Raw genomic sequence first — 144179 nt, 5'->3', positions numbered from 1 at the left:
ACAGGTGGGCTGTGACTATATCAAACTGCTCAGGTGGGAGGGAATCTCAGAATTCCCGCCGCATGGATAATGAACTGCAAATATAGGAAATGTCCAGAAACTACTAATGGCCATAACTATACGCAGGAGCGATTAATCTTTACCTAACCAGCACCGGATTGTTCCTAATAAAATGTTCTTTAGTTAGGTACCAAACACCACTGCTCAAACCCTGTCTGACTCTTCGTATCATGCAAAGAGGAATTTCTCTGTCCAGCGACCAGTTACATTAAACAAACTTACAGTCATTATTAGGGGGAACATTATCTATAAAACATACTATTTGGTTTTATTATTTAACGATTGAGTCGCCCGCTAGACGCACACAAACTCTACCGTAAATGCACATACCACGCGCTCGAGCGCATGGCTGAGGGGGCGCCATCACGCAGCTGCGAGTATCCGCACGCACGGGAGAGAATGTGCACGTGCAGCGAGCAAGCGCATGAGGTGAATATATGGCAACGTGTAGCATGATATTTTTCCGACTTTGACATAATGTTGAGCCAGAAGAAAGGCCACAGGATAGGCCAGCAAAGTTGGATATTTAGTAGTGGCCTCCTGGAACGTGAGCGACCTCGAGCCCCGCATGTCCACTAGATCACCAATCTTGGACACCCCCCCCAGCCACCATATATTAAACGGATATTGTGCCCGACCATCCTGGAAGTCAGGATTAGCCATGAATAGAAGATGTAATGATTTGTGGGCATTTAGATTAAGTTTATGTCGCATATCTGTCCATAGCTTCTTAATGTTCCACAATAATGGGTTTCTCCTCAGCTCCTCGGACACCTTCTAATCATGCAGATGTAGAAAAGTAATTAGATCCCCCCCTTGTAAAAATTCTCTATCTAAGTCTGTATTTGTGTACGTGTTGTCATTGTGCATCCAATCATGTAGGTATCGTAGTTGGGCCGCCTGGGAGTACCAGAAGATATTAGGGAAGTTAATTCCCCCATTTCCTGCAGTCTGTTGGAGTTTGATCAACGCTATACGCGGTCTCCCTCCCTGCCAAATAAATCTTCTAAAAAGAAAATTGAGACGTTGAACGTCTTTAGGTAGAAGTGCATGCGGCATGGCTTGAATGAAGTACATCAGACGGGGGAATGATATCATCTTAATCAAGCTAGCCCTCCCCAAATATGATAAAGGCATTGATTTCCAGGTCTCAAGTTCTGTTTCAATTGTTAGGATGGCCGAGGTAAAGTTTAGGGCATATAATCGCTCCGGCTTTCTCGGTATTCGAATCCCTAGATAGGTTATGTGATCTGAACTCCATTGTAATGGTAGGTTCCTCACCCCCTGTTTCAAAAATGAACCATTCCCCAATCTGAGTGCCACCGATTTTGCCCAGTTAACATTGAAGCCTGAAACTTGTCCATAAGCCTGCAGTAGATTAAATATATGGTTCAATGAAGCCTCCGGGTCTGAGATATATAGCAGTAGATCATCGGCAAAAGCAGTAAGTTTTAGGTCTCTGCGACCAACCTGAATTCCATGAAACTGGGTATCACTTAACAGCAAACGATGTAGAAGATCTATGGCCAAGTTGAACAGCAGGGGAGACAAGGGGCAACCTTGCCACGTGCCACGATGCATAACCACCGGGCTGCTAATATGTCCATTAAGCAAGAGGGTAGTTGAGGGAGAATCGTATAAGTAGCGAATAATATCAATGAAGTCTTGATGGAATAGTCTACGTTCTAAGACCTTGAATAGATTGGGCCAAAGTACTGTATCGAAGGCCTTAGTGGTGTCTAAGCTGAGGAGTATATTTCTGGATTGGGGCGATTCAGCAGAAGCTATAACTGCCGCGACCGCCGCCCTAATTCCCTTAACCGAATGAGTATTGCGAACAAAGCCAAGCTGGTTATTAGTTAAAGTGTGGGGGAGAATAGTTTGTAGCCGGTCTGCTAAAATCTTAGCAAATAGTTTTATGTCGGTATTTAATAACGTAATGGGCCTGTATGAGGTCACCAATTGTGGGTCTTGTGCGGGTTTGGGGATTAAAATAGCGTGTGCTGTTGTGAAGTGGTGAAAAGGGGAGCGATGATGCAAAAGGCTGCTGAACACTTCCAGCAGAGTCGGAACAACGTGAGGCTGGAGAATTTTATAAAATTCATTGGAGAGGCCGTCAGGGCCTGGAGACTTGTGAGGTTTGAGTTTGGACATTGCCGAGACTAGTTCCTCCTCGGTGATAGCTCTCACCAGTAAATCCGATTGTGCATTTGTTATTGGTGGTGGTATTGTGTCTGGTAGGAGCGTGGTATGGGTAGATTCGCTGAAGGGGAGATCAGAGTATAGGTCAGCAAAGTAAGATTCAAAATGGTCTAATATGGCCGGGGAGTTGGTAAGGAGTTGTCCCGAGGCTCGGTGTCTAACAGCTGTTATGAATTTGCGAGTGTTTTTTTTCCTAGCCATATTTGCCAGTAGTCGACCGGATTTATTTCCCCATTGATAATATTTATGAGAAGAAAATACCACGTCACGCTTTGCTTGCGCTAGCAAGTGATCGTTTAAGAGCTGCTTAGCCTGTAGATAAAGCTGCAAAGACTCCTCAGTCTGCAGGGTAAGGTGACGCTGCAGTGCATTAGTTAATTCTGAGTGTAAGGTGTTGTAAATCGCCAAATTTTTCTTTTTCAATCTATGAACATACTCAATAATTTGACCCCTTAGAACTGCTTTTGCCGCACCCCAAAGAATAGTTGGGCGGTCCCAGTGTTCCAGGTTATCGTCTAAATAGTTGGCCCAGTTCGTTATCAAAAATTTCCGAAAATCGTCACAGTTATAGAGATAACTCGGAAATCTCCAAATCCTAGAGCCCCCCGACTGAAGAGTTCTTTGCAGCGTCAATGTCACAGGAGCGTGGTCCGATATCAAAATGTTGTGGATATCAGCTTGCGTGACTTGCGTAACTAGGGAGTCTGCAACCAAGATGGAGTCAATCCTGGACCAGGAGCTATGAACCCCAGAGAAGAAAGTAAATGATCTGTCAGAGGGATTGAGGAGACGCCAAACATCAGTAAGCTGAAGGGAGGCTTTTAATGTTTGGAGATGTGTCCAAGAAGAGGAACCGGAATTACGCGGGATAGGGCGTTTATCAATAGTGGGGTCGTCAACTGTGTTCCAGTCACCTCCCAGGATAAGTTGAGAATTATCACGTTGTAGCAGCTGAGAGCTTAATTCTTGGAGAAAAGCAGCTGTCTCGCCATTTGGTGCATATACATTAACCAGTGTTTACTTGTTACCCCAAATTTCTACATCCAAAATTAAATAACGCCCCTCCGGGTCAGCAACAGAATTTAAAACAGTGTAGTGTAGGTGTTTGCTAAACAGGACCGCCACCCCCCTAGTCTTCCTCGTGTTATCTGCAGAAACACAGCTATCCAACCATGGTGCCCGAAGAGCAGAGGAGGCGCCCGCCATCCAGTGGGTCTCTTGGAGAAATATAATTTGAGGTTTAAACCGTTTCAGGTGTGTGACAACTCTTTTACATTTTATTGGGGAGTTAAGGCCGCCCACGTTCCAGGATAAAATTTTAAAGCAAGAATCTGCTGAAGAGGTCCCTACCCTAGGGTCGGTCATCAGTCTACTAACCTATACCCACCCGAGGGTGACACTCCAGTTGGAACATCACGTCACAGCGTCGTCCCCCTCCTTCCCAGCGAGCGGAGAGGAACGACCGAAACCACACAGTATCATAGAGCCCAGGAACAGATCGGGCGAGGAAGGTACGGCGCGGGCAGAACAAAAAAGAACCAAACAAAAAAAACACACATTGCTTCACATAACATTTTTCATTTTTTCCAAACCAAACTAATAACCACGCAAGTGCTAAACCCTCCGGTAGCACTGGCGAGAAACCCATCAGAAGTAAATGCAACATTAAAATTCAAGCTGAGTAGCATGTGAAGAGACCAAGTGTCTCTCTTGTGTGAAAATTAAACCGACTCAGGCATAAAGTATATAACATCAATATGTCTAGTATTAGTGTGGTGGATTCCCAGGGTTCAACATGTATGTAACATGGGATTGTGCAGTGGCGGGATCAACAAATATCAATGTGCGACCATTGTCATGAATGCGTAATTTAGCTGGATACATCAATGCGAATCTAGTATTGCTCTCATGGAGTAATTTGCAAACATCCGAGAACTCCCTTCTCTTCTGCGCAACAGAGGCCGAGAAATCTTGAAAAATCAAAATACGTTTTCCCTGCACTACCAATTGCGGGAGTTTGCGATAAGAGCGCAATACAGGGACTTCTGGTTCCGGCGCCCATGTGAGGAGAAGCTGATTGCTGCAGCTCTCCTGCACCCTCGGCAACCGGAGCACACAGCGCCTCCCGTCCGCGGCTTTTCTCCGCGCCTGCTGCACACTATCAGTGGGAAGGTGTAGAGAGCTGGATGGAAAGATTTCTGTCCTCCCCTATGCCCCCTAAAGTCCAGAGATCGAGGTCTGAAAAACAGCCGGGAGAATCCAATATGGCCGCCGCTCCTAACTCACAAACGAGCCTGCAGGCTGCTGGCAGCATCAAACAGGCTTCTGCAAAACACACTTCTCCCTCAGGTGAGCCTTACTGTACCCCTGCCTCTCCAGTGACTTACGCTGATGTAGTAAGAGCTGTCAGGGATGCCATGGAGACTATCATGGATGCACATGCTGCTAAAATGCAGCAAGCAGTAAAAGATTTAAAATCCCAAATTAAGCAGCTATCTAAGACTGTTCTTGCAAACGAACAAAGGCTGGGGGAGACTTTTCAGGATGTTAGGGATCTTAAGCACAGATATGATGAGCTCCAGAAATCTCACTTTCAACTGCTGAACAAGGTTGACGATCTTGAAAATAGATCGAGGAGATCGAATCTTCGTGTGCTGGGGCTCCCTGAATCACTGAAAGGTCCTGATTTGACTCTGTTTTTGCAAACGTCCCTCCTTGATTTACTGCATATCCAGGATGAATGCACTGGCTTAGTTATTGAGAGAGCCCACAGACTGGGTCCCCCACGTTCTGCACCTAATAGCAGACCACGTGTGGTCATATTTAAATGTCTGAACTTTCTCCATAAGGAGGCAATATGGTCGGCATCCAGGAAGCATAGGAATTTACAATGGGAGGGAGCTCGTTTGGCCATTTTCCAGGACTACTCCGCGGAGGTTTCCCGTGCACGTCGAGAATTTACCCCCCTTTGCTCCCGTTTGGTAAAGGCGAACAAAAAATTTGCTCTGCTCTTCCCCGCAAGACTACGTCTGTTTGATGGAAATTCTTTTCGAGACTTTACAAATCATGCAGATGCAGAAGCTTATGTCTCCGAGGCCTCCCAGGCAGATGACGACTCCTCTCAGGTGGACGACACCCTGGAGCGAGATGGCTGAGTATTACTCCTGGACTTCTCTGTGTCCGGCTATGTCCGCCAATCTAATTCAAATTAATTATTGCTGTAGAAGCTGCTGCGGGTGTTTCCCCCCCCCCCCCCAAAAAGAGCCTTTGGTCCTATACAACGGGCCGAACCATTTTGCTTTGTTTTATGTTCTAGATTTTTCTTATTCATCTGTTGTTTTTCCTGAATGTGCAATCTTTCTAGAATGCTTATATAAGCTTAGCGGAGATATTTCCCCCTTCTACTTATGTGACAGGCTGCACTTTTCTTTGTCTGTAACAAGCTCTGTGTGCTCTGATATTATTATTTTCTGGTTATTTTTCTTACGTATATTTTCATATATTATGTTGCCGAGGGTGGGTAAGGGCGCCCCTCCCCTCACTTTTTCCTCAGGTTATCAAATTCTGGCTGGCTCCGTGGCGGTCTATGACGGCCTCTGTGCTTGCTCGAACCGGTTGTTCTCGTTTTCTGAAGTTATGATTGTCCTTAGCAGGACTTTCTTTCACAATGTTAATGTTATATTTTACGTGTTTCCTATGTTTTTGTCCTTCTTTTCTTCTCCCCCTCTCCTTCTTCTCCTCATGTGTCCACCCCGGTATGATTGGTATTCGTCTCTAGGCGACTGTAGATATTATGGTTACTGTGCACGTTTTCAGGTTCTCCCAGTTCATTTGATGCATGGCTAGTCTAAGGGTCGGCACGTTGAATGTGGGAGGGATCAACTCCCCAGCTAAACGCAGGAAGATTTTACTCTATCTTCGGAAGGTGGGGATGGATGTTGTTTTCATTCAGGAATCTCACCTTATGCCAAATGAGGTGGTAAAACTGAACACTATGGGTTGGTCTGTGGTAGCCTCTTCCTCATTCTCTTCTAAGGCTAGGGGAGTGATTATATTAGCAAGACACACGGTCCCTATCTCTGTCCAAGCGATTTTAGATGACAGTCAGGGTCGGTATGTACTGGCAGAGGTCACATTATATACATCCAGGTTCCTACTCTGTAATATCTATGCTCCCAATCAGTACTCTAAGCAATTTTACACGAACATGGTCACTAAGCTATTAAATTACTCTGAAATTCCCATAATCCTGGGCGGAGATTTTAATCTATATTCTTCTTCAACCATGGATAAATCCCCTCCCCCTCGCGTTCCCCCCTCGTTATCACGTATTGGTATCCCCTATATCTGCTCGCAGTTGTCCTTAGTAGATGTGTGGCGCGCATGCTACCCATTAGAAAGGGAATTTACATGTCTCTCAGCTGCGCACCACACGTTCTCGAGGATTGATTATCTGCTATTATCTGACTCCCTTTTCTCAAAAGTGGCTGACTCTAAAATCGAGGATATCTGTATTTCAGACCATGCTTTATGCTGGATGAAATTGATGCTCCTCTCAGAAAAATCCCCTTTTCGCTCCTGGCACTTCCCCTCTCATTTAAGTGGCTCCCTGAAATTCCGCTCCTCATTAGATGCAGCGTGGCTGGATTATCATACGCACAATGGAGAAACTCTGAGCGATGATCCTGCTCTTTTCTGGCAGGCGTCAAAATCAGTTATACGGGGACACATTATTTCCTATAGTAAAAAAAGGGATTTAGAATTAAATTCACAATACTTGGAAACCCAGGCGGCCCTTACTCACTCTTTCCAGGAATTTAAATCCTCCCCCTCCCCTTCTACTAGAGAACGATACATTACACAAAAAACACTGTTTGATACCCTCCTTTCTCAAATGGAAGCGAAATATTCATTTTCAAGAGACTGTGGCATTTACAGATATGGCAACAAGTCTGGCAAACTGTTATCACGTTTGTTAAAAGGCAGACACCCTAAAGTGGTCATTCACTCTTTGATCACCCAAGGTGGGGACAGAGTACGGACCTCTGCCGAGATTGCTGAGGTGCTACAGTCTTTTTATACCAATCTTTATGCACGTCCTGTTATTAACCAGACCCACAAGTCTAGCTTTTGGTCTTTTACTGATCTGCCTCAAATGTCAGAGTCGCACTGTACCTCTCTTCTTGCACCTATCACCACTGAAGAAGTTTCTCTAGCAATAGCTGGGCTGAAGACTGGGAAGACTCCGGGCCCTGACGGTTTCGCCAATGACTACTATAAAATCTTATCTACTAGACTGAGCGAACCTCTCTCTGTCTTATTTAGTTCTTTTATGCATGGTGCTTCCTTGCCCCAATATTTTAATTCAGCCGTCATAAAGGTTATACCGAAGCCTGGCCGGGATCCTGAGTCTCCCAGTTCCTATCGTCCGATCTCCCTTTTAAACACGGATTATAAATTATTCACTAAAATCCTCTCTAATAGACTCAAATTCATAGTCCCTGATATAGTGCATATTGACCAGACTGGATTTATCTGGGGTCGGCAATCAGTGAGCAATATCCGAAAGGTCTTGACTGTTATGCAGGCCTTCCAGCTCTCCAAGCCCACTGACACTAATGTACTTTTATCCATTGATGCCGAAAAGGCGTTCAACCTGGTCACTTGGGACCATTTGTATGAAACGCTCCATCTCTTTGGCGCACCTGAAGACTTTGTCTCTCTTATTTCCCGGCTTTATGAATCTCCCTCCACTCAAGTTTTGGGGAATAATATTCTCTCTTCGCCTTTCCTTATCCAGAGTGGCACACGACAGGGCTGCCCCTTGTCACCTTTATTATTTGCCTTAGCTTTAGAACCCCTAGCTGTTTCCCTGAGAAATTCTCCCGACTTTACAGGCATAAAAATCATGGACACCACGGTAAAATTATCACTGTATGCCGACGACATGCTTCTATTTATTTCTCATCCGGATACGTCCATCCCTGCGATTGTCTCCCTGATTTAACAATTTGGTTCCTTTGCGGGATACAAGATCAATATATCTAAATCCGAGCTTCTCCTCCTTTCAGGGGACTCTTCCCTCTTTTCATTACACCCGGTCCTGTCCCGATTCCCAGTGACCCGAGATAGCCTTAAATATTTAGGAGTTCAGATCCCTACTTCCCTCCCGGATCTATATGCGGTTAATTTTGGGCCTATTTTGTCCAAAGTGTCTAAAATACTTACTGACTGGGTGTCTCTGCCCCTATCTCTTATGGGTCGCGCGGAAGTTATTAAATCGGTGATCTTTCCCAAGATTGCTTATTTTCTGCTTATGCTCCCTATTGCCCTCGTTGAGAAAGATGTCCTTTTCCTTAAACAATGTTTCACTAGATTTCTATGGGCCGGAAAACGACCAAGGGTCCCTACGCTAGATTACAGCTATTACGTGAAGAGGGAGGTATGAGAATCCCGGATCCTGTTCTATTTAGTAGAGCAGTGATGTACCGGTATATCACAGACTGGCTTTGGGGCAGATCAGTATTTACGAACTTGCCACTTGAACTGGCCGTATTCCATCCTTTCTCCCCTGCTGCACTCTTACACACCCCAAACTCCCGTCTCCCATCTGGGATAAAACATAATATTTTATTTTGGCATACATATCGAGCATGGCAGGCCACACACACTAAAGCCCAGAGAAAACCTGACACCTCTCTTCACACTACGTTTTGGGGTAACCCATGTTTCCTTCCTGGCCTTGATAACACACATTTTTTGAGCTGGAGAGAAAAGGGGATCGCAGCTATTAGAGACATATACGACCCAGGAGGCAACGTAGTGCTTTCTTTCTCTGATATCCAGACAAAATTTGGTATTTCCCACCGAGAATTTTTTATGTACCTGCAGGCTAGACATTTTGCTCAATCCCAGTCTCATCCTATGATCTCTGAGGCTACCACAGACCCGCTGCGCACCTTAATGGTGCTCACTAAAGATTGTCCTTACCATCTCAGCTACTTCAGAAACACCTTTAGGGTCTCATATAGAGACCGGCTCTGGGACCCCGCGTTGTCCTCATGGTCCAGAGATATCCCCAATATGGGATCGAGCGCTGAATTGTTAGATAACATTTTACCCACTTTTAGGTTCTTACACTCTGCCTCTTTGCAAGAGGTTCACTTGAAGACGCTCCAAAGGGCATATATAGCACCTAATCAGAGGGCACACATGGTCCCAGACGACACTGGCTGCTGCATCAAATGTACTGCGCAGAGTGCCACCTTGTACCACAATATGTGGTCTTGCCGAAAAATATCTAAGTTTTGGTACAAGGTGGTCGCTTATCTCAACACAGTATTTAACTTACGGTTAATAAAACGCCCGAAGGCGTGTTTGTTACTTGATTTTAGGGAGTGGTCTCTTGGGCCTGAAGATAGGGACATTGTTCCGGTACTCTCTGTTATCCTAACAATTGCCAAAAAACAAATTCTTAACAATTGGATCAAACCGTCTGCCCCTTCTTTGATGGCTGTGAAACACATGACCCTCCGGATTATTTATTTTGAGAGGCGCGCTGCTCTTCCTGATATTGAATTAGGGGTCAGGCGGTTTGCCAAGAAGTGGGAAAGGTATATTGATACTCTAGACCCGGATATTCAAACGTTCATCTATAAACTTTTTGAGACCACAACGTGGTACCTATATAGACAAATCGATAGAGCCTCTTGACAACTTAGGCCCATGTACTGTTCCTTTGAGATCTCCTGCTCTCTTCCTAGGAAATGTAAATATATTAATTTTAATACCCCACGCTGTATGTTCAGTCTGATGCCATATAGGTACTGAACCTTCTCTTTGGTTAGAGTGGCTAAACATGCCTGAAATGCCTTTTCACTAGTCTTACTTAAGATGTCTTTGGACGCCACTCATTCATGAGCTGATTATACTTGTATTGTTTTCCCCATGTGCTCCCCCTCCCCCCCCCCCTCCTCCTGTCTGTCTTCTTTACTGACCTCTCAGGTATATTGATGTTCTGTAAATCCTCAGGTAGAACTGGGTGCTTGGCCTTAGGTATATGATGGTTTCTCATGTTGAGACGCACACCGGTACTGTCTTCATCATTTCCTAGACCTCACGTAGGTTAAGATTGTCCATCCTTTGCCTCTTACCCAAGCTTACAGCTACCGACTATGTATGTATTTGTTGATTTCACTGATGTGACTTAAAAGTACTTAATGTTGAAACACTGTAACTATACCGGTTTTTCTCCGGTTTTTGGTTTGTCTATATCATGAAGGCCTTCCCTGTTCTTGTATTTCTATAAAAAATCTAATAAAAATTGTTGAATTAAAAAAAAGAGCGCAATACATGTTCCTTCATACGAAAGTCCATGAATTTCGCAATGACTGGCCTCGGCTTCATTTCAGCATCAGGTCGAGCAGGACCAATTCTATGCACCCTTTCAATATGTAATAAGAATGGGGCATCTGTAATTCCCAAAGCCTGGAATATATCAGTCGTTACAAAATCTGACAATTGTCTGTCTTTAACTGATTCGGGGATGCCCACAAAGTGTAGATTCGATCTTCTGTCCCTGTTTTCAAGCTTATCTATTTTTGCCTGTAAAGTTTTAATAGAGGAATCTTGAGTGTCAGTGGAGCGCTGTAGTGTGTGTATCTGGTCCTCCCCATCGCTAACCCGGTGTTCTAATGAGGTGATCCGTCAGGTGTTATGGTCAATTTTCGCAAGTGTCGAATCAAGTAGTGTCTGTATCTGTTCAAGTCTTTTGTCAATTAAAGAGATATTCTCCAGTGGCGCACCCAGGGGGGTTTCCGAGTACCCCCATCCACCAAAAAAAAAAAAAAAAAAAAATTTTTTTTTTTTTTTTTAATGCTGCATGAGTATTGTTAATGGCTGTCTAGCGTCCTCTGCAGCCTGCTCTCTTCCTGGTGGCACTTGTAAGTGCTTCATAAAAGTTTACTTTATTTTAATTATAGTACATATATATCCATGTGCAGTTTGTGCATACATATATACACATGTATATACATACATATAAACACACATGATATATATACATGCATATATATACTTGTACTGTATGTGCATATATATATATATATATATATATATATATATATTATCCTTTATTTATATGGCGCCACAAGGGTTCCGCAGCGCCCAATTACAGAGTACATAAATAATCAAACCGGAAAACAGCAACTTACAGTTGATGACAGTATAGGACAAGTACAGGGTAAATAAACATAGTTACATCAGCAGATGACACTGGAATAAATATCAGGTGGCAGAAGACTGCTGGAGTTGATGCAGTTGAAGATTATTAAAGTAAGACAAAGGATAAGCACATGAGGGAAGAGGGCCCTGCTCGTGAGAGCTTACATTCTAAAGGGGAGGGATAGATAGACAGAGGTGACACAGATGGGGTACATAGAGAGCGTAGAACAGAGGGTTAGGATGAGATTTGGATGGGTTTGGTGAAGAAGTGGGTCTTGAGAGCCTGTTTGAAGTTTTATAGAGAGTTGGAGTCTGAGGGGGAGAGGTAGGGAATTCCAGAGAATTGGAGCAGCACGTGAAAAATCTTGGAGGTAGGAGTGGGAGGAAGTAATCAGTAGGCAGGAGAATCGGCGTGCATTAGCAGAGCGAAGAGGACGGGTGGGAGTGTAAAGGGAGATAAGGTCAGAGATGTAGATGGGAGAGGAGTGGGTGAGGGCTTTGTAAGCGAGTGTGAGAAGCTTGAAATGGATATATATATATGCATGTTTAATATGCTATGTGTATATTATATATATATATATTTATATATATATATATATAGGTGTATATACGGTATATATGTGTACATATATAGATATATATATATACACAGACACACTAGTTTTACGGACCCAGCATGTACTGGGTCACCTCAGTCCCCGCCCCCGTGCTTGGCTCCACCCAGTTCTGGAAACCCCCCCATGAAAATCCTGCGTTTGCCACTGTTCTCAAGTTTCTTGTCAATTTGGGGCATGAGAAGCCGGGAGAGCTCCTGGGCCATATGCATTAACGAAGGTTGATCAGGTAGCGTCTCCACCTCCTAAGTTTGGTCACGGGAGTTCCCTGCCTCCGGGGGCGAGGGGGGGTTAGGTTTACCCGCCGTGTTCTTGATCTTACTCATTCTTGTAGCAATTGAGGACTGGGAGGATCTAACCGCTGGAGTTTTATGGACGTATTTGTCCATCCCCCGGTCCGTAGACCACTAACTGCAAGAAGCTAGGGACTCTTATACCAACACACTGCAGTATAAGATAATAAAACACCTCACGTAGGGGCCTGAGTCAGAAGATATGTCAGAGCTACTCAGCAAGGAAACAAAAACAAAATTTAAGTAGACATTAACTCACACATTATACAGATAAAGGTAGTGCAGGGGCATTGCACCTTGAAATCTCTGGGTTTGAGCCTAAATCAGGGCAAAACCACTGAGGGACAAATATTAGGAGAGATACTATAAATTGCCCCAGTAAAAAGGCATTATAAGAGGTAACAGTGGATTAGTATAGCCAATTAACTGTTAAAACTAGGTAGCCACCAGATGGCGATGTAACCTCAGAAATTTCTGCACAGAGATTTCCACAGACACTTGTATCAGTGTCGCGTGAAGCAGCTTCCAACAATATTAATAATTACTGTATTAAAGGTGGGCAGATAGGGAAAGAAGAAAAGGATAGAAATTAAAGGGGAGAGTCCAGCAAGATGCAGAAGGAAGAGTAGGGGAGAGGCCCGGGTCCGCACACCTCAAGACCAAAGGGCTTAAGCAAGAAGGAGAGACTGAGCTCTCCGTTTGAAAGAGGTGTAAGGTATTGGAAGAAAGTTTAGGGAGAGGCACACAACAGGTAGGTATCAAGCAGTGTACAAGGGGGCTGTATAATTCTCTTATGTAAAGTTGCGGTCCCGGGTAGTAGGACCACGCAGCTAGTGGTCAGTGACAGGCAGGACCCCAAATCGCCACCCCCCTCCAGAGTAGAGATGAGCGCCGGAAATTTTTCGGGTTTTGTGTTTTGGTTTTGGGTTCGGTTCCGCGGCCGTGTTTTGGGTTCGACCGCGTTTTGTCAAAACCTCACCGAATTTTTTTTGTCGGATTCGGGTGTGTTTTGGATTCGGGTGTTTTTTTTTAAAAAACACTAAAAAACAGCTTAAATCATAGAATTTGGGGGTCATTTTGATCCCAAAGTATTATTAACCTCAAAAACCATAATTTACACTCATTTTCAGTCTATTCTGAATACCTCACACCTCACAATATTATTTTTAGTCCTAAAATTTGAACCTAGGTCGCTGGATGACTAAGCTAAGCGACCCTAGTGGCCGACACAAACACCGGGCCCATCTAGGAGTGGCACTGCAGTGTCACGCAGGATGTCCCTTCCAAAAAACCCTCCCCAAACAGCACATGACGCAAAGAAAAAAAGAGGCGCAATGAGGTAGCTGTGTGAGTAAGATAAGCGACCCTAGTGGCCGACACAAACACCGGGCCCATCTAGGAGTGGCACTGCAGTGTCACGCAGGATGTCCCTTCCAAAAAACCCTCCCCAAACAGCACATGACGCAAAGAAAAAAAGAGGCGCAATGAGGTAGCTGTGTGAGTAAGATAAGCGACCCTAGTGGCCGACACAAACACCGGGCCCATCTAGGAGTGGCACTGCAGTGTCACGCAGGATGGCCCTTCCAAAAAACCCTCCCCAAACAGCACATGACGCAAAGAAAAAAAGAGGCACAATGAGGTAGCTGTGTGAGTAAGATAAGCGACCCTAGTGGCCGACACAAACACCGGGCCCATCTAGGAGTGGCACTGCAGTGTCACGCAGGATGGCCCTTCCAAAAAACCCTCCCCAAACAGCACATGACGCAAAGAAAAAAAGAGGCGCAATGAGGTAGCTGTGTGAGTAAGATAAGCGACCCTAGTGGCCGACACAAACACCGGGCCCATCTAGGAGTGGCACTGCAGTGTCACGCAGGATGGCCCTTCCAAAAAACCCTCCCCAAACAGCACATGACGCAAAGAAAAAAAGAGGCGCAATGAGGTAGCTGTGTGAGTAAGATAAGCGACCCTAGTGGCCGACACAAACACCGGGCCCATCTAGGAGTGGCACTGCAGTGTCACGCAGGATGGCCCTTCCAAAAAACCCTCCCCAAACAGCACATGACGCAAAGAAAAAAAGAGGCGCAATGAGGTAGCTGTGTGAGTAAGATAAGCGACCCTAGTGGCCGACACAAACACCGGGCCCATCTAGGAGTGGCACTGCAGTGTCACGCAGGATGGCCCTTCCAAAAAACCCTCCCCAAACAGCACATGACGCAAAGAAAAAAAGAGGCGCAATGAGGTAGCTGTGTGAGTAAGATAAGCGACCCTAGTGGCCGACACAAACACCGGGCCCATCTAGGAGTGGCACTGCAGTGTCATGCAGGATGGCCCTTCCAAAAACCCCTCCCCAAACAGCACATGACGCAAAGAAAAAAAGAGGCGCAATGAGGTAGCTGTGTGAGTAAGATAAGCGACCCTAGTGGCCGACACAAACACCGGGCCCATCTAGGAGTGGCACTGCAGTGTCACGCAGGATGTCCCTTCCAAAGAAACCCTCCCCAAACAGCACATGACGCAAAGAAAAAAAGAGGCGCAATGAGGTAGCTGTGTGAGTAAGATAAGCGACCCTAGTGGCCGACACAAACACCGGGCCCATCTAGGAGTGGCACTGCAGTGTCACGCAGGATGGCCCTTCCAAAAACCATTCCACAAACAGCACATGACGCAAAGAAAAATTAAAGAAAAAAGAGGTGCAAGATGGAATTGTCCTTGGGCCCTCCCACCCACCCTTATGTTGTATAAACAGGACATGCACACTTTAACCAACCCATCATTTCAGTGACAGGGTCTGTCACACTACTGTGACTGAAATGACGGGTTGGTTTGGACCCCCACCAAAAAAGAAGCAATTAATCTGTCCTTGCACAAACTGGCTCTACAGAGGCAAGATGTCCACCTCATCATCATCCTCCGATATATCACCGTGTACATCCCCCTCCTCACAGATTATCAATTCGTCCCCACTGGAATCCACCATCTCAGCTCCCTGTGTACTTTGTGGAGGCAATTGCTGCTGGTCAATGTCTCCACGGAGGAATTGATTAGAATTCATTTTAATGAACATCATCTTCTCCACATTTTCTGGATGTAACCTCGTACGCCGATTGCTGACAAGGTGAGCGGCGGCACTAAACACTCTTTCGGAGTACACACTTGTGGGAGGACAACTTAGGTAGAATAAAGCCAGTTTGTGCAAGGGCCTCCAAATTGCCTCTTTTTCCTGCCAGTATAAGTACGGACTGTGTGACGTGCCTACTTGGATGCGGTCACTCATATAATCCTCCACCATTCTTTCAATGTTGAGAGAATCATGGCCCTCATTCCGAGTTGGTCGGTCGCAAGGCGAATTTAGCAGAGTTGCTCACGCTAAGCCGCCGCCTACTGGGAGTGAATCTTAGCTTCTTAAAATTGCGACCGATGTATTCGCAATATTGCGATTACTAACTACTTAGCAGTTTCAGAGTAGCTCCAGACTTACTCTGCCTGTGCGATCAGTTCAGTGCTTGTCGTTCCTGGTTGACGTCACAAACACACCCAGCGTTCGCCCAGGCACTCCCACCGTTTCCCCGGCCACTCCTGCGTTTTTTCCAGAAACGGTAGCGTTTTCAGCCACACGCCCCTGAAACGCCGTGTTTCCGCCCAGTAACACCCATTTCCTGTCAATCACATTACGATCGCCGGAGCGAAGAAAAAGCCGTGAGTAAAAATACTTTCTTCATAGTAAAGTTACTTGGCGCAGTCGCAGTGCGAACTTTGCGCATGCGTACTAAGCGGATTTTCACTGCGATGCGATGAAAAAGAACGAGCGAACAACTCGGAATGAGGGCCCATATGCAGTGACAGTAGACGACATGTCCGTAATCGTTGTCAGGTCCTTCAGTCCGGACCAGATGTCAGCATCAGCAGTCGCTCCAGACTGCCCTGCATCACCGCCAGCGGGTGGGCTCGGAATTCTGAGCCTTTTCCTCGCACCCCCAGTTGCGGGAGAATGTGAAGGAGGAGATGTTGACAGGTCGCGTTCCGCTTGACTTGATAATTTTCTCACCAGCAGGTCTTTCAACCCCAGCAGACTTGTGTCTGCCGGAAAGAGAGATCCAAGGTAGGCTTTAAATCTAGGATCGAGCACGGTGGCCAAAATGTAGTGCTCTGATTTCAACAGATTGACCACCCGTGAATCCTTGTTAAGCGAATTAAGGGCTCCATCCACAAGTCCCACATGCCTAGCGGAATCGCTCCGTGTTAGCTCCTCCTTCAATGTCTCCAGCTTCTTCTGCAAAAGCCTGATGAGGGGAATGACCTGACTCAGGCTGGCAGTGTCTGAACTGACTTCACGTGTGGCAAGTTCAAAGGGCATCAGAACCTTGCACAACGTTGAAATCATTCTCCACTGCGCTTGAGACAGGTGCATTCCACCTCCTATATCGTGCTCAATTGTATAGGCTTGAATGGCCTTTTGCTGCTCCTCCAACCTCTGAAGCATATAGAGGGTTGAATTCCACCTCGTTACCACTTCTTGCTTCAGATGATGGCAGGGCAGGTTCAGTAGTTTTTGGTGGTGCTCCAGTCTTCTGTACGTGGTGCCTGTACGCCGAAAGTGTCCCGCAATTCTTCTGGCCACCGACAGCATCTCTTGCACGCCCCTGTCGTTTTTTAAATAATTCTGCACCACCAAATTCAAGGTATGTGCAAAACATGGGACGTGCTGGAATTTGCCCATATTTAATGCACACACAATATTGCTGGCGTTGTCCGATGCCACAAATCCACAGGAGAGTCCAATTGGGGTAAGCCATTCCGCGATGATCTTCCTCAGTTGCCGTAAGAGGTTTTCAGCTGTGTGCGTATTCTGGAAACCGGTGATACAAAGCGTAGCCTGCCTAGGAAAGAGTTGGCGTTTGCGAGATGCTGCTACTGGTGCCGCCGCTGCTGTTCTTGCGGCGGGAGTCCATACATCTACCCAGTGGGCTGTCACAGTCATATAGTCCTGACCCTGCCCTGCTCCACTTGTCCACATGTCCGTGGTTAAGTGGACATTGGGTACAGCTGCATTTTTTAGGACACTGGTGACTCTTTTTCTGAGGTCTGTGTACATTTTCGGTATCGCCTGCCTAGAGAAATGGAACCTAGATGGTATTTGGTACCGGGGACACAGTACCTCCAACAAGTCTCTAGTTGGCTCTGCAGTAATGATGGATACCGGAACCACGTTTCTCACCACCCAGGATGCCAAGGCCTCAGTTATCCGCTTTGCAGTAGGATGACTGCTGTGATATTTCATCTTCCTCGCAAAGGACTGTTGGACAGTCAATTGCTTGGTGGAAGTAGTAAAAGTGGTCTTACGACTTCCCCTCTGGGATGACCATCGACTCCCAGCAGCAACAACAGCAGCGCCAGCAGCAGTAGGCGTTACACGCAAGGATGCATCGGAGGAATCCCAGGCAGGAGAGGAATCGTCAGAATTGCCAGTGACATGGCCTGCAGGACTATTGGCATTCCTGGGGAAGGAGGAAATTGACACTGAGGGAGTTGGTGGGGTGGTTTGCGTGAGCTTGGTTACAAGAGGAAGGGATTTACTGGTCAGTGGACTGCTTCCGCTGTCACCCAAAGTTTTTGAACTTGTCACTGACTTATTATGAATGCGCTGCAGGTGACGTATAAGGGAGGATGTTCCGAGGTGGTTAACGTCCTTACCCCTACTTATTACAGCTTGACAAAGGCAACACACGGCTTGACACCTGTTGTCCGCATTTCTGGTGAAATACTTCCACACCGAAGAGCTGATTTTTTTGGTATTTTCACCAGGCATGTCAGTGGCCATATTCCTCCCACGGACAACAGGTGTCTCCCCGGGTGCCTGACTTAAACAAACCACCTCACCATCAGAATCCTCCTGGTCAATTTCCTCCCCAGCGCCAGCAACACCCATATCCTCCTCATCCTGGTGTACTTCAACACTGACATCTTCAATCTGACTATCAGGAACTGGACTGCGGGTGCTCCTTCCAGCACTTGCAGGGGGCGTGCAAATGGTGGAAGGCGCATGCTCTTCACGTCCAGTGTTGGGAAGGTCAGGCATCACAACCGACACAATTGGAGTCGGACTCTCCTTGTGGATTTGGGATTTCGAAGAACGCACAGTTCTTTGCGGTGCTACTGCTTTTGCCAGCTTGAGTCTTTTCATTTTTCTAGCGAGAGGCTGAGTGCTTCCATCCTCATGTGAAGCTGAACCACTAGCCATGAACATAGGCCAGGGCCTCAGCCGTTCCTTGCCACTCCGTGTGGTAAATGGCATATTGGCAAGTTTACGCTTCTCCTCCGACAATTTTATTTTAGGTTTTGGAGTCCTTTTTTTACTGATATTTGGTGTTTTGGATTTGACATGCTCTGTACTATGACATTGGGCATCGGCCTTGGCAGACGACGTTGCTGGCATTTCATCGTCTCGGCCATGACTAGTGGCAGCAGCTTCAGCACGAGGTGGAAGTGGATCTTGATCTTTCCCTAATTTTGGAACCTCAACATTTTTGTTCTCCATATTTTAATAGGCACAACTAAAAGGCACCTCAGGTAAACAATGGAGATGGATGGATACTAGTATACTTATGGATGGACTGCCGAGTGCCGACACAGAGGTAGCTACAGCCGTGGACTAACGTACTGTGTCTGCTGCTAATATAGACTGGATGATAATGATATGAAATCAATATATATATGTATGTATATATAATATCACTAGTACTGCAGCCGGACAGGTAGATAATATATTTATTAGGTAATGATGACTGATGACGGACCTGCTGGACACTGTCAGCTCAGCAGCACCGCAGACTGCTACAGTAAGCTACTATACTATAGTAGTATGTACAAAGAAGAAAGAAAAAAAAAAAACCACGGGTAGGTGGTATACAATTATGGATGGACTGCCGAGTGCCGACACAGAGGTAGCTACAGCCGTGGACTACCGTACTGTGTCTGCTGCTAATATAGACTGGATGATAATGATATGAAATCAATATATATATGTATGTATGTATATATAATATCACTAGTACTGCAGCCGGACAGGTAGATAATATATTTATTAGGTAATGATGACTGATGACGGACCTGCTGGACACTGTCAGCTCAGCAGCACCGCAGACTGCTACAGTAAGCTACTATACTATAGTAGTATGTACAAAGAAGAAAGAAAAAAAAAAACCACGGGTAGGTGGTATACAATTATGGATGGACTGCCGAGTGCCGACACAGAGGTAGCTACAGCCGTGGACTAACGTACTGTGTCTGCTGCTAATATAGACTGGATGATAATGATATGAAATCAATATATATATGTATGTATATATAATATCACTAGTACTGCAGCCGGACAGGTAGATAATATATTTATTAGGTAATGATGACTGATGACGGACCTGCTGGACACTGTCAGCTCAGCAGCACCGCAGACTGCTACAGTAAGCTACTATACTATAGTAGTATGTACAAAGAAGAAAGAAAAAAAAAAACCACGGGTACGTGGTATACAATTATGGATGGACTGCCGAGTGCCGACACAGAGGTAGCTACAGCCGTGGACTAACGTACTGTGTCTGCTGCTAATATAGACTGGATGATAATGATATGAAATCAATATATATATGTATGTATATATATATATATAATATCACTAGTACTGCAGCCGGACAGGTAGATAATATATTTATTAGGTAATGATGACTGATGACGGACCTGCTGGACACTGTCAGCTCAGCAGCACCGCAGACTGCTACAGTAAGCTACTATACTATAGTAGTATGTACAAAGAAGAAAGAAAAAATAAAAACCACGGGTAGGTGGTATACAATTATGGATGGACTGCCGAGTGCCGACACAGAGGTAGCTACAGCCGTGGACTAACGTACTGTGTCTGCTGCTAATATAGAGTCTAGACTGGATGATAAATTATTGATAATGAGATGAAATCAATATAATATCACTAGTACTGCAGCCGGACAGGTACTATATATATTTATTATGTAATGACTGATGACGGACCTGCTGGACACTGTCAGGTCAGCAGCACCGCAGACTGCTACAGTAAGCTACTATAGTAGTATGTATAAAGAAGAATGGAAAAAAAAAAAAAAAACCACGGGTAGGTGGTATACAATATTATATATATATATATATATATATATATATTATATACAATTATATATATATATATATATATATATATATTAAACTGGTGGTGATTGATTATTAAACTGGTGGTCAGGTCACTCACGTTGCAACTTGCAACTAGTACTCCGAGTCCTAAGCAGACAATCACAAAATATATTATTATACTGGTGGTCAGTGTGGTCACAACAATGGCAGTGTGGCACTGACTCTGGCAGCAAAAGTGTGCACTGTACGTTATATGTACTCCTGAGTCCTGCTCTCAGACTCTAACTGCTCCCCACTGTCAGTGTCTCCCCCACAAGTCAGATAATACAATACACTTACAGTCACACTATCTAATCTATATCACTTCAGCAAGTAGTATAGTAGTATAGTAGTACTCCTCCTAATAATGCTCCCCAAAATTACTACTACTGTGTCTCTCTCGTCTCTACTGTGTCTCTCTCTTCTCTAAACGGAGAGGACGCCAGCCACGTCCTCTCCCTATGACTCTCAATGCACGTGTGAAAATGGCGGCGACGCGCGGCTCCTTATATAGAATCCGAGTCTCGCGATAGAATCCGAGCCTCGCGAGAATCCGACAGCGGGATGATGACGTTCGGGCGCGCTCGGGTTAACCGAGCAAGGCGGGAAGATCCGAGTCGCTCGGACCCGTGAAAAAAAACATGAAGTTCGGGCGGGTTCGGATTCAGAGGAACCGAACCCGCTCATCTCTACTCCAGAGTAGTGTTCACTATGCCAGTGTATACCCAAATACAGTTCCCAGCCTTTTGTTGAAACCGCTTTTGAGGGGTCCAATCGAGCCGGCACAGGGCTCACCTCAGCGCTCACCGCCGCTGTACTGTATAAGGACACAGTAATCCGGGTGTCCAAACCCCGGCACCAGGATCAGAGGGCCGAAGATGAGTCACAACACCTTGGGCGTTGAGGGCAGCAGCGTCCACCCCCCAGGTATCTGTCAGCCTCGGTTCCTCAGGCTCTCACCTCACCCGCGTTACAAGGCGGCTCTCGGGATCCTCCGTCTCCGCTCTGCCAGCGCCCGTCACGGCAGCCAATTACCGCCGCGTCTCTCAGACTCTCCTCCGTACTCCGCGGCACAGACTTTGGAAGCAGGGGGGAAGCCAGGCCAGCGTCCTCCGCTCCAGGGGCCTTCTCCGTCACAGCGCCCCACCGTCGCCAACCCACACTTGTCTTGCCTTTCGGTCCCGTCTCCAGACACCGCCTCACAGTCTTGGGAGCAGAAGCGGGGGGGGAGCCGGGCCAGGTCCACCGCTCCAGAGGTCGCCGTTGGTGTAGCGCTGCACCCCAGCCAGTCGCGGGATTCTTCACAGGCGTCCAGGGGCATCCGAGCATCAGGGAGCATTAGCCGCCGGGCTGCCAGAAGTATACGGAGCCTCCGCACCTCTGCAGAACGGAACTACAGGTTGAGTATCCCTTATCCAAAATGCTTGGGACCAGAGGAATTTTGGATATCGGATTTTTCCGTATTTCGGAATAATTGCATACCATAATGAGATATCATGGTAATGGGACCTAAATCTAAGCACAGAATGCATTTATGTTACATATACACCTTATACACACAGCCTGAAGGTCATTTAAGCCAATATTTTTAATAACTTTGTGCATTAAACAAAGTGTGTGTACATTCACACAATTAATTTATGTTTCATATACACCTTATACACACAGCCTGAAGGTCCTTTAATACAATATTTTTAATAACTTTGAGTATTAAACAAAGTTTGTGTACATTGAGCCATCAGAAAACAAAGGTTTCACTATCTCACTCTCACTCAAAAAAGTCCGTATTTCGGAATATTCCGTATTTCGGAATATTTGGATATGGGATACTCAACCTGTACCACCAAAGGGCTGCAGGTGATGGTATGTCCCCGCGTGAGCGGCAGGGGATGGGTATTACAGGGCCTCCGGTCTTCGCGCCAGAACCCACGCCGGCGGTCATGCAGGCCGTCTCCTTTAGGGCCAAACTTCGGGGGCATACAAACACGCTCCTACCCTTGCAGGGTATCTCCAGGCTCCCTATGATGAAGGGGTTGTTATAAAGTATTTCTCAGGAGAATAGAGGGCTGATAGCAGGGGATGTTAGTGGATTTCCAACCTACAAGCCGGAGCCCAGCTAAAAAGCAGCCATGCTGGATGGCCCGCCCACCGGAAGTCGCGCAGACACATTTTTGGCAGGTACAGTCCATTTTTTTAATGGTCTTTACCGATTTTTGACTCTCCGAGCCTCCATTGAAAGGGGCGTGGCCACACCGCTGTATACGTGTCTACGCCCCCTTTTCGAATTTGTACCGTTTTTTTATGTGTAAATTGTTTGCAGATGCAGTGGGCCTATTTTGGGGTGTGGGGCTGGAGCTGCAGCTCCATCAGTCCCATTGCTAATCCTGCTCTGTAAAAACACAGCAGCAAAAAAGGGCAGAGCCTCCCATTGGATGTAACTTGTGTGGGAGGGCGTTTCTCGCCCAATCAGCTGTGGACTGGGTGTGATAGACCTGCCACTAACCCAATGAGAGCTCCTAGCCACGCCCAGCCTTAGAGGCCCAGGCACAGATTCACATGGCTATTATATAGGAGATGGTATAGCAGGATTCCCTGCACTCTTTGCAGACAAGCCGAAGACCTAGGTGCCCTCCGCGGCAAATGGTAATGGATAGAACGACAAAAGCAGCGGCACTCCAGAGTTTAGTAAAAATATAAACAATTTGTGTATTAAAAAATCGTCACATCTGGCCAACATTTCGGGCCCATAAGGGCTTGATAAAGGTGCTACGGGCCCCGAAACGTTGGCAAGATGTGACGATTTTTCAATACACGAATTGTTTATATTATTATTATTACTAAACCCTGGAGTGCCGCTGCTTTTGTCCTTCTATATATATATATATATATATATATATATATGAGTGAATATTTATATGGAGATATTTTATCATATTCTTTTTGTTAAAAAAAAAAGTAAATTTAGAGGTGGAACTACAAGAACAATCATGGCCTATTGCTAAACTCACCAGTAAAAGCTGGCAAAAAAAGTGAAAAGTTACAGTCTAGGGCCCTCACTCCGAGTTGTTCGCTCGGTATTTTTCATCGCATCGCAGTGAAAATCCGCTTAGTACGCATGCGCAATGTTCGCACTGCGACTGCGCCAAGTAACTTTACTATGAAGAAAGTATTTTTACTCACGGCTTTTTCTTCGCTCCGGCGATCGTAATGTGATTGACAGGAAATGGGTGTTACGGGGCGGAAACACGGCGTTTCAGGGGCGTGTGGCTGAAAACGCTACCGTTTCCGGAAAAAACGCAGGAGTGGCCGGAGAAACGGTGGGAGTGCCTGGGCGAACGCTGGGTGTGTTTGTGACGTCAACCAGGAACGACAAGCACTGAAATGATCGCACAGGCAGAGTAAGTCTGGAGCTACTCTGAAACTGCTAAGTAGTTAGTAATCGCATTATTGCGAATACATCGGTCGCAATTTTAAGAAGCTAAGATTCACTCCCAGTAGGCGGCGGCTTAGCGTGTGTAACTCTGCTAAAATCGCCTTGCGACCGATCAACTCGGAATGAGGGCCTATTTTCACGGTAATCCAGTGATACATAAAGTTCCCATTCATTTTCAATAGACGTTAGAAAAGTTCGACAAAAAAGTCAAAAAGTATAAATTAGCTATAAAATACCCCGATAAATAAAATCGAAAAACTTACATACATTCAGACGATACTAAAAAATGTGAAAAGTATAGAAAAGTGAAATCTGTCTATTTTTTAACGCAAATAACTGTTTATACATCAGGCCCAATGTATGATTGCCAGCAGCTGATTTGCACAGGTTAATGCAGGGGTTCCCAAACTGTCTGCCTAGGTATCCTGGGGCGCGTCAGGACACTTGTAGGGGTGCCTTGGATTGGTGTTCCAGGACCAATTAAAATTATTTATGGTCAATGTAAAAAGAAAAACCAGCGCTGGTGGCAGCTAATCCTACAATATGTGAACAAACAGAAGCAAATCCTTTCTCTCCCCACACAAAGGGGGTAATTCCAAGTTGATCGCAGCAGGATTTTTGTTAGCAATTGGGCAAAACCATGGCCCTCATTCCGAGTTGTTCGCTCGTTCTTTTTCATCGCATCGCAGTGAAAATAAGAATTTACTTACCGATAATTCTATTTCTCGGAGTCCGTAGTGGATGCTGGGGTTCCTGAAAGGACCATGGGGAATAGCGGCTCCGCAGGAGACAGGGCACAAAAAGTAAAGCTTTAGGATCAGGTGGTGTGCACTGGCTCCTCCCCCTATGACCCTCCTCCAAGCCTCAGTTAGGTACTGTGCCCGGACGAGCGTACACAATAAGGAAGGATTTATGAATCCCGGGTAAGACTCATACCAGCCACACCAATCACACTGTACAACCTGTGATCTGAACCCAGTTAACAGTATGATAACAGCGGAGCCTCTGAAAGGATGGCTCACAACAATAATAACCCGATTTTTGTAACTATGTACAAGTAATGCAGATAATCCGCACTTGGGATGGGCGCCCAGCATCCACTACGGACTCCGAGAAATAGAATTATCGGTAAGTAAATTCTTATTTTCTCTATCGTCCTAGTGGATGCTGGGGTTCCTGAAAGGACCATGGGGATTATACCAAAGCTCCCAAACGGGCGGGAGAGTGCGGATGACTCTGCAGCACCGAATGAGAGAACTCCAGGTCCTCCTTAGCCAGGGTATCAAATTTGTAGGATTTTACAAACGTGTTTGCCCCTGACTAAATAGCCGCTCGGCAAAGTTGTAAAGCCGAGACCCCTCGGGCAGCCGCCCAAGATGAGCCCACCTTCCTTGTGGAATGGGCATTTACATATTTTGGCTGTGGCAGGCCTGCCACAGAATGTGCAAGCTGAATTGTATTACACATCCAACTAGCAAAAGTCTGCTTAAAAGCAAGAGCACCCAGTTTGTTGGGTGCATACAGGATAACAGCAAGTCAGTTTTCCTGACTCCAGCCGTCCTGGAACCTATATTTTCAGGGCCCTGACCACATCTAGCAACTTGGAGTCCTCCAAGTCCCTAGTAGGCGCAAGACACCACAATAAGCTGGTTCAGGTGAAACACTGACACCACCTTAGGGAGAGAACTGGGGACGAGTCCGCAGCTCTGCCCTGTCCGAATGGACAAACAGATATGGGCTTTTTTGAGAAAAAAACCACCAATTTGACACTCGCCTGGTCCAGGCCAGGTCCAAGAGCATGTTCACTTTTCATGTGAGATGCTTCAAATCCACAGATTTGACTGGTTTTAAACCAATGTGTTTTGAGGAATCCCAGAACTACGTTGAGATCCCACAGTGCCACTGGAGGCACAAAAGGGGGTTGTATATGCAATACTCCCTTGACAAACTTCTGGACTTCAGGAACTGAAGCCAATTCTTTCTGGAAGAAAAATCGACAGGGCCGAAATTTGAACCTTAATGGACCCCAATTTGAGGCCCATAGACACTCCTGTTTGCAAGAAATGCAGGAATCGACCGAGTTGAAATTTCTTCGTGGGGCCTTCCTGGCCTCACACCACGCAACATATTTTCGCCACATGTGGTGATAATGTTGTGCGGTCACCTCCTTTCTGGCTTTGACCAGGGTAGGAATGACCTCTTCCTGAATGCCTTTTCCCTTAGGATCCGGCGTTCCACCGCCATGCCGTCAAACGCAGCCGCGGTAAGTCTTGGAACAGACATGGTACTTGCTGAAACAAGTCCCTTCTTAGCGGCAGAGGCCATAAGTCCTCTGTGAGCATCTCTTGAAGTTCCGGGTACCAAGTCCTTCTTGGCCAATCCGGAGCCATGAGTATAGTTCTTACTCCTCTATGTCTTATAATTCTCAGTACCTTAGGTATGAAAAGCAGAAGGATGGAACACATACACCGACTGGTACACCCACGGTGTTACCAGAACGTCCACAGCTATTGCCTGAGGGTCTCTTAACCTGGCGCAATACCTGTCCCGTTTTTTGTTCAGACGGGACGCCATCATGTCCACCTTTGGTAATTCCCAACGGTTTACAATTATGTGGAAAACTTCCCCATGAAGTTCCCACTCTGCCGGGTGGAGGTCGTGCCTACTGAGGAAGTCTGCTTCCCAGTTTCCATTCCCGGAATGAAACACTGCTGACAGTGCTATCACATGATTTTCCGCCCAGCGAAAAGTCCTTGCAGCTTTTGCCACTGCCCTCCTGCTTCTTGTGCCGCCCTGTCTATTTACGTGGGCGACTGCCGTGATGTTTTATCCCACTGGATCAATACCGGCTGACCTTGAAGCAGAGGTCTTGCTAAGCTTAGAGCATTATAAATTTACCCTTAGCTATATTTATGTGGAGAAAAATCTCCAGACTTGATCACACTCCCTGGAAATTTTTTCCTTGTGTGACTGCTCCCCAGGCTCTCGGGCTGGCCTCCGTGGTCACCAACATCCAAAACTGAATGCCGAATCTGCGGCCCTCTAGAAGATGAGCACTCTGTAACCACCACAGGAGAGACACCCTTGTCCTTGGATATAGGGTTATCCGCTGATGCATCTGAAGATGCGATCCGGACCATTTGTCCAGCAGATCCCACTGAAAAGTTCTTGCATGAAATCTGCCGACTGGAATTGCTTCGAAGGAAGTCACCATTTTTTTACCATGGCCCTTGTGCAATGATGCACTGATTTTAGGAGGTTCCTGACTAGCTCGGATAACTCCCTGGCTTTCTCTTCCGGGAGAAACACCTTTTTCTGGACTGTGTCCAGAATCATCCCTAAGCACAGGAGACTTGTTGTCGGGATCAGCTGCGATTTTGGAATATTTAGAATCCACCCCTGCTGTTGTAACAGTATCCGAGATAGTGCTACTCCGACCTCCAACTGTTCCCTGGACTTTGCCCTTATCAGGAGATCGTCCAAGTAAGGGATAATTAAGACGCCTTTTCTTCGAAGAAGAACCATCATTTCGGCCATTACCTTGGTAAAGACCCGGGGTGCCGTAGACAATCCAAACGGCAGCGTCTGAAACTGATAGTGACAGTTCTGTACCACGAACCTGAGGTACCCTTAGTGATAAGGGCAAATTTGGGACATGGAGGTAAGCATCCCTGATGTCTCGGGACACCAGATAGTCCCCTTCTTCCCGGTTCGTTATCACTGCTCTGAGTGACTCCATCTTGATTTGAACCTTTGTAAGTGTTCAAATTTTTTTAGATTTAGAATAGGTCTCACCTAGCCTTCTGGCTTCAGTACCACAATATAGTGTGGAATAATACCCCTTTTCTTGTTGTAGGAGGGGTAATTTAATTATCACCTGCTGGGAATACAGCTCGTGAATTTTTTCCCATACTGCCTCCTTGTCGGAGGGAGACCTTGGTAAAGCAGACTTCAGGAGCCTGCGCAGGGGAAACGTCTCGACATTCCAAACTGTACCCCTGGGATACTACTTGTAGGATCCAGGGGTCCTGTACGGTCTCAGCGTCATGCTGAGAGCTTGTCAGAAGCGGTGGAACGCTTCTGTTCCTGGGAATGGGCTGCCTGCTGCAGTCTTCTTCCCTTTCCTCTATCCCTGGGCAGATATGACTCTTATAGGGACGAAAGGACTGAAGCTGAAAAGACGGTGTCTTTTTCTGCAGAGATGTGACTTAGGGTAAAAACGGTGGATTTTCCAGCAGTTGCCGTGGCCACCAGGTCCGATGGACCGACCCCAAATAACTCCTCTTCCTTTATACGGCAATACACCTTTGTGCCGTTTGGAATCTGCATCACCTGACCACTGTCGTGTCCATAAACATCTTCTGGCAGATATGGACATCGCACTTACTCTTGATGCCAGAGTGCAAATATCCCTCTGTGCATCTCGCATATATAGAAATACATCCTTTAAATGCTCTATAGTCAATAAAATACTGTCCCTGTCAAGGGTATCAATATTTTTAGTCAGGGAATCCGACCAAGCCACCCCAGCTCTGCACATCCAGGCTGAGGCGATCGCTGGTCGCAGTATAACACCAGTATGTGTGTATATACTTTTTATGATATTTTTCCAGCCTCCTGTCAGCCGGCTCCTTGAGGACGGCCCTATCTATAGACGGTACCGCCACTTGTTCTGATAAGCGTGTGAGCGCCTTATCCACCCTAAGGGGTGTTTCCCAACGCGCCCTAACTTCTGGCGGGAAAGGGTATACCGCCCATATTTTCTATCGGGGGGAACCCACGCATCATCACACACTTCATTTAATTTATCTGATTCAGGAAAAACTACGGTAGTTTTTTCACATCCCACATAATACCCTCTTTTGTGGTACTTGTAGTATCAGAAATATGTAACACCTCCTTCATTGCCCTTAACGTGTGGCCCTAATAAGGAATACGTTTGTTTATTCACCGTCGACACTGGATTCAGTGTCCCTGTCTGTGTCTGTGTCGACCGACTAAAGTAAACGGGCGTTTTAAAACCCCTGACGGTGTTTTTGAGACGTCTGGACCGGTACTAATTGTTTGTCGGCCGTCTCATGTCGTCAACCGACCTTGGCGCGTGTTGACATTATCACGTAATTCCCTAAATAAGCCATCCATTCCGGTGTCGACTCCCTAGAGAGTGACATCACCATTACAGGCAATTGCTCCGCCTCCTCACCAACATCGTCCTCATACATGTCGACACACACGTACCGACATACAGCACACACACAGGGAATGCTCTGATAGAGGACAGGACCTACTAGCCCTTTGGAGAGACAGAGGGAGAGTTTGCCAGCACACACCAAAAACGCTATAATTATATAGGGACAACCTTATATAAGTGTTTTCCCTTATAGCATCTTTTTTATATATTTCTAACGCCAAATTAGTGCCCCCCCTCTCTGTTTTAACCCTGTTTCTGTAGTGCAGTGCAGGGGAGAGCCTGGGAGCATTCCCTCCAGCCTTTCTGTGAGGGAAAATGGCGCTGTGTGCTGAGGAGATAGGCCCCGCCCCTTTTTCGGCGGCCTCGTCTCCCGCTCTTAACGGATTCTGGCAGGGGTTAAATATCTCCATATAGCCCCCGGAGGCTATATGTGAGGTATTTTTAGCCAAAAAAGGTTTTCATTTGCCTCCCAGGGCGCCCCCCTCCCAGCGCCCTGCACCCTCAGTGACTGCCGTGTGAAGTGTGCTGAGAGGAAAATGGCGCACAGCTGCAGTGCTGTGCGCTACCTTAAGAAGACTGAGGAGTCTTCTGCCGCCGATTCTGGACCTCTTCTCGTTTCAGCATCTGCAAGGGGGCCGGCGGCGAGGCTCCGGTGACCATCCAGGCTGTACCTGTGATCGTCCCTCTGGAGCTAATGTCCAGTAGCCAAGAAGCCAATCCATCCTGCACGCAGGTGAGTTCACTTCTTCTCCCCTAAGTCCCTCGTTGCAGTGATCCTGTTGCCAGCAGGACTCACTGTAAAATAAAAAACCTAAGCTAAACCTTTCTAAGCAGCTCTTTAGGAGAGCCACCTAGATTGCACCCTTCTCGGCCGGGCACAAAAATCTAACTGAGGCTTGGAGGAGGGTCATAGGGGGAGGAGCCAGTGCACACCACCTGATCCTAAAGCTTTACTTTTTGTGCCCTGTCTCCTGCGGAGCCGCTATTCCCCATGGTCCTTTCAGGAACCCCAGCATCCACTAGGACGATAGAGAAAATCCGCTTAGTACGCATGCGCAATGTTCGCACTGCGACTGCGCCAAGTAACTTTACTATGAAGAAAGTATTTTTACTCACGGCTTTTTCTTCGCTCCGGCGAACGTAATGTGATTGACAGGAAATGGGTGTTACTGGGCGGAAACACGGCGTTTTAGGGGCGTGTGGCTGAAAACGCTACCGTTTCCGGAAAAAACGCAGGAGTGGCTGGAGAAACGGTGGGAGTGCCCGGGCGAACGCTGGGTGTGTTTGTGACGTCAACCAGGAACGACAAGCACTGAACTGATCGCACAGGCAGAGTAAGTCTGGAGCTACTCTGAAACTGCGAAGTAGTTTGTAATAGCAATATTGCGAATACATCGGTCGCAATTTTAAGAAGCTAAGATTCACTCCCAGTAGGCGGCGGCTTAGCGTGAGCAACTCTGCTAAATTCGCCTTGCGACCGACCAACTCGGAATGAGGGCCTTTCTTCGCTCCGGCGATCGTAATGTGATTGACAGGAAATGGGTGTTACTGGGCGGAAACACGGCGTTTCAGGGGCGTAGGGCTGAAAACGCTACCGTTTCCGGGAAAAACGCAGGAGTGGCCGGAGAAACGGTGGGAGTGCCTGGGCGAACGCTGGGTGTGTTTGTGACGTCAACCAGGAACGACAAGCACTGAAATGATCGCACAGGCAGAGTAAGTCTGGAGCTACTCTGAAACTGCTAAGTAGTTAGTAATCGCAATAATGCGAATACATCGGTCGCAATTTTAAGAAGCTAAGATTCACTCCCAGTAGGCGGCGGCTTAGCGTGTGTAACTCTGCTAAATTCGCCTTGCGACCGATCAACTCGGAATGAGGGCCCATGTGCACTGCAGGGGAGGCAGATATATAACATGTGCAGAGAGAGTTAGATTTGGGTGGGGTGTGTTCAATCTGCAATCTAATTTGCAGTGTAAAAATAAAGCAGCCAGTATTTACCCTGCACAGAAATAAAATAACCCACCCAAATCTAACTCTCTCTGCACATGTTATATCTGCCTCCCCAGCAGTGCACATGGTTTTGCCCAATTGCTATCAAAAATCCTGCTGCGATCAACTTGGAATTACCCCCAATAGCACTTATGGATGACTCATAAACACAATTTACTTAATTTAATATTTCTTTCTAAATTTCTCAATAAGAAGCAATTGGGCATTTGGCACCTGGAGGTGCAGTGAAAAAAATTCTGATGCTCTAGGCTAGGGCGCCGTGATCAGGGCCGCAACTAGGGGGGACTAGGGGGGCACGCGACCTGGGCGCGGAAAAGGAGAGGGCGCCGGCGCGAGGCAGTAAGCGGGAACGACCAGTGCAGGACGGCGCAGGGTTGATGATGCGCCGTCCCGCTCCGCTGTGCCAGGACGCTTCGGCGCGAGGCAGTAAGCGGGAACGACCAGTGCAGGATGGCGCAGGGTTGAAGAGGCGCCGTCCCGCTCCGCTGCGCCAGGACGCTTCCGTAGAGGCTACAGCTGCTTCCCGGAAACACAGCCGTCGCTTCTGCCAGCGCTGTGTGTGTGACTGTCACAGCGCACTTCAGAAATGGAGAGGAGGGGGCCCTGACTGACACAGCCGATCAGCACTAAAAGTAGGTAGGGAGAGGCGGGCAGCTATATATGTACAATATGTGTGTGTGCAGTGTACTTTAACCTAATGTGTGTGAGCAGTGCAGTGTAACCCTGAGTGTGTGTGTGTGTTGAAGCAGTGCAGTGTAACCCTGTGTGTATGTGTGTTGGAGCAGTGCAGTGTAACCCTGTGAGTATGTGTGTTGGAGCAGTGCAGTGTAACCCTGTGTGTGTGTGCATGTGTTTGTATGTATAGGAGGGGTGTATTTAATCACAGTATATTGGGGTATGTGTATATACAGGGGCCCGTATATATGTTTATTTTGGTAGTATGTGTATATTCAGGGGCTGTGTAGATATGTACCGTACTGTGTATTATTGATGGTGTATACATGTATTGGAGGATGTATTTCTGTATAACGGGGAGGTGGGTGGGGGGCGCCAAATGACTGTCTTGCCCCGGGTGACAGAAACCCTAGTTTCGGCCCTGCCGTGATTTCAAAAAGTTTGGGAACCACTGGGTTAATGAAGGTGTTTCAGCACAGATGATGACAATCATCAATTAAGAGGGAAGTGCAGGAGCAGAACATTGTGTCCTCCTGGAGAGGGTCATGTTGGGAAGTATGCAGAGCCAATCACAAGTCATGTTACAGGCGTGCCCTGAGGGCAAAGAACCAGCCCACAGACAACAATTCTCACTCACACTCCGGGGATCTGCTGGTAACGCTGCACGGTGCTGAGACATGGGGGCTCTGATGAGAGGAATTATACTGTACAGCCTCATACTGGGGGCTCTGGCTGCAGGTGAGACATCACATTACCTCCCTCATACCTCTCACTGCCAGGGGCTACAGGTGTACTTACCTCTCACTGCCAGGGGCTGCAGGTGTACTTACCTCTCACTGTCAGGGGCTGCAGGTGTACTTACCTCTCACTGTCAGGGGCTGCAGGTGTACACGCCTCTCACTGTCAGGGGCTGCAGGTGTACACGCCTCTCACTGTTAGGGGCTGCAGGTGTACTCTCCTCTCTCTGTCGGGGGCTGCAGGTGTACACGCCTCTCACTGTCAGGGGCTGCAGGTGTACACGCCTCTCACTGTCAGGGGCTGCAGGTGTACACGCCTCTCACTGTCAGGGGCTGCAGGTGTACACGCCTCTCACTGTCAGGGGCTGCAGGTGTACTCTCCTCTCTCTGTCGGGGGCTGCAGGTGTACTCGCCTCTCACTGTCAGGGGCTGCAGGTGTACTCACCTCTCTCTGTCGGGGACTGCAGGTGTACTCTCCTCTCTCTGTCGGGTGGCTGCAGGTGTACTCTCCTCTCACTGTCAGGGGCTGCAGGTGTACTCTCCTCTCACTGTCAGGGCTCTCTCTGTCGGGGGCTGCAGGTGTACTCGCCTCTCACTGTCAGGGGCTGCAGGTGTACTCACCTCTCTCTGTCGGGGACTGCAGGTGTACTCTCCTCTCTCTGTCTGGGGGCTGCAGGTGTACTCTCCTCTCACTGTCAGGGCTCTCTCTGTCGGGGGCTGCAGGTGTACTCTCCTCTCTCTGTCGGGGGCTGCAGGTGTACTCTCCTCTCTCTGTCGGTGGCTGCAGGTGTACTCTCCTCTCTCTGTCGGTGGCTGCAGGTGTACTCTCCTCTCTCTGTCGGGGGCTGCAGGTGTACTCTCCTCTCTCTGTCGGGGGCTGCAGGTGTACTCTCCTCTCTCTGTCGGGGGCTGCAGGTGTACTCTCCTCTCTCTGTCGGGGGCTGCAGGTGTACTCTCCTCTCTCTGTCGGGGGCTGCAGGTGTACTCGCCTCTCTCTGTCGGGGGCTGCAGGTGTACTCGCCTCTCTCTGTCGGGGGCTGCAGGTGTACTCGCCTCTCTCTGTCGGGGGCTGCAGGTGTACATGCCTCTCTGTCGGGGGGGGGGGGGGGCTGCAGGTGTACTCGCCCCTCTCTGTCGGGGGCTGCAGGTGTACATGCCTCTCCCTCTGTCGGGGGCTGCAGGTGTATATGCCTCTCTCTCTGTCGGGGGGGGGGGGCTGCAGGTGTACTCGCCTCTCTCTCTCTGTCGGGGGGGCTGCAGGTGTACACGCCTCTCTCTGTCGGGGGGCTGCAGGTGTACTCGCCTCTTTCTGTCGGGGGGCTGCAGGTGTACTCGCCTCTCTCTCTCTGTCGGGGGGCTGCAGGTGTACTCGCCTCTCTCTCTCTGTCGGGGGGGCTGCATGTGTACTCGCCTCTCTCTCTCTGTCGGGGGGGCTGCAGGTGTACACGCCTCTCTCTGTCGGGGGGGCTGCAGGTGTACTCGCCTCTCTCTGTCGGGGGGGCTGCAGGTGTACTCGCCTCTCTCTCTCTGTCGGGGGGGCTGCAGGTGTACTCGCCTCTCTCTCTCTGTCGGGGGGGCTGCAGGTGTACACGCCTCTCTCTGTCGGGGAGGCTGCAGGTGTACTCGCCTCTCACTGTCGGGGGCTGCAGGTGTACGCGCCTCTCTCTGTTGGTGGCTGCAGGTGAGACATCACATTACCTTCCTCATACCTTTCTCTGTCGGGGTGGCTGCAGGTGTACTCGCCTCTGACTGTTGGGGAACTGCAGGTGTACATGTAATACCCTCACACGGGTGCACAAATTTTTTCTTATATTACAGGGGTGTCTCTGGCAAAACGTCCCCTCACATTGGGGTACAAATCAGTAGGGCCATTGAATAGCATGGCTGCACTTTGTTTGACCCTGTCGGCTTTAGATGAGGAATTTGGTGCCACTGACTAATAGTGTCTTCCCCTCCTGGCCAGCAACAGCCCTAGCCCGGGAGACTTGGCCCCTGTTGATTGGGTTGCAGGGCAGACTGGACCAGGGGAGGGTTGTTGCTGGGGCGAGGGAGCCAGTGATCAAGGAGGTCGGGGGTGGTGCTGAGGACGAGGGACCTTTATCAGGTGCTCCACAGCGCGGGAGCGAGGTCGGCTGCTCTGGGGAGAAGAGGAGTGAAGTCCGGCCGGGAACTGGTGAGAGCTGCCCTGGAAGAAAAGGAGGATCGCTCACCTGGAGACCTGGATCGTGGGCCAGAGCTGGGACGCTGGACGAAGAAGACCCGTGAGGACCCCTAAGGACTGTGCGGAGGTGGCGCGGATCGTGGCCGGGGACAGGCATCGCGGAGGACAACCCCAAGGCGAGGACCCCGGTAAAGGACCTTGGACCGGCTGAAAGAAGGAGAGGGACCCGAACTCCAGCCACTGACGGGAGGACGGAGGACAGCACGTCTGGAGGGAGCGTTCGGGATGGCGCAGCGGTACCCAGACTGTGGATCCGGACGGCAGTCACCTTACGAGGGCGCATCCCCAGTGCAGTGCTCAGCATCCCGGGTGGCACCGAAGGTCCAGGAGACGATCGGAGGTGGCAGAAGCGCAGCAGCTTTTGGTGAGGAGATCGGCAATCCTTTCGCTGCCTAACTCTGCCCTGTTAGTGCCCACCGCTGCCACAGCTCTGCATTGGGAAACATATTTATAACGGGGTAAGCCCCTCCTGTTTAGTGCCTCACAGGATATATTTTCATAGGGGAAAGGCTCTCCCTAATTCCCCTGTGTCCTGCTTGCCCTTCTGCTGCAAAGACTCTGCAATTGGGGTATCCAGAACCGGCCCTAACCAATATGATGCCCTGGGCAAGATTTTGGCTGGTGCCCCCTAGTACCACCGCTAGTACCGCCTCTGACCCTGCACCCCTTTCCTAGCACCATCACCCCTCACCAGTCCTTAAGTCCTTATTTTGGTGTTCCTACCCCCTATATGTTAAATAGGAACAATGCGTACATTTGGCGCACAGCCCAAAAAAAGGGGGGTATTTTTTGCTGGCAAGGGGCATGGCCACACAATAGTACCACCAATTCAAATTCCACCACACAGTACTGCAACTTTATTCATATTTTATCATGCGATAGTGTCCTTTATTAATGTTACATGACACAGTAGTACCACTTTACCTTATATATGTTACTCCTCACACTAGTGCCCCTTATTCACAATACATGACAATGAATTGCTCCTTATTCACATTACACCACACGTGCCCTTTCTATACATAACGCCACAAAGTAGAGCTCCTTATACACATAATGCCACACATTAGTAATGTATTTATACATATAATACCACACAGTAATGCCCCTTACACAAATGACAAACATTATTAATGTCCTTATAAACATAATGCACCTTACACATTATGCCAACTTTTATCAATGCCCTTATACACATAATGTCCCTTACACATATACCGCACATTATTGATGCCCTTATACACATGACACACACAGTGCCCTTTACACATATGCTGCACATTATTAATGCCCTTATACACATAATGACACACATAGTGCCCCTTACACATTTGCTTCGCATTATTAATGCTTTTATACACGACATACATAGTACCCCTTTCACATATACTAAACACTATTGAACAACCAAGCCACCCGCACACAGCACTCACATTGCTGCTAACATTGTGACCTCTGCCTGGATTCAGATGTGTCCTCCTAAATCTTGTCTCATTGCGTCATGCAGCAGGAGATGCCTGGTGTGAGTCACCTGGCAGCTCCCGGCCAGCTCTGCTAACATCAGGCACCTTTTTTTTAATGAAAATGCATCTTATTTGCATTGCTATGTGGCTAGGGTGCACAAGCAGCTTCTGCTGATTAAAATTATATGCTGCAGGCCTATGTACTGTGTGCAAATATGGCTGTATCTGCATATGAAATGCTACATACATAGGCATGCTGCATATCATTTTAATCAGTAGAAGCTGCTGGTGCCCTGAAGCATACCAAATGCCCTAGGCATTTGCCTAGTTTGCCTATGCCTAGGGCCAGCTCTGGGGGGTATCACATTACTGATAAAAGGGGGTAGGCTCCCCTCTAGTTATTACAAATGGGGTGGGCGCCCCATGGCAGAATGTCAATACTGAATTAATGTTCATGTTATTTTCTGCTACTCTGCCACTCTGGTACTTATGGTTCACTTATGCAAGCTCCGCTTAACAGTGTGAGGAGTAATGTTTATGCATTAACTGATTTGTGCAAGCTTTGCTCAGCAGCTACTTTCAAAGCTGTCCTATCTGTGTATTCATTGCTATTACAAAGGCAGATATTTATTAGCTGATTTATGCAAGCTCCACCCAGCCGTTACCCTCAAGGCTAGTATACAAGACTGTGCTATTGAAGACGACGCCCGCTTTCTACCTGTTCCCACAATTCACCTGTATAAGTGCTACGGCCTATTATACTAGACCGTTCTATACACAGGCGACACCGTCTTGCTGATATTTTCCTGTAGGTTTACTGTATAATCGATGTTTCTAGGCTCTACGATATTTAGCTACTCTAGGCCAACGCCAGCGGCTTATTTTTCACTCAATGGTTTGTCTAATTGCTTACTGGTTATACGGGGTACTAAGTTCATATTCATTTAATTATTCTTTCTATGTTCTCTTCTATGTAATTGCTTATAGCGTGTTACAATAAAATTGTGTTGTACCTATTGCGGGTCATTCTGTGTCTGCTCAAAAGAAAAGGAAATTTACGCTCGCCTCTCTGTCACGGCGTGCTAAAAGGAAGATCACCCGAAGAGCGTCCGCTGCAGGTTACGAAGATAACACACCTTTGGACCAGAGTGCTACATACACGTTTCTCTCAGTCGGGGGCTGCAGGTGTACTCGCCTCTCTCTGTCGGGGGCTGCAGGTGTACACGCCTCTCACTCGGGGTAATTCAGACCTGATCATAGCAGCAAATTTGTTAGCAATTGGGCAAAACCATGTGCACTGCAGGGGAGGCAGATGTAACATGTGCAGAGAGAGTTAGATTTGGGTGGGGTGTGTTCAATCTGCAATCTAAATTGCAGTGTAAAAATAAAGCAGCCAGTATTTACCCTGCACAGAAACAAAATAACCCACCCAAATCTAACTCTCTCTGCACATGTTATATCTGCCCCCCCTGCAGTGCACATGGTTTTGCCCAACTGCTAACAAGCTTGCTGCTACAATCAAGTCTGAATTAGGCTCCATGTACAGTGCAGGTGGGGCAGATATAACATGTGCAGAGAGAGTAATGGGCTCTACACACATGCCGACGGCGGATACGGGCGACCCGGTGACTGGGGGAGTGAAGTTTCTTCTCTCCCCCCGTCACTCGGCTCCATAGCACTGCACGCTAAATATGGACAATATTGGCCTGCATGCATAAGCGACGGGGCACCAACGATTAACGAGCGCAGAGCCACGCATCGTTAATCGTTGGTGCCTATACACAGAACGTTCATATCGTTCTATTTTATCTGCCAGTGTGTAGGGCCTATTACATTTGGGTGGGTTATATTGTTTCTGTGCAGGGTAAATACTGGCTGCTTTATTTTTACACTGCAATTTAGATCTCAGTTTGAACACACCCCACCCAAATCTAACTCTCTCTGCACATGTTATATCTGTCCCCACTGCAGTGCACATGGGTGGTCATTCCGAGTTGCTCGCTCTGTATTTTTCTTCGCATCGCAGCAATTTTCCGCTAATTGCACATGCGCAATGTCCGCACTGCGACTGCGCCAAGTAAATTTGCTTAGAAGTTAGGTATTTTACTCACGGCATTACGAGGTTTTTTCTTCGTTCTGGTGATCGTAATGTGATTGACAGGAAGTGGGTGTTTCTGGGCGGAAACTGGCCGTTTTATGGGGGTGTGTGAAAAAATGCTACCGTTTCTGGGAAAAACGTGGGAGTGGCTGGAGAAACGGGGGAGTGTCTGGGCGAACGCTGGGTGTGTTTGTGACGTTAAACCAGGAACGAAACTGACTGAACTGATCGCAGATGCCGAGTAAGTTTGGAGCTACTCAGAAACTGCTCAGAAATGTCTATTCGCAATTTTGCTAATCTTTTGTTCGCAATTTTGATAAGCTAAGATTCACTCCCAGTAGGCGGCGGCTTAGCGTGTGCAATGCTGCTAAAAGCAGCTAGCGAGCGAACAACTCGGAATCACCCCCCATGGTTTTGCTCAACTGTTAACAAATTTGCTGCTACGATCAGGTCTGAATTACCACCGCTGTCAGGCGGCGGGGGGCAGGTGTACATGGCTCTCATGTCTCAGAGAATCTTCTGTCTATTAAGGTATCGGCGTGAGAGTCTCCTGTCTATTAATGTATAACGGGGAGAGATGTGTGGTGGACGATCTATACGTGACCGCTCAGCACACATCTCTCCCCCCGCTCAGCACAGCGCGATCTGTGCTGAGCAAGGTGGGTGGACGTGGGGGGCGCTCACTTAACCCAGTGGTGAAATGAGTGACCTGCTAGATTGTAGATTGCAGGCATAATCTAGCACCGGCGATAGCGACGCGTGGGACCACGCATCGCTATCACTGGGGCAGACACACAGAGAGATCTGTGCTTATGTTCTAAGCAATCTAGTCAGATCTCTCCGTGTGTTCCCCCTTTAGTGTGAAAGTCTCTGACCTATTAACGTATTAGTGTGAGAGTCTGTTAATGTATTAGTATCTGTAATTTGATAAGCTTGTCTGAACAGTAAAATTTTCAGGGATCACTGGAAGGTTTGGAGACTAGAGGCAAGTCTTATTGTGCGTGGGAGGGGATTCCACAGGGTGGGTGAAGCCCGGATAAAGGTGGTCATTCAGAGTTGTTCGCTCCCTAGCTGCTTTTAGCAGCATTGCAAACGCTATGCCGCCGCCCTCTGGGAGTGTATCTTAGTTTAGCAGAATAATGAAAGATCAGCAGAACTGCTACTAAATAATTTGCTGCAGTTTCTGAGTAGCTCCAGACCTACTCCTAGATTGCGATCAGCTCAGTCCGTTTTGTTCCTGGTTTGACGTCACAAACACGCCCTACGTTCGGCCAGCCACTCCCCCGTTTCTCCAGCCACTCCTGCGTTTTTTCCTGGCACGCCAGCGTTTTTTTAGCAGACTCACGGAAAACGGTCAGTTACCTCCCAGAAACGCCCCTTTCCTGTCAATCACTCACAATCAGCAGTGCGACTGTAAAGCGCCGCACGAGCACCAGCAAATCTACTAAGTTTCAGTGGAACTGCGTACCACTGAAACGTCCAATGCAATGCCGTCTTGAACTTCATTTATTGAGACGCTTGGGGTGCCGCACCATTTGCTTGCTGTCACTTTCTCTCTTCGTGCACCCAGCGCAAGTATAAAGCACTGACGGGAGAGCCGGACCACCATGATTATATATATATATATATATATATATAGAGTGCAGATAGCGTGTGAAAATACGGGGTTCTTCTAATCACTCAGACACAGGGCCGATGAAACCAAAGTGGTGGTTTATTTCTCACAGCACACAGGAATAGATAATTCACAGGAAACAGAAGTAAATATAGCCCAGAAACAGTATACAGGTAGCAGACCACATAGTAAGTCCCAGTAGAGGATTTAGGTCCACAGCAATTCCGTGTAGAAGTTCCAGATAAACAAGTCCACATAGCAGAACTATCACTGAGTCCACACAGCAGTGATAGCAGATTAGTCCATGCAGTAGTAAGTACATATAAGTCCACACAGCACTGTTGATGCGTTCCACAAGGTACCCTGGTAGAGAATCACCCCTTAGCCAAAGTCCTGCAACTAACATCCGGAGCTGACCTGCGCAACCTCTTTTAAAACCTCCCAAATTCCCATCATGCCGCGCTCACCTGGGGAGGAGACGCAGGTTCCTGATTGGTGGTATCCCACCTCAGGTATTTCCCTACTCCCTCCCACAGCTGGCCTTCTACTGCTGACCACATGCTGGGTCAGGCTCTGCGTTGTCTGTGAGAGACCAGGATGGAACAGGACAGTAAACAGAGGGAACAATGACAGGGAAATTGGGTTAAGTCTTGATTGTCCCCTGTGGAGGAGAAGCTTCAAAGTGACATTACCTGGTCCTCAAATGTATTTCCTGTGTGACCATATGAGGATCATAGATGGACTCAATAGGCATAGCAAGGATAACCTGTAATAACCTCATACACAGACTGGCATTCTCCTATAATAACATAACATGACAGCACTATGTGCCAGGTCACAGCACACCTGTATTTACTTGGGTAAGATTATAGTACAGAATATATAGGCTAATGAATGAACACACACATGGGGTAATAGGGACACAAGCCAGAGAGACATGGAAACAGAAGGAATAAAAAGTACATTAAATGCTATAAATATTGAAACACCACAAATACAGTATTAGCCCCCCTTATATCCCCACATAGTGCTACAATCCAGATCTCCTATATAATAGCCCAGATCTGTGACTTTGTGACTCATTTGCTAACGCTGGGCGGAGTCACAACAATGGGCGGAGTTAGTCAAATGAGTCACAGATCTGGCCAAATCTATAGGAGACTAGGAGCAGAAGCAGATGGTGGTATGGACATGGCACAGGCAGGGGTGCACACCTCCCAGCTTTCTGCAGGAGCTCTCTTCAGGCAGAAGGAGGGACACACACTCGGCAAAAAGGGGGCGTGGCTTCACGGGAGGGCCCCCGTTTTCGTCAGTGAGGGGGCATGCCCAGTGCTCTGTGAGCTGCTGGCATGCCCCCAGGGTCTGATTATGAGTCCGGGGGGCCCAGGACACTTGAGACAGGGGAGCCCTATCTCATTGCTGTGCCTGCTGTAGGGGTTGGGGGCGTGGCCTAATCGCGGGACACGCGTGACCACGCCCCCTTATGCAAATTCCGGTTATTTTTTTAAATTATTATTATGGGATTTTGGCACCTCAGCTAGGGGTAAATCCAGAGGAGGTGGTCGCTCCCCCCTACACACCCGCACAGGCAGAAGAAAGCAGGGAGACTGCTGCCTCCCTGTAACACCACAGACCTGCCAATACGCAGCAGCGTGTGCTGACTGTAGCACAATGCTGCCGTTGTTGCTGGAAGGACGGGGGAGCTTCTGAGCTGGGACAGAGCTACTCCAGCCGGGGGGCCCCCTAAAACTGTGGGACCAACAGTACGTACCCCCTGCCCCCCCCCCCCCCCTTAATCCGGCTCTGCTGCTGGAACCCCCCCTTAATCCGTACCCCCTGATGCCCCCTCTCCCTCTGTCTCCACTATTCACCGCTGCTCTGCTAAGCAGAACAGCGAGTACAGGAGCTTTCCAACTGCCCCCCCCCCACCGCGGGACACTGCGACCCGCGGGTGGGACAGCGGGACAGACCCCAAAAAATGGGACTGTCCCGCGAAAATCTGGACATTTGGGAGGTATGGGGGTGTGTGAGGGGGTATGCCGTACAGACAGACGGGCACCGGCTCACTGTGTGCTTGACCCCCCACATCGGCATACTCAGCAGGGGCTCTCTGGCGCGGAGGAGCGTCACTTTCTGGCAAACTCCACGCTTCTTAGCTGCAGTTTTGTGGGGCACCTGCCGCTGTGCAGGTTCCGTACTGCCTCTGTTATCTCCAGCATCGGCAACCCCACCGCTAGCTGTGGCGCTGCCACCCACAGTGAGGTGCGCCCAGCTCCTTCACACACTTTAGCTGGCGGGTAGCGCTGCAGAAATCAGAGCTGCTTACAGGCTGCGACCCCCTCCTCCCTCCAGCCGCAGCGTCTCCTGGGAGCTAACCAGTCACTCCCAGTCTCCCCTTACCACAGTGCCCAGCAGTCACGAGGTCCGCACCACGTGCATGTTATGACCCCCTTCTACCTCCAGCCGCAGCATCTCCTGGGGGCTAACCAGTCATTTCCAGTCTCTCCTTACCACAGTGCTGCGCGAGGTCTGCGATGTGTGACTGAGGAGGGGGGGAGGGATGCGGACGGGCAGAGGAAGCAGGACTCCAGCCTGAGAGAGTCAGCCATGCCAAGTCTCCACCAGCAGCAGCAGATCCCAACAGGTTGGAGTGGAACAGCAGCAGCCAGCAGCAGTGACACCGGTAAGACACATCTGTCTGTCACCACTGTTTTGTTCCTAATACCAATCTCTCCCGTGCCCTGTGTTCTGTCATGTCCCTGTCACCCCTGGCCTTATCCTGGCCCTTTCACCCTTATCCTGGCCCTGTCACCCTTATCCTGGCCCTGTCACCCTTATGCTGGCCCTGTTACCCCTATCCTGGCCCTGTCATCCCTGTGCTTGCTCTGTCAACCCTATACTGGCCCCGTCACCCCTGTCCTGGTCCTGCCGCCCCTACCCTAGCCCTGTCACCCTTATCCTGTCCCTGTCATTTCTGTCCTGGCCCCGTCGCCCCTGTTCTGGCCCCGTCACCCCTGTCCTGGCACCGTCACCCCTGTCCTGGCACCGTCACCCCTGTTCTGACCCCGTCACCCCTGTTCTGACCCCATCACCCCTGTCCTGGCCCCGTCAACCCTGTTCTGACCCTGTCACCCCTGTCCTGGCCCTGTTACTGCATACCCTCCAACTACCTTTTTGGCAGGTACAGTACCCGCAGCGTCTCCAGACCTCTCCCCAATGCACCACACCTCCGCACCTTCCCCTCCACCACATGCGGCACTCCACCCCTCCCCCACACGCTGTGCCTCCAGGCCCCCTACACCACCTGCGGCTCCCACTCCTCCGCCCCTTCACCACCCACAGCACCTCCAGGCCCCCTCCACCATTCACCCCCCTTATATGTCTCCCCCCACACCTGCCCCCCTCCACCCACAGCATCTGCAGACACCCTCCTCCATCCACGGTCCCCCCCTCCCCCACCAATGGCACCCCCGCAACTGCCCCTCCACCACCTTCAGCACCTCTGGACCTCCTTCCCCATCCGCCGCACCACCCGTACCTGCCCCTACCCTACCCATGGTGCCTGCGGTCCCCTACCCCACCCCCGGCACTCCCGTCCCTTCCCATCCCACAGCACCTCTGGAACCCTTCACCCATCCACAACATCCCCACACCTGCCCCTCTCCCACCCCTGGCACCCCTGCCCTCCCCCCACCTGCAGTGCCTCCGGACCCCTCCCCCATCTGCATCCCCCATTCCTTTGCCCCACCCCCACCCGCAGCACCTCCCCAACCTTCCCTATCTGGGCCCCACCCCCACTTCTGCCCTCCCTCCACTAGCAGCATCTACAGACACCATTCGCAGTCCCCCCCGCACCCGCTACATTCTGTACATCGTGCCCTGCAGGTGCTGTTCACGACTTCGCAAGGGGCTGCGCCTCCTTCACCATCGCACGCCCTTTCATTGTGCAATATTTAACCACTAACAAAGGAATGCAGGTAATACTCCATATAATACAAATATTGAACCCCAGATAGGCATGCAAGGGTTAAGGGGGCGTAGACCCTTGCGACGGTGTGAAGAGCGCCCGTAGGGCGCGATGAAGCACCTAGTTTATATATATTGTTCTAGTGGTAAATCAGTTGCGCCTTCAGTGTTTGTGAACAATTCATTGCAAATCCTTAGATGACAATTATAGTATGCGTACCAGACACACGTAGAGTAGTCGCCTTATGTGAAAATGTCTTTGCAACTGGGTGTCCCTCACTCGTACTGCCTCTCCGTTCCCGTCCGTCCAGGCGTTGGTGTGGAGTTTGTACGTATATGCAAGACAATGTGTCAGTAGAATATAGACTAGTACTGAATTGAATGATGCTGTCGTCATTCCATCATCAGACTTATGTGCCTTAAGAAGAATCAGAACTGCTGCCAGACACAGCAATGGCTGCTCTCTGCTCCTGCTCCTGTTGCCTTCGTTTCAACAAGGCAGCAGGAGCAGAGAGCAGCCATTGCTGTGTCTGGCAGCAGTTCTGATTCTTCTTAAGGCACATAAGTCTGATGATGGAATGACGACAGCATCATTCAATTCAGTACTAGTCTATATTCTACTGACACATTGTCTTGCATATACGTACAAACTCCACACCAACGCCTGGACGGACGGGAACGGAGAGGCAGTACGAGTGAGGGACACCCAGTTGCAAAGACATTTTCACATAAGGCGACTACTCTACGTGTGTCTGGTACGCATACTATAATTGTCATCTAAGGATTTGCAATGAATTGTTCACAAACACTGAAGGCGCAACTGATTTACCACTAGAACAATATATATAAACTAGGTGCTTCATCGCGCCCTACGGGCGCTCTTCACACCGTCGCAAGGGTCTACGCCCCCTTAACCCTTGCATGCCTTTCTGGGGTTCAATATTTGTATTATATAGAGTATTACCTGCATTCCTTTGTTAGTGGTTAAATATTGCACAATGAAAGGGCGTGCGATGGTGAAGGAGGCGCAGCCCCTTGCGACGGCGTGAACAGCACCTGCAGGGCACAATGTACAGAATGTAGCAGGTGCGGGGGGAGGGGGCTGTGGATGGGGGAGGGTGTCTGTAGATGCTGCGGGTAGAGGGGGGGTGGAAGCGGGGGGGGGCCCGGATGGGGAAGGGTCGGGAGATGCTGCGGATGGGGGATGGGGTCCGGAGGCACTGCCGGTGGGGGAAGGGCAGGGGTGGCAAGGGTGGGAGAGGGGCAGGTGCGGGGATGTTGCGGATGGGTGAAGGGTTCCGGAGGTGCTGTGGGATGGGAAGGGGCGGGGGTCCGGAGGTGCCGTGAGTAGGGGAGGGGCAGGTACAGGTGGTGCGGCAGATGGAGAAGGGGGTCCGGAGGTGCTGCAGGTGGGGGAGGGGCAGGTGGGGGAGGGGTGGATGAGGGGGGCACCGTGGATGGAGGAGGGTGTCTGCAGATGCTGCGGGTGGAGGGGGGGCAGGTGTGGGGGGAGACATATATGGGGGGTGGATGGTGGAGGGGGTCTGGAGGTGCTGTGGGTGGTGGAGGGGCGGAGGAGTGGAAGCCGCGGGTGGTGTAGGGGGTCTGGAGGCACAGCGTGTGGGGGAGGGGTGGGGTGCCGCATGTGGTAGAGGGGAAGGTGCGGAGGTGTGGTGCATTGGGGAGGGGTCTGGAAGCGCTACGGGTACTGTACCTGCCAAAAAGGTAGTTGGAGGGTATGCAGTAACAGGGCCAGGACAGGGGTGACAGGGCCAGGACAGGGGTGACGGGGCCAGGACAGCGGTGACAGGGTCAGAATATGGGTGACAGGGTCAGAACAGGGGTGACAGGGCCAGGACAGGGGTGACGGGGCCAGAACAGGGGCGACGGGGCAAGGACAGAAATTACAGGGACAGGATAGGGGTGACATGGCCATGGTAGGGGCGGCAGGACCAGGACAGGGGTGACAGGGCCAGTATAGGGTTGACAGGGCAAGCACAGGGGTGACAGGGCCTGGATAGGGGTGACAGGGCCAGGATAAGGGTGACAGGGCCAGGATAACGGTGACAGGGACATGACAGAACACAGGGCACGGGAGAGATTGGTATTAAGGACAGAACAGTGGTGACAGACAGATGTGCCTTACCGGAGTTACTGCTGCTGGCTACTGCTGTTCCACTCCAACCTGTTGGGATCTGCTGCTGGTGGAGAACTGGCATGGCTGACTCCCTCAGGCTGGAGTCCTGCTTCCTCTGCCTGTCCGCATCCCTCCCCCCCTCCTCAGTCACACACCGCAGACCTCGCGCAGCTGCTGGGCACTGTGGTAAGGGGAGACTGGGAGTGACTGGTTAGCCACCAGGAGACGCTGTAGCTGGAGGGAGGAGGGTGTCAGAGCCTGCAAGCAGCGCGGACTTCTGCAGCGCTGCCCGCCAGCTAAAGTGTGTGAAGGAGCTGGGCGCACCTCACTGCGGGCGGCAGCACTGCAGCTAGCGGTGGGGTTGCCGGGTCTGGAGATAACAGAGGCAGTACGGAACCTGCACAGCGGCAGGTGCCCCACAAACTGCAGCTAAGAAGCGTGGACTGTGCCAGAAAGTGACGCTCCTCCGCACCAGAGAGACCCTGCTGAGTATGCTGATGTGGGGGGTCAAGCACACAGTGAGCCGGTGCCCGTGTGTCTGTACGGCATACCCCCTCACACACCCCCACACCTCCCAACCGTCCCGATTTTCGCGGGACAGTCCCATTTTTTATGGTCTGTCCCGCTGTCCCACCCGTGGGCCACAGTGTCCCGCGGTGGTGGTGGTGTTGGGGGGGGGCAGTTGGGAAGCTCCTGTACTCGCTGTTCTGCTTAGAGCAGCGGTGAATTTAGTGGAGACAGAGGGAGAGGGGGCATCAGGGGGTACGGATTAATGGGGGGTTCCAGCAGCAGAGCCGGATTAAGGGGGGGCAGGGGGTACGTACTGTTGGCCCCACAGTTTTAGGGGGCCCCCCGGCTGGAGTAGCTCTGTCCCAGCTCAGAAGCTCCCCTGTCCTGCCAGCAACAGCGGCAGCATTGTGCTACAGTCAGCACACGCTGCTGCGTATTGGCAGGTCTGTGGTGCAGTGCAGGGAGGCAGCAGTCTCCCTGCTTTCTTCTGCCTGTGCGGGTGTGTAGGGGAAGCGACCACCTCCTCTGGATTTATCTCTAGCTGAGGGGCCAAAATTCCATTAAAAAAAAATTCTGGAATTTGCATAAGGGGGCGTGGCTTCGCGGGAGCAATTAGGCCACGCCCCCAACCCCACAGCAGGCACAACAATGAGATAGGGCCCCTTGTCTTAAGTGCCCTGGGCCCCCCAGACTCATAAACTGCCCCTGGGGGCATGCCAGCAGCTCACAGAGCGCTGGGCATGCCCCCTCACTGACGAAAACGGGTGCCCTCCCGTGAAGCCACGCCCCTTTCGTTGACCCCGCCCACTTTTCGCCTTGTGTGTGTGTGTGTGTGGGTGTGTGTCTCCTTCTGCCTGGAGAAAGCTGTGAGGTATGCACCCCTGCCTGTGCCATGCCCATACCATCTGCTTCTGCTGCTGGTCTCCTATAGATTTGCCCGGTTCTGTGACTCATTTGAATAACTCCACCCACCACTGTAACTCCGCCCAGCGTTACAGCACAGAGTCACAGATTAAGGCAAATATATAGGAGATATATATATATATATATATATATATATATTATATAATATAATATAATGGGTGTAATATGTATATTCCGAGTACATAGCAGTGGCACTCTCAGATCATTATCATACAAGTGAACTGGCTAACGTCTCATTGATGCAACGATTTGGTTTATTTCAACCATCGTCAGGCATTTTTGAGCTTGACGACAGTTGAAATAAACAAAACTGTTGCATCAGTGGGACGTTAGTGGTTCACTTGTATGATAATGACCTGAGAGTGCCACTGCTATATACACCAAATATACATATTCGCTATGCACACCGTCCAGGTTAAAACTAAATTAAAGGGAAAAAAATATGTAGGGGTCCCCCCCCCCCTATTTAATGGACCAGCACTGGGCCCTAGGAGCCAGCCTGATTTCTAAAAAATATGGGGGGGGGGAAAATTATATGGATCCCCCATATTTTTAGAACCAGCACCAGGCTACTCCAGTAAGAGAGGGTAATGCCACAGCCAGGGGACACACTTTACGGGGTCCCGTGGCCAAAGCATTCAGGCCCCCCTAACTAGTCGGCAAAGCCAGATGTTCCTAGTGAAGTGGGGAACCCCAATACAGGGGTCCCCCTCTCCAGGGTACCCCAGGCCTTTTCTGAAGCCCGGGGCTATACCCCACACCCCTGGGCTGTGGGTGCAGGGTTGATAGCTTATGTAAAAAGCAATATTGTCCTTTACAATGGGACTACAAGTCCCAGCAAGCCTGCCACTCCTGCTGGTACTTGGAGAACCACAAGTACCAACATGCAAAGCATTAAAGGCCCGCTGGTACCTATAGTCCCCCTGTAATGGAAATATTAAAATAAAAACAACACTGGCTTTTTAAAATTATTTATTTATCTGCAGCTTCGCCTAGCAGGTCGGCGGCCATATTGCTCTTTTCCCGCCAGGGCTTTCTGACGTCTTCGCCTGGCGGGACAGCACCCACCAGGGCTTCTGCCGTCATCGCCAGGCAGGGCGGCGGCCATATAGCTCTTTTGCTCGGCCGCCGAACCACCAGGGCTTCCGACGTCTTCGCCTGGTGGGACAGCGCCCATCAGAGCTTCCACCGTATTCGCCTGGTGGGACGGTGGACATATAACTCTTTTGCCCGACCACCGACCCACCAGGGCTTCCGACGTCTGGCGGGACAGCGCCCACCAGGGATTCCGCCATCTTCGTCTGGTGGGTCGGCGGCCACATAGCTCTTTTGTCTTACCGCCGACCCACCATGGCTTCCGACGTCTTCACCTGGCTGGCAGCAGCCTGTAAGCTCTTTCATGGCTGCTACCCTCACCCAGGACTTCTGACGTCTTCACCTGGAGGGCGGTAGCCTTTATGCTCTTTTGCATGGCCACCGCCAACCAGGACTTATTCTTTCTTCTGGAGCTCTTCTCTGCTCCTACACTGCCCACGAACTGCCTGCTCCGAGCTCGTGATTGGCTCGCGGTAGCCATCTTGGATTTCAAAAATGTCTCTGCACTACAGCGCCATTTTTGAAAGTGGCAAAGCCCTCAACTATGGTGCCCTAATGACTGCAGGGAAGTTCCACTGCCCGCCTCTGCTGCACAAGCCCCGCTGCCGCCGGCCGAATAACTCCCGCTGCCCGCCTCCGCCGCACAAGTCTGGCCACGCCACCTGCCGCTGCCCGCTACCGCCCAACACCGGGTTTAGCTCCGCAATGTGTCTGCTCATCAAACGTGATGAGCAGGCAAATGTACAATATAGTATTTGTGCATTGTATGTTTATGTGTTGTGTAGGGAATTTTAATAACTAAAATAAGTTGGAATTGGAGTGGGGAAGGGGGGGTGACACATTAATGTACAACTGTTATTCAAAGTTCAGGGCTTTCATTAACTTAGCAGCGCTGATAAGTTTCCCAACAGATGAGGTATAGATAGAGAAAAGCAGAGAACCTAATGTCAGAATCCGTTTGGATCTCCCATTGTGAGAACATGTTAGCAGGGACTGATGTTCATGGTATAATAGCAAGTTTATTAAGCACTGTACAACTGTAAACAATAAATAAAAACCAGGAGTAACTAGAGAACTCAAAAAGAAAGGGAAAACTGAGGGGACATAGGATACCAGGAGACTGTGAATACACGGGATGCCAGGATTGCACTGTGGTAGTTGGATCACAGGATAGCAACAAGCTGAGGAAATACAGGTTACGTGAGTACTGGGAGAATGCAGGCCAGCTACTCAGTTCTTTAACAACAAGCTGAGGGAATACAGGATACCTGAGTACTGGGAGAATGCCTGTCAGCTGCTCAGTAATCCATTAACAATAAGCTGAGATATTGCAGCCTCAAAGATGGACTTGATGAACTGGCACAGGAGTGCTTGTGAACAGAGGATAAATAGCAGCTTCCCAGGTGCAACCCACAGCTGCACATAACTAGATAATCAATGCTGCCAGGTCACAGAGTGGCAACTGCTAGACAGACCAGGAGGCAGAGAGTGACACCTAGAGGTAGAAAGGATATATGGCACGGATCATGACAGTACCCACCTCCTCAAGGGCAAATTCCAGACGCCCAACTTGAAAACTAGAGGAACTTGATGAACAACTTGTGCACAAAGCTTCAGAAAAGTGGAAACCAGAGGGTCCAGAAACAAAACTTAACTGGATTCTTTTAGAAGTCTTCCTGATCTTCATCTTCAGAACAGGTAGACCATCCATCATTGACAAGACTGGAATTTTCGTCATCTGAAAGGACTGGGGAAACTGTAGAAGGTTCCTTTCCTGGATTTTTAATGCGAGAAGATTGTGTTTTCGAAGCTAGCACTCCACGGAGGCTTAAATTTAAATCTTGTTCTTTAACCAGGACTTTTCATACAGAGACCTGCAGAGCTTTTTGGTACTTCTGGAACCTCTTCATGCATGAAAGCATAACAGGAAGGAACAGGACCTCCCAGGAAAGGAGTAGCATCATGAACTGGATCAAATTCAGAGTCTGAATCCAAGTCTAATGGAAGATACGAATCTCCCTTAGATACACAGTTTCCAGATGACAAAGAAGTGCACTGTAGTTTTAAATTCTTTGGTGAAGAACTTGGTATTGGGCTAGGAGAAACTCCTACATGACCAATTCTAATGGTCGGATTCTTACGGAAGGAGATACTTGGATTATCCTTGGCAGGACTGCACAAACGTACTTTTGAATCAGACTGTTGTAGTTTGAATGGAGACGAACTGGAATTCTTTTCGGAGCAAGATATTTTAACGGAGTCAGATTCCGAGGGTTTAGGAGAAAATTCTTTAAAGACTGCATTACTGAAAGTCTGTAAATCATGGAACACAGGATCATTATTCTCGAAAAGCGTGTTAGCCCACTCCAAAGCTCTTCCTCTGAATGCCAGGAACAGACATCGAGTAACGTTGGAAGGAGTTATTATACCTGAAGGATCTGATTCCATCAGAGAGCGAAATTGATCAACTAGAGCAACATATTGCAATAATTCTCCATCAAAATAAACAGATGCAAAAGCATCGGACGAAAGCTTAGAGGCTGAAAATGATGAAGGTTTTAGACCTACTGACGGAACCAGATTAGGTCCTGAGGTTTTGGTTTCAACTGGAACTGAAGAAGACTGACCAGGCATGGCCTGGAGTATTGCTGGATCGGCTGGAACTGGAACGGACTGACCAGACTGGACCTGGAATATTGCTGGACCGGCTGGAACCGCAACGAACTGAACCGGACATATGGACGGGACCAGATTGAGTCCGGACGAACTTGAACCGGCTGGGACCGGAGGAGACTGAACCGGACATATGGACGGGACCAGATTGAGTCCGGACGAACTTGTACCGGCTGGGACCGGAGGAATCCCTGGACCTATGGACGGAACCGGATTGAGTCCAGAGAAATTAGAATCAAATTGTACCGAAGGAGGCAGATTTTGTCTGGAACCGGAGTGAGTAGAATCCAAATGTTTATATGGCCCATCCTGGACCTGCACCTTGCTGTATGCCGACAGGGTGCTAGATTCCTCTTCTGAAATTGGCCTAATGCTCAGAGCCACCTCCTGGAGCTGGACTAAGGCAGACGCCCCTACTTCACAGGGCTGGGCTAAGGCAGTCGCCCCCACTTCACAGGGCTGGGCTGAGGAAAGAGCCCCCTCTTCACGGGGCTGGGCTGAGGAAAGAGCCCCCTCTTCACGGGGCTGGGCTGAGGAAAGAGCCCCCTCTTCACGGGGCTGGGCTGAGGAAAGAGCCCCCTCTTCACGGGGCTGGGCTGAGGAAAGAGCCCCCTCTTCACGGGGCTGGGCTGAGGAAAGAGTCCCCTCTTCACGGGGCTGGGCTGAGGAAAGAGCCCCCTCTTCACGGGGCTGGGCTGAGGAAAGAGCCCCCTCTTCACGGGGCTGGGCTGAGGAAAAAGCCCCCTCTTCACGGGGCTGGGCTGAGGAAAGAGCCCCCTCTTCACGGGGCTGGGCTGAGGAAAGAGCCCCCTCTTCACGGGGCTGGGCTGCACTCTGAAGACTCTCTGGCTGGGCTGCACTCTGAAGACTCTCTGGCTGGGCTGCACTCTGAAGACTCTCTGGCTGGGCTGCACTCTGAAGACTGGCTGGGCAGCATTCTGAAGACTCTCTGGCTGGGCAGCACTCTCGGAACCCCTTCCTGGGGCTGGACCCTCGGAACCCCTTCCTGGGGCTGGACACTCGGAACCCCTTCCTGGGGCTGGACACTCGGAACCCCTTCCTGGGGCTGGACACTCGTAAACCCCTCCTGGGGCTGGACACTCGTAAACCCCTCCTGGGGCTGGACACTCTGAAGAACCCCCTCCTGGGGCTGGACACTCTGAACCCCTCACTGGGGCTGGATGCTCTAAACCCCCTCTTGGGGCTTGACATTCTGAAGAACCCCCTCCTGGGGCGACAGGCTTGGAAACTCCTCCTGAGGCAACAGACTCGGAAACTTTAGGTGGAAGACCAGTTTTGTGACAGATGGTATTCAAAGATTGGAGATGCACTCTGCCCCCATTCCTTGGTTTTCGAATGGGCCAAGTTAGAATAAAATGTCCTTGACCCCCACAATACAGGCAAAGTTTATTGTCTCTGCAATGCTGGTGCTCTGTTTCTGAGAGGCTAGGTCGATGGAAACTTTGGAACCTGCCTCTTGTCTGTGGAGGAGAGGTTCCCCTAGCATGCCTAGCCCATGGGTCAGAAGAAAACCCCTTTTCTAGAGCTATTTTACTGGGGTCCACCAGTCTCCCTAGGAATTAAGGTAGAATGCATAGAATACTGGATACTAAAGTCTGTAGCTGGTCTAACTTTCCCTTTAAAATCCCCAGTTGTAAGAAATCTAAAGAAGGTGATGTCCTGGGAGCTGAGGGGTTAACGAGCTGTGAGAAAACTCCCTCAGGCAGACTGCAATTATCTTCCCTGCTGTTTGTTTTGGGACAGTTCATACTGTCAGCATCCGTTTGGATCTCCCATTGTGAGAACATGTTAGCAGAGACTGATGTTCATGGTATAATAGCAAGTTTATTAAGCACTGTACAACTGTAAACAATAAATATAAACCAGGAGTAACTAGAGAACTCAAAAAGAAATGGAAAACTGAGGGGACATAGGATACCAGGAGACTGTGGATGCCAGGATTGCACTGTGGTAGTTGGATCACAGGATAGCAACAAGCTGAGGAAATACAGGTTACCTGAGTACTGGGAGAATGCAGGCCAGCTACTCAGTTCTTTAACCACAGGCTGAGAGAATATAGATTACATGAGTACTGGGAGAATGCAGGCCAGCTACTCAGTTCTTTAACCATAGGCTGACAGAATACAGATTACCTGAGTACTGGGAGAATGCAGGCCAGCTACTCAGTTCTTTAACCATAGGCTGACAGAATACAGATTACCTGAGTACTGGGAGAATGCAGGCCAGATACTCAGTTCTTTAACCATAGGCTGAGAGAATACAGATTACCTGAGTACTGGGAGAATGCAGGCCAGCTACTCAGTTCTTTAACCACAGGCTGAGAGAATACAGATTACCTGAGTACTGGGAGAATGCAGGCCAGCTACTCAGTTCTTTAACCATAGACAGAGAGAATACAGGTTACCTGAGTACTGGGAGAATGCCGGTCAGCTGCTCAGTAATCCATTAACAATGAACTGAGATATTGCAGCCTCAAAGATGGACTTGATGAACTGGCACAGGAGTGCTTGTGAACAGAGGATAAATAGCAGCTTCCCAGGTGCAAACCACAGCTGCACATAACTAGATAATCAATGCTGCCAGGTCACAGAGTGGGAACTGCTAGACAGACCAGGAGGCAGAGAGTGACACCTAGAGGTAGAAAGGATATATTGCACGGATCATGACACCTAAGACTGAGCCCTGCGGTACTCCAACTGAGAGAGGTAGAGAAGAGGAGGTGGAATCAGAGAAATGGACACTGAAAGAGCGATTAGATAGGATGAGAACCAGGATAGGGCTGTGGCCTGTAGACCTAGGGAGTGGACAATTATTTCAGCTGAGGGGCCACTTGACACTTTCTTGTCACTATCCGAGGGCCACACGCAAAATAGCAGTTTCCCCCACGTACCAAACATACAGGGACGTGGCTTCATATGGAAGGGGCATGGCCAAAAAATAATACAGATTCATATTATGCTGCATAATAGTCTCTATTATTCAAATTGCGCCACACAGTAGCGTCACTTACACACATTATACCAGGTAGAGCCCCTTTTACACATTAACATTTTATTTGGGATAATCATTGCGCAGCAAGCAAAGTATCCAGTATCTTATGGCCCCTGGGGAAAGGTGTGACATGGTGACAGAACATGGGAGGGGTTGGTACAGTGAGAGCCAAAGATCTCTCCCCCCATCCTAAAAACAGTCTCTCTCTCTCTCTCTAGGATGGATCTGTAGCAGCCTGGCTCTTGTCCCGTGTAGCCCCGCCCCCCTCATCGTTACATAGCTCCGCCCCCTTTTCAGCTGAACACAGCCGTTGTCACCGGGGACTGGAGGCAGGAGGAGGATAATGTTTCTGTGGGTTAGAGGAGGATGGGAGGACTTAAGTGACACTGAGTTTGAAGTAATGAAGGAGAGCATTCTGGTGATGAGATTGTGATCTGAGAAAGGGAAAGGCGTGTTAGTGAGTTCTGAAACTGAACATAGTCTGGTGAATATTAGAGAGAAAGGAGAGTATATCCTGATATAGTGAACTTCAAATGATGTTAATGTGAGTGATGGAAACTGTGGTAGAACTGTATATGTGACAGACTGGACAGTAATATTCCAACCCTACCTCCTTTACGGTCACCAGGGCTGGAGGTGTGTGTGAATTGGACGGTGCTGCAGGGGAGGCAGTGCACGATTTGTGTGAGCCATGTTTCTGTTATAGCTATCAGGTTTAAGTGGTAAGAGATGAAAAGTTCATGGATAGATGTTCATTTGTTGCAAACAGGGCGTGCGCTCCAACATATCACAGTGGAGACCTTTATTGCTGGGTACACACTGGCAGATATATTGGCCAATCAATTGTTATATAGCCTGCAGTGTATGTCCTGTATAACACTAGGCACAGGGACATAGGATCAGATCCTGCCTTATATAGCCTGAAGTGTATGTCCTGTATAACACTAGTCTCAGGGACATAGGACCAGATCCTGCCTTATATAGCCTGCAGTGTATGTCCTGTATAACACTAGTCTCAGGGACATAGGATCAGATCCTGCCTTATATAGCCTGCAGTGTATGTCCTGTATAACACTAGGCACAGGGACATAGGATCAGATCCTGCCTTATATAGCCTGAAGTGTATGTCCTGTATAACACTAGTCTCAGGGACATAGGACCAGATCCTGCCTTATATAGCCTGCAGTGTATGTCCTGTATAACACTAGTCTCAGGGACATAGGATCAGATCCTGCCTTATATAGCCTGCAGTGTATGTCCTGTATAACACTAGGCACAGGGACATAGGATCAGATCCTGCCTTATATAGCCTGAAGTGTATGTCCTGTATAACACTAGTCTCAGGGACATAGGACCAGATCCTGCCTTATATAACCTGCAGTGTATGTCCTGTATAACACTAGTCTCAGGGACATAGGATCAGATCCTGCCATATATAGCCTGCAGTGTATGTCCTGTATAACACTAGTCTCAGGGACATAGGACCAGATCCTGCCTTATATAGCCTGCAGTGTATGTCCTGTATAACACTAGTCTCAGGGACATAGGATCAGATCCTGCCTTATATAGCCTGCAGTGTATGTCCTGTATAACACTAGTCTCAGGGACATAGGATCAGATCCTGCCTTATATAGCCTGAAGTGTATGTCCTGTATAACACTAGTCTCAGGGACATAGGATCAGATCCTGCCTTATATATCCTGCAGTGTATGTCCTGTATAACACTAGTCTCAGGGACATAGGACCAGATCCTGCCTTATATAGCCTGCAGTGTATGTCCTGTATAACACTAGTCTCAGGGACATAGGACCAGATCCTGCCTTATATAGCCTGCAGTGTATGTCCTGTATAACACTAGGCACAGGGACATAGGATCAGATCCTGCCTTATATAGCCTGAAGTGTATGTCCTGTATAACACTAGTCTCAGGGACATAGGACCAGATCCTGCCTTATATAGCCTGCAGTGTATGTCATGTATAACACTAGTCTCAGGGACATAGGATCAGATCCTGCCTTATATAGCCTGCAGTGTATGTCCTGTATAACACTAGTCTCAGGGACATAGGACCAGATCCTGCCTTATATAGCCTGCAGTGTATGTCCTGTATAACACTAGTCTCAGGGACATAGGACCAGATCCTCCTTCCTTATATAACCTGCAGTGTATGTCCTGTATAACACTAGTCTCAGGGACATAGGATCAGATCCTGCCTTATATAGCCTGCAGTGTATGTCCTGTATAACACTAGTCTCAGGGACATAGGATCAGATCCTGCCTTATATAGCCTGCAGTGTATGTCCTGTATAACACTAGACTCAGGGACATAGGATCAGATCCTGCCTTATATAGCCTGCAGTGTATGTCCTGTATAACACTAGTCTCAGGTACATAGGACCAGATCCTGCCTTATATAGCCTGCAGTGTATGTCCTGTATAACACTAGTCTCAGGGACATAGGATCAGATCCTGCCTTATATAGCCTGCAGTGTATGTCCTGTATAACACTAGTCTCAGGGACATAGGATCAGATCCTGCCTTATATAGCCTGAAGTGTATGTCCTGTATAACACTAGTCTCAGGGACATAGGATCAGATCCTGCCTTATATATCCTGCAGTGTATGTCCTGTATAACACTAGTCTCAGGGACATAGGACCAGATCCTGCCTTATATAGCCTGCAGTGTATGTCCTGTATAACACTAGTCTCAGGGACATAGGACCAGATCCTGCCTTATATAGCCTGCAGTGTATGTCCTGTATAGCACTAGTCTCAGGGACATAGTATCAGATCCTGCCTTATATAGCCTGCAGTCAGTGGTGCAAGTAGAAAAAATGTCATACGGGTACTGTGTGCGCGCGCCGAAGGCGCGCGTGCAAAAAAAATGGGCGTGGCCAAATGCCACATGGGGCGTGGCCAATGGAAATGGGGGCGTGATACACATATGGGGGATGGGGCAGATACACGTAGGACCCCAATAGGGCCAGATACACGTTGCCCCACAGTGACAGATATACATTGCCCCACAGTGACAGATATACATTGCCCCACAGTTCCAGATACACAAATGCCTCCACTGTGCCAGATATACATTGCCCCACAGTGCCAGATGCACATTACCCCACAGTGCCAGATACACATTGCCCCACAGTGCCAGATACACATTGCCCCACAGCGCCAGATACACAAATGTCCCCAGAGTGCCAGATACACATTGCCTCACAGTGCCAGATACACATTGCCCCACAGTGCCAGATACAGAAATGCCCCCAGTACCAGATATGCCCCCAGTGCCAGATATCCCCCAGTGCCAGGTATATATGCCCCCCCTGTGCCAGATATGCCCCCAGTGCCAGGTATACATGCCCCCCCCCCCCCCCAGTGCCAGGTATCCCCAGTGACAGGTATACATGCCCCCCCAGTGCCAGTTATACATGCCCCCCCAGTGCCAAACATCCCCCAGTGCCAGGTATATATGCCCCCCTGTGCCAGATATGCCCCCAGTGCCAGGTATACATGCCCCCCCCCCTCCCCCAGTGCCAGATATCATCAGTGCCAGTTATACATGCCCCCCCCCCCCTCAGTCCCCTGCTCACCGCTGCCGTCTGTCTGTGTGAGGGGAGGAGAGCGCAGCCTGCGCCCCTCCTTCCCCTCAGTCTCCGGCGGGTGTCTCAGTTTAATTCAGCGCCGATCCGCGAGCACTGATTGGCTCACGGATCGCGCTGAATTAAACTGTGAGACACCCGCCGGAGACTGAGGGGAAGGAAAGGCGCAGGCTGCGCTCTCCTTCCCTCACATCAGCGGCGGGTGCGGCACTGCGGCGGGGTCGGTCAAGGCGGACGGCGTGAAGCGGCGGCCGGTCGGTGTGGGTACGGCGTACCCACGGCTAAATTCTTACGGGTACGCCGTACCCACCCGTACCCGCCCACTTGCACCACTGCCTGCAGTGTATGTCCTGTATAACACTAGTCTCAGGGACATAGGACCAGATCCTGCCTTATATAGCCTGCAGTGTATGTCCTGTATAACACTAGTCTCAGGGACATAGGACCAGATCCTCCTTCCTTATATAACCTGCAGTGTATGTCCTGTATAACACTAGTCTCAGGGACATAGGATCAGATCCTGCCTTATATAGCCTGCAGTGTATGTCCTGTATAACACTAGTCTCAGGGACATAGGATCAGATCCTGCCTTATATAGCCTGAAGTGTATGTCCTGTATAACACTAGTCTCAGGGACATAGGATCAGATCCTGCCTTATATAGCCTGCAGTGTATGTCCTGTATAACACTAGTCTCAGGGACATAGGATCAGATCCTGCCTTATATAGCCTGCAGTGTATGTCCTGTATAACACTAGTCTCAGGGACATAGTACCAGATCCTGCCTTATATATCCTGCAGTGTATGTCCTGTATAACACTAGTCTCAGGGACTTAGGACCAGATCCTGCCTTATATAGCCTGCAGTGTATGTCCTATATAACTCTAGTCTCAGGGACATAGGACCAGATCCTCCTGCCTTATATAGCCTGCAGTGTATGTCCTGTATAACACTAGACTCAGGGGCATAGGATCAGATCCTGCCTTATATAGCCTGCAGTGTATGTCCTGTATAACACTAGTCTCAGGGACATAGGACCAGATCCTGCCTTATATAGCCTGCAGTGTATGTCCTGTATAACACTAGTCTCAGGGACATAGGACCAGATCCTGCCTTATATAGCCTGCAGTGTATGTCCTGTATAACACTAGTCTCAGGTACATAGGACCAGATCCTGCCTTATATAGCCTGCAGTGTATGTCCTGTATAACACTAGTCTCAGGGACATAGGACCAGATCCTGCCTTATATAGCCTGCAGTGTATGTCCTGTATAACACTAGTCTCATGGATATAGGATCAGATCCTGCCTTATATAGCCTGCAGTGTATGTCCTGTATAGCACTAGTCTCAGGGACATAGGATCAGATCCTGCCTTATATATCCTGCAGTGTATGTCCTGTATAACACTAGTCTCAGGGGCATAGGATCAGATCCTGCCTTATATAGCCTGCAGTGTATGTCCTGTATAACACTAGTCTCAGGGACATAGGACCAGATCCTGCCTAATATAGCCTGCAGTGTACATGCTGGACAGCACTGGGCTCAGGGTCAGGGCATTGTGTAAATGGGAAGCTGCACACATCACACAGACAGGCACTCAGAGGGGATTGTGTAACAATAAATGTATTTCCAGTGTGATCTGGGAGCAGTATTGGTGTAAATGAGAATACAGGTGTTGGTCTGGGTGTGGGATGTTAGATAGACTAGATGTAGGTCGACAGTGCCTAGGTCCACCACTACTGGTTGACAGTAAGTAGGTCAACATGGTTTCTAGGTCGACCGGGAACCCCAATTAGTGCACCGTATCCACTTGCATAGCTCGCTTCTCAGGTTACCATTCCCAATTGTAGTCCACGTGGGTCGTAAAGTATGAAAAAGTAAAAAAAAAAGTGAAACTCATGTCGACCTGCTTACTGTTGACCTAGACATTTTCGACCCAAGTCTTGTCGACCTAGAGAGTTATATGCACACACCAGCGGAGACTTAGTCCAGTGTGGCTTAGCCAGGCTGTGTGGTTTATTGTGCAGCCGGCAGTACAGCTGTACTCACTGTTATACTGGTAAAGGAGTGTGAAGCGGAACGGGGGATTCATACAGATCATTAGCTGGTGACTGTCTCTACAATGCAGTGTGCTGCATACAGGGGGAAGGATGGGAGCAGTCAGCGCTGCCTCAGTTACTGACACTGTGCTGTGTGCTGCATACAGGGAGAAGGACAGGAGCAGTCAGTGCTGCCTCGGTTACTAACACTGTGCTGTGTGCTGCATACAGGGAGAAGGACAGGAGCAGTCAGCGCTGCCTCGGTTACTGACACTGTGCTGTGTGCTGCATACAGGGAGAAGGACAGGAGCAGTCAGTGCTGCCTCAGTTACTGACACTGTGCTGTGTGCTGCATACAGGGAGAAGGACAGGAGCAGTCAGTGCTGCCTCAGTTACTGACACTGTGCTGTGTGCTGCATACAGGGGGAAGGACAGGAGCAGTCAGCGCTGCCTCGGTTACTGACACTGTGCTGTGTGCTGCATACAGGGGGAAGGACAGGAGCAGTCAGTGCTGCCTCGGTTACTGACACTGTGCTGTGTGCTGCATACAGGGGGAAGGACAGGAGCAGTCAGTGCTGCCTCAGTTACTGACACTGTGCTGTGTGCTGCATACAGGGAGAAGGACAGGAGCAGTCAGCGCTGCCTCGGTTACTGACATGGTGCTGTGTGCTGCATACAGGGGGAAGGACAGGAGCAGTCAGCGCTGCCTCAGTTACTGACGCGGTGCTGTGTGCTGCATACAGGGGGAAGGACAGGAGCAGTCAGCGCTGCCTCGGTTACTGACATGGTGCTGTGTGCTGCATACAGGGGGAAGGACAGGAGCAGTCAGCGCTGCCTCAGTTACTGACGCGGTGCTGTGTGCTGCATACAGGGGGAAGGACAGGAGCAGTCAGCGCTGCCTCGGTTACTGACACTGTGCTGTGTGCTGCATACAGGGGGAAGGACAGGAGCAGTCGGCGCTGCCTCGGTTACTGATACTGTGCTGTGTGCTGCATACAGGGGGAAGGACAGGAGCAGTCGGCGCTGCCTCGGTTACTGACGTGGTGCTGTGTGCTGCATACAGGGGGAAGGACAGGAGCAGTCAGCGCTGCCTCGGTTACTGACGTGGTGCTGTGTGCTGCATACAGGGGGAAGGACAGGAGCAGTCAGTGCTGCCTCAGTTACTGACGTGGTGCTGTGTGCTGCATACAGGGGGAAGGACAGGAGCAGTCAGTGCTGCCTCAGTTACTGACACTGTGCTGTGTGCTGCATACAGGGGGAAGGACAGTAGCAGTCAGTGCTGCCTCAGTTACTGACACTGTGCTGTGTGCTGCATACAGGGAGAAGGACAGGAGCAGTCAGTGCTGCCTCAGTTACTGACACTGTGCTGTGTGCTGCATACAGGGAGAAGGACAGGAGCAGTCAGTGCTGCCTCAGTTACTGACACTGTGCTGTGTGCTGCATACAGGGAGAAGGACAGGAGCAGTCAGTGCTGCCTCAGTTACTGACACTGTGCTGTGTGCTGCATACAGGGAGAAGGACAGGAGCAGTCAGTGCTGCCTCAGTTACTGACACTGTGCTGTGTGCTGCATACAGGGAGAAGGACAGGAGCAGTCAGTGCTGCCTCGGTTACTGACACTGTGCTGTGTGCTGCATACAGGGGGAAGGACAGGAGCAGTCAGTGCTGCCTCGGTTACTGACACTGTGCTGTGTGCTGCATACAGGGGGAAGGACAGGAGCAGTCAGTGCTGCCTCGGTTACTGACACTGTGCTGTGTGCTGCATACAGGGGGAAGGACAGGAGCAGTCAGTGCTGCCTCAGTTACTGACACTGTGCTGTGTGCTGTATACAGGGAGAAGGACAGGAGCAGTCAGTGCTGCCTCAGTTACTGACACTGTGCTGTGTGCTGCATACAGGGAGAAGGACAGGAGCAGTCAGTGCTGCCTCAGTTACTGACACTGTGCTGTGTGCTGCATACAGGGGGAAGGACAGGAGCAGTCAGTGCTGCCTCAGTTACTGACACTGTGCTGTGTGCTGCATACAGGGAGAAGGACAGGAGCAGTCAGTGCTGCCTCAGTTACTGACACTGTGCTGTGTGCTGCATACAGGGAGAAGGACAGGAGCAGTCAGTGCTGCCTCAGTTACTGACACTGTGCTGTGTGCTGCATACAGGGGGAAGGACAGGAGCAGTCAGTGCTGCCTCAGTTACTGACACTGTGCTGTGTGCTGCATACAGGGAGAAGGACAGGAGCAGTCAGTGCTGCCTCAGTTACTGACACTGTGCTGTGTGCTGCATACAGGGAGAAGGACAGGAGCAGTCAGTGCTGCCTCAGTTACTGACACTGTGCTGTGTGCTGCATACAGGGAGAAGGACAGGAGCAGTCAGTGCTGCCTCAGTTACTGACGTGGTGCTGTGTGCTGCATACAGGGGGAAGGACAGGAGCAGTCAGTGCTGCCTCAGTTACTGACACTGTGCTGTGTGCTGCATACAGGGAGAAGGACAGGAGCAGTCAGTGCTGCCTCAGTTACTGACGTGGTGCTGTGTGCTGACTACAGGGGGAAGGACAGGAGCAGTCAGTGCTGCCTCAGTTACTGACGTGGTGCTGTGTGCTGCATACAGGGGGAAGGACAGGAGCAGTCAGTGCTGCCTCAGTTACTGACACTGTGCTGTGTGCTGCATACAGGGAGAAGGACAGGAGCAGTCAGTGCTGCCTCAGTTACTGACGTGGTGCTGTGTGCTGCATACAGGGGGAAGGACAGGAGCAGTCAGCGCTGCCTCGGTTACTGACATTGTGCTGTGTGCAGCATACAGGGAGAAGGACAGGAGCAGTCAGCGCTGCCTCAGTTACTGACACTGTGCTGTGTGCTGCATACAGGGAGAAGGACAGGAGCAGTCAGTGCTGCCTCAGTTACTGACGTGGTGCTGTGTGCTGCATACAGGGGGAAGGACAGGAGCAGTCAGTGCTGCCTCAGTTACTGACACTGTGCTGTGTGCTGCATACAGGGGGAAGGACAGGAGCAGTCAGTGCTGCCTCAGTTACTGACGTGGTGCTGTGTGCTGCATACAGGGGGAAGGACAGGAGCAGTCAGTGCTGCCTCGGTTACTGACATTGTGCTGTGTGCAGCATACAGGGGGAAGGACAGGAGCAGTCAGCGCTGCCTCAGTTACTGATGTGGTGCTGTGTGCTGCATACAGGGGGAAGGACAGGAGCAGTCAGCGCTGCCTCGGTTACTGACGTGGTGCTGTGTGCTGCATACAGGGGGAAGGACAGGAGCAGTCAGTGCTGCCTCGGTTACTGACACTGTGCTGTGTGCTGCATACAGGGGGAAGGACAGGAGCAGTCAGCGCTGCCTCAGTTACTGATGTGGTGCTGTGTGCTGCATACAGGGGGAAGGACAGGAGCAGTCAGTGCTGCCTCAGTTACTGATGTGGTGCTGTGTGCTGCATACAGGGGGAAGGACAGGAGCAGTCAGTGCTGCCTCGGTTACTGACCCTGTGTTGTGTGCTGCATACAGGGGGAAGGACAGGAGCAGTCAGCGCTGCCTCGGTTACTGACACTGTGCTGTGTGCTGTATACAGGGGGAAGGACAGGAGCAGTCAGCGCTGCCTCAGTTACTGACACTGTGCTGTGTGCTGTATACAGGGGGAAGGACAGGAGCAGTCAGCGCTGCCTCAGTTACTGACACTGTGCTGTGTGCTGTATACAGGGGGAAGGACAGGAGCAGTCAGTGCTGCCTCGGTTACTGACACTGTGCTGTGTGCTGTATACAGGGGGAAGGACAGGAGCAGTCAGCGCTGCCTCAGTTACTGACACTGTGCTGTGTGCTGCATACAGGGGGAAGGACAGGAGCAGTCAGCGCTGCCTCAGTTACTGACACTGTGCTGTGTGCTGTATACAGGGGGAAGGACAGGAGCAGTCAGCGCTGCCTCAGTTACTGACGTGGTGCTGTATACAGGGGGAAGGACAGGAGCAGTCAGCGCTGCCTCAGTTACTGACACTGTGCTGTGTGCTGCATACAGGGGGAAGGACAGGAGCAGTCAGCGCTGCCTCAGTTACTGACGTGGTGCTGTGTGCTGTATACAGGAGGAAGGACAGGAGCAGTCAGTGCTGCCTCATTTACTGACATGGTGCTGTGTGCTGCATACAGGGGGAAGGACAGGAGCAGTCAGCGCTGCCTCGGTTACTGACACTGTGCTGTGTGCTGCATACAGGGGGAAGGACAGGAGCAGTCAGCGCTGCCTCAGTTACTGACGTGGTGCTGTGTGCTGCATACAGGAGGAAGGACAGGAGCAGTCAGTGCTGCCTCATTTACTGACATGGTGCTGTGTGCTGCATACAGGGGGATGGACAGGAGCAGTCAGTGCTGCCTCAGTTACTGACATGGTGCTGTGTGCTGCACACAGGAGGAAGGAGGGGAGCAGTCAGCGCTGCCTCCGTTACTGACGTGGTGCTGTGTGCTGCATACAGGGGGAAGGACGGGAGCAGTCAGCGCTGCCTCGGTTACTGACATGGTGCTGTGTGCTGCATACAGGGGGAAGGACAGGAGCAGTCAGGGCTGCCTCTGTTACTGATGTGGTGCTGTGTGCTGCATACAGGGGGAAGGACAGGAGCAGTCAGGGCTGCCTCTGTTACTGACGTGGTGCTGTGTGCTGCATACAGGGGGAAGGACGGGAGCAGTCAGCGCTGCCTCGGTTACTGACGCGGTGCTGTGTGCTGCATGCAGGGGGAAGGACAGGAGCATTCAGGGCTGCCTCTGTTACTGATGTGGTGCTGTGTGCTGCATACAGGGGAAAGGACAGGAGCAGTCTGCGCTGCCTCAGTTACTGACGCGGTGCTGTGTGCTGCATGCAGGGGGAAGGACAGGAGCAGTCAGGGCTGCCTCTGTTACTGATGTGGTGCTGTGTGCTGCATGCAGGGGGAAGGACAGGAGCAGTCAGTGCTGCCTCTGTTACTGATGTGGTGCTGTGTGCTGCATACAGGGGGAAGGACAGGAGCAGTCAGCGCTGCCTCAGTTACTGACGCGGTGCTGTGTGCTGCATGCAGGGGGAAGGACAGGAGCAGTCAGGGCTGCCTCTGTTACTGACATGGTGCTGTGTGCTGCATACAGGGGGAAGGATGGGAGCAGTCAGCGCTGCCTCTGTTACTGACATGGTGCTGTGTGCTGCATACAGGGGGAAGGACAGGAGCAGTCAGGGCTGCCTCTGTTACTGACATGGTGCTGTGTGCTGCATACAGGGGGAAGGACAGGAGCAGTCAGGGCTGCCTCTGTTACTGATGTGGTGCTGTGTGCTGCATACAGGGGGAAGGACAGGAGCAGTCGGCTCTGCCTCAGTTACTGACATGGTGCTGTGTGCTGCACACAGGAGGAAGGAGGGGAGCAGTCAGCGCTGCCTCGGTTACTGATGTGGTGCTGTGTGCTGCATACAGGGGGAAGGACAGGAGCAGTCAGCGCTGCCTCGGTTACTGACGCGGTGCTGTGTAGATTACTAGATTACACATGTTTTTAGGCTGATTTTGCAGAGGGAAGACGTGGTGCCACTCATTCTGCGGGCGTGGCCTTTTATTGTACTTAAGTTCAGTTATATACAAAGTGCAGGAAGGACACATAAAAGTTTTCCCAATACACCAGTATAGAAGCCAGCACCCTACATGTAAATAACATGCAGAAGATTTAGATATACAGAAAATGGCAAAATGTTGACACCACAATGATGTTGACATTGTTGCAATGCTGACATAGAACATCTGCATAGACTGGAGGGTTAGGGTTAGGCCGTGGGACCCGAAGGTTAGGGTTAGACCGTGGGACCGGAGGGTTGGGGTTAGGCCGTGGGACCGGAGGGTTGGGGTTAGGCCATGGGACCGGAGGGTTGGGGTTAGGCCGTGGGACCGGAGGGTTAGGTACTAGGGGTTAGGGTTACTTACCGCCAAAACACAGAAGACCTGGCCGGATATCCACTAGCAGATAGGACACACTGTTTTGTCAACATTATAATCTTGTCGCCTTGATGAATTTTGACAAGATATACGGAATGTTGGAACCACAGCACTTCCAGACTTTTTTTTTTCTCCCCCTTCTGTAGAAGCCCGGGGTGGGGAGGGGTAACATGCAGCTGTCCACTGATGGAGGGGAGACCAGGTGCTGTCATCATTATGCCCCACCCTCTCGCAGCATAACGCTGCAAATTACAGGTATTAGATGAGGGGCGGAGCCAATGCATCATGATTCTCACGAATTGTGGGTCCCCAGTCCCTCACCATGGACCCACAAGTCCTGGCATTATGTTCACCATCCCATCAACTTCATTAGAAAATTGCAGGGATACCGGAGGGCCACCTACTTTTTCTGGGAGTTTGTTGGACTCTGAGAATTCTGGACATTCCGTGACACTAGGTAAGTACAACTTACACCGATTTACAAATATATGATAAACCATTCGTGACCGGACGGTCCCATACGAAAGCCCTCGCGTACCGCCCAGTACACAGAATGGAGATTTAGGTCACACGGGCCCTGGCCAATTAGGGGATTCCTGCTTACCATCAGTAACCGCCTGTTACTGACTCCACCCACTATGCAGTAGGCGGGTACTACGCTGCCACCACCAGACTCCTCCCTGCCGTGGCGTCTGGAACCACGGTTCTGCTCTGTATGCGTCAACCCTCTGTCTTACCACACCTGTGTGGTGTTGACGAATCCCCAATCATCGTTTGCCTAAGCACAGCATGGTAGCGGGCGGAAGGCGGAGTTTGGAGACGCTGGGTGTACCCTGGACAAAGTGCTGTGCTGGTGTGCGATCGCTTTTGTAGCAGAGCTGCATCAGTTTGCGCAGTCTCTGCTCAGCCCAGGACTTACTCTGCCGCTGCGATGTGATCCTGCTGATCGTAGCCGGAGCTGACGTAAGACACCGTCCCTGAAAACGCCAGATACCGCCTGCGTTTTTCCAGACACTCTTGTAAAACGGTCAGTTGCCACCCACAAATGGCCTCTTCCTGTCAATCACCTTGCAATCACACGTGCAATCGTTTTTGGGGGGTTTTGCACCATCCCATCACTAGGTCCCGGCGTCTGTCACTGTTGTGCGATGCGTCTGTGCGTTGTGGTGCTTGCGCAGTTCAGATCTGATCACACGCTGTGCGAAAATGCACAGCAGCAATCCGGTCTTAGTTACCCCCTAAGTGCACTTGGCCAGCTAATGAACTATAATTCTGTGTGTGATTATAGGGCAGGAGGAGGACAGGCCCTTGGTGGTCACACAGTACGGGAAGCTCAGAGGGAAGACTGTAGCGGTGAAGGAGACGGACAGAACCGTACACGCTTTCTATGGCGTCCCATTTGCAAAGCCACCAGTTGGTCCATTAAGACTTGCAAGCCCGGAACCCCCGGAGCCCTGGGGCTCTGTCCGAGAGGCCACAGAACAACCCCCCATGTGAGTACAAAGTGGTGGAGAGGATTAGATGGATTCCAGCAGATGCTGATCTAATTGTCCTATATATAATTTCTGATCATGTTTCCAGGTGTCTGCAGAATGTAGAGATAGCGAAACAATTAATGAAGACGCTTAAGGACAGAATTACATTACCGCCAGTGTCCGAGGACTGTCTGTACCTGAATATCTTCTCTCCAGCTGACCGAGAGCAGAACGCGAGTTCACCTGTAAGTACGCCACATGCGTGATTAATGTCAAGGTAATATTGGGTCAAGTTAGAGGTTCACACAATCCACTTGTTCTAATTAAAGATGTGCAAGCCTTCCTAAACATCCGGTTTCCAAGAGAATCCGAGCCCTGGCTCAGGTCTTTCTAAACGAGGCAAAACGCCATCTTCCCGGCATTGGATCTCGCGAGTTCTGAGTTCGATATAAGTCCCTTTCAGTGGCGGCTCCAGAGTCGGGGCTGCAGCACAGTCCAAAATTCAAATAGGGGAGCCGCACCAACTGCTGGCAAACATCGCCGGCCGGGACTCACCGGCAGTTGGTGTGCCTCCCATATTTGAATTTTGGACTGTACTGCAGCCCCGACACTGGAGCCACCAGTGGTCGCTCCCACAGTAATTCAGGCAGAGCGCATGTCCACTAGACTGCCAGGGCATTATAGCAATATTTATTATGAGGACCATTACTGAAGACAGCCTGCACTTCCTCCTAAGGGCAGCTTTTATTTAATGCCATTATTTGATTAACCCTTTATTGGTGCTCTAACCGCCCGCAGTGCTGCCCAGAGCTACTAATACAAGGAGGCACTAACGTTTTACTGGTGCTGGAACTGCCCACAGTGCTGCCCAGCATTAACCCTTGGTGAACACTTTTTTTGTCACTGCCCGCAGTGCAGCATTATCCCTTTATTTGTGCACACTGGTGCGTGCCACCATTACTATAATAAATTACTATAATAATTACAGCAGTGTGTAAAAATAAATAAATAAAAATAAGAAGAACAAAAACAAAACTTGTATATCTTGTGCCAGGCTGTGCCACTTCATTAATAATATAAGTGCTGTGAGTTGTACTGTGAAGTTGTTGTCAATTGTTTTTGTTTTGTTTTTTGTTTATTTATTTTTTTAGCTAGTGAGCTTTCAGGGCCAGGCAGTGCCATTGCATTACTAATATAATCGTAGTTATTGGCAACATGTAAAAAAATATATAAATGTAAAACCCCCCTCAAAAATAAAAAGTATGTGTATTCAGGACCAGGCTGTGCCCCACTGCATTAATAAATGTAAGCACTGTGAGTCTGTTTTGTGAATTGTCATTTGTAAAAAAAACAAAGCTGTTTTTTTTTTTGTATATCTTGTGCATTCAGTAAAGCAGAGCAGGTGCCCCACTGAGTCAGTATAGATCACGATCAGTTGATTGAAAAGAAGGAGCAGCAACCAAGTACTAGTGCTGTGGCTACTGACAGTCGTGATTGTGATTTCAGTACTTCAAAATCTGCTAAAGCCGGTACTCGGGGGCACAGAGGGTTTAAAAAAGGGCACCTGAAATCAATACAATACTTTACAACGCTAAAAAAAAACCAAAACCATACAAGTGCCAAAATGCCATTCACCACACGCAGTGGAAAGTAAATATCAGGTCTTGGCCTTTGTTTACGATTGGTTGATCTGCAGCTATTGGTGAGGCATTTTCTTCTGCCTCTCATGATGATGCAAGACCTTCTCACTCAGAGTCTAGATGAGGTATCAAAAAAAATGAAAACTGAAAAATCAAGGCTGAAACAAAAACAGTAATGCAGTAAAACAAACTGTATGTTCAGTTATATCACAAATCTCTGAGGAGAGTCTAAGTGTGTCCAAGAGTGCTATGTGAGGGCTTTACCTTTCTGATACTGATATTGAAGAAGCCGCCCTCCACCATTTCTGCACCCTCTGCAAATGTGGGGAGGAGCAGCACAACTCAACATGCTGACATAGAAATTGTGGATGCTACTGTGGAAGTGCAACAGGGTGAGGAGGATATTTATGTAGCAGACGCTGGTGCTAGTGAGGATGCTGATCATGAGGATGAAGATGTTTGTGCAAGTTAGGCACAAGTGGAAATAGTTCTTGACAATGATAAGAAGAAGGCCACTGTCATGCCTGAGCGTAAGACCAAAAAATCCAACTCTTCTGTGTGTAATTATAGTTATCCAAATCCTGACAACAGTTGTCAACCATCTTTAGCATTTGTAAAGCCACAGTAAGAAGTGCTAGTGACGCTGACCATCTAGGAACCTCTTCCCTGTTACGCCATTTGCAGCAATTATATTAGTTGTTTATTTTTGCAAAATCAGAAATTTATGCTAAAAATTAACAACTTTCCAGCATCAGCTAGCTCCCTTCTCTCCGCCTCCGTTCCATTTTACCCAAAAAGCAATTCTTTGTCTGTCTGTATCAGAAAGTTAAAAAAAAACCAATAATTGGCCTAAAAATGCCAAAGTCCACTTAACAATAGATATGTTGTCAAGTGGAACTGTGCAAACTAAAGATTACATGACTGTAAACTGATCTCTGGGTGGGTGAATTACAGCAGAAGCATTATTTAACAAACAATACCAGCTCATTCAGAGGCAGGCTACTCTGCATCACCGGCTTCACTAAGAAGCATACTGCTGAAAACCTTTTAAAAAAACTAAGGGATGTCATAGCAACATATGTAGCTTATCCCACTTGGACTCTAATCATGATTTGTGATTTCTAAAAATGCCACAAATATTTTGAGAGCATTACAGCTGGGTGAATTCCAACACGTTCCCTGTCTTGCTCACATGATAAACCTAGTGGTACAGGGCTTTAAAAAAAATAAAAAATACAGGGGCGTGCAGGAGAAGCTGTCTGGCCTGAAAAATGTTGGGACATGTTTGGCTGTTTGGCATTCAGCAGCTGCATGTAGAAGTTTGCAGCAACTGCAAGAACAATTTAATTTGCCTGCCAACAACTGAAGCAAGAGGTAGTAATATAGTAGAATTCTTTTATTTATATGCTTCAGCTGATGGAAAAACTGCAAAGCTATACAACAAACCATGACATTGGGAGAGGAGGATGGATGTACCTTAGTCCAGTGCAGTGGGGTATACTTTCTGTCTTGAACAAGGTACTGAAACTATTCAAAGGAGTCGCTTGTGAAGTGAGTTCAGACACTGATAGCTTGAGTCAGGTGATGACCCTGCTTAGTCTTCTGGAAAAGCAGCTAGAGAAATTGAAGGAGGAGATGAAACAAAGTGATTCCGCTAAGTATGTCTGACCTGTAGATCATGTACTTTATCTGCTTCGCCAGGATCCAAGGGTTGTCAGTATCTTGAAATCATATCACTACATTTTGGCAACCATGCTTGATCCTAGGTTTAAGTTGTATGCCGTGTCTTTCTTTCCAACGGACCCAGGTCTTTTGAGATGCAAAGAGCTCATGGTGAGCAAGTTGTCAGCTCAAGTGGCACATGACACAACAACATATCCTCCTTCAGTTTTTCCGGCAACTGCTGCCGCCAGGAAAAAACTGAGCTTTCCCAAAAGACCCACTGGTGATGCAAAGGAGTCCACACAACACAACATTTTGTTTGGGTCTAAAAGAATTGCACAAAATCAGTGACACCTCTACCGTTAATTCACCTGATACAGTCACTATTCATGGAATGGTGGAGTATTACTTAAATGACCACGTACAAATAGGCATGTCACAGAGTCCATTTGAGTACTGAAAGGGAAAAAAAGACAATTTAGAGGCCCTTGTACAAACTCACTTTGCATTGCTTGAGCTTCCCGCTCTCCAGTGTGTAGTCAGAAGAGTTTTCAGCACAGCCGGGAACCTTGTCAGCGATCGGCGTAGGAGGCTACTTCCTCCAAAATGTGGAAAATATGACAAATTCCATGAGGAAGACCTTTACTGGCAATTGCAGAGACTTCTGTAATGGTGGATTCTAGCGGGTATGAATCAATATTGTGTGAGGATGATGTAAACACCGAGTGTGAGAATGAGGTTAATAATTATGACATCTTGCCACTGGAGAAATTATTGACAGCACTGCTTGCTCGGCTGCCTTAATCCCATTGGTAGCTTGTTTTGTGGGTGCCTAAACAAACCAAGCACTTCAGCCACAAAAGTATCAGTCCCTGTTAGTGAAGTGCTTGGTTTGTTAAACTGTGCATAGCCTTTTTAATATCCAACATAAGGGTGGGTGGGAGAGCCCAAGGACAAATCCATTTTGCACCACTTTTCTGTCAATCCTGTGTGGCAATGTCTCATAGATGTGCTATAAACTGCCACGTGTCTGTGCAGGCTGCTCTGTCGCTTAGCAACCAGCCAGCTAGCTGCAGTCTTTAGCCAATATTGGTGAAAACAATATTATAAGCTGTGAGGTGGTCAAGTGGAAATTAAGTTTACTGAGGTCAATGATACTGTAAGAACACAAATAGGCCCAAATTACATGATTTTAGCAGGTTTTTTTATTTTAAGAAAAAGATTCAAAACACTTGAGGGCAGTTTGGCAAAACAAAAGCCCGACTACAAATTTAGAATCAAATCTAAACCTAAAACATGTGGGTCGGCGCACATCTCTAGTTCTCCATCTTTATCAGTGCACACTTGCACCAGCCTGATGTAGGTGGTTCGTCGGGAATCAGACAGATCTCTGCGTATATATAACTCTTTATATGGAGCATACAGAGTGGATAAAGTAGAAGATCCATCCGCAATATGTACTTGCATTTTTTTTTGTTGTCGGGAGAAAATTAACCTACAAGTATACTTTTGGATTGTGGGAGGAAACCGGAGAACCAGGAGGAAAAAATTCACGCAAGTACAGGGAGAATAAGCAAACTCGCACAGTTAGGGCCGTGGTGGGTCTCATTGCAAAGTGCTGCATAGTATGCTGTTTTTACTTCCCGGGTACTTACAGTGTATAAAATGCTCAAGCGTGTAGCTTCCTTATCCTCCTGTTAGGGGCAGATTGCTGGGTGAAGAGATAAGATATGGACACAGGGGCGGACTGGCCCACAGCGGTACCAGGGAAACCACCGGTAGGCCCCACTGCCTGAGGGCCCACTCCTTCCTCTAGGGATCAGGTTCCAGACTGCGCACTTGTATTATACATGGTAGATATGTTGCATTACACTGCACTAAACTATTGTGTATTTCAAGCCTATGTGGAGGCTGGCCACACCCCTTTGTAGTATGGCCACACCCCTAAGTATGGGCTCCTATAACTGCATTCCCCCGGTGGGCCCTTCATACCCCAGTCCGACACTTTATGGACATGTCACTGAATAATGCCTATGTAATGGTACATTTCTTGTCTGCGTCCAGGTGATGGTGTTTATACATGGAGGCGGCTTGGTGATGGGAGCGGGGCTGATGTTTCAGGACGCAGCATTAAGCGCCTATGAAAATGTTACTGTTGTCTCCATCCAGTATCGGATGGGGCTCATGGGTTTCCTCAGGTAAGTCATATATTGCATGTAACACACGAATGACATAACTGTTACACGAGTATTCATTGTTTTTTTGTACAGCGCCATCAAATTCTGCAGAATAAAAAAATCAAAGCAGATGTGCATTGTACGTAAAATAAGTGAGGTGTAGACATGAGGCAGAGAGCCCTGCTACTGAGAGTTTACAATCTAGCGGCAGAAGGCCACAGACTACAGAAACGGGAATCCCAGCAGATACAGGAAGCGAAGGGGAGGCTGTAGCTGGCACTGGATGACTTATGTAGTGACTGGAGAAGAACCAGGAGAGAGCAGTGCCATGAATGGATGACCTATGTAGTATAAACAAACAAAACCAGGCGCTGTCATTTGCGATGCCGGATGCTGCTGTATTTGTGGAGAAGGAAGGACGCCGGCTGTTTATCTGCGCTCCGGGGGCAGGAGGGACAGAGATTCCGCTCCTCCCCTGCTGCTGTCAGCACAGGCTGAACCAATCAGCACAGCCTAGGGGCCGGGAGAGGATGTCCCTGTACGGCGCAGCTGCGGCATTAACTGAATGCTGCTGCCGCCCTCCTCCAACAGCCCCGTCAGGCAGGCAGTGGCTGGGACAAGACATCTCAGGTACACAGGGGGGCGAGTGGGGGATCCGATTGGATTCCTCAGGATGGGTGCGAAAGGATGCCCACAGGCTTCTACGGGGTAACGCCAACCAAAGCTGGCGTTACCCTCCGCACCTAAATCCTGGCGGCTGGGGGTTAGTACATAAGAAATGCTGTAAAACTCCCGAAAACGGGTGTTTTACTGCATTTTCCCTTTAGTACATCCCGCCCCCAATCTCCATTGAATCTAGTGATGAGCACCGGAAATTTTTCGGGTTTTGTGTTTTGGTTTTGGGTTCGGTTCCGCGGCCGTGTTTTGGGTTCGAACGCGTTTTGGCAAAACCTCACCGAATTTTTTTTGTCGGATTCGGGTGTGTTTTGGATTCAGTTTTTTTTTCTTCAAAAAACCCTAAAAAACAGCTTAAATCATAGAATTTGGGGGTCATTTTGATCCCAAAGTATTATTAACCTCAATAACCATAATTTCCACTCATTTTCAGTCTATTCTGAACACCTCACACCTCACAATATTATTTTTAGTCCTAAAATTTGCACCGAGGTCGCTGGATGACTAAGCTCAGCGACCCAAGTGGCCGACACAAACACCTGGCCCATCTAGGAGTGGCACTGCAGTGTCACGCAGGATGGCCCTTCCAAAAAACACTCCCCAAACAGCACATGACGCAAAGAAAAAAAGAGGCGCAATGAGGTAGCTGTGTGAGTAAGCTAAGCGACCCAAGTGGCCGACACAAACACCTGGCCCATCTAGGAGTGGCACTGCAGTGTCACGCAGGCTGGCCTTTCAAAAAACTACTCCCCAAACAGCACATGACGCAAAGAAAAAAAGAGGCGCAATGAGGTAGCTGTGTGACTAAGATAAGCGACCCTAGTGGCCGACACAAACACCTGGCCCATCTAGGAGTGGCACTGCAGTGTCACGCAGGCTGGCCCTTCAAAAAACTACTCCCCAAACAGCACATGACGCAAAGAAAAAAAGAGGCGCAATGAGGTAGCTGTGTGAGTAAGATAAGCGACCCAAGTGGCCGACAAAAACACCTGGCCCATCTAGGAGTGGCACTGCAGTGTCACGCAGGCTGGCCTTTCAAAAAACTACTCCCCAAACCGCACATGACGCAAAGAAAAAAAGAGGCGCAATGAGGTAGCTGTGTGACTAAGATAAGCGACCCAAGTGGCCGACACAAACACCTGGCCCATCTAGGAGTGGCACTGCAGTGTCACGCAGGCTGGCCCTTCAAAAAACTACTCCCCAAACAGCACATGACGCAAAGAAAAAAAGAGGCGCAATGAGGTAGCTGTGTGAGTAAGATAAGCGACCCAAGTGGCCGACAAAAACACCTGGCCCATCTAGGAGTGGCACTGCAGTGTCACGCAGGCTGGCCCTTCAAAAAACTACTCCCCAAACAGCACATGACGCAAAGAAAAAAAGAGGCGCAATGAGGTAGCTGTGTGAGTAAGATAAGCGACCCAAGTGGCCGACAAAAACACCTGGCCCATCTAGGAGTGGCACTGCAGTGTCACGCAGGCTGGCCTTTCAAAAAACTACTCCCCAAACAGCACATGACGCAAAGAAAAAAAGAGGCGCAATGAGGTAGCTGTGTGACTAAGATAAGCGACCCAAGTGGCCGACACAAACACCTGGCCCATCTAGGAGTGGCACTGCAGTGTCACGCAGGCTGGCCCTTCAAAAAACTACTCCCCAAACAGCACATGACGCAAAGAAAAATGAAAGAAAAAAGAGGTGCAAGATGGAATTGTCCTTGGGCCCTCCCACCCACCCTTATGTTGTATAAACAGGACATGCACACTTTAACCAACCGATCATTTCAGTGACAGGGTCTGCCACACGACTGTGACTGAAATGACGGGTTGGTTTGGACCCCCACCAAAAAAGAAGCAATTAATCTCTCCTTGCACAAACTGGCTCTACAGAGGCAAGATGTCCACCTCATCATCATCCTCCGATATATCACCGTGTACATCCCCCTCCTCACAGATTATCAATTCGTCCCCACTGGAATCCACCATCTCAGCTCCCTGTGTACTTTGTGGAGGCAATTGCTGCTGGTCAATGTCTCCACGGAGGAATTGATTATAATTCATTTTAATGAACATCATCTTCTCCACATTTTCTGGATGTAACCTAGTACGCCGATTGCTGACAAGGTGAGCGGCGGCACTAAACACTCTTTCGGAGTACACACTTGTGGGAGGGCAACTTAGGTAGAATAAAGCCAGTTTGTGCAAGGGCCTCCAAATTGCCTCTTTTTCCTGCCAGTATAAGTACGGACTGTCTGACGTGCCTACTTGGATGCGGTCACTCATATAATCCTCCACCATTCTTTCAATGGGGAGAGAATCATATGCAGTGACAGTAGACGACATGTCCGTAATCCTTGTCAGGTCCTTCAGTCCGGACCAGATGTCAGCATCAGCAGTCGCTCCAGACTGCCCTGCATCACCGCCAGCGGGTGGGCTCGGAATTCTGAGCCTTTTCCTCGCACCCGCAGTTGCGGGAGAATGTGAAGGAGGAGATGTTGACAGGTCGCGTTCCGCTTGACTTGACAATTTTCTCACCAGCAGTTCTTTGAACCCCAGCAGACTTGTGTCTGCCGGAAAGAGAGATCCAAGGTAGGTTTTAAATCTAGAATCGAGCACGGTGGCCAAAATGTAGTGCTCTGATTTCAACAGATTGACCACCCGTGAATCCTTGTTAAGCGAATTAAGGGCTCCATCCACAAGTCCCACATGCCTAGCGGAATCGCTCTGTGTTAGCTCCTCCTTCAATGTCTCCAGCTTCTTCTGCAAAAGCCTGATGAGGGGAATGACCTGACTCAGGCTGGCAGTGTCTGAACTGACTTCACGTGTGGCAAGTTCAAAAGGTTGCAGAACCTTGCACAACGTTGAAATCATTCTCCACTGCGCTTGAGACAGGTGCATTCCACCTCCTATATCGTGCTCAATTGTATAGGCTTGAATGGCCTTTTGCTGCTCCTCCAACCTCTGAAGCATATAGAGGGTTGAATTCCACCTCGTTACCACTTCTTGCTTCAGATGATGGCAGGGCAGGTTCAGGCGTTTTTGGTGTTGCTCCAGTCTTCTGTACGTGGTGCCTGTACGCCGAAAGTGTCCCGCAATTCTTCTGGCCACCGACAGCATCTCTTGCACGCCCCTGTCGTTTTTTAAATAATTCTGCACCACCAAATTCAAGGTATGTGCAAAACATGGGACGTGCTGGAATTTGCCCAGATTTAATGCACACACAATATTGCTGGCGTTGTCCGATGCCACAAATCCACAGGAGAGTCCAATTGGGGTAAGCCATTCTGCGATGATCTTCCTCAGTTGCCGTAAGAGGTTTTTAGCTGTGTGTGTATTCTGGAAAGCGGTGATACAAAGCGTAGCCTGCCTAGGAACGAGTTGGCGTTTGCGAGATGCTGCTACTGGTGCCGCCGCTGCTGTTCTTGCGGCGGGAGTCAATACATCTACCCAGTGGGCTGTCACAGTCATATAGTCCTGAGTCTGCCCTGCTCCACTTGTCCACATGTCCGTGGTTAAGTGGACATTGGGTACAACTGCATTTTTTAGGACACTGGTGAGTCTTTTTCTGAGGTCTGTGTACATTTTCGGTATCGCCTGCCTTGAGAAATGGAACCTAGATGGTATTTGGTACCGGGGACACAGTATCTCAAACAAGTCTATAGTTGGCTCTGCAGTAATGATGGATACCGGAACCACGTTTCTCACCGCCCAGGCTGCCAAGGCCTCAGTTATCCGCTTTGCAGCAGGATGACTGCTGTGATATTTCATCTTCCTCGCAAAGGACTGTTGGACAGTCAATTGCTTGGTGGAAGTAGTAAAAGTGGTCTTACGACTTCCCCTCTGGGATGACCATCGACTCCCAGCACCAACAACAGCAGCGCCAGCAGCAGTAGGCGTTACACGCAAGGATGCATCGGAGGAATCCCAGGCAGGAGAGGACTCGTCAGAATTGCCAGTGACATGGCCTGCAGGACTATTGACATTCCTGGGGAAGGAGGAAATTGACACTGAGGGAGTTGGTGGGGTGGTTTGCGTGAGCTTGGTTACAAGAGGAAGGGATTTACTGGTCAGTGGACTGCTTCCGCTGTCGCCCAAAGTTTTAGAACTTGTCACTGACTTATGATGAATGCGCTGCAGGTGACGTATAAGGGAGGATGTTCCGAGGTGGTTAACGTCCTTACCCCTACTTATTACAGCTTGACAAAGGCAACACACGGCTTGACACCTGTTGTCCGCATTTCTGATGAAATACCTCCACACTGAAGAGCTGATTTTTTTGGTATTTTCACCAGGCATGTCAACGGCCATATTCCTCCCACGGACAACAGGTGTCTCCCCGGGTGCCTGACTTAAACAAACCACCTCACCATCAGAATCCTCCTGGTCAATTTCCTCCCCAGCGCCAGCAACACCCATATCCTCCTCATCCTGGTGTACTTCAACACTGACATCTTCAATCTGACTATCAGGAACTGGACTGCGGGTGCTCCTTCCAGCACTTGCAGGGGGCGTGCAAATGGTGGAAGGCGCATGCTCTTCACGTCCAGTGTTGGGAAGGTCAGGCATCGCAACCGACACAATTGGACTCTCCTTGTGGATTTGTGATTTCGAAGAACGTACAGTTCTTTGCTGTGCTTTTGCCAGCTTAAGTCTTTTTATTTTTCTAGCGAGAGGCTGAGTGCTTCCATCCTCATGTGAAGCTGAACCACTAGCCATGAACATAGGCCAGGGCCTCAGCCGTTCCTTGCCACTCCGTGTGGTAAATGGCATATTGGCAAGTTTACGCTTCTCCTCCGACAATTTTATTTTAGATTTTTGAGTCCTTTTTTTACTGATATTTGGTGTTTTGGATTTTACATGCTCTGTACTATGACATTGGGCATCGGCCTTGGCAGACGACGTTGATGGCATTTCATCGTCTCGGCCATGACTAGTGGCAGCAGCTTCAGCACGAGGTGGAAGTGGATCTTGATCTTTCCCTATTTTTGGAACCTCAACATTTTTGTTCTCCATATTTTAATAGGCACAACTAAAAGGCACCTCAGGAAAACAATGGAGATGGATGGATACTAGTATACAATTATGGATGGACGAGCGACTGCCGACACAGAGGTAGCTACAGCTGTGGACTATCGTACTGCGTCTGCTGCTAATATAGACTGGATGATAATGATATAAAAAATATATATATATCACTACTGCAGCCGGACAGGTATATATTATATAATAACGGACCTGCTGGACACTGTCAGCAGCACTGCAGACTCCTAAAGTAAGCTACTAGTAGTATCAAGAAGATAGAAAAAAAAAAACACAGGTAGGTGGTATACAATTATGGATGGACGAGCGACTGCCGACACAGAGGTAGCTACAGCCGTGGACTACCGTACTGCATCTGCTGCTAATATAGACTGGATGATAATGATATAAAAAATATATATATATCACTACTGCAGCCGGACAGGTATATATTATATAATGACGGACCTGCTGGACACTGTCAGCAGCACTGCAGACTCCTAAAGTAAGCTACTAGTAGTATCAAGAAGATAGAAAAAAAAAAACACAGGTAGGTGGTATACAATTATGGATGGATGAGCGACTGCCGACACAGAGGTAGCTACAGCCGTGGACTACCGTACTGCGTCTGCTGCTAATATAGACTGGATGATAATGATATAAAAAATATATATATATCACTACTGCAGCCGGACAGGTATATATTATAATGACGGACCTGCTGGACACTGTCAGCACTGCAGACTCCTAAAGTAAGCTACTAGTATCAAGAAGATAGAAAAAAAAAAACCACAGGTAGGTGGTATACAATTATGGATGGACGAGCGACTTCCGACACAGAGGTAGCTACAGCCGTGGACTACCGTACTGCGTCTGCTACTAATATAGACTGGATGATAATGATATAAAAAATATATATATATATCACTACTGCAGCCGGACAGGTATATATTATATAATTAATGACGGACCTGCTGGACACTGTCAGCAGAATGCGTTTATAGAATAAAAACACCACACGACGAGTGTTTAACTTTTTCAGGCAGACAATCACAATATACTGGTGGTCAGACAGTGGTCACTGGTCAGTCACACTGGCAGTGGCACTCTGGCAGCAAAAGTGTGCACTGTTAAATAATATGTACTCCTGCTACTGCTCCCCAGTCTCCCCCACAATTAAGCTGTGTGAGCACTGAGCACTCAGCACAGTCAGATATACATAGATGATGCAGCACACTGAGGCTGAGCACAGATATGGTATACTGTTACTGTGTCACTGTGTATCGTTTTTTTTCAGGCAGAGAACGGATTATATTAAATAATAATATAATAAAACTGCACTGGTGGTCACTGGTCAGTCACTAGTAAACTCTGCACTCTCTGAGTACTCCTAAGCTCCAGTAAATCAAGTGTCTCACTCTCACTCTCTCTCTTCTAATCTAAATGGAGAGGACGCCAGCCACGTCCTCTCCCTATGAATCTCAATGCACGTGTGAAAATGGCGGCGACGCGCGGCTCCTTATATAGAATCCGAGTCTCGCGATAGAATCCGAGCCTCGCGAGAATCCGACAGCGGGATGATGACGTTCGGGCGCGCTCGGGTTAACCGAGCAAGGCGGGAGGATCCGAGCCTGCTCGGACCCGTGTAAAAAAATCTGAAGTTCGGGCGGGTTCGGATTCCGAGGAACCGAACCCGCTCATCACTAATTGAATCGAAAGAAAACGCAAAAACTAATGAAGCGCTGTCATACCAGAATCCTTTTTATAACACTCTTTTTTTTTATTCCCACAATATCACATAAAACAATAAAAACAAAACACACACACACACACACACACACACACACACACACACACACACACATGGCCGGCGTCCTTTGAAATACAATAAAAATAATTTTAAACACCACAATGAACTATTGGTCACCAAATTGCTGTCACACAGGGGTGCGCGTGCCTGCAAGGGGCTCAATTGCGCTCGCCCAGCTGTCGGTATGCCGGCGGTCGGGATTCCGGCACCGGTATGCTGGTCGCTGGGACCCCGACCGCCGGCAAACCATACTACACCCGTTTTTGGGACCTATGTAGTGTCTGTGGCTGGCACTGGAGAACCCTATGTATAGTCAGGAGAGGAACCAGAAGAGAGCAGTGCCATAAATGCTGTGGCCGGCACTGGAATACCAATGTAGTGTCAGCAGGGCCGAACATAGGATTTTCGTCACCCGGGGAAAGGCAGTAATTTGGCGCCCTTACCCCCCAAAAAAACAAAGCACCAAAAAAACTATCAGGCTAAAATTATCAGATTATCAAGAATTTGGCAAAAAGGGGATTCTACTGGACAAGGGCCCTCATTCCGAGTCGTTCGCTCGGTATTTTTCATCGCATCGCAGTGAAAATCCGCTTAGTACGCATGCGCAATATTCGCACTGCGACTGCGCCAAGTAATTTTACAATGAAGATAGTATTTTTACTCACGGCTTTTTCATCGCTCCGGCGATCGTAGTGTGATTGACAGGAAATGGGTGTTACTGGGCGGAAACACAGCGTTTTAGGGGCGTGTGGATGAAAACGCTACCGTTTCCGGAAAAAACGCAGGAGTGGCCGGAGAAACGGGGGAGTGTCTGGGCGAACGCTGGGTGTGTTTGTGACGTCAAACCAGGAACGACAAGCACTGAACTGATCGCAGATGCCGAGTAAGTGTGGAGCTACTCTGAAACTGCTAAGTAGCTTGTTATCGCAATATTGCGAATACATCGTTCGCAATTTTAAGAAGCTAAGATTCACTCCCAGTAGGCGGCGGCTTAGCGTGTGTAACTCTGCTAAAATCGCCTTGCGACCGATCAACTCGGAATGAGGGCCAATATTCCCCTATGTGCCTCAAATACCCTATATGTGTTACATGCCCCACGAGCATGTTCAACTACATGCTCCTGTGTGTGTACATTGCACTATATCATAACACTTCATCACTGCACTACATTCCCCTATCTACTGCACTACATCACTATACTACAGGGGTGGCCAACCAGTCAGAGACAAAGAGCCAAAAAATCATGGCCCTCATTCCGAGTTGATCGGTCGCAAGACGAATTTAGCAGAGTTACACACGCTAAGCCTACGCCTACTGGGAGTGTATCTTAGCTTCTTAAAATTGCGACCGATGTAATCGCAATATTGCGATTACAAACTACTTAGCAGTTTCAGAGTAGCTTCAGACTTACTCTGCCTGTGCGATCAGTTCAGTGCTTGTCGTTCCTGGTTTGACGTCACAAACACACCCAGCGTTCGCCCAGACACTCCTCCGTTTCTCCAGCCACTCCTGCGTTTTTTCCGGAAACGGTAGCGTTTTCATCCACACGCCCCTAAAACGCCGTGTTTCCGCCCAGTAACACCCATTTCCTGTCAATCACATTACGATCGCCGGAGCGATGAAAAAGCCGTGAGTAAAAATACTATCTTCATTGTTAAATTACTTGGCGCAGTCGCAGTGCGAATATTGCGCATGCGTACTAAGCGGATTTTCATTGCGATGCGATGAAAAATACCGACCGATCAACTCGGAATGAGGGCCCATGTTAGGTACATCAAAGAGCCGACATTGAGCCAAAGGCATGCATATAAAAATGGGGTGTGGCCTTGTGCCTGCTAGGCCTTGCCCCTGGTATAAAATACATTTTAAAAACAAGATCCCCATAAAATAAATCTTTAAAGACGATCCAACATAAAATACATAAAAAAAAACACTTCTACATAAAAGAATTAAAAAAAGACAGGTCCACATAAAATATATCGAAGAAGCCAGATTCACATAATATCCTTCAGCCAGCATTCTCTTGTCATTCCAGCCAGCTTCCCCATGTGTCACTCCAACCAGCTCCCCCTTCTATGACTATAGCCCACCCTCGTGAGTCACTACAGCCCCCCCCCCCCTCCCCAAACCAGCTCGTGGCATTGCAGCAGACACTTGTGTGTCTTCTGTATGTCTCACCTTTAGTATCTGGCACCCTCAGTTCTTAGTCCTTTTAGTGCTGCTGCATGTCTGGCTACAGTGCACTGGTTTCCAGATCTGTTGAGGTCAAGTGACTTAGCGTGTCGGGAGCCACCTTTGAATAAAGAAAGAGCCGCATGCGGCTCAAGAGCCACAGGTTGGCCACAGCTGCTATAATACATCTCCTACATGCTGAACTGCATCACTACACTACATACCTCTATGCACTGCACTACATACCCTATATGCTGCACTACATCACTATGCTACATCCCCTTATATACTACACCACATCAGTGCACTACATGCCCCTATATACTGCAATACATTACTAGACTACATACCCTATATGGTACACTATATCACTGTACTACACCTCCCTATAAGCTACACCAAATACCCACATCTGGGAGGCAAAGCGGAGGTTGATACTGCTAACTGGGAGCACAGTGCGCTTCTACAGCTTGTACGGTGCACTGCACGCTAGTCACAGCACTGCATGGCAAATAAGAGCATTTAAGACAAAAGCCGACATAGGAGAGATCCCCTTAGCTCCCCCCAGTTACAGCCCTGGTGTCAGGAGAAGAACCAGGAGAGAACAGTGCCATGAATGCTGTGGTGGTAACTGGGGGACCCTATGTAGAGTCAGGAGAGAAGCCATGATAGAGCAGTGCCATGAATGCCAAGGGAAAGGAAGTGTGTCCTGCATTGGAGGAACTTTTATATAGAGTCTGGATAAAGCCGTGTCATGAATGGAAAGGGATGAGAGGTTGTGGCCGGCATTGGAGGAACTTGTCTAGAGTCAGGAGAAAACTGGGCCACCAATGCTAAGGGAGGGGAGCCTGTACACTGATTAGTTTGGAAGCAAAGTGTAGGAGAGAAATGGGGTGGTAGCTGGAAGAAGAGGTAGGGTGAAGATATGGTTTCTGAGGGATATGAGAGGTGAGTGGCAGTGTAGAGGCACTGGAGTGCAGCTAGATGCATGCATTGCAGAGACAGGAGTGAGGTGTGAGGTGTGAAAGCCTTGGCAATGGGAGTAATGAAGCTGGGTAAGTGAGTGTAGGAGAACATTCGCCCTGTATTATAAATACCCAGACTAGAGAAATGTTCAGAAGTACTAACAAGGGTGACTTCTGGTTAATACTTCATCTTTGCATGCAGCATTATAATAAAGGGGAAATAACTGGAAATGTATTTGTAAATGTTGCTAAAGGTTTCAAAAAGAAGAGGTTTGTGGCTATTATCTAATGTAACCCTAATTAGAGGATTAACATATATATATATATATATATATATGTTGTAACACTGTAGGGGTGCAAGGTGCCTTTTCCTGGGGAATATGGCAGCACGCAGCAGCTGAGGAACAACACAAGTCCAGTTTCTGGTACAACTGACCCCGGCCAGTTTTATTGAAACAGAAAATAAAACAAACCCCAAAATAAAAATACCTTGCCTGTCCGGCACTAACTAAACATAAGATGTTCCTAACTGTCACTAAACAAAACACAGAGTTCTTCAGTACATACTGTATAGCTTACTTGCATCAGAAAGCGTGTCTCTCACACACAGATCCTGCAGCCTTCCCAGGCAGTCTGCCCATACTAATCAGGTTAGAAGCACTATATCACTCTTACACAGCTGAAACCCTGATTAGCCCTCTGTGAGGCCAAAGACCCGAACTGGGCCCAATGTCTAGAACTCGCCTTATCTCTCTCTCAGAGCCTTTACCCAGCTTTTACAGCAAACTGAAAAGGTTCAGACAAAACAAAAAGCATTTTTCCTAGAAGTTAACATTTTCTAAAACATGTAAGACAAGAACCTGGGACAAATATACCTGCCCTCAAACACTATCCCAGTGTTCTTGTCACATATCCCCCTCCCCTGTTTCGACCTAGGGGCCGGAACACTTGTAGCCCCCAAACAGAAGATGCGAGACAATGCATCTGCGTTGGCCAATTGTGTTCCCGGTCTATGTTCGACAGTAAACTTAAAGTCCTGCAACGCTAGAAACCATCTAGTTACACGAGCATTCTTGCCTCTATTTACATACATCCATTTTAAAGGGGCATGGTCTGTCACTAGTCTGAATTGTCTACCCAAGAGGTAATATCTCAAGGTATCTAGTGCCCACTTAATGGCCAAAGCCTCCTTTTCCACAATGGCATACCTTTTTTCATGCTCATTGAGTTTCCTACTCAAATAAATGATAGGGTGTTCGTCCCCATCTCTGGTTTGGGACAGCACAGCACCTATCCCTACCTCTGAGGCATCTGTCTGTACCACAAATTCTTTTGAAAAATCTGGTGTTATCAACACCGGTTGTGAACACAAAGCCACTTTTAACGCTTGGAACGCCTTTTCTGCATCAGGGTTCCATTTCACCACATTTGACTGCTTCCCTTTGGTAAGGTCTGACAACGGCACCGCTGTGGTCGCAAAATTAGGAATAAACCGTCTATAGTACCCAGTAATTCCCAAAAAAGCCCTTACCTGTTTTTTATTCACTGGACGAGGCCAGTTTTGAATAGCATCAACTTTATTCAATTGGGGCCTAATCAGACCTCTGCCTATGGTGAAGCCCAAGTATTTGACCTCCTCCATTGCGAGGCAGCACTTCTTTGGGTTAGCAGTTAACCCTGCCTCTCTGATTGAGTCCAGTACTGCTTGTACTTTAACCAAATGTGACCCCCAGTCTGTACTGTGAATTACCACATCATCCAAATAGGCAGCTGCATATTTTCTATGGGGCCTCAAAATTTTATCCATCGCCCGTTGAAAGGTTGCTGGAGCCCCATGCAACCCAAAGGGTAACATCTTATACTGGTACAGCCCCTCCGGAACCGAAAAGGCTGTTTTTTCTTTGGCGCTATCAGATAAAGGTATTTGCCAGTAACCTTTGGTCAGGTCCAATGTGGTGAAAAACCTGGCTGTTCCCAGCCTTTCTACAAGCTCATCCACACGGGGCATGGGGTATGCGTCAAACTTGGACACCTCATTTAACTTACGAAAGTCATTACAGAAGCGTATGCTACCGTCGGGCTTCGGGATGAGCACTATGGGACTGGACCACTCACTGTTAGACTCCTCTATGACTCCAAGTTCTAACATGGTTTTAACTTCCTTAGAAATAGCTTCTCGCTGAGCTTCAGGAATCCTATATGGCTTTAAATGAACCCTGACCCCTGGTTCTGTGACAATGTCATGTTTTATTATGGTCGTTCGGCCAGGCAGCTCTGAAAATACCTCCCTATTTTGGATGAGAAATTCTTTAACCTGATTGTTCTGATCAGCTGATAATGTCTCTGACACCTTCACTGCGGGAAGCAACCGGGGTGAAGACACCGAAGGGCAAGGCTCCGCTGACAGAGACAACCTATCTTTCCAGGGTTTGATTAAGTTAACATGGTAGATCTGTTCGGGTTTTCTCTTTCCCGGCTGGTATACTTTGTAATTAACCTCATTCACTTTTTCCCTAATCTCAAATGGACCCTGCCATTTAGCTAGGAATTTGCTTTCCACAGTGGGTACCAAAACAAGAACTCTATCTCCAGGAGCAAATTCCCGTATCTTGGCACTCCGGTTATAGACCCTCTGTTGAGCACTTTGGGCCTGTTCCATGTGCTCTCTGACAACAGGTACCACGGCTGCAATCCTATCCTGCATTTGTGTTACATGCTCAATAATGCTTCTATAAGGAGTGGGCTGTCCTTCCCACGTCTCTTTGGCAACATCCAACAGCCCTCTGGGGTGTCTACCATACAACAAATCAAATGGAGAAAACCCCGTAGAGGACTGAGGAACTTCTCTGATGGCCATTAACAAGTAGGGCAACAAACAATCCCAGTTTTTCCCATCTCTCTCAACAACCTTTTTTAACATACTTTTTAATGTTTTATTAAACCTTTCCACCAACCCGTCAGTTTGGGGATGGTAGATGGACGTCCTGAGGTGAGTGACCTTAAATAACTTGCACAATTCTTTCATGATCCTTGACATAAATGGAGTACCTTGGTCAGTCAAAATTTCTTTTGGTATTCCCACTCTACTAAATACCTGCACCAGCTCCCTAGCTATCGCCTTGGTTGTGATAGTGCGTAAAGGGACAGCCTCAGGATATCGAGTGGCATAGTCCATAATTACCAGGATATACTGATGGCCCCGAGCAGACTTTAACAAGGGCCCCACGAGATCCATGGCTATTCTGTCAAACGGGACCTCTATAATAGGCATGGGAACTAGTGGGCTCCTGAAATGGGGTCTAGGGGCATGATACTGGCATTCAGGACAGGAAGAACAATATTCAGACACTTCTTTATAAACCCCTGGCCAAAAGAACCTTTGTAAAACTCTTTCAGTGGTTTTTTCTGCCCCTAAATGTCCTGCGGTAACGTGACTATGAGCTAAATCTAGTACCGTTCTCCGATAAGGCTGGGGAACTACCAGCTGTTCCACCACATCCTCACCCCTTTTGACAATGTGGTACAAGAGCTCATTACAGATGGCCATGTGGGGATACGTAACCCTGTCACCTGGTACCACAGGTTCCCCATTAACAATCTTAACATTCTCTCTAGCCTTTATTAAGGTAGGATCCTTTAACTGTTCAGACGCAAACAGATCCTTCTTTACCTCCAGGTCAGGCACGCTTTCAGTTCTAACTACTATGTCTCTGTTCCCGGCAAGAGGGTCCTCACTGGACTCCCCATCTGTCACTTCCCCAGCCAAACTAGCAAAAGGCAAAGGGCCAGAAAGTTCCGAAGACCCACGTACATCCAAAAAATCACCGGTATTATCAACTGGCTTTTTACTTCTCACATCTGTTGATAACCGTGATTCCCACAGTTTCCAAAAATGAGGAAAATCCCTCCCTATTATGGCCTCATGCACCAAGGTAGGGACCAGTCCCACTTTAACCATTGCTGACCCACAACAAGTTTCTATATTCACCTCAGCAGTGGCATAATATTGGGTATCCCCATGTATGCAAGTTACCCCAATAGGTATTTGCTGGACCTTTAAGGGGTTCACTAACCCAGCTTTCACGAGGGTAACTAAACTTCCTGAATCTAGCAAGGCCTCTACCCGGTTACCTTCTAAGAACACATCACACATTTGTTTTTCCAGCTCAGGTGAAGGTACCACAGTACAGGCTAACCTAGCAAAGAAAGACATTCTGCGACATTCAAAGGCAGCATCACATTGCATGGGTTCTTGCGTGACTGGGCAATTGGCAATAACATGACCTGGCATACCACACCTAAAACATTTAACCACACGATTATCAACCCATTTGGGCAGCATAGACCGTTCTAGCCCCATTGGCCTGTTTCCAGGGCCAGTGTTTACAGTCTCTCCAGCCTTGCGTTCTCTTAACCGCCCAGCAACGTTTTCCCACGGAACAGTCTTACCAGTCTTTACTGAAGGGCGCTGTCGAGGATCTATGGGTTGCTGGGTGGTCATCAGTAGTTCCTCTGCTGCCAAATACCTCTCTACCATGTCCACTAATTGGTCAGCAGTACCCGGGTTTCCATGGCTCACCCACTTGCGCAGGACCATGGGCAAAGATCTCAAGTAGCGGTCCATGACGACTCTTTCCACCATCTGGGGACCAGTTAATGTCTCTGGCTGCAGCCATTTTTTTGTTAGCTGAATAAGGTCGTGCATCTGGGAGCGCGGAGGCTTCTCCATGGCGTACAGCCAACGGTGCACCCGTTGCGCTCGTACTGACAGCGTGACTCCCAGGCGGGTCAGGATCTCAGTCTTTAGTTTATCATAGTCCCGAGCCTCAGCAGGGCTTAAATCAAAGTAAGCTTTTTGGGGCTCACCTGACAGGAAAGGTGCCAGCAGACTGGCCCACTGTGCTTTCGGCCAGTTCTCACGCTCGGCAGTCCTTTCAAACGTGGTCAGATAGGCCTCCACATCATCAGCCTCTGTCATTTTCTGCAGGAAGTGACTGGCTCGTATAGAACTAGAGCTGGTTGGAGCACTGACGGCCACATCTCCAACCCGAGCTGCAAGTCTCTGCACCACTTCTGCTAAGGCCTCTCTATCCTGACGCTGTAGTCTCCAATTTTCCTCCATTGCCACCTGCTGCTGTCGGTTGGCCTCCTGCTGAGCCGCTGTAGCTTGCAGCAAGGCTTTAAGCAGATCCTCCATGTCAACAGATTTTTCAGGTGGCTTTGCAGCTGCTTTCACCCAGGACATATATCAAACCCTCAGGGGTGAGTCTCAGTAACTTCACACTGGGCTGTATCTGCATAAACCACCGTTTTCTGCAGGCCTCACAAAGCTGCTGCTTTCACTTATGCGCAGAATGGCCTGCTCGCATTCTCCACCAAGTTGTAACACTGTAGGGGTGCAAGGTGCCTTTTCCTGGGGAATATGGCAGCACGCAGCAGCTGAGGAACAACACAAGTCCAGTTTCTGGTACAACTGACCCCGGCCAGTTTTATTGAAACAGAAAATAAAACAAACCCCAAAATAAAAATACCTTGCCTGTCCGGCACTAACTAAACATAAGATGTTCCTAACTGTCACTAAACAAAACACAGAGTTCTTCAGTACATACTGTATAGCTTACTTGCATCAGAAAGCGTGTCTCTCACACACAGATCCTGCAGCCTTCCCAGGCAGTCTGCCCATACTAATCAGGTTAGAAGCACTATATCACTCTTACACAGCTGAAACCCTGATTAGCCCTCTGTGAGGCCAAAGACCCGAACTGGGCCCAATGTCTAGAACTCGCCTTATCTCTCTCTCAGAGCCTTTACCCAGCTTTTACAGCAAACTGAAAAGGTTCAGACAAAACAAAAAGCATTTTTCCTAGAAGTTAACATTTTCTAAAACATGTAAGACAAGAACCTGGGACAAATATACCTGCCCTCAAACACTATCCCAGTGTTCTTGTCACAATATATATATATATATATATATATATATATATATATGTGAACAGAAATAGGTAAAAGTGAGGTAACTTTATATGTATAATTTATATATTTACACTTTAAATTGTTCTCTCTGTTGTAACACAAGGTAGACAATGTAAAAAGGAAAAATAATTCATGTATGTACTATGTACCCCAGTTATATGTATTTGTATTGATATGTATTCATATACATGCTAAAATATATATTCTGTGTAAACCTATTAATGTACACATTGGTGGCCAGTGAAAATTTCAAACAAATCCTTCTGCTCCTAGCTGTCAATCATTCAGTGGGGTGATTGCCAGTGGGTGGGGCATCACCTCAGGACATACTTGCCTACCCTCCCGGAATGGCCGGGAGGCTCCCAAAAAACGGGTGACCCTCCCGGCCCCCCGGAAGAGCAGGCAAGTCTCCCGATTTACGGGGGTCACCCCCTGCCAGCCGCCCACTTAACGAGTAAAGTGGGCGGTCTGGGCAGGTGATGACGCGATTCTTGTTGAATGGCGTCATCGTAACCACGCCCCCTGCTGTATAATGCCGGTAATCGCGGCATTACACAGTGGGGTGTGGCTTAAATGGCGCTGCCCAGAAGCCACGCCCCATTCCGTCTCTGGTCCGCCCCCCTGTCACGTCACCTCACTGCCCGCCCCCCCCTGCTGAGCCGACGGGCTGCTCTCTCCCGGAGAGAGCAGCCCAGAAGTCGGCAACTATGCCTCAGGAGGGGTCACGTGACCTCTAGGAGAGGGAGATATATAAGAGCTGTCAGTCACAGCTGACAGCAGTCTCCTGATCCCTCCCTCCCGGACTCACCCCCCCCCCCCCCCCCCTGTGTGCTAAGCAGTGGAGCTGTAACATCTTGCTGGGCACAGGGGGAGGGGGAGTGATGCCGGAGAGGAAGCTGGGAACACAGCTGGAGCTGTGATGTCCCTATTATAAATTGTAGTTCACTGACGGCTATACCTGCTCACTGGCCGCCCCACTGGAGATCACAGCAGCCGGGGAGCTGTGACATCTGGTGATGGCAGCGGTTGAAGTGGGCGATGCCAGCATCGCACGTGCGCAGATTCAGAGCCAGCAGCCAGCTTCCGTAGTGTGCAGCCTGTAGTCCTGGTCAGCTGCTGTGACATGTGAAGCAGTGTCCCTGCATCAGCGGTGGTGTGGCAGAGGCGGAGCTCAGGGCTGTTGGTGCAGGACTTTGGAGATGAAATACTCCCTGCGCACACGCCCAGCCTGGGGTGGAGCTGTAGAGGTGACCAGCCGCTGCAAGCCCAACATGTAGGAGCAGCTGGAGGCAGAGCAGCAGATTGATTGGCAGCTAAGGGGTGGATCCAGGAGGCAGTGTTCCCAGTGACAGGCATTCAGGAGGCTGCAGCAGAAATAGCGCTTCCCAGCGCCAGTCTGCGGAGCAGGGAGTCGGGGGAGTACATATACCCCTCGGATTAAAAGGGGAGGGGGGTGGGGGTTACACTAATGCGATGGATCTCAACACAAGTACCCCCAACAGGTCATGTTTTCTGGATGTCTTTGAACCTGTACAGGTGAAATAATTTATGTGGGTCAGTAATTATCCCACCTATTTCCACAGACAGAAATCCTGAAAACATGACCTACTGTGGATGCTGGGTGGTTGGAGCTGAGATATCCTGCTCTAATAGATAATCAGCTCTGTAAATTGGTAAGAGGTGATGTAACTGACGGTGTTTCTCTGTCCTAGTTCTGGCGATCAGAAGTTACCGGGAAACTACGGATTCTTGGATCAGATACAGGCACTCCGGTGGGTTCAGGGGAACATCGCAGATTTTAGAAAGGTCGACATGAGTTTTTTATGCTTTTTTTGTGTCGTTTTCTTTGTAGAGTGACCGGGGACCCCAATTAGTGCACCGCGTCCCCTCGCATGGCTCGCTTCGCTCGCCATGCTTCGGGCATGGTGCCTTCGCTTCGCTCGGCACACTTTACCGTTCCAATCGTAGTCCACGTGGATCGTTAAGTATGAAAAGGTTAAAAAAAAAGACAAAAATCGTGAAAAACTCATGTCGACCTTTTTCCATGTTGACCTTGTTCCTGTCGACCTTTTGTCCATGTAGACCTTTTGTCCGTGTTGACTCAAGGTGTGTCGACCAATTGGCGTTGACCTAAAGTGTGTCGACCTTTGTGCTATCGACCTGGAGTCCGGATACCGGCCCTCCCGCCCCCCCCGGAAAGGTGGGCGAGTGTCCCGCTTTTACTGGCAGCCCCGGCACTCCCCCTCAGCTGTCATCGTAGCTCCGCTGCCTGCTGTACAGTGCCTGTTTTCTCTGCACTGTCTATCGGGGGTGGGGCTACGATGATGCAACTATGGTGCCACGCCTCCAGACTGCTCACTTTCCCCATCGGCCACGCCCCAGGACCGCCCACGTTGCTGCCGGACACGCCCCCATTAGCCTACCACGCTGCAGCCTCCCGGAAGATGGTGCGGCAAGGTAGGCATCTATGATTTACTCAGAATACATCAAACCATTATAAATATCTGTATATCATGTTACTGTGATTCTAGCTTGAACGTGTTAGAGGTTATTGAGAAAAGGCCGGCTAAAGTGGTCAGTGGAAAATAAACACCACTATTGGTTTCTATAACTGTGTACTCTTGTTGTACCAAATTCTTATTGCACCATTACATTCCGTTGGTATCATTTACACATGGGTATTCCCAAGTAGTGTAGGCCCATAAATACTTACCAATACTTGGGTGGAGGCACACTAACGGTATTGTAGGTAGCCCATATACCCCTGGGATTAAAGGGGGGGGGGAGGGTTACACTAATGTGATGGATCTCAACACAAGTACCCCCAACAGGTCATGTTTTCTGGATGTCTTTGAACCTGTACAGGTGAAATAATGTTAGGGTCTCCTGCCCTGTGCTGCCACGTCGTCATGGCAACCGGGAGACAAGTGCTAGCGGAGTAACTTGAGCGCAGCTGATACTCCGGTTCGGGTCTTTTGCTGTGCAGTGGTTACAGGCTCTGTGCACGGCAGGGGATTCGGTGCTGGTTTTTGTGCTCACAGTCTGTGAGGTCTGAGTGGGGCGTGGACAGCACCTGCTTTATAAGGTCTCTTCTCAGGTTAAGCAGATGCTGCTGAATCTTTGTTGGTTAGTCAGTTCCTGAAAGTTAGCCAGTACTGTGTAGCTTTGTATTTGTTGTTGCTTACTGCAAATAGGCCTGGGGATTTGGTACTACACTCTGCCAATCCAGACCTAGCAGTAAGACTGGAGTCAGTCGTTTAACCTGCTGGGGTTCTTTTGCTACTCTGTGAACTTAGCAGGTTTGCGGCTGTATTCTCAGACTGCCTGCCTAAATCCTGTCTCACTGTGCTAGGTGTCAGGGGTCAGTTTAGTGGCAGTAAGCTGAACCTGTGCACTGCAAGTGAGGATTAGGATTGTGGAGACTCTCCTTGTGTCTATCATTCCATCTCTGACCAAGGAGTTTACTGCCACACCCGTTGGTAACCCTTTAGGGTTTTGCTGTTGCCCTTAGCAACAGCATTTCGGGTTCTCTACGTATTAAAACACAACATCTTGCTTTTTTCATCTGAGCATTCCTAATAATAGGGAGACACCCAGTTTCTTAGCCTCTGGGCTTCTCTGTTCACTTTGTGTTTATTTTGTTACCCTATCACCTTCTGTGTACGTAATGTCATATTCCCCAGTCTGTCTGTGAGTTCATTTGTTTTGCATCCCTATCCGTTCAGACACCAGTACATTCCTGCAGGCACTGGTGTGCATAACAGTTCAGACACCAGTACATTCCTGCAGGCACTGGTGTGCATAACAGTTCAGACACCAGTACATTCCTGCAGGCACTGGTGTGCATAACAAATAATTTATGATGGTCAGTAATTATCCCACCTATTTCCACAGACAGAAATCCTGAAAACATGACCTACTGTGGATGCTGGGTGGTTAGAGCTGAGATCTCCTGCTCTAATAGATAATCAGCTCTGTATATTGGTAAGAGGTGATGTAACGGACGGTGTTTCTCTGTCCTAGTTCTGGCGATCAGAAGTTACCGGAAAACTACGGATTCTTGGATCAGATGCAGGCGCTCCGGTGGGTTCAGGGGAACATCGCAGATTTTGGAGGGGACCCCAACTCTGTCACTATATTTGGGGAGTCTGCTGGAGGAATGAGTGCCTCTGCCCTGGTATGATGTATTAGTATCATATTTATAGTGTATTCTCTCTATTTAGCCCACACAAGATGGCGGGTTGAAATTTAATGCTATGAAAAATGTCTCTAAGATTGCACATAACTGTATATATCACTGATGTGTGTTATGGGATGATCTCTCCATGCTAAGACCTCACCCAGGTAATGTGATCAGTGTACAGCGCTAAGAATATTCAATATTTCCTTCTTGATTCTGAAAAGAATTACTGTTATTTAAAATTCTCACATGCTGTGTGTTTTCCATGTCTAGATGGTATCTCCCTTAGCCAAAGGCCACAGACCAATTCCAGAGAGCGGAGTAGCCACCATGCCAGGATTGATTGCCAACTCAGTCAAGGAATTTATTTCTATGAAAAATGTAAGTATCTTCTAATGGAAATAGCTGTCCTGTGGTTATCATGCAAATAACTGCAATCTTACACCAGCACAGACCCAGTCCTGCACCATGGCCCTCATTCCGAGTTGATCGGTCGCAAGGCGAATTTAGCAGAGTTATACACGCTAAGCCGCCGCCTACTGGGAGTGAATCTTAGCTTCTTAAAATTGCGACCGATGTATTCGCAATATTGCGATTACTAACTACTTAGCAGTTTCAGAGTAGCTCCAGACTTACTCTGCCTGTGCGATCAGTTCAGTGCTTGTCGTTCCTGGTTGACGTCACAAACACACCCAGCGTTCGGCCAGGCACTCCCACCGTTTCCCCGGCCACTCCTGCGTTTTTTCCGGAAACGGTAGCGTTTTCAGCCACACGCCCCTGAAACGCCGTGTTTCCGCCCAGTAACACCCATTTCCTGTCAATCACATTACGATCGCCGGAGCGAAGAAAAAGCCGTGAGTAAAATTACTTTCTTCATAGTAAAGATACTTGGCGCAGTCGCAGTGCGAACATTGCGCATGCGTACTAAGCGGATTTTCACTGCGATGCGATGAAAAATACCGAGCGAACAACTCGGAATGAGGGCCCATATACATAAATATGCATTTGTTCCTCTTTATTCTAGCATCTATATCTCAAATCCCTGACATCACTACTCTGTGCTGCTGGAGATCCTGCTCCTGCCATTATATAACTCTCAGTCTGTGACTTCCTGTATCAGTGTGACAGCAGCCTGACATCCCTACTCTGTGCTGCTGGGGATCCTGCTCCTGCCATTATATAACTCTCAGTCTGTGACTTCCTGTATCAGTGTGACAGCAGCCTGACATCCCTACTCTGTGCTGCTGGGGACCCTGCTCCTACCACTATATAACTCTCAGCCTGTGGCTTCCTGTATCAATGTGACAGCAGCCTGACATCCCTACTCTGTGCTGCTGGGGACCCTGCTCCTGCCACTATATAACTCTCAGCCTGTGGCTTCCTGTATCCGTGTGACAGGAGCCTGACATCCCTACTCTGTGCTGCTGGGGACCCTGCTCCTGCCACTATATAACTCTCAGTCTGTAGATTCCTGTATCAGTGTGACAGCGGCCTGACATCTCTACTCTGTGCTGCTGGGGACCCTGATCCTGCCACTATATAACTCTCAGTCTGTGGCTTCCTGTATCAGTGTGACAGCAGCCTGACATCACTACTCTGTGCTGCTGGGGACCCTGCTCCTTCCACTATATAACTCTCAGCCTGTGGCTTCATGTATCAGTGTGACAGCAGCCTGACATCCCTACTCTGTGCTGCTGTGGACTCTGCTCCTGCCACTATATAACTCTCAGCCTGTGGCTTCCTGTATCAGTGTGACCGCAGCCTGACATCCCTACTCTGTGCTGCTGGTGACCCTGCTCCTACCACTATATAACTCTCAGTCTGTGGCTTTCTGTATCAGTGTGACAGCAGCCTGACATCCCTACTCTGTACTGCTGGGGACCCTGCTCCTACCACTATATAACTCTCAGTCTTTGGCTTTCTGTATCAGTGTGACAGCAGCCTGACATCACTACTCTGTGCTGCTGGGGACCCTGCTCCTGCCACTATATAACTCTCAGCCCGTGGCTTCCTGTATCAGTGTGACAGCAGCCTGACATCCCTACTCTGTGCTGCTGAAGACCCTGCTCCTACCACTATATAACTCTCAGTCTGTGGCTTCCTGTATCAGTGTGACAGCAGCCTGACATCCCTACTCTGTACTGCTGGGGACCCTGCTCCTACCACTATATAACTCTCAGTCTGTGGCTTTCTGTATCAGTGTGACAGCAGCCTGACATCACTACTCTGTGCTGCTGAGGACCCTGCTCCTACCACTATATAACTCTCAGCCTGTGGCTTCCTGTATCAGTGTGACAGCAGCCTGACCTCACTACTCTGTGCTGCTGGGGACCCTGCTCCTGCCACTATATAACTCTCAGCCTGTGGCTTCCTGTATCAGTGTGACAGCAGCCTGACATCCCTACTCTGTGCTGCTGGTGACCCTGCTCCTGCCACTATATAACTCTCAGCCTGTGGCTTCCTGTATCAGTGTGACAGCAGCCTGACATCCCTACTCTGTGCTGCTGGTGACCCTGCTCCTGCCACTATATAACTCTCAGCCTGTGGCTTCCTGTATCAGTGTGACAGCAGCCTGACATCCCTACTCTGTGCTGCTGAGGACCCTGCTCCATCCAGTATATGTTTCTCTTCCTATTGCCGGCACACCAGACTATACAGCAGAGCGCTGCCAAACCCTGAATAATATTGTTGACACATCAATTATCTGTACTGTGGAGATGGGTAGATAACTATAAGTAGATGGGTGATTTACGAGCCCGCTGGCAGCTGAGCCTGGCACACACACAGGGTTTGGTTATACAGAGTAACACTGAAGTCCTTTGAGGTGAACACAGGAATCTGCTGCTTTCAGCTCCTGTGAGAATTGTTAGATGGTTTTGTGTGGAATCTTGTGGTGGATTTTCTGTCCTATTTATATACCATGTATCACAATCTCTGACACACATTACACATGAGCGCGGAATCCACTCAGAGTAATAGTGAAGAGAGATACATACTTGTAGCAATTGCAAATATATTTTGCTAATAGTGAAACTGAAACATAAGTATCCATTGGATGGGTTATATCAGTGGCTCCCAAACTGAGTATCATGGCGCCCTGGGATGCCCTCTTTTTGGTGTGTGTGGCCTAATAATGGGAGGCGTGGCCCTGAATACTTAGGAAAAAATACTGAAGAAATAGTACTTCATGTGCCTCCCTGGCCACACTGCTGCCCAGCACACAGCAGTGTGGAGAAGAGCTGAAAGTGCTGCTGCCAGGTGAGATTGGGGGGCTCTTGGGACCCTTCTGGGCCTCTCCATCAGGTCTAGGTAAAACGTACCTGCTTACCCCTCATTCTCGGCACCACTGTGTGCCCTAGCGCCGCTTATGCGCAGATACACTATAGGTGGGCAGTAATTGAAGTAACAGTCTCTTGATTCAGAACTTTTGGACTGTTGTCACTGTCTAGATGCTGGATGTCATTTGTACTATGGACTCCGAGCTCTTGAAAAGTCTCTGTTCCTGTTGTGGACTTCGATTCACACCAATCAGTCTTTGACTGTTGCTTTTGGATCTCCTTAGGCACACAGTATGTAATGTTTTTAAATCCCTCATCATTTCTTCTGGGTGACTTACCGATGTTTGATCTAACAGATGATCTTTTGTTGCGGTTGAACTTCCACGCTGGTAGCCTCTGGTTCAGTTGGTATTGTTGACCTTTTCATCATGTCTACCTTTGCCATGTTGACCAATAGTGGCTGACCTAATGACTGTCAACCTAATTAGGGCGGACCCTGTGATCCATACCAGGTTCAGATCTAACTCGAGCTACTGGCATGTCCAATGACACATGTGCTCTGCATGTCAAAATCCAGCTTTTCTGTAACTTGTATTGTCTCTTTAAATACATTGTCCCTTGACTTGACAAGCTTCCTTGTAGCTGGATTCCACAATCTATAGCCTTTACTTTCATGACCATAACTGCGCATTATGCATTTTATTGATTCAAATCCAGCTACAGTAGCATCTTCTTTCCTTTAGTATATGGACATAAGCAGTACTCCCACATGTTCTTAGATGTTTTACACTTGGTGTTCTCTTTGAACAGGCCTTAATTGGTACTATATGGCAGCTGCAGAGAACAGTGTAAATGGCTTCCACCCATAACTGTTTCTCTAGGTTTATGTTCTTCAGCATATGCCTTGCTTTCTCCATTAGTGCACGCTTTGCTAGTTCACCAACACTTTTTCGCTCTGGACTGTAATCAATGGTCAACTGATGTCCTATTCCATATTTTTTTCTGAATTGTTCCACATCTGTCATGAGATACTCTCCACCGTTATTAGATCTCAGAACTTTGAGTCTGTAGCCTGTTTGCAGACTACAAGAGACTTGTTCAAATCCAATCTTCTTTGCCACTTCAGATCTCTCCTTTAGAAAGTATACAGTAAGTGTGTTTTTTCTCGTGCAGTCATCAATAAATGTCACAAAGTATCTGTATCAACTGACAGTCTTTACTTCCACTGGTCCACAAACATCTGAATGTAATTTTTCATACGTCCTAGAGGATGCTGGGGACACTTCAAGAACAATGGGGTATAGACGGGATCCGCAGGAGACATAGGCACTTTAAGACTTTCAAATGGTGAGACCTGGCTCCTCCCTCTATGCCCCTCCTCCAGACTCCAGTTGATATCTGTGCCCAGGCAGACTGGATGCACTCTGAGGAGCTCTACTCAGTTTCTCTGAAAATACTAGAGATGAGCGCCGGAAATTTTTCGGGTTTTGTGTTTTGGTTTTGGGTTCGGTTCCGCGGCCGTGTTTTGGGTTCGACCGCGTTTTGGCAAAACCTCACCGAATTTTTTTTGTCGGATTCGGGTGTGTTTTGGATTCGGGTGTTTTTTTCAAAAAACACTAAAAAACAGCTTAAATCATAGAATTTGGGGGTCATTTTGATCCCAAAGTATTATTAACCTCAAAAACCATAATTTACACTCATTTTCAGACTATTCTGAATACCTCACACCTCACAATATTATTTTTAGTCCTAAAATTTGCACCTAGGTCGCTGGATGACTAAGCTAAGCGACCCTAGTGGCCGACACAAACACCGGGCCCATCTAGGAGTGTCACTGCAGTGTCACGCAGGATGTCCCTTCCAAAAAACCCTCCCCAAACAGTACATGACGCAAAGAAAAAAAGAGGCGCAATGAGGTGGCTGTGTGAGTAAGATAAGCGACCCTAGTGGCCGACACAAACACCGGGCCCATCTAGGAGTGTCACTGCAGTGTCACGCAGGATGTCCCTTCCAAAAAACCCTCCCCAAACAGCACATGACGCAAAGAAAAAAAGAGGCGCAATGAGGTAGCTGTGTGAGTAAGATAAGCGACCCTAGTGGCCGACACAAACACCGGGCCCATCTAGGAGTGGCACTGCAGTGTCACGCAGGATGTCCCTTCCAAAAAACCCTCCCCAAACAGCACATGACGCAAAGAAAAAAAGAGGCGCAATGAGGTAGCTGTGTGAGTAAGATAAGCGACCCTAGTAGCCGACACAAACACCGGGCCCATCTAGGAGTGTCACTGCAGTGTCACGCAGGATGTCCCTTCCAAAAAACCCTCCCCAAACAGCACATGACGCAAAGAAAAAAAGAGGCGCAATGAGGTAGCTGTGTGAGTAAGATAAGCGACCCTAGTGGCCGACACAAACACCGGGCCCATCTAGGAGTGTCACTGCAGTGTCACGCAGGATGTCCCTTCCAAAAAACCCTCCCCAAACAGCACATGACGCAAAGAAAAAAAGAGGCACAATGAGGTAGCTGTGTGAGTAAGATAAGCGACCCTAGTGGCCGACACAAACACCGGGCCCATCTAGGACTGGCACTGCAGTGTCACGCAGGATGTCCCTTCCAAAAAACCCTCCCCAAACAGCACATGACGCAAAGAAAAAAAGAGGCGCAATGAGGTAGCTGTGTGAGTAAGATAAGCGACCCTAGTGGCTGACACAAACACCGGGCCCATCTAGGAGTGTCACTGCAGTGTCACGCAGGATGTCCCTTCCAAAAAACCCTCCCCAAACAGCACATGACGCAAAGAAAAAAAGAGGCGCAATGAGGTAGCTGTGTGAGTAAGATAAGCGACCCTAGTGGCCGACACAAACACCGGGCCCATCTAGGAGTGGCACTGCAGTGTCACGCAGGATGTCCCTTCCAAAAAACCCTCCCCAAACAGCACATGACGCAAAGAAAAAAAGAGGCGCAATGAGGTAGCTGTGTGAGTAAGATAAGCGACCCTAGTGGCCGACACAAACACCGGGCCCATCTAGGAGTGGCACTGCAGTGTCACGCAGGATGTCCCTTCCAAAAAACCCTCCCCAAACAGCACATGACGCAAAGAAAAAAAGAGGCGCAATGAGGTAGCTGTGTGAGTAAGATAAGCGACCCTAGTGGCCGACACAAACACCGGGCCCATCTAGGAGTGTCACTGCAGTGTCACGCAGGATGTCCCTTCCAAAAAACCCTCCCCAAACAGCACATGACGCAAAGAAAAAAAGAGGCGCAATGAGGTAGCTGTGTGAGTAAGATAAGCGACCCTAGTGGCCGACACAAACACCGGGCCCATCTAGGAGTGGCACTGCAGTGTCACGCAGGATGTCCCTTCCAAAAAACCCTCCCCAAACAGCACATGACGCAAAGAAAAAAAGAGGCGCAATGAGGTAGCTGTGTGAGTAAGATAAGCGACCCTAGTGGCCGACACAAACACCGGGCCCATCTAGGAGTGGCACTGCAGTGTCACGCAGGATGTCCCTTCCAAAAAACCCTCCCCAAACAGCACATGACGCAAAGAAAAATTAAAGAAAAAAGAGGTGCAAGATGGAATTGTCCTTGGGCCCTCCCACCCACCCTTATGTTGTATAAACAGGACATGCACACTTTAACCAACCCATCATTTCAGTGACAGGGTCTGCCACACGACTGTGACTGAAATGACGGGTTGGTTTGGACCCCCACCAAAAAAGAAGCAATTAATCTCTCCTTGCACAAACTGGCTCTACAGAGGCAAGATGTCCACCTCATCATCATCCTCCGATATATCACCGTGTACATCCCCCTCCTCACAGATTATCAATTCGTCCCCACTGGAATCCACCATCTCAGCTCCCTGTGTACTTTGTGGAGGCAATTGCTGCTGGTCAATGTCTCCACGGAGGAATTGATTATAATTCATTTTAATGAACATCATCTTCTCCACATTTTCTGGATGTAACCTCGTACGCCGATTGCTGACAAGGTGAGCGGCGGCACTAAACACTCTTTCGGAGTACACACTTGTGGGAGGGCAACTTAGGTAGAATAAAGCCAGTTTGTGCAAGGGCCTCCAAATTGCCTCTTTTTCCTGCCAGTATAAGTACGGACTGTGTGACGTGCCTACTTGGATGCGGTCACTCATATAATCCTCCACCATTCTTTCAATGTTGAGAGAATCATATGCAGTGACAGTAGACGACATGTCCGTAATCGTTGTCAGGTCCTTCAGTCCGGACCAGATGTCAGCATCAGCAGTCGCTCCAGACTGCCCTGCATCACCGCCAGCGGGTGGGCTCGGAATTCTGAGCCTTTTCCTCGCACCCCCAGTTGCGGGAGAATGTGAAGGAGGAGATGTTGACAGGTCGCGTTCCGCTTGACTTGACAATTTTCTCACCAGCAGGTCTTTCAACCCCAGCAGACTTGTGTCTGCCGGAAAGAGAGATCCAAGGTAGGCTTTAAATCTAGGATCGAGCACGGTGGCCAAAATGTAGTGCTCTGATTTCAACAGATTGACCACCCGTGAATCCTTGTTCAGCGAATTAAGGGCTCCATCCACAAGTCCCACATGCCTAGCGGAATCGCTCCGTGTTAGCTCCTCCTTCAATGTCTCCAGCTTCTTCTGCAAAAGCCTGATGAGGGGAATGACCTGACTCAGGCTGGCAGTGTCTGAACTGACTTCACGTGTGGCAAGTTCAAAGGGCATCAGAACCTTGCACAACGTTGAAATCATTCTCCACTGCACTTGAGACAGGTGCATTCCACCTCCTATATCGTGCTCAATTGTATAGGCTTGAATGGCCTTTTGCTGCTCCTCCAACCTCTGAAGCATATAGAGGGTTGAATTCCACCTCGTTACCACTTCTTGCTTCAGATGATGGCAGGGCAGGTTCAGTAGTTTTTGGTGGTGCTCCAGTCTTCTGTACGTGGTGCCTGTACGCCGAAAGTGTCCCGCAATTCTTCTGGCCACCGACAGCATCTCTTGCACGCCCCTGTCGTTTTTTTAAAAATTCTGCACCACCAAATTCAAGGTATGTGCAAAACATGGGACGTGCTGGAATTTGCCCATATTTAATGCACACACAATATTGCTGGCGTTGTCCGATGCCACAAATCCACAGGAGAGTCCAATTGGGGTAAACCATTCCGCGATGATCTTCCTCAGTTGCCGTAAGAGGTTTTCAGCTGTGTGCGTATTCTGGAAACCGGTGATACAAAGCGTAGCCTGCCTAGGAAAGAGTTGGCGTTTGCGAGATGCTGCTACTGGTGCCGCCGCTGCTGTTCTTGCGGCGGGAGTCCATACATCTACCCAGTGGGCTGTCACAGTCATATAGTCCTGACCCTGCCCTGCCCCACTTGTCCACATGTCCGTGGTTAAGTGGACATTGGGTACAGCTGCATTTTTTAGGACACTGGTGAGTCTTTTTCTGAGGTCTGTGTACATTTTCGGTATCGCCTGCCTAGAGAAGTGGAACCTAGATGGTATTTGGTAACGGGGGCACACTACCTCAAGAAATTGTCTAGTTCCCTGTGAACTAACGGCGGATACCGGATGCACGTCTAACACCAACATAGTTGTCAAGGCCTCAGTTATCCGCTTTGCAGCAGGATGACTGCTGTGATATTTCATCTTCCTCGCAAAGGACTGTTGGACAGTCAATTGCTTACTGGAAGTAGTACAAGTGGTCTTCCGACTTCCCCTCTGGGATGACCATCGACTCCCAGCAGCAACAACAGCAGCGCCAGCAGCAGTAGGCGTTACACGCAAGGATGCATCGGAGGAATCCCAGGCAGGAGAGGACTCGTCAGAATTGCCAGTGACATGGCCTGCAGGACTATTGGCATTCCTGGGGAAGGAGGAAATTGACACTGAGGGAGTTGGTGGGGTGGTTTGCGTGAGCTTGGTTACAAGAGGAAGGGATTTACTGGTCAGTGGACTGCTTCCGCTGTCACCCAAAGTTTTTGAACTTGTCACTGACTTATTATGAATGCGCTGCAGGTGACGTATAAGGGAGGATGTTCCGAGGTGGTTAACGTCCTTACCCCTACTTATTACAGCTTGACAAAGGCAACACACGGCTTGACACCTGTTGTCCGCATTTCTGATGAAATACCTCCACACTGAAGAGCTGATTTTTTTGGTATTTTCACCAGGCATGTCAACGGCCATATTCCTCCCACGGACAACAGGTGTCTCCCCGGGTGCCTGACTTAAACAAACCACCTCACCATCAGAATCCTCCTGGTCAATTTCCTCCCCAGCGCCAGCAACACCCATATCCTCCTCATCCTGGTGTACTTCAACACTGACATCTTCAATCTGACTATCAGGAACTGGACTGCGGGTGCTCCTTCCAGCACTTGCAGGGGGCGTGCAAATGGTGGAAGGCGCATGCTCTTCACGTCCAGTGTTGGGAAGGTCAGGCATCGCAACCGACACAATTGGACTCTCCTTGTGGATTTGGGATTTCGAAGAACGCACAGTTCTTTGCGGTGCTTTTGCCAGCTTGAGTCTTTTCAGTTTTCTAGCGAGAGGCTGAGTGCTTCCATCCTCCTGTGAAGCTGAACCACTAGCCATGAACATAGGCCAGGGCCTCAGCCGTTCCTTGCCACTCCGTGTGGTAAATGGCATATTGGCAAGTTTACGCTTCTCCTCCGACAATTTTATTTTAGGTTTTGGAGTCCTTTTTTTACTGATATTTGGTGTTTTGGATTTGACATGCTCTGTACTATGCCATTGGGCATCGGCTTTGGCAGACGACGTTGCTGGCATTTCATCGTCTCGGCCATGACTAGTGGCAGCAGCTTCAGCACGAGGTGGAAGTGGATCTTGATCTTTCCCTAATTTTGGAACCTCAACATTTTTGTTCTCCATATTTTAATAGGCACAACTAAAATAGTATGTACAAAGAAGAAAGAAAAGAAAAAAACCACGGGTAGGTGGTATACAATATTATATATATATATATATATATATATATATATATATATATATTATATACAATTATATATATATTAAACTGGTGGTGATTGATTATTAAACTGGTGGTCAGGTCACGTTGCAACTTGCAACTAGTACTCCGAGTCCTAAGCAGACAATCACAAAATATATTATTATACTGGTGGTCAGTGTGGTCACAACAATGGCAGTGTGGCACTGACTCTGGCAGCAAAAGTGTGCACTGTACGTTATATGTACTCCTGAGTCCTGCTCTCAGACTCTAACTGCTCCCCACTGTCAGTGTCTCCCCCACAAGTCAGATAATACACTTACAGTCACACTATCTAATCTATAAATATCACTTCAGCAAGTAGTATAGTAGTATACAGTATAGTAGTACTCCTCCTAATAATGCTCCCCAAAATAGTATACTGTGTCTCTCTCTTCTCTAAACGGAGAGGACGCCAGCCACGTCCTCTCCCTATGACTCTATAAATATCACTTCAGCAAGTAGTAGAGTAGTATACAGTATAGTAGTACTCCTCCTAATAATGCTCCCCAAAATACTGTGTCTGAGTAGTATACAGTATAGTAGTACTCCTCCTAATAATGCTCCCCAAAATACTGTGTCTCTCTCTTCTCTAAACGGAGAGGACGCCAGCCACGTCCTCTCCCCCTATGACTCTATAATATCACTTCAGCAAGTAGTATAGTAGTATACAGTATAGTAGTACTCCTCCTAATAATGCTCCCCAAAATACTGTGTCTCTCTCTTCTCTAAACGGAGAGGACGCCAGCCACGTCCTCTCCCTATGACTCTATAAATATCACTTCAGCAAGTAGTATAGTAGTATACAGTATAGTAGTACTCCTCCTAATAATGGCCCTCATTCCGAGTTGTTCGCTCGTTCTTTTTCATCGCATCGCAGTGAAAATCCGCTTAGTACGCATGCGCTAAGTTCGCACTGCGACTGCGCCAAGTAACTTTACTATGAAGAAAGTATTTTTACTCACGGCTTTTTCATCGCTCCGGCGATCGTAGTGTGATTGACAGGAAATGGGTGTTACTGGGCGGAAACACGGCGTTTTAGGGGCGTGTGACTGAAAACGCTACCGTTTCCGGAAAAAACGCAGGAGTGGCTGGAGAAACGGTGGGAGTGCCTGGGCGAACGCTGGGTGTGTTTGTGACGTCAACCAGGAACGACAAGCACTGAACTGATCGCACAGGCAGAGTAAGTCTGAAGCTACTCTAAAACTGCTACGAGGTTTGTGAACGCAATATTGCGAATACATCGGTCGCACTTTTAAGAAGCTAAGATACACTCCCAGTAGGCGTAGGCTTAGCGTGTGTAACTCTGCTACATTCGCCTTGCGAGCGATCAACTCGGAATGAGGGCCAATGCTCCCCAAAATAGTATACTGTGTCTCTCTCTTCTCTAAACGGAGAGGACGCCAGCCACGTCCTCTCCCTATGACTCTATAAATATCACTTCAGCAAGTAGTAGAGTAGTATACAGTATAGTAGTACTCCTCCTAATAATGCTCCCCAAAATACTGTGTCTGAGTAGTATACAGTATAGTAGTACTCCTCCTAATAATGCTCCCCAAAATACTGTGTCTCTCTCTTCTCTAAACGGAGAGGACGCCAGCCACGTCCTCTCCCCCTATGACTCTATAATATCACTTCAGCAAGTAGTATAGTAGTATACAGTATAGTAGTACTCCTCCTAATAATGCTCCCCAAAATACTGTGTCTCTCTCTTCTCTAAACGGAGAGGACGCCAGCCACGTCCTCTCCCTATGACTCTATAAATATCACTTCAGCAAGTAGTATAGTAGTATACAGTATAGTAGTACTCCTCCTAATAATGCTCCCCAAAATAGTATACTGTGTCTCTCTCTTCTCTAAACGGAGAGGACGCCAGCCACGTCCTCTCCCTATGACTCTATAAATATCACTTCAGCAAGTAGTAGAGTAGTATACAGTATAGTAGTACTCCTCCTAATAATGCTCCCCAAAATACTGTGTCTGAGTAGTATACAGTATAGTAGTACTCCTCCTAATAATGCTCCCCAAAATACTGTTTCTCTATCGTCCTAGTGGATGCTGGGGTTCCTGAAAGGACCATGGGGAATAGCGGCTCCGCAGGAGACAGGGCACAAAAAGTAAAGCTTTAGGATCAGGTGGTGTGCACTGGCTCCTCCCCCTATGACCCTCCTCCAAGCCTCAGTTAGATTTTTGTGCCCGGCCGAGAAGGGTGCAATCTAGGTGGCTCTCCTAAAGAGCTGCTTAGAAAAGTTTAGTTTTAGGTTTTTTATTTTACAGTGAGTCCTGCTGGCAACAGGATCACTGCAACGAGGGACTTAGGGGAGAAGAAGTGAACTCACCTGCGTGCAGGATGGATTGGCTTCTTTGGCTACTGGACATTAGCTCCAGAGGGACGATCACAGGTACAGCCTGGATGGTCACCGGAGCCTCGCCGCCGGCCCCCTTGCAGATGCTGAAACGAGAAGAAGGTCCAGAATCGGCGGCAGAAGACTCCTCAGTCTTCTTAAGGTAGCGCACAGCACTGCAGCTGTGCGCCATTTTCCTCTCAGCACACTTCACACGGCAGTCACTGAGGGTGCAGGGCGCTGGGAGGGGGGCGCCCTGGGAGGCAAATGAATACCTATTTTGGCTAAAAATACCTCACATATAGCCTCCGGAGGCTATATGGAGATATTTAACCCCTGCCAGAATCCGTTAAGAGCGGGAGACGAGGCCGCCGAAAAAGGGGCGGGGCCTATCTCCTCAGCACACAGCGCCATTTTCCCTCACAGAAAGGCTGGAGGGAAGGCTCCCAGGCTCTCCCCTGCACTGCACTACAGAAACAGGGTTAAAACAGAGAGGGGGGGCACTAATTTGGCGTTAGAAATATATAAAAAAGATGCTATAAGGGAAAACACTTATATAAGGTTGTCCCTATATAATTATAGCGTTTTTGGTGTGTGCTGGCAAACTCTCCCTCTGTCTCTCCAAAGGGCTAGTGGGTCCTGTCCTCTATCAGAGCATTCCCTGTGTGTGTGCTGTGTGTCGGTACGTGTGTGTCGACATGTATGAGGACGATGTTGGTGAGGAGGCGGAGCAATTGCCTGTAATGGTGATGTCACTCTCTAGGGAGTCGACACCGGAATGGATGGCTTATTTAGGGAATTACGTGATAATGTCAACACGCGCCAAGGTCGGTTGACGACATGAGACGGCCGACAAACAATTAGTACCGGTCCAGACGTCTCAAAAACACCGTCAGGGGTTTTAAAACGCCCGTTTACTTTAGTCGGTCGACACAGACACAGACAGGGACACTGAATCCAGTGTCGACGGTGAATAAACAAACGTATTCCTTATTAGGGCCACACGTTAAGGGCAATGAAGGAGGTGTTACATATTTCTGATACTACAAGTACCACAAAAGAGGGTATTATGTGGGATGTGAAAAAACTACCGTAGTTTTTCCTGAATCAGATAAATTAAATGAAGTGTGTGATGATGCGTGGGTTCCCCCCGATAGAAAATATGGGCGGTATACCCTTTCCCGCCAGAAGTTAGGGCGCGTTGGGAAACATCCCTTAGGGTGGATAAGGCGCTCACACGCTTATCAGAACAAGTGGCGGTACCGTCTATAGATAGGGCCGTCCTCAAGGAGCCAGCTGACAGGAGGCTGGAAAAATATCATAAAAAGTATATACACACATACTGGTGTTATACTGCGACCAGCGATCGCCTCAGCCTGGATGTGCAGAGCTGGGGTGGCTTGGTCGGATTCCCTGACTAAAAATATTGATACCCTTGACAGGGACAGTATTTTATTGACTATAGAGCATTTAAAGGATGTATTTCTATATATGCGAGATGCACAGAGGGATATTTGCACTCTGGCATCAAGAGTAAGTGCGATGTCCATATCTGCCAGAAGATGTTTATGGACACGACAGTGGTCAGGTGATGCAGATTCCAAACGGCACAAAGGTGTATTGCCGTATAAAGGAAGAGGAGTTATTTGGGGTCGGTCCATCGGACCTGGTGGCCACGGCAACTGCTGGAAAATCCACCGTTTTTACCCTAAGTCACATCTCTGCAGAAAAAGACACCGTCTTTTCAGCTTCAGTCCTTTCGTCCCTATAAGAGTCATATCTGCCCAGGGATAGAGGAAAGGGAAGAAGACTGCAGCAGGCAGCCCATTCCCAGGAACAGAAGCGTTCCACCGCTTCTGACAAGCTCTCAGCATGACGCTGAGACCGTACAGGACCCCTGGATCCTACAAGTAGTATCCCAGGGGTACAGATTGGAATGTCGAGACGTTTCCCCTGCGCAGGCTCCTGAAGTCTGCTTTACCAAGGTCTCCCTCCGACAAGGAGGCAGTATGGGAAAAAATTCACGAGCTGTATTCCCAGCAGGTGATAATTAAATTACCCCTCCTACAACAAGAAAAGGGGTATTATTCCACACTATATTGTGGTACTGAAGCCAGAAGGCTAGGTGAGACCTATTCTAAATCTAAAAAAATTTGAACACTTACAAAGGTTCAAATCAAGATGGAGTCACTCAGAGCAGTGATAACGAACCGGGAAGAAGGGGACTATCTGGTGTCCCGAGACATCAGGGATGCTTACCTCCATGTCCCAAATTTGCTCTTATCACTAAGGGTACCTCAGGTTCGTGGTACAGAACTGTCACTATCAGTTTCAGACGCTGCCGTTTGGATTGTCTACGGCACCCCGGGTCTTTACCAAGGTAATGGCCGAAATGATGGTTCTTCTTCGAAGAAAAGGCGTCTTAATTATCCCTTACTTGGACGATCTCCTGATAAGGGCATAGTCCAGGGAACAGTTGGAGGCCGGAGTAGCACTATCTCGGATACTGTTACAACAGCACGGGTGGATTCTAAATATTCCAAAATCGCAGCTGATCCCGGCAACAAGTCTCCTGTGCTTAGGGATGATTCTGGACACAGTCCAGAAAAAGGTGTTTCTCCCGGAAGAGAAAGCCAGGGAGTTATCCGAGCTAGTCAGGAACCTCCTAAAATCAGTGCATCATTGCACAAGGGCCATGGTAAAAAAATGGTGACTTCCTTCGAAGCAATTCCAGTCGGCAGATTTCATGCAAGAACTTTTCAGTGGGATCTGCTGGACAAATGGTCCGGATCGCATCTTCAGATGCATCAGCGGATAACCCTATATCCAAGGACAAGGGTGTCTCTCCTGTGGTGGTTACAGAGTGCTCATCTTCTAGAGGGCCGCAGATTCGGCATTCAGTTTTGGATGTTGGTGACCACGGAGGCCAGCCCGAGAGGCTGGGGAGCAGTCACACAAGGAAAAAATTTCCAGGGAGTGTGATCAAGTCTGGAGATTTTTCTCCACATAAATATAGCTAAGGGTAAAATTATAATGCTCTAAGCTTAGCAAGACCTCTGCTTCAAGGTCAGCCGGTATTGATCCAGTGGGATAAAACATCACGGCAGTCGCCCACGTAAATAGACAGGGCGGCACAAGAAGCAGGAGGGCAGTGGCAAAAACTGCAAGGACTTTTCGCTGGGCGGAAAATCATGTGATAGCACTGTCAGCAGTGTTTCATTCCGGGAATGGAAACTGGGAAGCAGACTTCCTCAGTAGGCACGACCTCCACCCGGCAGAGTGGGAACTTCATGGGGAAGTTTTCCACATAATTGTAAACCGTTGGGAATTACCAAAGGTGGACATGATGGCGTCCCGTCTGAACAAAAAACGGGACAGGTATTGCGCCAGGTTAAGAGACCCTCAGGCAATAGCTGTGGACGTTCTGGTAACACCGTGGGTGTACCAGTCGGTGTATGTGTTCCATCCTCTGCTTTTCATACCTAAGGTACTGAGAATTATAAGACGTAGAGGAGTAAGAACTATACTCATGGCTCCGGATTGGCCAAGAAGGACTTGGTACCCGGAACTTCAAGAGATGCTCACAGAGGACTTATGGCCTCTGCCGCTAAGAAGGGACTTGTTTCAGCAAGTACCATGTCTGTTCCAAGACTTACCGCAGCTGCGTTTGACGGCATGGCGGTGGAACGCCGGATCCTAAGGGAAAAGGCATTCAGGAAGAGGTCATTCCTACCCTGGTCAAAGCCAGAAAGGAGGTGACCGCACAACATTATCACCACATGTGGCGAAAATATGTTGCGTGGTGTGAGGCCAGGAAGGCCCCACGAAGAAATTTCAACTCGGTCGATTCCTGCATTTCTTGCAAACAGGAGTGTCTATGGGCCTCAAATTGGGGTCCATTAAGGTTCAAATTTCGGCCCTGTCGATTTTTCTTCCAGAAAGAATTGGCTTCAGTTCCTGAAGTCCAGAAGTTTGTCAAGGGAGTATTGCATATACAACCCCCTTTTGTGCCTCCAGTGGCACTGTGGGATCTCAACGTAGTTCTGGGATTCCTCAAAACACATTGGTTTAAAACCAGTCAAATCTGTGGATTTGAAGCATCTCACATGAAAAGTGAACATGCTCTTGGACCTGGCCTGGACCAGGCGAGTGTCAAATTGGTGGTTTTTTTTCTCAAAAAAGCCCATATCTGTTTGTCCATTCGGACAGGGCAGAGCTGCGGACTCGTCCCCAGTTCTCTCCCTAAGGTGGTGTCAGTGTTTCACCTGAACCAGCTTATTGGGGTGTCTTGCGCCTACTAGGGACTTGGAGGACTCCAAGTTGCTAGATGTGGTCAGGGCCCTGAAAATATAGGTTCCAGGACGGCTGGAGTCAGGAAAACTGACTTGCTGTTATCCTGTATGCACCCAACAAACTGGGTGCTCTTGCTTTTAAGCAGACTTTTGCTAGTTGGATGTGTAATACAATTCAGCTTGCACATTCTGTGGCAGGCCTGCCACAGCCAAAATATGTAAATGCCCATTCCACAAGGAAGGTGGGCTCATCTTGGGCGGCTGCCCGAGGGGTCTCGGCTTTACAACTTTGCCGAGCGGCTATTTAGTCAGGGGCAAACACGTTTGTAAAATCCTACAAATTTGATACCCTGGCTAAGGAGGACCTGGAGTTCTCTCATTCGGTGCTGCAGAGTCATCCGCACTCTCCCGCCCGTTTGGGAGCTTTGGTATAATCCCCATGGTCCTTTCAGGAACCCCAGCATCCACTAGGACGATAGAGAAAATAAGAATTTACTTACCGATAATTCTATTTCTCGGAGTCCGTAGTGGATGCTGGGCGCCCATCCCAAGTGCGGATTATCTGCATTACTTGTACATAGTTACAAAAATCGGGTTATTATTGTTGTGAGCCATCCTTTCAGAGGCTCCGCTGTTATCATACTGTTAACTGGGTTCAGATCACAGGTTGTACAGTGTGATTGGTGTGGCTGGTATGAGTCTTACCCGGGATTCATAAATCCTTCCTTATTGTGTACGCTCGTCCGGGCACAGTACCTAACTGAGGCTTGGAGGAGGGTCATAGGGGGAGGAGCCAGTGCACACCACCTGATCCTAAAGCTTTACTTTTTGTGCCCTGTCTCCTGCGGAGCCGCTATTCCCCATGGTCCTTTCAGGAACCCCAGCATCCACTACGGACTCCGAGAAATAGAATTATCGGTAAGTAAATTCTTATTGTCTCTCTCTTCTCTAAACGGAGAGGACGCCAGCCACGTCCTCTCCCCCTATGACTCTATAATATCACTTCAGCAAGTAGTATAGTAGTATACAGTATAGTAGTACTCCTCCTAATAATGCTCCCCAAAATACCGTGTCTCTCTCTTCTCTAAACGGAGAGGACGCCAGCCACGTCCTCTCCCCCTATGACTCTATAATATCACTTCAGCAAGTAGTATAGTATAGTAGTATACAGTATAGTAGTACTCCTCCTAATAATGCTCCCCAAAATAGTATACTGTGTCTCTCTCTTCTCTAAACGGAGAGGACGCCAGCCACGTCCTCTCCCTATGACTCTATAAATATCACTTCAGCAAGTAGTATAGTAGTATACAGTATAGTAGTACTCCTCCTAATAATGCTCCCCAAAATAGTATACTGTGTCTCTCTCTTCTCTAAACGGAGAGGACGCCAGCCACGTCCTCTCCCTATGACTCTATAAATATCACTTCAGCAAGTAGTAGAGTAGTATACAGTATAGTAGTACTCCTCCTAATAATGCTCCCCAAAATACTGTGTCTGAGTAGTATACAGTATAGTAGTACTCCTCCTAATAATGCTCCCCAAAATACTGTGTCTCTCTCTTCTCTAAACGGAGAGGACGCCAGCCACGTCCTCTCCCCCTATGACTCTATAATATCACTTCAGCAAGTAGTATAGTATAGTAGTATACAGTATAGTAGTACTCCTCCTAATAATGCTCCCCAAAATACTGTGTCTCTCTCTTCTCTAAACGGAGAGGACGCCAGCCACGTCCTCTCCCTATGACTCTCAATGCACGTGTGAAAATGGCGGCGACGCGCGGCTCCTTATATAGAATCCGAGTCTCGCGAGAATCCGACAGCGGGATGATGACGTTCGGGCGTGCTCGGGTTAACCGAGCAAGGCGGGAGGATCCGAGCCTGCTCGGACCCGTGGAAAAAAGCTGAAGTTCGGGCGGGTTCGGATTCAGAGGAACCGAACCCGCTCATCCCTAGAAAATACTTTATGTTAGGTTTTTTATTTTCAGGGGGGCTGCTGGCAACAGTCTCCCTGCTTCGTGGGACTTAGGGGAGAGAAGTCAGACCTACTTCTAGTGAGTTTAAAGGCTCTGCTTCTTGGCTACAGGACACCATTAGCTCCTGAGGGTTTGATCACTAGGTACGCCTAGGAGTTCATACCCAGAGCCCGCCGTCACCCCCTTGCAGAGCCAGAAGTCAGAAGACAGGTGAGTAGAAGACAAAAAGAAGACTTCAGCGACTGCTTCTGAGGTACCGCACAGCTATCGCAATGCGCGCCATGCTCCCACATACCGCGGCACTGTAGGGTGCAGGGCGCGGGGGGGGGGGCATCCTGGGCAGTTAAAACACCCTGGGCAGTTAATACACTCGTTTTTGGCAAAAGGGGCATAAAAGGGGCATAAACACAGTCTGTCCTACCCCCACCAGTGAAATTAATTATCTAATTAAGAGCGGAAGAAGCGCGCCATTATGGGGGCAGGGCTTCTTCCTCACTAAGCCAGCACACTTCTCAGCGCCATTTTCTCCTCAAGAGAAACGCTGGTCCTCCACTCACTACTGATTTGTATCAGGGTGCATATAAAAGGGGGGGGGGGGGGGGGGCGAGGTATATTTGTATATTATAAAGCGATGCAGGTCTGTTTATGTCATATTCCACAGATTTGTGTGTTTACACTGGGGTGTGAGCTGGCTAATCCTTTTTGTGTCCCTCGGACAGAGGGTGTCTGTAGGTGTGTGTGATACACGTGGGTGACATATCTGAGGCAGGGAGTTCCTTCATGGAGGAAACCGTTTGGGGACACAGAGTTGTAAGGTGGTGATGCTAATGGCACACCAAGAGCCTGCATGGGTGCATGAAATACGTGGTGGTATGCATCATATCAATAGGAGATTAGATAAAGCTGTATCTAATGCTGCATGCTGGATATGTAGAATATATGTTGGTCAGCATTCTGTTCTTCCATCTGCAGGCGACACTCTCTGGGTCACATGAAGTCCATTTAAATGTTATGGCTACTGCTACCGACACGGACTCTGAGTCCTGTGTCGACGATGGGGGCTCCCTCCCACGTGCGTAATATATTCTTTCCCGGCAGTCACCCCCTGTGTTAGACAGTGCACGGTCCAGGTTGACAAAGAAGGTAATTCTCCCTACACCTGGCACGGCTTCACTAAAAGAGCCGGCAGACCGTAAGATGAAAACTACATTAAAATCCAGTATAGAGCAAAAAATATTCCCGCACCAGCAAAGATTTTTCCAAACAGTTATTCTTTCCCTTATGACAAATTTATAGTGTGAACTACACACCTTTTTGTTGTCCGGGAGTGCTACCCCTGGCCTGGGAGACTACAGTACAAACACACAGAGAAAGAAGCCTTTTTTTGGGGTGCACCAAGATTCTATAATTATAAATTAATATATAACTTTTATTATCATTAAAAAGATTTTTCAGCCATATGAAATATAAAAAGATAGGTGAAAGTAAAGTTAGAAATAGTGAAATTGAAGAGTAACTGGTGGCCAGCAGGGGAGGAAGATGTGCCCTGGAGCCTCTAGCACGGCGTCTGCTATTTCATAGCACCCCCCTGCCGCTGGCCCACACTTTGTGCCATTATTTGCACCCTGCCTCCCTGCCCTGCCAGGCCCGCTATTGGGGGCACTTTCCCGAGAGCTGGGGACCGTTCAGGGAGCTCCGGAGCCCGGCGGCCTAAATCGCCTCCACAGGCCGGGACCTAAAGTTTTGCCGCGACCCGCCGCGGACTCCCAGGGCGGCATAGCGGAAGATCCGGCTTCGCCCGCGACGGACACACACGCACGCTGTACCCCCCGGGAAGGCGGCCACTGACCTGTCAGGTCCCCCTCTGGTGACCCCGGGGCGCTGGGCGGCCGGGAGGAAGGCTCTTCTTCGGCTGCAACACATCTCCCCCTGCACCCGGCGGCCATCTTGGAGGAGGCGAGCAGCTGAGCTGGAGTTCCCTATCATAGGCAGTCAGCTGTGGTCACTGGCAGGTCCGTGATCTCTGCTGGCTAATCTCTCTAGCCTAGTTGGAACCTACTAAAAGGGACCTGGGACCTCAGTCCCTTTTCTTATCTTGCCTCCAGTATCTATATTTTATTTCTTGAAGGAATATCAATCAATCATATTACATCTAATATTCTAATTCATCTGCCGAACTCCCTCGTCTGGTGGAACTTTATATTGCGACTCATATTATTATATATCTCAAGCTATCTACTGCTGTACTCACTGCTGTTATTATCTCACTATCCTGATGGATATATTTGCGGCCAAGCAGGCACAGTGTACTCGTGGTAATCAGTCGGGTAGAGGCCGAGGCCGTGATAACTCCTCAGTCAATCGCCCTACTTCACCTCCATTGGGTTCGCATTCTAGTCCCCGTGGCCGATCCGAGTCTGCATCTGCAATGGATTCTGCAAAATCCTGCACGACGAACGAGATAACAGATATCCTATCCCAGTTATCGGACCAAAAACTGGCTCCTCTAAAGGATTCGCTTGACTCCGCTCTCACTCAATTGAACCAACATGCCCAGCGACTCACTGAGGCAGAACAGAGAATTTCCGACGTAGAGGATGATCTCACTACGGCTAAGATGGCTCTTTCTGACCAAGAAAAATTTACTGCATCTATTCAGGATAAGCTTGAGGACATTGAAAACCGAAATAGGAGAAATAATGTGCGCCTCATCGGCCTACCGGAGTCGGTGAAACCTCGTGACCTCATGACGCTCGTTTCTCAATGGATGCCCCGGGAGCTGGGCTGTGTTCCGAGTTCAGGATCCATGGTAGTGGAACGTGTACACCGTATAGGCCCGGAGCGGCAATCCACAAATGATAGACCCCAGCCCGTCATACTGAGAGTCCTTAACTACGCTGACAAGGTCATGCTATTGGATGCCTACAGAAAATGTGCCGACTTGAAATACCAAGATGCTAAATTGCTGCTTTTCCAGGATTTTTCCTATATGGTGGCTTCCCAACGGAGAGAATTCTCGCATGTCTGCAAGAGACTTTTCGAACTGGGCCACCGCTTTGCGCTTCTTTATCCGGCTAAATTGAGTCACTCATGCGGGAAAGGCCTACTTCTTTGAGAATCCGAAGACGGCCAAGAACTTTGTAGAGTCACTATCCCCACACTCCTCTGCTGGGATGGACGATGATGACTGATACCTCATGGCCTTGTTTCTCCTCATCTTCTTGAACAGTACACATTCAGGTTCTTAGTAATTACTAAGAGTGGGTCCTACCACTGGTTGATATATATTTTACCTATAGTATATGTGGGTATATTGTCATCTATACCGTACTGTATTTACCGAATCATTCCTTCTTTCTACGACCACGTATCTTACTGTCCTCAACTCTTCTTGAACTGCTCTCCTCCCTCTCTGACTCTCTCTCTTCCTCCCCCTCTCCGACTTAATCCCACCCGCCCTTTTCTCTTTACTTATTTGTTATTGTTATGTTTGATTGTTGTATGGTCTTATGGCACGGTTTCCCGCTACACGCATGTGTTCGGTTGGAATCTATTAGGCGTCTCGGTGGACCGTCCCATAGACCTGTACGCTTTGGTTCGTATAATATTTAAAATAATTTTGAGTCGGGATTTTGATTTAGAAGTTGTTCAAATTTTTTATATGTCATTGTCACTGTTGCTCCTCTTATCCTTAAGCTGCTTAGGTACAGGCATCAGGCTCACTAGCCCGCTCGCTGGGACGGGCTGGCTGGGTTTCTCCTTATTAGTTAAATGGGAATCTTGGCCTAGAGTAGGTATAGGCTAAATGTATTTGAATGTTGCCACCTCCACTAGAGTACAGTCCCATATCAAATTTGTAACCTGGAATGTTGAGGGCCTCAACACCCCAGTCAAAAGAAGAAAGATCCTCTCCTATCTTAAACGTCTAAAACCTGACATAGCCTTCTTGCAAGAGACTCATTGGAAAAATACGTATCCTAGTGTTGTGAGAGATTCTTGGATAGGGGAATTCAAATCGGCCTCTTACTCAGCCAAACGAAGAGGTGTACTGGTTCTTTTTAGTAAACGTCTCACGTACCAAATAAATGATAGTCTTAGTGACCCTGAAGGTCGCTATTTATTCATTAAAATCACTATTTTTGGTGTTCTTTACACCTTAGCCACTATATACGCGCCTAATGGTCCCAACTCACTCTTTTTTTCTAACATTTACAACAAGCTGCAAGAATGGGCGGAGGGGGAGATTATTTTAGGCGGAGACTTCAATACTGTCCAGTCTTCGGGTTTGGATAGATCCACCTTTGCTAGATCGCATATTTCTACACCGCCCCAATCCCTATTGACTGATTCGCTGCGACTCTGCGACCCCTGGAGATGCCAACACCCTGACTCCCGGGAGTACACATTTTACTCCCATCCACATCACTCCTCCTCCTCTCGCCTTGACTATTGGCTAATAGCTGACACCCTATTACAGCGCGTGGCTGATACTAAAATAGAACCCATATCATTGTCTGACCATGCCCCAGTGTGGTTTACCCTTAACCTACAGTCCCCTGTCTCTCAATCATACAATTGGAGATTTCAAGCTTATCTTAAGAAATCCTCTGATTTTTGCACCCACCTGGAACAAACATTCCAGAACTATGTAGCAGATAATAGTACACATATGGAGGATATCAATTTGTTTTGGTCGGCTTCGAAGCCAGTGATCCAAGGACATATTATGGAATATGTCTCTAGGAGACGCAAGCGGCTTGCGACCCAAATACAGGACCTTACTTGTAACATGACCAAAACCTATGACACACTTTTGTTGCAGGACTCACCCGTCAACCGGCAGGCCTATCTTGCTGCTAAGCAAATGTACGACTCACTATGTACGGAGTGGGCGAGATTCTCGTATGATCTACAACGGAATAGATTTTTTCGAGGGGGAAATAAATCCGGGAGGTTATTGGCGAACCTGGTACGGTCATACTCCGCTCCTTCTCGTATCCCCCAACTAATCACAGACTCGTCTACAACCATCTTTGATACCCCCTCAATATCTGAGGCCTTCTTACAATATTATAACACTCTCTATGAAGCCCCCCCGGATCATCCGACTCTTGGAACGCAATTCCTTGAGAGGGCAAAACTACCTGTCTTAACGGAAGAGGAAAGACAATCCTTAACTGAACCGGTCACAGAACCGGAACTACTTTCCCTGATTAAATCATTACCCAATGTTAAGTCCCCTGGCTCGGATGAATTTGGGGCGGAGTATTATCGAATTCTGGCCCCCCATCTGTCACCTCATTTATTATCCCTTTTCAATGCACTGTTGCAGGGAAAACCTCCCCCTATGGGATTTGGAGACGCCAGAATTGTGTTGTTTACGAAACCGGGAAAAGATCCCCGATATACTCAATCTTACAGACCGATCTCATTATTGAATCAGGACCTGAAGCTTTTCACAAAACTAATTGCAATGAGACTTCAACCAATCCTGAATAGGGTCCTACATCCTGCCCAAACAGGGTTTGTCAAAGGTAGAACCTCAGTTCATAATATCCGCACACTGATTGCAGCAATGTATAGTGCACAACAAACTGCCTGCCCCGACGCCCTTATTGTTAGTTGTGACGCCGATAAGGCGTTTGATCGTGTCTCTTGGTCTCATTTGCTTCGTATTTTTCATGCCCAGCAATTTGGTGAGGAATTCATCCATCTGTTCAAAATGTTATATACACTACCTCAGGCACATCTGACTGTAAATGGCTTAAACTCGTCTGCCTTTACGTTAGGTAGAGGGACCCATCAGGGATGCCCTCTTTCCCCCCTGCTATTCAATCTAGCCCTAGACCCATTGATACGTCATTTTATACAAGATCCTACTTGGCAAGGTATTAGGGTGGATGACAACGAAGTTAAGGTATCTGCTTTTGCAGACGACCTGTTATTATATTTTGCTGACCCCAAACAGGCATTCCCATCGTTACTGACCACACTGCATGACTTTAATTTAATTTCTGGATTTCTTATCAATTTTGATAAGACAGAGGCGCTGGCGTTGGGAGGGGAGGCGGCACGGGATTGGGGCGATTAATTTCCCTTCAAATGGGCCCACAGTTACTTAAAATATTTGGGCCTTCGCATCCCGCCACTCCTCACTGACCTATATACGGTGACCTTTCTTACCACATTACCCAAATGACGAATGATTTTTTTGAAATGGCAACATCTCCCTATTTCTTATCTGGGTCGGTGTCATCTATATAAGATGATCTCCTTCCCTCGACTACTCTACCCAATCCAGATGCTTCCATTTATATTGTCCAAACGAGATGTCCATTCTATTAACAAAGCCCTTACTAAATTTATTTGGGCAAACGTCCCCGCATCTCACTTATTAAACTAAAACAACCCCTCTCACTTGGTGGTATTAATCTCCCCTGTCCTGAAGACTATTCCCTAGCCGCCAACTATAGATATGCTCTGGATTGGATAGGGGATTGTGACAATTTCGTTAATGGAGCTTTGGAACAGGCTCTCTCACCTCAACACACTTTAGTACACTTGTTGCATTTTGCTGTTATTCCCCCTCAACATGACAGACTTCATAATCCATTACTATATACGCCATGTATAGCTTGGCGTAAACTCAGGAAACGCCTAGGCCTATCCCTAACGGATTCTTTATTTCAGCCTTTGTGGTGTAATCCGCGTTTTCAGGGTGGAGAAGATAATAGGATTGTTCACGGTTGGCATCTCCAGGGCCTCTCCCTTCTATATCAATTTCTGAATACAGAATGCTCCGCGATATTGACTATAGCACAACTAAAAGAAAAATTCCCCACTCTTCATTTTCCCGTTTGCCTTTTTCCAAATCCGTAGTTTTGCCACTAGCATAATATCACGACTACACCCCCCTGATCGCACCTTTCCCCTGGATGGTCTGGTACGACAGTCCCCAGGAGCCCCGTATAATACTTCTTTAATATATTCTCACACTAGGCGGAGGTTGGATCTATCTAAGCTCACAACAGGGATGGCCAAATGGACAGACGACTTCACAGACACCGATCTTCTGACGGTTATTCGGTGGTGTGGTCTACTAAATATACAACTAGTCTCATCTTCCTATGCAGAGATGCACTTTAAGATATTACATAGAGCCTACTACACCCCTAGACTTAGGTTCCTCACTGGAGTATCTGATAACTCTTTATGTTTTAAATGTAATTCCCCCGATGCCGATATTATTCATTGTCTCTGGACATGCCGGTAGTACAGTCATTTTGGATGGCAGTCCAAACGTATATTAATATGGAACTTCGCATCTCCTTTAATATCACTATGGCCTGGGCTTTCTGGAACTCCGTGCAGACTCGGGATCCCCCACATTCCAAAGGGATGAAGTTACTGTTGGCTCGTGTGGCCGCTGCAGCAAAGAAAACTATTCTATCCCAATGGATACATCCGGAGCCGATACCCCTTTCCCTCATGTTACCACGTTTAACGTATCTCTACCAAATGGACTGGGTTGATTGTTCCCTGGATGCGGAGTCCTGCGACCCAAAATTTTTTGCCATTTGGTTACCCTACCTACATACGCTGCCGACTGCTACCAGGGAATATGTGCGCAGAGTAGTTAGGTTAACAACGTGGTATAATACGGAATCTCTCATTCAAGGCTCACCACCCTTCTAAATCTGTCAACTATTCTTGCATTCCCCCGTTTGATATACATATATGGTTGATTGTCCTCTTAACCTTGCCTATACTAACTAAAGTTTTGGTTCAGCTTTTTGATTGATAATCTCTGTACACCGCAGTGATTGATGCATCCTCGCAAACATTGTGACATATGACCTGTATTTTATTACATGCTCCCTTCTCAATAAATATATATTTAAAAAAAAAAAAAAATAGTGAAATTAAAATGTATTTTTTTCCACAGAGACGGTTGCGGCTGTGACGAAGATTTCTCTTCTAAGAAAGGCTTATTAGCCCCTGCTGCTATTGAAATGCTTAATATATGTAGTCCTCCTGATTTTCTATATTTCTATTCAGCAATCACCTGTAATTCCTCCAATCTGTTTGAACCAAATATCTATTGTTGGAAATAGATCATAACGGGTGTTTCATTTCAATAAAGCTTAATTGTTTGTGAAAATATATGTCTTTACTGTAGCCCTTATTAATGCACTAGAAAGCACTCACTTTTTCCACATATATTTTACTTACACTGTTATTCTCGTTTCACCAGTGTGTCTGCCTGGTTTATTTCATTTGTGGCGACAGTCAATATATAAGAATATATGTTTATTATATTAGTACGAAATGCCAGCAATGTTCTCACTCTTTATATCCCGGGTTCTAGGCTGCACTACCTGCGCCTGGCTATGTAATTAATTATCAATCACAACACCTTATATTGTAACAATCCTGTGTATATGTTATACATGTGTCTATAACCAGACCAACTTTAGTGCAGTGATTAATGATGTATATAACTTTAGCCATAAATAGTGGCTCCAGGTATCAGCCACGTGCGGCCAGCTGATTATCTTATACCCCTTTCACATTGCACTGAAAACCCGGTATCGACACGGCATATTGCCGTGTCGAAACGGGTCCGTGTGCGATGTGAAATGTCCTTTGTTGAATTAGCGGGTCGCCTGACCCGGTAATTCAACCCGGTAAAAAAGAAGGGTTCTTACCGGGTTGATTACCGGGTCAGGCGCAGTGTGAATGGGAGCCGTTCCGATGCGAATCGGCTCCCATTCACAGCATAGGCAGAGGTGGCGCAGGAGATGAGCTCATCTCCCGGCGCCGCCTCCACCCCCGCCCCTGCTGCTGCTGCGCCCTCCGCTGCTATGGAACCGACCCGGTATATTGCCAGGTCGGAAAGCCAGCAACGGAGCGCAAATGCCGGATCCCACCCGGTAAGTACACGTTTCTCTTACCGGGTAGGATCCAGCATTTGCGATCTGAATACAGCATTAGCCTGCACGTCCTTGCATCTGTTCCTAACCCCGCAGCTATATTCTAAATGAATGTTCCCCAAGCACTCTAAATGCTCTGGCTGGAATGGCTTTAAATCAACACCGAATAGAAATGAACATTCATATGTTTCTCATATAATTACACTTTTCCTTTTATTCAGTCAGTGTGTCCACTCTGCCCACCATATGTTTAGATTTCTCTTTAATGGCACCAGTATATAATTAGACGTATATTCGTATTGTGTTAATAGCAGAAACCAGCAGTGCTCTCTATCTCATTAGGCCGGGTACTAGACCATATTAATTCCACCTGGCTATATTGTGGATTTTAAATAACAGCACATTAATAAACATGTAATGCAGTATCCGTATGGTATATTCTTATATAACCAGACTGGTGCTTGGCAGTGGTTGTGCTGTCTCTAGTTTAAGCCACGTGCAGTGGCTTAGGATAGCCGCCGCGTGTGGCTGACTTGTTATCTCAGCCTGCACGTCCCTGCGCCCGCTCCTGATCCCGCTGCTGTGTGCCGGGTAAACGTTAGCTGAGCACTCTCCCTAGCCTAACCGACACTCAGTATAACATAGATCAGTTTACTACAATAGAACATTTGATAAATGACATCATATTTTCATTGTATAGCAGCAGATTATCACCGCATTGCAGCAGTCTCTGAAAAACGCCAACGCACGTTTCACAGAGGCTGCTTCGTCAGGGCATCAACCTGATTGCCATTCCTGACAGGTTTATATACCCCTCCCTCCATTTCTGTTGGTCACCATATGTATGAGGTTACACTTATCAGTGAAAATTTATTGGAACCATCTCCCTCATAGCTATTTATTCATTAATTAAACTTGATTTTTCATATATATGAAGGAGATTTGACTTTGTTTATATTAGTCATGATGTTCTTAAACCACGCATATTCTTAAAATAAATTATTACTAAGTTAATTAATTATTTCACTTGAGTTTTTGTGATATGAATTTTTATGTTTTACAGTTATGCCCATAATCTTTACATTGATGAATATTCCTAGGAATCCAATTATTCCTATTGCTATCCAATTTAGTGGTGTATGTGATTGGATATTCTGCTCATACTTAATTTAATATGACTCCAGGGGGAGGAGAGAGCCTACTGGTATATTAATTAATCCATGATTCCTAACTTTGCATATATTATCATGTAACTCCCACTTAAAGCGGAGTATATAAACATTTAGTTACAATTGCAATATATACTCACTAATCTAATTTATTAGAGCGGATATTAACTGTGAAAAAGTAATGCTAATCCAATATCGTGCAATTAAGAATTATAATTAATTTGAATATGTGAATATGTTGTGAAAAAAATGATCATTTATATTCCCTTAACAAATGTGTTTTAATCGATATTTTAATATCTAATAATTAATGAATGTGATGTATATTATTTCTAATAATTGATGTGATGCAAATGCTCTACGAGTGACTGTGAACACTTTAATATTATTATCATTATATATCTCATGCCTACTTGATAAGTGATAAACAATAGTGCCAAACAAAAACTTGTACAATTTGTGACTACAAACTGTGCTCCCTCCCAAACAATATATCCCCTCCATTAAACTATTATCTCTAGTCTGTTTCTTTAAATTTCTACAATTCTCACATTTATATCAATAACTACTATATTTTGACTTAATGTTTTATCTAGCCCCTAACTGTTATCCATGGTTACTGGATGGATCCACTCCCTCCAAGCAGGATCTCCAACCTCACCGATCCACCTATCTTCCAAACCCTACTAAATCCACTCCACCAATACCCCAAGGTAAGTATAAATTATATCACCACCCTTTATGTGTTTTGTACAAGACTATTGTATAGTTATTACATTTGCTTCAACGGTTGCTAATAGATAACTGTAATTTTCCCCTGTAACATGTATATATATTTTTTAATACTAATATATATATTTGCCCCTCCGTGTAACCTATGTTGAATCCCAATTCTGACAGTTCTTCCTTTCCATTATCTATAATATAGCTGTTTTTGTATTTGTACTGTCTCAGGGTTAGCGGACGGTATCGAATATCTTCATAATTCTGACAGGGTTTATCCAATAGAATTTTGTGTGTTTGTAGAATATTGTTAGGCGCGGTGGCTCTCCCCAGCGCCCGACCATTGCTAAGCAACGGTCCTGGCCGCCGCGCCGCCTCCTGTCCCCGCATGGCACCTAGCAATGCCGGGATGCCGTGCGCGCTGAACTGCACGGCGCGTAGCAACACTGGGACGTCGTGCGCGCTGAGCCGCCGGGTCCATGGCAACGCCGGGACGCTATGCGCGCTAGCCGCCGGATCCTTAGCAATGGGGACGACACAGGCGGACCGCGTTCCCCATTGCTATCCATTAATCAATCCACCTGTCAGCTCTGGGTCGTGCAGCAGGGCAGCTGCATGACATTACTGATTTAGGTTCGCTGCTGCTATTGGAGGGCTCCCTGTTATATTCTCTCTTAGTGCCTGACACAGACGCCGGTGATAGCTTCCTGTGAGCTGTTCCTGCTCTGGAGAAAATTGCCTGTCCAGTGTTCTGTATCCAGTCCTCTTGTTCCAGTGGTCAGGACTACTGGTGTCGGAAGCTAATCCTTGTACTTCTTTCTGACTTCCTGACGGTTGTTACCTGCGTTTGAGATCCGAAGATTCTGGTTTGCTTACGGTTGTTCCCGGTGTTGTGAGTAGAGGCCTTCAGCCGCACCTTGCAGCCTTGGCCACGGTATTCCGTTTATTCTTGTTCCTTTTGTTGTTTTTGCGGAGGTGTTCCGCCATAGCTGTCCTACCTGGTATACGGCGGTGCCGTGTAGGGTTAGGATAGCGTACCTTGGTTTCCTTTTTCTTTGGTGGCCGAGCCGCACATACTTTTAGTTTGTAGTTCTGTTGTAGCCCCTAGCTCAGTTTGTGTGTTTAGTTAGATGTCCCCTTGTTATCATCCTGTCTCTGTTTACGCCTTGTCTCATACTTAGACCGGGGGGCATCGGAGTTGGGCAGACCTAATCCGCCCTTCAAACGCTGCTGCCGTGGGCCCAAGAACACATAGTCTCGCAGGTGTAGACGGACCACGTGGGTAAAACAACGGAGTTAGGTTGCTAGGGGTTATTATTCATACCTAGTCATCATTTCAGCGTCATGTTCTTGTGCTTGGGACTTACCTCTCCAAATCTTTCGTTCAGAGCACCAAGAACGTAACAAATATGATCTTCATGAATCTTATAATTTTCTCCTGATCTTCCTCCTGTGTATAACAAACTTCTACAAGGATGATAGGTTCCAAGAACCCTCATTCTGAATTTGTATATTTAGTCCAAAAAAAGAGGAGAACTGGTTGTGTTCATTAAGACCTTCTGGATCAACACTATTCATCAGGAAGATCCACTTAGTTTCTCTCTTCAGAAGCTTTCTCTTCATATCCACTCCTCGAATTCCGAGCTGTATTTTTTCTAATCCTCTTATCCTCAAACTCTCAGGGTTGCCACCATGTTTACTGAGGAAATGTCTCGCTACACTTGTTAAGTTTTTCAATCTTGATCGATCTTGTGCAGCATTGTTGATATTCCTGATATGTTCTACCAGTCTCATCCTCAGTTGTCTACTCGTTAGTCCAACGTATTTTAGTCCGCATCCACAGTGCAGAAAGTATCTGACCCCTGTGGTCCTACAGTTGATGAAATCTCTTATGGGGTGTGTTTTCCCATATCTGTCTTGCACTTCTTTGGTTTGTTCCATATATTTGCATGCCTTGCAGTTTCCACACTGGAAACATCCTATCGTTGTTCCCTCCTTCCTTCTTTGATTCTCAAAATGGCTGTGTACCAGTTTGTCTCTCATGCTAGGAGATTTTCTCCAGCTATCATTCACTCTTCCTCCTATTGCCTAAAGAACTGTCAGAATTGGGATTCAACATAGGTTACACGGAGGGGCAAATATATATATTAGTATTAAAAAATATATATACATGTTACAGGGGAAAATTACAGTTATCTATTAGCAACCGTTGAAGCAAATGTAATAATAACTATACAATAATCTTGTACAAAACACATAAAGGGTAATGATATAATTTATACTTACCTTGGGGTGTTGGTGGAGTGGATTTAGTAGGGTTTGGAAGATAGGTGGATCAGTGCGGTTGGAGATCCTGCTTGGAGGGAGTGGATCCATCCAGTAACCATGGATAACAGTTAGGGGCTAGATAAGACATTAAATCAAAATATAGTAGTTATTGATATAAATGTGAGAGTTGTAGAAATTTTAAAAAACCGACTAGAGATAGTAGTTTAATGGAGGGGATATATTGTTTGGGAGGGAGCACAGTCCTCCGCTCGTCATACAGATAGCGTTCAGAGTCTTCTGACCGGCCAGGCAACAACGGACTTTTTATACACAACTTTCATACACAATACAATGGTCACTGTAATCTCATTGTCCATTGGACACAGAGGTGCGTCTCTACATTACAGGAGAGGTCATAGGTTGATTTGAAAAGGTGGGCGATGTCTTTCTCAACTGCTCTTGGGGGTGGTATTCTCTGGATTCCCGCCACATACATAATATACAGTAAATACAGTTAATATCTATATTCTACTTTCGCACATAACTATACGCAGGAACATGCAATCTTCCTCTAACCAACACCGGAATGTTACTGTGGCCGGAGAGCCCCAGCCACGAGGCAAATGGCCGCTTTGGCACTGAAGGGGTTAACCCCTAGTGCCCAGCGTCATTTGCAGAGACAATGGGCGCTTGGCGCCGTGTGTTATAAACTGTTTTAGGCATGTATTTTAAGATGTGCCGTGGTCCCGGACCCCTCCGGAGACCACGGCAGTGAGGACAGCCCCCCGGCGTGCTCAGCAGAGTGTGCACGCCGGGGGAGAGGAGGCAGCCGCTGACCGCCGGAGTCCGGGAGCTCCGCTCCCGGCAGCGGTCAGTGTAGCCCCGGGCGCACTGGAGTGTGCGCGCCGGGGAGAAGGGTGAGCGCTGCGGCTGGGAGCTCGGCTCCCGCTGCAGTGCTCTCTGTAAGAGCCGCCGCTGGGGGCCGGGAGCTCTGCTCCCAGCGCCTCAGCACAGCACGGGTGGCCAGCCGCAGCAGCCGGGACGGACGTCCCGGGCTGCTAGCCGGCGAGGGGGGTGCGCTGCAGCCCGGCTCCCCGCCGGACGCTGCAGCGAGGCCACGAGTCAGCACCGCTCATGGGGGACTGGGCTAGCCGGCTCCCTAGCGGCGTGGGCAAATTAGGCTGCCCAGCAGGATGGTGAGCGCTGGGGTCCGGGAGCTACGCTCCCGGCGCCTCAGCGCTGAAACAAGCCAGGGTCACGGCGGCCGGGACAAGTGTCCCGGGCCACCGGACTTCAATACAGGGGGGTGCGCCGCTGCGTGCGGCGGGGCCACAAAAGTAGTGCCACACTGGGGGGACAGGGAGAGCCAGCTCCCTGGAACCCCAGAGGCAGGAAGGCAGGCTGGAGGATGGGGGAAGCCAGCCCCATACTTCCAGCACAGAGGGAGAGCCCTAGCAGCCAGGCTGCAGGGCTAGGGAAGGCACAGTAGTTAGGACATTGTGTAAAACATGCAGTGCCTAGGTATGTGGAGCCTGTGCAGGCTCAGAGTGTATTTAAATGTATAAACATGTACAGTGTGATTTAAATGTAATGTATGTAAAGGTAAAATGCACTTACTTGATTGTGTGTCCCAGGAGGGGGGAATCCATAGCTGTGCAGGCTGATGGATTCTCCCAGACCTTTTCCCTAAAAACGGAATGCTTTCCCATCCAGCCTCACAGTTCCAATGGGCACAGGGAGAAAGAGAAGCAGCTTAGCTATGAAACCAGCTGAGTGGTTTCTTGGAGCTCCATGGAGATCAGCCGTAGTGGCCAGGAAACCTGGACCGGGGAGCCAGGCTGCCCAGCTCTGGAGCCCAAATCCAGGCTGCAGGCAGTGAGAGGGGTCCCGGGCAGGTTTCTGGAAGTCAGATTTAGGAGGGAAAACTTCCCCCCAGCCAGACTGAACGGCACCGTGGGAGTATCCTGCTCTCCCAGATGGGAGAGACAAAGGAGACCGACCACTCCCCACTGTCCATAGGGAACAATGTTAGGTGTGCATGAGACCAGAGCATGCACAGCTCATGGGTAAACATTGATTGGTTGTACACCACAGGGCGGGCTTACCCCGTGTGGTAAGGGGTCTTGGAGAGGGATAAAAGAAGGGCAGTTGGCCCATAGAATTGTGTATTGTAACATCTTCTTCTGCTGAAAACATCTTGATTGTATGCTGTTGCCCCTAGCAATAGGGAGGAGCCTTTTTAAAGGTTATTTGAGCAAATAAACATCTTTGCCTCAAGAAGACTGCTTCATCTTGTGACCTACAGGGTTAGGCCAAACCTAGCCCCGTTCTCCGGCTGTCCAGGGAAGCACCTGACGTCTCCAAGCTCCGCCTTCCGCCAGCTACCGGTAGAGGCCTAGCAAGTGGCTAGTGGGGATACGTCGACACCACACAGGTGTGGTAAAGCAGTGCGTCGGCACATACAGAGCAGAACCGTGGTTCCAAACGCCACGGCAGGTTAGGAGTTTGGTGGTGGCAGCGAGAACCCGCCCACAGCGCAGTGGGTGGAGTCAGTAACAGGCGGTTACTGACGGTAAGCGGGAATCCCCTATGTGGTCAGGCCTCGTGCGGCTTGACCTTCCATTCTGTGCGCAGTCAACGGGACGCGGAAGCTGCGAGTGCTTCCGTACGGTATCGTCCTGTCACAGAAATTGGTGGCAGCGGTGGGATAATCCCAGGCGGCTTTTCATCACCTGATTGGAGAAGCCGAGTTACTCAGGAGAGGAGTAACTGCAGCGCAGGAGAACGCACAAGATGGCGGAATTCAGCGGAATGTCCAAGGAGGATCTGGAGATCGTATGCCAGGGGAAGGGTGTGGAAATCCCTTTCAATGCGTCCAGGAGCGTCATGCAGGCGGCGCTCAGGAGCGTGGAGGAGTCTCATTGTGCGGAGGTGGAAAGCACTGACGGCGTCAGCATCGCAGAGGACGGCCCAGCAGTGGACCTTCATGAGGAACCGGTGAGAACCACAAGCCCCTCCCTCTCTCACAACAGCCATGTCTCCCAACAATCCCTAGCAGGGCCAGGATCCCAACGTCCCAGGGGGGGGCGGCCCGGATACCCTAGCAGATCGGCTAGCGGAATTGGGGGAAAGGGCAACGGAGCAAGAGCGCTTGATCATCATCCAGATGTGGCGTGATGAGCGGGCACCACAGGCCGTGGTACTCCGGGAGCCGTTGTCAGCTGTTGTACACAGATCAGGACGAGTTCAGTTTGCCAAGTTTGCAGACAGTGATGGGGACATTGATGGACATTTGCAAGTCTTTGAGAGGACTTGTAAACTACATGATCTACCCAAGTCAGAGTGGGTGAGACACCTTGTGCCCACTCTGCATGGAGAGGCCTTGGAGGCCTATCGAGGAGTGGCGACGGAGGACTGCGGGAACTACGACGAAGTCGCAAAGGCCCTCCTCCAGCGATTCTTCATCACTCCAGAGTCTTACAGGAAGAAATTCAGAGACTTGCCTAAGAATCCTAGCAGCACCCATGAGCAGTTCGCCACCCAGCTGTGGCAGTACGTGGTGAAGTGGGTGAAGGATTCGGAAGCCACTACATGGGACGCACTGATCGACCTGATCTGCAGGGAGCAGTTCTACCGCAGGTGCGCCAAGAAGTGAAGGAGTGGGTGCTAGATCGGGAGCCACCCAGCTTAAAGATGGCTGCACAGTTAGCAGACAAGTATGTGGCAATTCGGCCACGGGGGCAGAAGCGCCCAGCGAGCAGCCAGCTCCAAAAGACTGTACCACCAAGGGGACCCCCCTCTTCAGCTCATCACCCCCAAAGACAAGCATCTTCCAACCCGGGTGCTCTTGGCCAGCAACCGCACCGCAGCGTCCCTGCAACTGATCAGAGATCATCGGTGCCACGACTGGAGAAGAAGTGCTACGGCTGTGGGAATATCGGACATCTGAGGATGAACTGTCCTGCATCCCAAGCACCCCAGACTCGTGCCCCAAATCCGAGTGCTGGAGCCCGGATCGCTTGTTTGACGAGAGGAGATGAGCCTACAGAGACTGTTCCCCCTCCAGTCAGTCCGATGGAGTGTGGCGAGAGACAGGTGCACTCTGCGGAGAGAGTCACCTGCATGGCCAAACAGCCCCTACACAACATGTGGAGGCACCTGCAGCCAGTCCACGTGGGACCTCTGCAGGGAGAAGGCCTAAGAGACTCTGGGGCCTCAATCACTGTGGTGAGCCCCCACCTTATAGATCCTGCTGCAGTATTGCAGGGTCGCACTGCCACGGTCACCCTGGCAGAAGGAACAGAAAAAGCGGTTCCCATGGCAAGAGTCTACCTGGACTGGGGAGCTGGACCAGAGTTGCGAGAAGTTGCCGTCATGGATGGTCTCCCAACTGATGTGGTCCTAGGAAATGATCTGGGTGGTGGGATCGTCACTACGTTTGTTGGCGCCATTCCCCAGAGTCAAGTTCCAAAACCACCATTGACATCAGCTACACCAGCACCGCCCCGCCCAGAGGAAAAGACTACAGCTGCTAGACAACTGCCAGCACAGCCAACCACAGCATCAACCAGCCCAGAGGAAAAGATCACAGCGGCTAGATCAGTACATCGACCCCGCATGCCTTTTGCCTCTGGTATGCCTACGTCCCCTAGCAACGCAGAGGATGTCGGTTCCAGCTCGTGTGATCCTGTGGGGGTGCCCAATGATGCTCCTGACCCAAGTGGTTTGCCAACTCCGGCGGTGAGTATGAGAAACCACACTGACTTTTCCATGACTGACCCCTACCAGACTGACCCTAGTAGTCCCCACCTAGATCCCCCTGTAGTGTGTCCCAATTTAGGAGAGATTGAGGGCCGCAGGCAGGAGTTTAGGGAGGCTCAACTCTCTGACCCATCCCCGAAAGGCATGAGGCGCCACTCTGGCAGCGGCCTTGACAGGGTTGGGGCGGGAAGTTTGACCTGGCGGGAAGGGTTAAGGTACAGGGTAGCCAGGAAAGTGGGAGGGGATAGACCAGATAGGGAATGTGTCCAACTGGTCCCCTCAGGGAACGTTCCTGCGCAACCGGTGTCGGTTGCCAGCGAAACCCCTTTGGACGGTAACCCGGAGACAGACCGTACCCTGAAGTGCCCGACACAGAGCTTACCCTGGTCTGGAATGTCGGATGACGCCCAGACCAACTGTAAGGCTGGTGCCATGCGTTGGCAGCCGGGGCACTCCAGCGGTTGTGTTGTCTCTGGGCCTCTGCCCATAGGAGAACCCTTGCAGCAAGTTGCTGTGGACATAGCAGGTCCCCTGCCTGTGCGCAGTAGATCGGGGAAGACACGCAGCCTCCCTGTAGTGGATGCCACACAGAATCCAGAGGCTGGTGGTCTGGCCGCCATCACTGAGGCACAGGTAGCGGACGAGGAGGAAGGAGTAGGCCTAGGTGACAGGGTAGGTTTCCCGAGTCATAGGTCGACAGAGGAGGATTGGAGGGCAGGTCTGACAGTAAGGGCAGACAGTTGCCAGATAGGTATGACGGAGGTGCAGTGCCTGGGGCACCATGTGGGAGGAGACAGGGGTAGGCCCAACCCAGAGGGGGTAGAGGCAACCAGAGGCTGTCCCCGACCCACATCACCCAGACCGGTACTGACCTTAGAACCTGTAAGGCCCTACGGACATGTTGTCATTGACTTTAGTCCTGTAGTGAACCCCTTGACAGAGCTGGCTAGGAAGGGCATTCCCAAGTCAGTGGACTTTGCACCCGCTTGCGAGTTGGCATTCCAGTCATTGAAGAAGGCTCGGGTACCCGCTCCAGTGCTGATGGCGCACATTCTTGACCAGGACTGTGTGTTACGAACTATTGCGCCACTGCACGGACTGGGAGCAGTACCGAGCCAGAAAGAGCCATATGGGCAGGAGCACCCTGTGGCCTGTTTGAGCAGTATACTGCTATTGTGGGAGGTGTGGTATGCCACGATTGGGACACCTTGGGTGGCACTTGTTTGTAACCGGCCCCCCACCGTGGTGACTTACCACCTACCTGTTAGGTGGCTGCAACCTACCTTGGGGAAATTGGACAGACTTTTGTGGTGGAGCCTTGAACTTGGACTTCAGGCGGACTATTTGAACATTGTGCACCCACGAAGAGAGGCCCACTACACTATGGATGAACTGTCTAGGCCAGAGCCTACACCCCCCAGGTAGCGTCCCCTTCACCCCAACGGACTGCGGGACCAGGACCCAAATCGTTGGGACATGGGTCCCTGGTTGACCCGCTTGAATGGGGGGGGAGGAGTGTGGCCGGAGAGCCCCAGCCACAAGGCAAATGGCCGCTTTGGCACTGAAGGGGTTAACCCCTAGTGCCCGGCGCCATTTGCAGAGACAATGGGCGCTTGGCGCCAGATTTAAAAATGTATGGGGGCGCTAGGCGCCGTGTGTTATAAACTGTTTTAGGCATGTATTTTAAGATGTGCCGTGGTCCCGGACCCCTCCGGAGACCACGGCAGTGAGGACAGCCCCCCGGCGCGCTCAGCAGAGTGTGCACGCCGGGGGAGAGGAGGCAGCCGCTGACCGCCGGAGTCCGGGAGCTCCGCTCCCGGCAGCGGTCAGTGTAGCCCCGGGCGCACTGGAGTGTGCGCGCCGGGGAGAAGGGTGAGCGCTGCGGCTGGGAGCTCGGCTCCCGCTGCAGTGCTCTCTGTAAGAGCCGCCGCTGGGGGCCGGGAGCTCTGCTCCCAGCGCCTCAGCAGAGCACGGGTGGCCAGCCGCAGCAGCCGGGACGGACGTCCCGGGCTGCTAGCCGGCGAGGGGGGTGCGCTGCAGCCCGGCTCCCCGCCGGACGCTGCAGCGAGGCCACGAGTCAGCACCGCTCATGGGGGACCGGGCTAGCCGGCTCCCTAGCGGCGTGGGCAAATTAGGCTGCCCAGCAGGATGGTGAGCGCTGGGGTCCGGGAGCTATGCTCCCGGCGCCTCAGCGCTGAAACAAGCCAGGGTCACGGCGGCCGGGACAAGTGTCCCGGGCCACCGGACTTCGATACAGGGGGGTGCGCCGCTGCGTGCGGCAGGGCCACAAAAGTAGTGCCACACTGGGGGGACAGGGAGAGCCAGCTCCCTGGAACCCCAGAGGCAGGAAGGCAGGCTGGAGGATGGGGGAAGCCAGCCCCATACTTCCAGCACAGAGGGAGAGCCCTAGCAGCCAGGCTGCAGGGCTAGGGAAGGCACAGTAGTTAGGACATTGTGTAAAACATGCAGTGCCTAGGTATGTGGAGCCTGTGCAGGCTCAGAGTGTATTTAAATGTATAAACATGTACAGTGTGATTTAAATGTAATGTATGTAAAGGTAAAATGCACTTACTTGATTGTGTGTCCCAGGAGGGGGGAATCCATAGCTGTGCAGGCTGATGGATTCTCCCAGACCTTTTCCCTAAAAACGGAATGCTTTCCCATCCAGCCTCACAGTTCCAATGGGCACAGGGAGAAAGAGAAGCAGCTTAGCTATGAAACCAGCTGAGTGGTTTCTTGGAGCTCCATGGAGATCAGCCGTAGTGGCCAGGAAACCTGGACCGGGGAGCCAGGCTGCCCAGCTCTGGAGCCCAAATCCAGGCTGCAGGCAGTGAGAGGGGTCCCGGGCAGGTTTCTGGAAGTCAGATTTAGGAGGGAAAACTTCCCCCCAGCCAGACTGAACGGCACCGTGGGAGTATCCTGCTCTCCCAGATGGGAGAGACAAAGGAGACCGACCACTCCCCACTGTCCATAGGGAACAATGTTAGGTGTGCATGAGACCAGAGCATGCACAGCTCATGGGTAAACATTGATTGGTTGTACACCACAGGGCGGGCTTACCCCCTGTGGTAAGGGGTCTTGGAGAGGGATAAAAGAAGGGCAGTTGGCCCATAGAATTGTGTATTGTAACATCATCTTCTGCTGAAAACATCTTGATTGTATGCTGTTGCCCCTAGCAATAGGGAGGAGCCTTTTTAAAGGTTATTTGAGCAAATAAACATCTTTGCCTCAAGAAGACTGCTTCATCTTGTGACCTACAGGGTTAGGCCAAACCTAGCCCCGTTCTCCGGCTGTCCAGGGAAGCACCTGACGTCTCCAAGCTCCGCCTTCCGCCAGCTACCGGTAGAGGCCTAGCAAGTGGCTAGTGGGGATACGTCGACACCACACAGGTGTGGTAAAGCAGTGCGTCGGCACATACAGAGCAGAACCGTGGTTCCAAACGCCACGGCAGGTTAGGAGTTTGGTGGTGGCAGCGAGAACCCGCCCACAGCGCAGTGGGTGGAGTCAGTAACAGGCGGTTACTGACGGTAAGCGGGAATCCCCTATGTGGTCAGGCCTCGTGCGGCTTGACCTTCCATTCTGTGCGCAGTCAACGGGACGCGGAAGCTGCGAGTGCTTCCGTACGGTATCGTCCTGTCACAGAAATTGGTGGCAGCGGTGGGATAATCCCAGGCGGCTTTTCATCACCTGATTGGAGAAGCCGAGTTACTCAGGAGAGGAGTAACTGCAGCGCAGGAGAACGCACAAGATGGCGGAATTCAGCGGAATGTCCAAGGAGGATCTGGAGATCGTATGCCAGGGGAAGGGTGTGGAAATCCCTTTCAATGCGTCCAGGAGCGTCATGCAGGCGGCGCTCAGGAGCGTGGAGGAGTCTCATCGTGCGGAGGTGGAAAGCACTGACGGCGTCAGCATCGCAGAGGACGGCCCAGCAGTGGACCTTCATGAGGAACCGGTGAGAACCACAAGCCCCTCCCTCTCTCACAACAGCCATGTCTCCCAACAATCCCTAGCAGGGCCAGGATCCCAACGTCCCAGGGGGGGGCGGCCCGGATACCCTAGCAGATCGGCTAGCGGAATTGGGGGAAAGGGCAACGGAGCAAGAGCGCTTGATCATCATCCAGATGTGGCGTGATGAGCGGGCACCACAGGCCGTGGTACTCCGGGAGCCGTTGTCAGCTGTTGTACACAGATCAGGACGAGTTCAGTTTGCCAAGTTTGCAGACAGTGATGGGGACATTGATGGACATTTGCAAGTCTTTGAGAGGACTTGTAAACTACATGATCTACCCAAGTCAGAGTGGGTGAGACACCTTGTGCCCACTCTGCATGGAGAGGCCTTGGAGGCCTATCGAGGAGTGGCGACGGAGGACTGCGGGAACTACGACGAAGTCGCAAAGGCCCTCCTCCAGCGATTCTTCATCACTCCAGAGTCTTACAGGAAGAAATTCAGAGACTTGCCTAAGAATCCTAGCAGCACCCATGAGCAGTTCGCCACCCAGCTGTGGCAGTACGTGGTGAAGTGGGTGAAGGATTCGGAAGCCACTACATGGGACGCACTGATCGACCTGATCTGCAGGGAGCAGTTCTACCGCAGGTGCGCCAAGAAGTGAAGGAGTGGGTGCTAGATCGGGAGCCACCCAGCTTAAAGATGGCTGCACAGTTAGCAGACAAGTATGTGGCAATTCGGCCACGGGGGCAGAAGCGCCCAGCGAGCAGCCAGCTCCAAAAGACTGTACCACCAAGGGGACCCCCCTCTTCAGCTCATCACCCCCAAAGACAAGCATCTTCCAACCCGGGTGCTCTTGGCCAGCAACCGCACCGCAGCGTCCCTGCAACTGATCAGAGATCATCGGTGCCACGACTGGAGAAGAAGTGCTACGGCTGTGGGAATATCGGACATCTGAGGATGAACTGTCCTGCATCCCAAGCACCCCAGACTCGTGCCCCAAATCCGAGTGCTGGAGCCCGGATCGCTTGTTTGACGAGAGGAGATGAGCCTACAGAGACTGTTCCCCCTCCAGTCAGTCCGATGGAGTGTGGCGAGAGACAGGTGCACTCTGCGGAGAGAGTCACCTGCATGGCCAAACAGCCCCTACACAACATGTGGAGGCACCTGCAGCCAGTCCACGTGGGACCTCTGCAGGGAGAAGGCCTAAGAGACTCTGGGGCCTCAATCACTGTGGTGAGCCCCCACCTTATAGATCCTGCTGCAGTATTGCAGGGTCGCACTGCCACGGTCACCCTGGCAGAAGGAACAGAAAAAGCGGTTCCCATGGCAAGAGTCTACCTGGACTGGGGAGCTGGACCAGAGTTGCGAGAAGTTGCCGTCATGGATGGTCTCCCAACTGATGTGGTCCTAGGAAATGATCTGGGTGGTGGGATCGTCACTACGTTTGTTGGCGCCATTCCCCAGAGTCAAGTTCCAAAACCACCATTGACATCAGCTACACCAGCACCGCCCCGCCCAGAGGAAAAGACTACAGCTGCTAGACAACTGCCAGCACAGCCAACCACAGCATCAACCAGCCCAGAGGAAAAGATCACAGCGGCTAGATCAGTACATCGACCCCGCATGCCTTTTGCCTCTGGTATGCCTACGTCCCCTAGCAACGCAGAGGATGTCGGTTCCAGCTCGTGTGATCCTGTGGGGGTGCCCAATGATGCTCCTGACCCAAGTGGTTTGCCAACTCCGGCGGTGAGTATGAGAAACCACACTGACTTTTCCATGACTGACCCTACCAGACTGACCCTAGTAGTCCCCACCTAGATCCCCCTGTAGTGTGTCCCAATTTAGGAGAGATTGAGGGCCGCAGGCAGGAGTTTAGGGAGGCTCAACTCTCTGACCCATCCCCGAAAGGCATGAGGCGCCACTCTGGCAGCGGCCTTGACAGGGTTGGGGCGGGAAGTTTGACCTGGCGGGAAGGGTTAAGGTACAGGGTAGCCAGGAAAGTGGGAGGGGATAGACCAGATAGGGAATGTGTCCAACTGGTCCCCTCAGGGAACGTTCCTGCGCAACCGGTGTCGGTTGCCAGCGAAACCCCTTTGGACGGTAACCCGGAGACAGACCGTACCCTGAAGTGCCCGACACAGAGCTTACCCTGGTCTGGAATGTCGGATGACGCCCAGACCAACTGTAAGGCTGGTGCCATGCGTTGGCAGCCGGGGCACTCCAGCGGTTGTGTTGTCTCTGGGCCTCTGCCCATAGGAGAACCCTTGCAGCAAGTTGCTGTGGACATAGCAGGTCCCCTGCCTGTGCGCAGTAGATCGGGGAAGACACGCAGCCTCCCTGTAGTGGATGCCACACAGAATCCAGAGGCTGGTGGTCTGGCCGCCATCACTGAGGCACAGGTAGCGGACGAGGAGGAAGGAGTAGGCCTAGGTGACAGGGTAGGTTTCCCGAGTCATAGGTCGACAGAGGAGGATTGGAGGGCAGGTCTGACAGTAAGGGCAGACAGTTGCCAGATAGGTATGACGGAGGTGCAGTGCCTGGGGCACCATGTGGGAGGAGACAGGGGTAGGCCCAACCCAGAGGGGGTAGAGGCAACCAGAGGCTGTCCCCGACCCACATCACCCAGACCGGTACTGACCTTAGAACCTGTAAGGCCCTACGGACATGTTGTCATTGACTTTAGTCCTGTAGTGAACCCCTTGACAGAGGTGGCTAGGAAGGGCATTCCCAAGTCAGTGGACTTTGCACCCGCTTGCGAGTTGGCATTCCAGTCATTGAAGAAGGCTCGGGTACCCGCTCCAGTGCTGATGGCGCACATTCTTGACCAGGACTGTGTGTTACGAACTATTGCGCCACTGCACGGACTGGGAGCAGTACCGAGCCAGAAAGAGCCATATGGGCAGGAGCACCCTGTGGCCTGTTTGAGCAGTATACTGCTATTGTGGGAGGTGTGGTATGCCACGATTGGGACACCTTGGGTGGCACTTGTTTGTAACCGGCCCCCCACCGTGGTGACTTACCACCTACCTGTTAGGTGGCTGCAACCTACCTTGGGGAAATTGGACAGACTTTTGTGGTGGAGCCTTGAACTTGGACTTCAGGCGGACTATTTGAACATTGTGCACCCACGAAGAGAGGCCCACTACACTATGGATGAACTGTCTAGGCCAGAGCCTACACCCCCCAGGTAGCGTCCCCTTCACCCCAACGGACTGCGGGACCAGGACCCAAATCGTTGGGACATGGGTCCCTGGTTGACCCGCTTGAATGGGGGGGGAGGAGTGTGGCCGGAGAGCCCCAGCCACAAGGCAAATGGCCGCTTTGGCACTGAAGGGGTTAACCCCTAGTGCCCGGCGCCATTTGCAGAGACAATGGGCGCTTGGCGCCAGATTTAAAAATGTATGGGGGCGCTAGGCGCCGTGTGTTATAAACTGTTTTAGGCATGTATTTTAAGATGTGCCGTGGTCCCGGACCCCTCCGGAGACCACGGCAGTGAGGACAGCCCCCCGGCGCGCTCAGCAGAGTGTGCACGCCGGGGGAGAGGAGGCAGCCGCTGACCGCCGGAGTCCGGGAGCTCCGCTCCCGGCAGCGGTCAGTGTAGCCCCGGGCGCACTGGAGTGTGCGCGCCGGGGAGAAGGGTGAGCACTGCGGCTGGGAGCTCGGCTCCCGCTGCAGTGCTCTCTGTAAGAGCCGCCGCTGGGGGCCGGGAGCTCTGCTCCCAGCGCCTCAGCAGAGCACGGGTGGCCAGCCGCAGCAGCCGGGACGGACGTCCCGGGCTGCTAGCCGGCGAGGGGGGTGCGCTGCAGCCCGGCTCCCCGCCGGACGCTGCAGCGAGGCCACGAGTCAGCACCGCTCATGGGGGACCGGGCTAGCCGGCTCCCTAGCGGCGTGGGCAAATTAGGCTGCCCAGCAGGATGGTGAGCGCTGGGGTCCGGGAGCTATGCTCCCGGCGCCTCAGCGCTGAAACAAGCCAGGGTCACGGCGGCCGGGACAAGTGTCCCGGGCCACCGGACTTCGATACAGGGGGGTGCGCCGCTGCGTGCGGCAGGGCCACAAAAGTAGTGCCACACTGGGGGGACAGGGAGAGCCAGCTCCCTGGAACCCCAGAGGCAGGAAGGCAGGCTGGAGGATGGGGGAAGCCAGCCCCATACTTCCAGCACAGAGGGAGAGCCCTAGCAGCCAGGCTGCAGGGCTTGGGAAGGCACAGTAGTTAGGACATTGTGTAAAACATGCAGTGCCTAGGTATGTGGAGCCTGTGCAGGCTCAGAGTGTATTTAAATGTATAAACATGTACAGTGTGATTTAAATGTAATGTATGTAAAGGTAAAATGCACTTACTTGATTGTGTGTCCCAGGAGGGGGGAATCCATAGCTGTGCAGGCTGATGGATTCTCCCAGACCTTTTCCCTAAAAACGGAATGCTTTCCCATCCAGCCTCACAGTTCCAATGGGCACAGGGAGAAAGAGAAGCAGCTTAGCTATGAAACCAGCTGAGTGGTTTCTTGGAGCTCCATGGAGATCAGCCGTAGTGGCCAGGAAACCTGGACCGGGGAGCCAGGCTGCCCAGCTCTGGAGCCCAAATCCAGGCTGCAGGCAGTGAGAGGGGTCCCGGGCAGGTTTCTGGAAGTCAGATTTAGGAGGGAAAACTTCCCCCCAGCCAGACTGAACGGCACCGTGGGAGTATCCTGCTCTCCCAGATGGGAGAGACAAAGGAGACCGACCACTCCCCACTGTCCATAGGGAACAATGTTAGGTGTGCATGAGACCAGAGCATGCACAGCTCATGGGTAAACATTGATTGGTTGTACACCACAGGGCGGGCTTACCCCCTGTGGTAAGGGGTCTTGGAGAGGGATAAAAGAAGGGCAGTTGGCCCATAGAATTGTGTATTGTAACATCTTCTTCTGCTGAAAACATCTTGATTGTATGCTGTTGCCCCTAGCAATAGGGAGGAGCCTTTTTAAAGGTTATTTGAGCAAATAAACATCTTTGCCTCAAGAAGACTGCTTCATCTTGTGACCTACAGGGTTAGGCCAAACCTAGCCCCGTTCTCCGGCTGTCCAGGGAAGCACCTGACGTCTCCAAGCTCCGCCTTCCGCCAGCTACCGGTAGAGGCCTAGCAAGTGGCTAGTGGGGATACGTCGACACCACACAGGTGTGGTAAAGCAGTGCGTCGGCACATACAGAGCAGAACCGTGGTTCCAAACGCCACGGCAGGTTAGGAGTTTGGTGGTGGCAGCGAGAACCCGCCCACAGCGCAGTGGGTGGAGTCAGTAACAGGCGGTTACTGACGGTAAGCGGGAATCCCCTATGTGGTCAGGCCTCGTGCGGCTTGACCTTCCATTCTGTGCGCAGTCAACGGGACGCGGAAGCTGCGAGTGCTTCCGTACGGTATCGTCCTGTCACAGAAATTGGTGGCAGCGGTGGGATAATCCCAGGCGGCTTTTCATCACCTGATTGGAGAAGCCGAGTTACTCAGGAGAGGAGTAACTGCAGCGCAGGAGAACGCACAAGATGGCGGAATTCAGCGGAATGTCCAAGGAGGATCTGGAGATCGTATGCCAGGGGAAGGGTGTGGAAATCCCTTTCAATGCGTCCAGGAGCGTCATGCAGGCGGCGCTCAGGAGCGTGGAGGAGTCTCATCGTGCGGAGGTGGAAAGCACTGACGGCGTCAGCATCGCAGAGGACGGCCCAGCAGTGGACCTTCATGAGGAACCGGTGAGAACCACAAGCCCCTCCCTCTCTCACAACAGCCATGTCTCCCAACAATCCCTAGCAGGGCCAGGATCCCAACGTCCCAGGGGGGGGCGGCCCGGATACCCTAGCAGATCGGCTAGCGGAATTGGGGGAAAGGGCAACGGAGCAAGAGCGCTTGATCATCATCCAGATGTGGCGTGATGAGCGGGCACCACAGGCCGTGGTACTCCGGGAGCCGTTGTCAGCTGTTGTACACAGATCAGGACGAGTTCAGTTTGCCAAGTTTGCAGACAGTGATGGGGACATTGATGGACATTTGCAAGTCTTTGAGAGGACTTGTAAACTACATGATCTACCCAAGTCAGAGTGGGTGAGACACCTTGTGCCCACTCTGCATGGAGAGGCCTTGGAGGCCTATCGAGGAGTGGCGACGGAGGACTGCGGGAACTACGACGAAGTCGCAAAGGCCCTCCTCCAGCGATTCTTCATCACTCCAGAGTCTTACAGGAAGAAATTCAGAGACTTGCCTAAGAATCCTAGCAGCACCCATGAGCAGTTCGCCACCCAGCTGTGGCAGTACGTGGTGAAGTGGGTGAAGGATTCGGAAGCCACTACATGGGACGCACTGATCGACCTGATCTGCAGGGAGCAGTTCTACCGCAGGTGCGCCAAGAAGTGAAGGAGTGGGTGCTAGATCGGGAGCCACCCAGCTTAAAGATGGCTGCACAGTTAGCAGACAAGTATGTGGCAATTCGGCCACGGGGGCAGAAGCGCCCAGCGAGCAGCCAGCTCCAAAAGACTGTACCACCAAGGGGACCCCCCTCTTCAGCTCATCACCCCCAAAGACAAGCATCTTCCAACCCGGGTGCTCTTGGCCAGCAACCGCACCGCAGCGTCCCTGCAACTGATCAGAGATCATCGGTGCCACGACTGGAGAAGAAGTGCTACGGCTGTGGGAATATCGGACATCTGAGGATGAACTGTCCTGCATCCCAAGCACCCCAGACTCGTGCCCCAAATCCGAGTGCTGGAGCCCGGATCGCTTGTTTGACGAGAGGAGATGAGCCTACAGAGACTGTTCCCCCTCCAGTCAGTCCGATGGAGTGTGGCGAGAGACAGGTGCACTCTGCGGAGAGAGTCACCTGCATGGCCAAACAGCCCCTACACAACATGTGGAGGCACCTGCAGCCAGTCCACGTGGGACCTCTGCAGGGAGAAGGCCTAAGAGACTCTGGGGCCTCAATCACTGTGGTGAGCCCCCACCTTATAGATCCTGCTGCAGTATTGCAGGGTCGCACTGCCACGGTCACCCTGGCAGAAGGAACAGAAAAAGCGGTTCCCATGGCAAGAGTCTACCTGGACTGGGGAGCTGGACCAGAGTTGCGAGAAGTTGCCGTCATGGATGGTCTCCCAACTGATGTGGTCCTAGGAAATGATCTGGGTGGTGGGATCGTCACTACGTTTGTTGGCGCCATTCCCCAGAGTCAAGTTCCAAAACCACCATTGACATCAGCTACACCAGCACCGCCCCGCCCAGAGGAAAAGACTACAGCTGCTAGACAACTGCCAGCACAGCCAACCACAGCATCAACCAGCCCAGAGGAAAAGATCACAGCGGCTAGATCAGTACATCGACCCCGCATGCCTTTTGCCTCTGGTATGCCTACGTCCCCTAGCAACGCAGAGGATGTCGGTTCCAGCTCGTGTGATCCTGTGGGGGTGCCCAATGATGCTCCTGACCCAAGTGGTTTGCCAACTCCGGCGGTGAGTATGAGAAACCACACTGACTTTTCCATGACTGACCCCTACCAGACTGACCCTAGTAGTCCCCACCTAGATCCCCCTGTAGTGTGTCCCAATTTAGGAGAGATTGAGGGCCGCAGGCAGGAGTTTAGGGAGGCTCAACTCTCTGACCCATCCCCGAAAGGCATGAGGCGCCACTCTGGCAGCGGCCTTGACAGGGTTGGGGCGGGAAGTTTGACCTGGCGGGAAGGGTTAAGGTACAGGGTAGCCAGGAAAGTGGGAGGGGATAGACCAGATAGGGAATGTGTCCAACTGGTCCCCTCAGGGAACGTTCCTGCGCAACCGGTGTCGGTTGCCAGCGAAACCCCTTTGGACGGTAACCCGGAGACAGACCGTACCCTGAAGTGCCCGACACAGAGCTTACCCTGGTCTGGAATGTCGGATGACGCCCAGACCAACTGTAAGGCTGGTGCCATGCGTTGGCAGCCGGGGCACTCCAGCGGTTGTGTTGTCTCTGGGCCTCTGCCCATAGGAGAACCCTTGCAGCAAGTTGCTGTGGACATAGCAGGTCCCCTGCCTGTGCGCAGTAGATCGGGGAAGACACGCAGCCTCCCTGTAGTGGATGCCACACAGAATCCAGAGGCTGGTGGTCTGGCCGCCATCACTGAGGCACAGGTAGCGGACGAGGAGGAAGGAGTAGGCCTAGGTGACAGGGTAGGTTTCCCGAGTCATAGGTCGACAGAGGAGGATTGGAGGGCAGGTCTGACAGTAAGGGCAGACAGTTGCCAGATAGGTATGACGGAGGTGCAGTGCCTGGGGCACCATGTGGGAGGAGACAGGGGTAGGCCCAACCCAGAGGGGGTAGAGGCAACCAGAGGCTGTCCCCGACCCACATCACCCAGACCGGTACTGACCTTAGAACCTGTAAGGCCCTACGGACATGTTGTCATTGACTTTAGTCCTGTAGTGAACCCCTTGACAGAGGTGGCTAGGAAGGGCATTCCCAAGTCAGTGGACTTTGCACCCGCTTGCGAGTTGGCATTCCAGTCATTGAAGAAGGCTCGGGTACCCGCTCCAGTGCTGATGGCGCACATTCTTGACCAGGACTGTGTGTTACGAACTATTGCGCCACTGCACGGACTGGGAGCAGTACCGAGCCAGAAAGAGCCATATGGGCAGGAGCACCCTGTGGCCTGTTTGAGCAGTATACTGCTATTGTGGGAGGTGTGGTATGCCACGATTGGGACACCTTGGGTGGCACTTGTTTGTAACCGGCCCCCCACCGTGGTGACTTACCACCTACCTGTTAGGTGGCTGCAACCTACCTTGGGGAAATTGGACAGACTTTTGTGGTGGAGCCTTGAACTTGGACTTCAGGCGGACTATTTGAACATTGTGCACCCACGAAGAGAGGCCCACTACACTATGGATGAACTGTCTAGGCCAGAGCCTACACCCCCCAGGTAGCGTCCCCTTCACCCCAACGGACTGCGGGACCAGGACCCAAATCGTTGGGACATGGGTCCCTGGTTGACCCGCTTGAATGGGGGGGGAGGAGTGTGGCCGGAGAGCCCCAGCCACAAGGCAAATGGCCGCTTTGGCACTGAAGGGGTTAACCCCTAGTGCCCGGCGCCATTTGCAGAGACAATGGGCGCTTGGCGCCAGATTTAAAAATGTATGGGGGCGCTAGGCGCCGTGTGTTATAAACTGTTTTAGGCATGTATTTTAAGATGTGCCGTGGTCCCGGACCCCTCCGGAGACCACGGCAGTGAGGACAGCCCCCCGGCGCGCTCAGCAGAGTGTGCACGCCGGGGGAGAGGAGGCAGCCGCTGACCGCCGGAGTCCGGGAGCTCCGCTCCCGGCAGCGGTCAGTGTAGCCCCGGGCGCACTGGAGTGTGCGCGCCGGGGAGAAGGGTGAGCGCTGCGGCTGGGAGCTCGGCTCCCGCTGCAGTGCTCTCTGTAAGAGCCGCCGCTGGGGGCCGGGAGCTCTGCTCCCAGCGCCTCAGCAGAGCACGGGTGGCCAGCCGCAGCAGCCGGGACGGACGTCCCGGGCTGCTAGCCGGCGAGGGGGGTGCGCTGCAGCCCGGCTCCCCGCCGGACGCTGCAGCGAGGCCACGAGTCAGCACCGCTCATGGGGGACCGGGCTAGCCGGCTCCCTAGCGGCGTGGGCAAATTAGGCTGCCCAGCAGGATGGTGAGCGCTGGGGTCCGGGAGCTATGCTCCCGGCGCCTCAGCGCTGAAACAAGCCAGGGTCACGGCGGCCGGGACAAGTGTCCCGGGCCACCGGACTTCGATACAGGGGGGTGCGCCGCTGCGTGCGGCAGGGCCACAAAAGTAGTGCCACACTGGGGGGACAGGGAGAGCCAGCTCCCTGGAACCCCAGAGGCAGGAAGGCAGGCTGGAGGATGGGG

The 144179-nt window shown here is 49.5% G+C and overlaps 1 protein-coding gene across 7 annotated transcripts; it reads left to right on the top strand.

Annotated features, from left to right (window-relative positions):
- Positions 1 to 32482: 32482 nt before the first annotated feature.
- On the top strand, positions 32483 to 120686 carry LOC134969748 (fatty acyl-CoA hydrolase precursor, medium chain-like). Of its 7 annotated transcripts, none has more exons than XM_063945903.1 (8): positions 32483 to 32626; positions 67191 to 67395; positions 67484 to 67622; positions 72744 to 72877; positions 91176 to 91235; positions 93487 to 93640; positions 93917 to 94024; positions 120471 to 120686. In XM_063945903.1, the coding sequence occupies exons 1-8, from the start codon at positions 32566 to 32568 to the stop codon at positions 120486 to 120488; spliced, it is 879 nt and encodes a 292-aa protein (XP_063801973.1). In that variant the 5' UTR covers positions 32483 to 32565; the 3' UTR covers positions 120489 to 120686. The 7 variants fall into 7 exon arrangements, with proteins under 7 accessions (XP_063801973.1, XP_063801976.1, XP_063801975.1 ...); XM_063945901.1 differs by lacking the exons at positions 32483 to 32626; positions 72744 to 72877 and adding exons at positions 34717 to 35210; positions 78548 to 78636; XM_063945900.1 differs by lacking the exon at positions 32483 to 32626 and adding an exon at positions 34717 to 35210.
- Positions 120687 to 144179: the final 23493 nt, after the last annotated feature.

Source organism: Pseudophryne corroboree, chromosome 11 (assembly GCF_028390025.1).
Source record: "Pseudophryne corroboree isolate aPseCor3 chromosome 11, aPseCor3.hap2, whole genome shotgun sequence".
Lineage (NCBI taxonomy): Eukaryota > Metazoa > Chordata > Amphibia > Anura > Myobatrachidae > Pseudophryne > Pseudophryne corroboree.
Note: the sequence above shows the minus strand (reverse complement) of the source record. Positions and strands in the feature narration are given on the sequence as shown.

What these genes read in the sequence shown, in the direction of transcription:
- LOC134969748 (XM_063945900.1), top strand. Translation starts at nt 35,072, where the DNA reads ATGGCGCAGCGGTACCCAGACTGTGGATCCGGACGGCAGTCACCTTAC. An exon ending in GGGCTCATGGGTTTCCTCAG is followed by an intron (nt 72,878 to 91,175) that starts GTAAGTCATATA and finishes TCTCTGTCCTAG; the next exon opens with TTCTGGCGATCAGAAGTTAC. An exon ending in GATCAGATACAGGCACTCCG is followed by an intron (nt 91,236 to 93,486) that starts GTGGGTTCAGGG and finishes TCTCTGTCCTAG; the next exon opens with TTCTGGCGATCAGAAGTTAC.